Here is a 144179-nt window from a genome sequence, read left to right on the forward strand (position 1 = left end):
GGAAATTTTCCTTGGACGCTTATTGTCCATCTATCATGTCCTCACTGACCATTTAAGGTGGTAGTGCTGCTACTCAAGACATTGAATTTTGTCTCATTATGTGTCCTTGGATAAAAGAAATCTGCATCCTGGCTGGCTAATATTGTCCACTTTTGGCTTTAAGGCTTAGGAAACAATAGATCTAATTACTTAAGGTGATTTCCCAAGCCTTGAATAAAAACATTAAATAAAAACAACTACCTAGCAGCAACTTTGGCTCTTGTTTCACTCCGTCCTTTGTAATTCCAGCTATAGTGCTTATTATAATAAGTAAAAATTCTCTGAGTTTACATCTTTTATCACACACTACTACTGCTTCACAATCCATGTACGTATTTTTACCAGAAGTGCTAAACCTTTGAGAGAAACAGTTCTGACAATTGAGTGGCTGGCTGGAAATCATTTACTATCGATGGTCACTCAGCTCAAGATTGTATCACTGAAATGACTTAGGAAGAAAAATCAATAACACTCATACATTGTGCAGTCCTCTTAGAGGATCATCTGTTTTACCTCACAAAAGTATTCCTTGTTCCAGAACATTCTCCTGAAATAAAAGAAGAAAAAAAGGCAATCTAAATCATAGCTTATTTTCTCTTATGCTCTTATTTTCTTTCAAGCTCCCTTTTTGGGGGGGAAGAAAGCACAAGTCTCAAGTGGAAACAGAAAGGAGTAGATATAGGTAAGGTGGAAGGCTAGTGTGAATGTGCTTGTATTATAATTCCAATTGCTCATGCTTACAACTGAAAAAAAATCCAGTGTATATTTAATAAGTATCTCAATTGAAAATTGTTGCATAAAGGAGGAATGGCTCGAACCTCATAGAATGGAATTTGTAGGTGGAGAATTCACTTTACACACACACACGCATACCGCGCGCATGCACACACACACGCAGTATATGTGGGTTACTGTCATTCCCATTCTTAGGCAGACATTCACATTTTCACTGTTTCCTAAAATGACTGTGTCTGTGTCCACAATCAAGCTGATCATTTGGTGATCTGGCTTTATTGGTTGCTCTAACGATCAGATGAAATTAAATGTCCAAGGAACACACTGCTTGACAGTGGACTATTTGTTAAACCAAAATATCCAGAGGGAAGGGAAAACATTTGATATACCTGTACCTAAGTGACACAGCTAGTCAGAGTCAGCCTGGAGCCTGCAATAAGGAAATAAGTCAGCAAATAGGCTGATATTCATCAAGGAGGAGCCTGGCAGGGATGGGCAGAATGCCCGGGAGCACTGGACACCAGGAAAGTGCCCTAGAGGAACCAAAGTGCTGAATGGAATGTGCAAGAGGCTGGGCGTTTAGATGGGAACGTAAACAGCCATGGAAAAATGGGAGGTTTTTTTTATGATTAGGGAGTAGTTCTATTGGAAGATAAAAAGATGGCTGTGTCTGAGGCGAGGTAGATTCACGAAACTGGGGTAGAGGATTGTAACTCAGAGAAGGAGGGCTGACTGAGGACCTAAGGAAGAAATTGGAATCCAGGTATAATAGGACAAAGAATCTTAGAAAATTATGTAATGCATTTTGTTGTTAGGTGCCATTCAGTCAATTCGGAGTCACAGCGACCCCGTGTACAACAGAACGAAATGCTGCCTGACTGCAGAATCTTCACGATAGTTGTTATGCTTGAGTCCATGGTTAAAGCCACTGTGTCAATCCGTCTTGTTGAGAGTCTTCCTGTTTTTCGCTGACCCTCTACCAAGTATGATTTCCTTCTCCAGAGACTGATCACTGCTGATAACATGTCCTAAGTATGGGGAACATAGTCTCACCATCCTTGCTTCTAAGGAGCATTTTGGTTGTACTTCTCTCAAGACAGATTAGTTCATTCTTCTGGCAATCCATGGTATATTCAATGTTCTTTGCCAACACCACAATTCAAAGTTGTCAGTTCTTCGGTCTCCAATATTGTAACTCGAGGTCTGAATTTTTTCTTCAGCTCTTTCAGCTTGAGAAATGCCGAGCGTGTTCTTCCCTTTTGGTTTTCTAACTCCAGGTCTTTGCACATGTCATTATAATACTTTCCTTTGTCTTCTCAAACCTCCCTTTGAAATCTTCTATTCAGCTCTTTTACTTTGTCATTTCTTCCTTTTGCTTTAGCTGCTCCATGTTCAAGAGCAAGTTTCAGGATTTCTTCTGATATCCATTTTGGTCTTTTCTTTGTTTCCTGCCTTTTAATGATTTCTTGTCTTCTTCATGTATGATGTCCTTGGAAACCCTGGTGGCGTAGTGGTTAAGTGCTATGACTCCTAACCAAGAGGTCAGCAATTCGAGTCCACCAGGCGCTCCTTGGAAACTCTATGGGGGCAGTTCTACTCTGTCCTGTAGGGTCACTACAAGTTGGAATAGACTCGACGGCAGCAGGTTTGTTTTGTTTGTTTGTTTGTTTATGATGTCCTTGATATCATTCCATAGCTTGTCTGGCCTTGGGTCATTAGTGTTGAAGTCATCATATGTATTCTTGAGATGGTCTCTAAATTCAAGTAGTATATACTTAAGGTAGTACTTTGGCTCTCGTGGACTTTTTCTAATTTTCTTCAGTTTCAACTTGAACTTGCATATGAGTAATTGATGGTGTGTTCTGCAGTTAGCCCCTGGCCTTATTATGACCGATGATATTGAGCTTTTCCATTGTCTCTTTCCACAGATGTAGTCTATTTGATTCCTGCATATTTCTTCTGGTAAGGTCCACATGAATAGTTGCCATTTATGTTGGTGAAAAATGGTATTTGTAATTAAGAAGTTGTTAGTCTTGTAAAATTCTACCATGTGATCTCTGGCATTGTTTCTATCACTAAGGCCATATTTTCCAACTACCACTCCTTCTTCTTTGTTTCCAACTTTTGCATTCAAATCATCTATAATTGTCTATGCATTCTGGTTGCATATCCAGTCAATTTCAGACTACAGAAGTTGGTAAAAATCTTCAATTTCTTCATCTTTGGTCTTAATGGTTGATGGGTAAATTTAAATAATAGTCATATTAACTGGTTTTCCTTGTAGGCCTATGGATATTATCCCATCACTGACAGCACTGTACTTCATGATAGATCTTGAAATGTTCTGTTTAACAATGAATGCAACACCATTCCTCTTCAAGTTGTCATTCTTAGCGTAGTAGACCATATGATTATCCTATTCGAGTTGGCCAGTACCAGTCCATCTCAGTTCACTAGTGCCTATGGTATTGATGTTTATACATTCCATTTCATTTTTGATGATTTCCAATTTTCCTAGATTCATACTTCATACATTCCATGTTTCTATTACTAATGTATGTTTGCAGCTATTTCTTCTCATTTTGAGTCATTCCACATCAGCAAATGGAGGTGCCAAAATCTTGACTCCATCCGTGTCATTAAGGTTGACTCCACTTTGAGGAGGCAGGTGTTCCCCAGTTGTGCCTTCCAACCTGCGGGGCTTATCTCCCAACACTGTATCAGACAATGTTCCACTGCTATTTATAAAGTTTTCACTGGCTAATCCTTTTCAAAAGTAGACCTCTGGGTCCTTCTTAGTCTGGAAACTCAGATGATACTTTTTCACCTTGGGTAACCCTACTGGCATTTGAATACTGGTGGCATAGCTTCCAGCATCACAGCAACATTCAAGCCCCCACAGTACTACAAATAGACAGATGCGAGAGGGATGGAATGTATAGATTTCCCAATGTTAAGTTAATGACAACACATTTATCATAAAATAAGTGATTAGATGATGGGAAACAAAGAGAACAAGAGGAGGTAGTTTGCAAAATTAGATTTCAAAGATAGTTGAAGGGTTTATTTAATTCTGACATATTTGTACCCTAGCCTAGATCTAGAATAAAATCCAGCACAGAGTTCTGATGAAATGAAGTTGTGCTAGGACTACCGGATTGGGAATAGGAACAATACAATTTAGCAAAGTGTGAAATTGAAACCCACTGAAGAACACACATACCAAAAGCTGGATGAAAGCCTAAAACGGACGAGATTTCCCTTAGTTGCCCAAAAGAAAAAGCATAAAAGAATGGCCTTAGTTGCTTTGGGTCTCTCCTTGGTGCTGAGACAGCAGCTAAAGGAATGTTCCCCCCACATCCCGTTGATGTAAGTGTGCCCTGATGGGTTGGACTAGACCAATAATTCTTATTGTGAAATGCACGTTACAGGAGTGTTACAGGATGTTACGGATTGAATTGTGCCCCTAAAAAAGGGATGTTGAAGCCTCAAAGCTTGAACATGTGACTGTTTGAAATTAAGGCTTTTCTTTTTGCTATGTCAATGAGATCATACCAGAGTAGAGTGGGTCCTAAACCTTCTGAGAAGTATCTTATAGAATGGGAAAGCAGTCTCAGAGAGTTACACTCACAAGGAAGACATCATATGAGAATCTATCTATAAGCCAAGGAATGTTAAGAAATACCCAGGGCTATATAGAAGCTGAAAGAGACAAGGACTGATCTCCTAGAGCGGACAGAGCATAGCCCTGCTGCTGCTCTAAATTCAGACTCCTATCCTCCACAACTGTGAGACTATAAATTTCTGTTTTTTAAAACCATGTACTTGTGGTATTTTTGTTAAGGAAGTACTAGAAAACTAAGACACAGGAGATAATTTTACACAGAAGGACACAGTTTTAAGTAGGTTTTAATTCATGTTGAGAATGGTATTCCTTTTGAAATTTCTCATCTCACCTCCTTGTGATCCATAATCATTTGAATGTTAGAATCCAGATTATCCCATCTCTTTTCACTTACTTGTCTTCATTCTTTATTTTAAAAGAGATGAAAGCTATAGGTCTGTGTTTATTCACTTATTTGAATTTTACCTGCATCTCTCTGATAGCTAGCTTTGGAGCATTTCAACTCTGCTTTTCATTTGAGAGACCTAATGCAAATTCTGATAGACAGCACTAACGGATGATTCCATTCTACTCTCTAATTCTATTTTGAACACCTCCACTGGGCATTTACTTCAGTTGAGTCCTTCAGCTCAGTAATACCAAACTGAAATTACAGAAAGTCAAGGTTAACTTTGATTTTTTAAAATGCATTTTTAGCTTTTGCTTATTATCTACAATTGTGGTTTCTTTTCCAACTGATAAGACAAATGCCAGCATGCCAGTGGGAATGGTGTTTTTCTAATAGCTTTTCTGTTCTAGAAACAGAACAATGAAAGCACTACAACATCTTCTGTTAAAATGCAAGTTTCTTTAAAGTGAGTTAGCTCAAATCATGTGGCAAATGGGAGATGATGTCAGTATAATGCAGAAGTTATGTTGATGTGTGCAAGATTTTCCCACACACTTTAATGTTTTGAAGTGACTAGAAGCAAGCTTCCTCACAATTAAAGAGACAGCTTTGGCCAAGTGTGAAGACCTTAAAAGAGAAGAGGAAAATCATGCAAAAGTGACTTCCTTTAGTGTTACTAATGACTGGTTTAGTGGCCTCAAGAACTGGTACATTTTCCACTGTGTTAAGCTGTTTGAGGAAGCTGAGAGTACTGATAAAGAAACAAACAAACAAAAAAGGTATTTTCTCCTGCATGGAAACAAAGGTCCCAATTTTTAATTTTGGTGAAACTGGTCTCTATCAGAAGCAAGTGCCTTCAAAAACTTGTGTCTCAAAAGAGGAAGCAGAGGCCCCAGTTTTAAGACTGCAAATGATAGACTCACTGTAATGCTAGGTACTGATGCCAGTGGAAAGTGAACTGTGTTTGTATATTTATTGTTTTTGTTAGAGTTTGTTATGGATTCAATTGTGTCCCCCCCAAATGTGTGTCAACTTGGTTAGGCCATGATTCCCCGTATTGTGTGATTGTTCACCATTTTGCCATCTGATGTGATTACCCTATGTGTTGTAAATCCTAATCTCCATAATGTTAATGAGGCAGGATTAGAGGCAGGACTCAATCTACCAGATTAGGTTGCATCTTGAGTCAATCTCTTTTGATATAGAAAAGAGAGACTTGAGCAGAGAGGAGAGGGATCTCATGCCACCAAGAAAGAAGAGCTGGCAGCAAGCATGTTCTTTGGACCTGAGGTCCCTGTGCTCCTAGACCGGGGGAAGATTGATGACAAGAACCTTCCTCCAGAGCTGACAGGCAAAGAAGGCCTTTCCCTGGAGCTGGCACCCTGAATTCAGACTTCTAGTCTTCTAGACTGTGAGAGAATAAACTTCTATTCGTTAAAGCCATCCACTTGTGGCATTTCTGTTATAGCAGCACTAGATAACTAAGACAGTGGTTTAGTGGCAAAGTTTCATCTGAATTTCCCCAACATTATTTTCCCCAAATGCCTGTCTTTTTTACCATACAATATTATAGATTACAAGGTTTTGAGAATATGTATATGGAGTAATAGCAGAAATGTCTGTAAAATGTGTTGAAGAGTTTAAATCCATATCCTTTGGGCCCGGATGTAACTAATCTTTCACTGGCAGAGGAGAGGCAACTCAAGGCAGCACTGCACAATAAACCTTCGAGGGAGAGGTGATTCACAAAATCTAAGGCCTCCTGTATTCAGCTTGTACCACAAATGCACATGGGCACATATGCCAATGATTTTTGGTTTGCAGACCAGCTCTGGCCTCTGTACTATCTTTTCTACCTGTGGAAGGGATGTTGCTGGCTTTGTGTAAGGTAGCTCATGGACCTTGCAATCCAGAAGAGTTAACCTTTGTTCCACAAGGTGCTCTTTGTTGAGTTTGAGAGCCAAGCAATCTTTCTTTTAAGCGTCATGCCTGCCACATTTGTGCCTGCTGTATTTCTATCTGAATACACCAGAAATAAAGGTGTTAGAATTTTGGCAAACTTGGAAAGCAGTGTACATGTCCCTGGATTTATATTTGTATTGTATGTCTGAAACTCTATGATGGCATGAAGAGAAAGGGATTCTAGTTGCAACTTAGCATCTAATGAGTCATGTAGCTTTGGCTATATGACTTCTCCTCTGTGGTTTGGTTCCCACAAACTGAAAATGAGCCACGACTTACCTTGCCCCTTTCTGTGAAGTCTCAAAATAACTGCCATACCCACCGTCCTTCTTCAGAGTTTGTTGTCATTGAACTTGACCAATCTGGTCTAGGATTGGGGCTGTATCCAGTGGCTGTCAGCTTATCTGCTGGGCAGAGGCCTATGAGAGGCATGGCCTGAGTGCTCAACCCAACCCTCTATACCAGTTGAACTACTTGGGTCTCTTACTTGAGTAACTCAAACTCTAGACATTCAGAGTAAATAATAGTTGCAGGGACAAATAGACCGGGGACCTAGGTACAGGGAGAGTAGCTACATTATCCTAACCTCCAGCAGAAGTCAGCTGCTGAGGGGACAAGACAGCTTGATGACTGGCATTGCGTTGTGTCTTGAATGATATTCCAGTCTCTATGAGAATTGACTGGGCTGAATTGGGATGATTTCCTTACTTCCTGGCTTTGCTGTGAATTCTTATCTAAGAGTGCGTTTTACCACTGCCTGGCTCAGGGGCTGAGGGTGGGTAGGGAGTGGGGCTTAGGGAAGCTTGAGCACAGTTGCATCTAGGTACAGGTACAGCAACTTTCCTTTCCATAGCACATGCTCCCTACAAGGTATCCAAGTCTCTTTCCTCCTCCTTTGACAGCTAATGAGTGTTTGGGGTTATTGAACTTGGGTTGTTTACATGGATGGGCTATTTGTACTGAAAAGTGGGGGACTAGGTTGGCATTATTCTCCTGGGGGTCACTTGCTGTCATGGGAAGGCCTTTGTGGGAGAACAACAGGAAGAAGAGGCAGCATAGCTCTTCAGAGCAAGGAGGTATGTACTTAGGGGTGGGGTGGGATGGGGGAGGGGGGTGGGGAGTGGACAGTGGGCAGAGGCTGACCCATTTCCCAGGGGCTGCTGGTGATTGAAGGGATCTTGAAGGAAGAGAGGCTAGGCAACCTAGGGACCTTGACGTCACTACCACCTCCTGGTCACTCCAAGCCCCTCCTTAGTTCCCCCTCTCTTTGGTTCCATCCCTCATCACCTCTCCTCTGGTCTTGAGAAGCCCAAGGTAACATTGGTTATATACAGAGGAGGGGGTAGTGATTCTTATTCCTCTTGCTTATTATTTATTCTGAGTCCTTGTCTAGTCCTCTCAGGATTTTAGAGTCTTTAGGCGTGACCCAGTCAGGCTCCTTTTTCTCTGTTTTCTGCTACACTCCTTTGAGACAGTGAATGCCATGAGCCTAACTGCTTAAATGAGGGATGCAAGTCATTGGTGTGAGGCTGGTAAGGGGAGGGCATACCAGAGTGAAGAAAGGACTAAAGAACTCTGGTTGATAAATATGTACAACAAATCCCATGACCTTTAGTTTGGAGGTAACCTGAGCATATGTCTCTTTTGTGCATCCTAAAAGAGCTTACACACATTCCCTGAGCCTCTATAGAGCAAAAAGTTTCTAAACTCAGCAAGTGGGCCATCTATTTCAGATAATATGATAAATTAGGCTATGCCTTGGTTACTTGGAAGGCCTCCGGAGTTTGTTAGAATGTGATCTGCAGTACTGAAATGGAGGAAGATAATGGAGACAATTAAAGGCCTAAGATATTGATTAAGTAACACCTCGGATATTGAGACTTTTTTTTTTTTTTTTAGAAAGGATCCAAGTCTACCAGTTTATGCAAATAGTCCAACCAAAGAAATAACTAGGAAATGAGCAAAATTCTCAGTGTAGAACCTCTACTTTGAAGCATGAAAGCAACTACATGTTGTATTGAAACATCCACCAAGCTTTCTCTTGAATGTATGCAATTACAGGTGAGGTTCCTAATGAAGACAAACAATTGCAATCAAATGGAGGACCCAAGAGGGTCCTAGAGAGGACCCAAGGCCAGGGGCCATGTTTATCAAAGAAGCTTTTAAAAAATAACACCTTTCAGTTTTTGAGAAGTGCAATGATGATCATCTGGCAGTAAATATATTGCTACTTTTGTAAACAGTTGCCAGTAAATGTGCATCTTTTCTTTTCTGCAATTTGAGTCAATTAAATGTTTTGTACAAAGAATAGCAATAAGCATTGTGTCAGGACACAATGCACAATCAGTTCCTACCCTTTCCCTGCGAAATGCCTCAGTTTGCACAATATTAGTTTATAGGACATTCCATTTCCCAAGAAGGTAGAACTACTTAAAGAGATTATCATGACGAAGACAAAGGACAAGGAGAAAAAATCATTTATGTTCCCTGGTTACTCGCAAGACAAATATTTATGCAAAGAAATAGGAGGTGCTATTATGAACCACCACTTGTCAGTTTGTTGTGTTCCTATGATGCTGGAGGCTATGCCACTGGTGTTTCAAATATCAGCAGGGTCACCCATGCTGGACAGTCTTTAGTAGAGCATCCAGGCTAAGACAGACTAGGAAGAAAGGCCTGACAAACTATTTCCCAAAATTAGCCAATGCAAACCCTACAGATAAGGACAGAATTTATCTGATGCAGTGCTGAAAGACGATCTCCCTAGGTTGAAAGGCACTCAAAATACACAGTGGCCACAATAATTGGCTCAAGCATACCAATGATAGTGAAGATGGTGCAGGAGTAGGCAACATTTTGTTCTGTTGCATATGGGGCCACCAGGAGTCCTAGTCGACTTGATGGCAACTAACAACAACAACCAAAATGAAACGTATCTAAAATTTATATAAAGTCTTACTTGTGGCTCAGCCAAACTTTGTAACTAAATTTTGCACCAAAAATTCCATAACAACTGTAATTGTTGGCAGCTAATTAACCAAATTTAATCCTACTTATTGTTGTCAACCTTTAAGTAAAGATAAAAATGAACTCTCAATAGATAAACATCTTTATTTAAATATTTTCCTTTAAGAAATGAATGTCCATAATAATATATCACCATGAGCTTACATTTGCAGTTACCTGGTACTGTAGTTATAGATACTTATCATTATAGTTACATTTGTTACATTTATATAAAACTAAGGGTTTAAGGGTTGGGGCCACAGCTAGTTCATCTCTGAATCCTCCACAATGTCTCATCCCTAGAGGATTAGTAGGTATTTGCTGAACTGTATTTGTATTAATCCTCACACAGCCTCTACTTTGTCTTCCTGAAACTCTGTAATTCATTTAGCCAACATTTATTGAATAGCTACTACATGCTGAGCTAAGCACTATGTACATTTGTGATCAATCTAGCATCTTCTTTTGAAGCTTAAAGTCATGTGGAGGGATGTAGGCAGGCAGGCAGCACTTCCCTTAGACCCGGGCAAGTTGGCTCCTACGATAGGCCTTGTGTTTTACCCAGCCTGACTCTGGCCCCACTCTTGTCATGGAGAGAAGTCCTGGGGCCAATGGGACAATTCACACCTGAAGCACATACCACCCTCACCCCTTCTCCAGTGTCTGGGATGGGAATTCCTGCTTCAACATTTCCAGCAGCTTCCAAGGCATGGGTGGACCTTTTGTCCAAATCTGCCTCCCTAGAGCTGACAACACTGACCTTGCAAGCTCGTCCAGGGCCCATGGACTGGTCTAAGGGCAGCAGTTTAAGAAAGGGGTTGTGGGCGGATCTCAAATGTGTGGGCTGTGTTGTCTATATGCATGTGTGGCTCATCTCAGTGCGGGATAGAACTGGTGTTGGGAAGAAAGGGGTAGAACAAGCTACAGGCAAGGAATTTCCATTGTAAACTTGTCCTGGCCTCACATCTGTTAAGAGCAGGTCTGCCCTTAGGGAAGTAGGGAACTATACTTAAGGAGAGAAACACTGGGTATTAGTGGTACCCCAAACTGGTTGCTCTGGGAAAGCCTCTAGAGGAACGAACTTTTAAAGTGAGTCCTGAAAAATGAGTAGGAGAAAGAGCATTCCAGTGATAGAGAATACCAAGTGTAAGAACAGTGAGGCAAGGGGAAAGACAGTAGTTTGCTGAAAGAGCTGAATATTCAGTATGGCTTAATCATGAAGTGTGTGTATGTATGTGGTTGCGTATGCAGGGGGTGATGAGGTGGGGGAGGTATGAAGTACAGAAGATAAGGAGATGAAGTTGGAAAGACCAGCAAGAGCTAGATCTTGAAGACCTTGCTGGCCTCAGTTAGTTTAGACTTTATCCTAAGGACAATCAGTGAAAAGGCTCTGAAAAGTTTTAATCTGGGGGAAGCATGGCATGATTTTTTACATTTTCAAAAGATCTGTCTCTGAGCTTGTTCAGAAAGAACTGGAGGTTATGGTGCTTTGAGGCAGGGTAAGGGGGAGAAGTGGACAGATTTAAGAGATATTTAGGAGAAATTTGATAGGAATTCGTGATTGAATGGAAGGTGCTAGTAATAGAGACAGTGGGATTTGGATGGTCTCAGTTTTTTGGCTTAGGCAACAAGGCTGTTGATGGAGGTATTAACAGAGTTTTGAGGAGGAGGAGTTTAAGGGACATGATCAATTACAATCCTAGGCCTGGACTTCTCTTGATTGGTGCCGCTCCCTGGATTTAGAGGGAATGGGGCCAAAGGGCTCTAAATTGGGGCCCTTAGATGTCTCTTTTCCAACAAGTCAGCCTAAGATTATATGTCATGAGAGTAGAGGAAAGTCTCACCTTTATGCTTCAACAACTTGATCCTGAGGAGAAAGCTCCATTTGAAACAACCAATAGGCTGCCCTGTTATTCCCAATATAGGAGCTCAGGTCACCTCCTTGAAGACAGCCCCCCAGGACTGCTCTCCAGTTCTAAGGGTGACAAAGTTGCTAATACCATGACTTACGGTTTCTTTGAAGTCATACCCATGGTGAACCCAGTTCACTGACTGAACGCGCCATACTGGCAAAAATCGTCCCACTTTTCTTCTCTGAGTTGATGGAATTAACAAAGATTGTCTCATTTTAATTGTTTTTCTGACCTCGAAAGAGCAGTGACTTCAGGACTGGCACTTCCAAAGGGCATCCTGCTGAGCCCCAGCTAGTTCAGTCCTCCCTATACTCCCTCAGCCCCTGTCTTCCCTTTTACCAACGACTTTAGTCTTTCAAAGGACAGAAATGGCTGGTCTCAGTTTGTCGTCTATTTAGTCCTTGGATATTGATTCCTACTCAGTCTTCTCCCTGCGCAGCTGGTGGCAGAGCAGATCTGCTCAGTGACTGTTGATGTGAGTTAATGCCTCAGAGAGGTGTAAATATTGCCCCCTGCATGGGGAAGGCAGTTGTACAATACAAAGCCCTGTTAGGAACAATCTCATGTTGGTGTGATGTGTAAGAGGGCTTAGAAACAGAGGAAAGAACAGAAGGATTGCTCAGGGCAGTGGTGAGTAGCAGGAATTTTGCAGGACTCAGAGATCGCTGTAGAAAGCATGTAGCATAGGGAACAGTAGATTTTGCTAGAAATTACGGCCTGAGAAGTGTCAAGTGATTCTGTCCTGTGACTCCAAGCTTGGCAAGAAATTAGGAAAGGAGAAAAAGGGAACTTCTGTGACTAAGAAATAGGCAGTCCCCAGCATAAAAGATAGAATGAAATTATATTGTTTTAGAGCCTGAGAACATGGTCAGTGCTACACCAGTCAAATCTCTCTCTTCCACTGCAGGAGTTTGGAAGTGGGGCTACTGAGAAAATGAAAAGTAAAAATCCACGGTATGAGCCTTGGAGTTCACACAGTCCCTGGGGCAACCAGCCCTGCCCCATATCCCATTTCCTTCCCATTTTTAGTGCCACTATACTGTTGAGTGCCTCAGGGAGTCCCTTCAAATTTATTTCCATTTTTCTCTGACTGAATTTCCACATAATTTGTTTTGTATGCTTATTAGTTGAGCATGAAATTCACATTTATTTTTAGTCCCCCAATTTGTCAATTAAATGCTTTACTATGTCCAATTTTGACCCAATAAAAATACAAAAATGTCTACTGAGCAGCAACCTTTGGAAATATACTACTAATGGCTTTCTCAGTAACCTTTTAGAGCTAAATCCCCTTTATTTTCTGAAACTTGGCCTACTAACATTTTAAATTCATCCTGGTATACAGCCTTTGGGGAAAAAGTAAGTTCTCATCCATACCAATATGTTCAGAGTATGCAACATTTATCTTAGAAATAATGCATTTATTCAAACAGAGATAGAGATTTTAAACAAAAAACCGACTTGTCCAGTAGCATAACTTTTTATAATTCCTAGGGCAGAAATTTCCAGAAGGTTTGGGGATGAGGAAGTTACTTTTAATTTCCGGAGGAGAACAGCAGGGGGACAGGGAGTGAGGAGGAAGTAGCCAAGGGATGATGAAATTCAACTGTGGAAGGAACTACTCAGACCTTGGGGCTGCTTGCTTCTTGCTGGGAGTCCTGGTAAACCTTCAAGAGGACTCCTAGAAGTAATCATTGGCTAAAACTTAACAAAAAGGCTTCTTGGCCTACCCACAAATTCTGTTATAGCCTCTGGTGTTGTCCTCTCTTGGCAAGTGCCAGTGCTAATTTACATGGTTGCGCTAAAGGAATCTTGCTTGAAATGCTTCTTTAGGAAGGGGTCACATTGTATCTGATAAGAAATTACCTGTGTGTCAAAATGAACTCCTCTTTAGCAATCTGGAGAAGTAGTGACTTTAGGATGAGCTAATTGACTAAGTTGTTTATTTAAGGGAGAAGAAGATTCAAGAGACCATACCAGACTGAAGGTAAGACAGAGTTCCAATCTGAAAACCAGGAATATATAATTTCCGGAACACAAAATTTAGCATAAATAATAAACATAGTGGTTAACTTAATTTTGCGTTGTTCACGCATATGAGAGATATTAGGGTAATGTATTAGTGTATCACATAAAGACCCTTCCCATCTCAACTTCTGTTTCCTGTTTCTTGAACACACCACCCTCTTTGGTGTCTCAGGCCTTTGCACACCTTCTTTTTGCATCAAGAATATTCCCCTCCTCACCCTCCATCATCCATCTGGTAAGCCACCATTCACCTATGAAGGCTTAGTTCATTCTTTGTTTCCTTAGTGGAATTGTCCCTGGCCAGGTCTTCTCCAGGGAAATTGGCCGCTATCTTTTTGGCTCTTCAGGGTGTCTTAGTGTTGGTGTGCCCCACACTATATTGTGGAAATGTCTCAAGCACTAAATAAACCATGTACTTCACTTTGGCGAGAACTGGCATTTTTTTTTTTTTTTTAATTTTGAACTTGTTTAAAAGAAATTTTATTGTGGTGAAAATATACACATTTGCTAATTCAGCAATTTCTACATGTATAATTCAGTGACATTCATTATGTTCTTCATGGTGTACAACCGTTGTCACTATTTTTTCCCAAATTCTTCCACATCGTTAACATAAACTCAGTGCTTTCTAAGCAAAAATTCTCCTTTTCCCCCTTCTTTCCACCCCTGGAAACCGCTAATAATCTTTGGTTTCTACATATTTGCTTATTTCATATAAGTGAGGTCATATAGTATTTGTCATTTTGTGACTGATTTATTTCACTCAGCATGTTTTCGGGGCTTATCCATGTTTTGGTGTGTATAAGGACTTCATTTCTCTTTATCGTTGAGTCATATTCTATTGTATGTATATAATTCATTTTGTTTATCCATTTATCTGTTGATGGACATTTAGGTTGTTCCCACTTTTGGGGTATTGTGAAAAGTGCTGTAGTGAACATTGGTGTACAAGTTTCTGTTCGTGTTCCTGCTTTCACCTTTTTTGAGTACAAGCAGTCCCTGGGTTATGAAGGAGATCCTTTCCTAAGTCTGTCTTTAGGTTGAATTTGTAGGTAAGTTGGAACAGGTACGTATGGTTCTTATTCAGCATCAGTGAGTCAAAAGTTTGTCTTAGTATATAGCATATACACCTTTCCATGCATATAAAACACTTAACAAATACTCCCAAAGTGCACAATGGGCTTCACAAAGTAGTGCATACGTTCGTTACTATGAGCCATTGTATTTAATTCATTATGGCAGTCTGTCCTTAAGTACGAGTTGTCCATAAGTTGGATTTTTGTAACTTGGGGACTGCCTGTATGTACCTTGGGATTGCTGGTCTATATGGCAGTTCTATGTTCAATTTTTTGAGGAACTAATAAGTTGTTTTCTACGGTAGCAGTAACATTTTATATTCTCACCATCAATGGATGAGGGTTACAATTTCTCTACATCCTTGCCAACATCTGTTGTTTTCCTCTTTTATTATTTTTTTTGTCATTGCCCTTCTAATGGGGGTTAGGTGGTATCTCATCTCATTCTGTCTTTTATTTGCATCTGCCTGATGGCTAATGAAGGAGCCCTGGTGGCACAGTGGTTAAAGTGCTTGGCTGCTAACCAAAAGGTCAGTGGTTTGAACCCACCAGCTGCTCCGAGGGAAAAAGATGAGACGGTCTGCTTCCATAAAGATTGCAGCCTTGGAAACCCTATAGGGGCAGTTCTGTTTTGTCATATAGGGTCACTATGAGTCAAAATGGACTTGAATGCAATAGGTTAATGGGAATGGCTAATGACATTGAGCATCTTTTCATGTGCTTATGGCTATTTGAACAACTTCTTTGGTGAAATGTCTGTTCAAGTCTTTTGCCCATTTTTTAAATTGGGCTACTTATCTTTTTGTTGTTGTGTTGCAGAGCAAAATGCCAAGTCTGTTTGAGTTTTAAAATAAGAGGGATTTATTGAAGGTAGAGACCATTTGAATGGGGAAGATGCTGGTTCTGATAAGCTATTTCAACAAATCTGAAGAGCCACAATCTTACAGACATTGTTATAAGGTAGAAGCAGGGACTTCTGGGCATAAAATTATGATTGGTAGAAGGGCATTTAGGGCAGTGGAAAGTGGGATGTGCTAAAGAGAGATCTTTTACATGATTGTTGAGCACAACATATGTGGGTTTGCATGATTGGTTTCAAGAGTCTCTTTTGATTAGTTACTGCTTGGTGAGTATAAGAAGTTTGCAGGGTAATTACAAGACAACTGCAAGACATTCATTTCTGGGAACATTGAGGTTGGATACACTGTATTATGGATCCTTGGGAATAAGCTGAAAACATTCTAACTCAGTTGCAAAGAAAAGATTTCCCTAAATACCAGATAACAAACAGGTATAGGATATCACGGAGTTTAAATCCTGCATTTGAATCAGTCATTTTATTTTGGTCAAGAGCCTGACTTTTAGAAGCTCTTCCTCAGTTGTAGAAGTTTTTTTTTTTTTTTAATTGTATTTTAGATATTAGACCCTTATCAGATGTATGGTTCCTGAAAATTTTTGTCCAGCCTATGTTGTTATTGTTACGTACCAACAAGTCAGTTCCAATTCATAGCAGCCCCATGAACAACAGAACGAAACAGTGCCCAGTCCCGCATTATCCTCACAATTGTTGCTATGCTTGAACCCATTGTTGCAGCCACTGTGTCAATCTATCTCAGTGAGGCTCTTCCTCTTTTTCACTGATCCTCTACTTTACCAAGTGTGGTGTCCTTCTCCAGGGACTTATCCTTCTTGTCAACATATCCAGAGTATGTGAGACACAGTCTCACCATCCTTGCTTCCAAGGAGCATTCTGATTGTACTTCCTCCAAGAGAGGTTTGTTCATGCCTCTTGGCAGTCCATAGTGTATTCAACGTTTTTCACCAACACTACAAATCGAAGGCGTCAATTCTTCTTCAGTCTTCCTTATTCATTGTCCAGTTTTCACATGCACATGAGGCAACTGAAAACACCAAGGCTTGAATCAGGCGCACCTTAGTCCTAAAGGTGATATCTTTGCTTTTTAACACTTTAAAGAAATCTTTTGCAGCCAATTTGCCCAATGCAGGGTGTCTTTTGATTTCTTGACTGCTGCTTCCACGGGTGCTGATTGTTGATCCCAGTAAAATGAAATTCTTGTCAACCTCAATATTTTCTCTGTTTATCATGATGTCGCTTTTTGGTCCAGTTGTGAGGATTTTTGTTTTCTTCATGGTGAGGTGTAATCCATACTAAAGGCTGTGGTCTTTGATCTTCATCCATAAATGCTTCAAGTCCTCTTCCTTTTCAGTAAGCAAAGTTGTGTCATCTATATAATACAGGTTGTTAATGAGTTTTCCTGTAATCCCGATGTCCCATTCTTATTCATATAGTGAAACTTCTCAAATTATTTGCTCAGGGTACAGATTGAATAGGTATGGTGAAAGGATACAACCCTGACACATACCTTTCCTGACTTTAAACCACGTAGTATCCCCTCGCTCTGTTTGAACAACTGCTTCTTGATCCATGTACAGATTCCTCATGAGCACAATTAAGTGTTCCAGAATTCCCATTCTCTGCAATGTTATCCATAATTTGTTAAGATTCACACTGTCGAATGCCTTTACATAGCCAACAAAACACAGGTAAACATCTTTCTGTTATTCCCTGCTTTCAGCCAGGATCCATCTGACATCAGCAGTGGCATCCTTGGTTCCATGTCCTCTTCTAGATCCAGCTTGAATTTTTCATAGTTCCCTGTCAATATACTGCTGCAACAATTTTTGAATGATCTTCAGCAAAAATTTGCTTGCGTGTGATATTAATGACATTGTTTGATAATTTCCACATTCAGTTGGATCACCTTTCTTGGGAATAGGCATAAATATGGATCTTTTTCAGTTGGATGGCCAGGTAGCTGTCCTCCAAATTTCTTGGCATAGGCAAGTGAGCACTTCCAGTGCTGCATTAGTTTGTCGAAACATCTGTATTGGTATTCTATTAATTCCTGGAACCTTGTTTTTTGCCAATGTCTTCAGCACAGCTTGGACTTCTTTCAGTATCATTGGTTCCTGACCTTATGTTACCTCCTGAAATGGTTGAATGTTGACCAATTCTTTTTGGTATAGTGACTCTGTGTATTCCTTCCATCTTCTTTTGATGGTTCGTGTGTCGTTCAATATTTTCCCCTATTTGAAGCTTGATTTTTTCTTCAGTTCGTTTAGCTTGAGAAATGCCAGTCTGTAGGTTGCCTCTTGACTTTGTTGATAAATTCCTTTGATGAACAAAAATATTTGATTTTTATGAGGTCCCATTTACCTATTTTGCCTTTTGCTGCTTGTGCTTTTCTTGTCATATCTGGTAATCCATTTTTAAAAAATAGATCCCACAGTCATGCTCCTATATTTTCTTCTATGAATTTTATAGTTTTCACAGTTAGACCCTTGATCCATTTTGAGTTGGTTTTTGAGGTATGGATCCTGATTCATTATTCTGCATGTAGAAATCCAATTTTCCCAGCACCATTTATTGAAGAAATTCTTCTTGGGGACTGGGTTTTATAATTATACTCATTTTTGGAACTGTTTTGCAGCAGCACAGAGCCAGGAACCAAGTTACTGTTTAACAAGAGTTTGTTGGGTAAATAAACAAATGTTTATTGTATAACTACTTTGTAAGAGGCAGTAAAGGAACTACACAAAATATTAGACAAGATTTCAGTACATTTGGAGCTCATAATCTGGTTAGCGTGGCAAGGCAGAAGCATCTGATCACGCAACTGAACAATGCAATGCAACACATGGCAAAAGGCAAGAGGGATGACTCCAGAGCCACAAATACTGATGTGAATGAGATTGACATTCCTCCTAGGCTAGCACAACAATCACATCCTTGAAGCTATTTCCCCAGAGAGAAGTCATCTGTCTCTTTCTTTTGAATTATGAAATTAGTTTATGTATCTTTCATGACACTAATCACATTCTACATTGTCATACAGATATTTCTGTTATGTGTCATAGTTTTATTCCTTGTTAGAGTAAATTGTATTCATTTTTAAAATATTCTGCAGTGCAGGGCTTAGCATTATGTTCAGGATATAGTAGATGTTGAAACGAGCCCTGTTGAATGAATAAAAATGCTTGCTCTGGGCAGTGAGTGCTACACGCATTCAAGGCAAGAAAGTTTTATGACCTGCTCTTTTGGTCATAGAATGCTTGGGAAAAAAGAAGGAACTGAACTGTATTTTGAAGTGTAGAATTGTGTAAATAGACTTAGGGAAGGCATTTCCTAAAGAGAGAATAGTATGAGCAAAGATTTGGAATGAGGACTGCAAAGACGTACGTGAAACGAAGTGAGTGAGAAGAAGATTCATGAAGGCGAAAAATGTAAGAAGATGTGGTAAAAGTGGAGGGTCGGTGGCCTAGAGTCTGCCTGCCTCGTCTGTTTAGTGGAACTGTCTTCTTTTGTCTGACTTCCCAAGTAAGCTCTAGGTCCCTACAGATACCACCATGGCTATCACATCTCCTGCCTGCCATCACTACTGAGTTGTGGCAGATAGAGAAAGGTGAAAAGGATTAGGAGGTGAAAGAGGCAGAGGAGAAAGAGAAGAAGGCCAGATTATATTTGCAGAGGAGAGAACAAGAATATGGGAGGGAAAAAGTAAATGAATAAATATGGAAAAGGTCTGCTGTAAAGAATTAAAGTATCCTGAGAAGTTCCCAAGCTAATCCGGCAGCAGTAATGACCTAAATTTCTGGGGTTAATTGAAAGTTGATGGAGTTGCCAAACTAGAAAATTTCAAAAAAAATTGTGAATATTTTTTCTTGTTTGTGCAAATGCAGAACAGCATCAAATTTATATTTTATTTCTTCTATGTAAAGCAATTGCTATACCAGGAAGAAGACTCATTTATAAAAATGTTGCTGTGGTGAACTATTTGAAAATTGTTTGTTTCTGCTCTGGAGCTTTTACACAGAACAAAAGTGATTCAGTGTTTCACATTCTTGGATTAGCCTCACACAAGGCTGGTGTCAGGTGGTGGAGTTCAACACCATGACTGTATTAGACACGGGCAGGCTAGTTCAGTGGCCATAAAATAGTACCAGGGGGACTCTCTGTAGGTAAAACAGTGGTAATTGTATCCATCACTTGAGGGCAGAAAGCGATTCTACACAGGGGTCAGGAGAGCAATCTGTTGGCCACAAACTCCCCCACATCATTGGGAGGTACATTCATTTTAAGCCTGTTTTCCCTCCTTTGAAGCCGGAAGTTATTGGCTACTGCCAGAGGCTTGTTATGACCATGTGAGGATCAAAAGCCCGACCAGGGGTGGGAAATCCTTTGTTCCTGGCTCTCTCATAATAGTTTTCTCCTTTTCTTTAACTGAGAGAAGCAAGTCAAATAGGATTATCCTAATGGAACAGAAGTGTTTTATACAGAAAGTTCAGAAAGGAAATCCAAATGAATTCCAATGTCTTTCCTTTACTGAATACTGTTTTATTACTGAGCCAAAATGGAAATTATTCTGGTGGCAAATGGGCCATTTTCTGAGGCTCTAAGTGTATTAGAAAAGTCCCTTTAACTCCAGTAAATAAATAAAACAAATGTGTTTTTTACCCCTAATTCAAAGTCCTTCAAACTACATGCTTCAAAGACTTCCAAATTACTACAAATCCAACTTGTTTCAATTGTTGAAAAACTGCAAACTGTATGCCCTAAAAAGAAAATAAAGACACACTTCAGTGACACCTTCAGGGTATGATGAAGTGCAATATAGGTGCAGAACCACAATGCAGTTGTTTAGAAAATAAAAGCACAACAATAAAGTCATAAAATAACAAGCATAGAGTTATTTTCTAGGTGTCATTGTTTTAAAGAGGAACAGCCTCACAGTTAAAACACACGAACTTCCTGATCATAAGGCACTTTGTTGACATGGAGTCCGAGGGCTATACGGTCTCCCAACGATTCCTTCTTGTTTGCTCTGTGCCTGTCTGTCTGCTCGGCTTGACCACCACTTTGGTGGCGAACAGGAAGTTTAAGTGGCTCTGTGAATGTGTGACCTTCAGTTCTGGAAAAATGAAGGGTATTCTTTAGAAACCTGGCCTATTATACATGGGGCAACCTAAGAAGCTCAGAAAAAAAAAAACAAATGATTCTATTGTGGCATTTTAGCATTTACTTCTTGCCGTGTGAGCTCTAACTTGGCTATATTTTATCAAAGGATGAATCTGGGAGTGCTGTGGGTGTGGGAGAAGGCTTAGTCAGCATGGGGATTCAACAAGCTTTGGGGAAAATCTTGACGAGTCTGGCTGTCTTTTACACTCCCAGAGAGCAGGTTTGCGAGGCAGACGAGTAATTACAGGAATTTACCCTTTCAATTAAAATTTGCCTGGGTGGCTGGCTGCTGATTTCCACCTTTCTCAGTGGCTTAGGGAGAAAGTGAACGATGGGTGGATTGTAAGATGGATTGATTCAGAACAGAGGCAGGAAGTAGGGTGTTATATGGAGGGGCTGGGATGTGCTGATGGGTAAAATTTATCTGAGGAAAACATTAGCAAGAGGGTGTGTCCCTTTCCTGCACTGGACAGAGGACACACACTGATGGTCCATAGCTGTGTTTTGATTGAGCTAGATGATGTTTTTAAAAATTTTAATTGTTGCAATAAAAACTCAGACATTTCACACAAAAATATGCATTTTCTGATTACATTGAAACAATGGAAGATAGGGAACATGGGCGCTCACTGTAGCTGCCCCCTTAGGATAAGGTGTGTTTTCTCCAATCTTTGCATGGGTCCAGTGGCATCTGAGGTTTGGAGCCCTGTCTTTGGGGCTCTGCTTTCTCCCCAAGAAGTAAAAATAGCTAATATTTGTTGGTGCCAGGCATTATTCTATTATTAAAAATCCCCACATGGGTGTTGATTCCGACTCATGACGACCCCATGTATTGCAGAGTAGGATAGCTCCATAGGGTTTTCTTGTGTGTAGAAAGAAAGATCTTTATAGAAGCAGATCCCCAGGACTTTCTTTTGCAGCACTGGTGGATGGGTTCAAATTGCCAATGTTTAGGTTAATAATTACCTTAGTTATCTAGGACTGCTATAACAGAAATACCACAAGTGGCTGGCTTTAACAAATAGAAATTTATTTTCTCACAGTCTAGGAGGCTAGAAGTTTGAATTCAGGGTGCCGGCTCCAGGGGAAGGCTTTCTATCTCAGCTCTGAGGGAAGGCCCTTGTCGTCAGTCTTCTGGTTGAGAAGGTTTTCAGCGCAGGGACTCTGGGTCCAAAGGATATGCTCTGCTCCTGGCTCTGTTTTCTTGGTGGTAGGAGATCTCCCTGTGTCTCTGCTCGAGACTCTCTTTTATATCTCAAAAGAGATTGACTCAAGACACAGTCTAATCTTGTAGATTGAGCCCAGCCTCATTAACATAACTGCCTCTAATCCTGCCTCATTAACATCAGAGAGGTAGGATTTACCACACGTAGGAAAATCACATCAGATCACAAAATGGTGGCCAGTCACACAATACTGGGAATCATGGCCTAGCCAAATCGACACACGTTTTGGGGGTCACAATTCAATCCATAACATTAGTCAAGAGAATTTACTAATTTATTCAACCCTCACAACAATTCCATGAGGTAGGTACCATCATCTTCAAAGTTTTACTGAAGAAGACATGAAGGCAAAGAGAAGTAAAGTAACTTTCCAAATCTCACAAATCCAGATACCATGCTTTTAATCCTGGCAATATAAGGAAACATCCATGAATCACACTGGGAAGAAAGGTGGGTTTATTAGCCAGATGATATCATCAGTTCTTATTTCACTGCAGTTCTTTAAACCTCTAATCTTACAATTAGTTAGATAATTTAAATCATACGAACATAAAATGCTGCAGTTGGGTCACAACTACCAAGCCTAAGTCAGCAAGATGGTGAGAGAGAGGGAGAAGCCAGGGATTAGTTGGTACAAACAGTTGTTAGATTGCTAACTGACAGTCAGTGGTTCAAATCTACCCAGAGATGCCTCAGAAGAAAGGCCTGGCATCTACTTCAGAAAAATTATCCAGGAACAGCCCTATGGGCCACAGTTCTACTCTGACACATATGGAGTCACCATAAGTTGGAATCAACTTCCCAGCAACTCTTTTTTTTTAGGAAAATGGTGATGGCGGTGGCACCTACTGAAACGGAGACTGTAGGAGAAGTAGTAGGTTCAGGAGGAAATAAGATGGGTCAGTTTTGGACAAGATCAGTTTGAAGTGCCAGTGGGTCATATAGTGGTTGGACAGGTTGAGGTGACTGTTGTTGTTAGGTGCCATCGAGTCACCCTGACTCAAAGCAAACCTATGTACAACAATACTGTTGTCTGGTCCTGCTCCATCCTCACAGTAGCAGGTATGTTTGAGCCCATTGTTGCAGTCACTGTGTCAGTCCATCTCGTTGAAGGCCTTCCTCTTTTTTACTGACCCTCTGCTTTACCAGGTGTAATGTCCTTTTCAAGGGATTGGTCCCTCATGATAACACGTTCAAAGTAAGTGAAACTAGATCTTGTCATCCTTGCTTCTAAGGAGCATTCTCGCTGTACTTCCTGCAGACAAATGTGCTTGTTCTTCTGCAGCCCATGATATATTCTGTATTCTTCAGTGACTAGTAAGCACTTTTACCTTACTTAGAGATTTTTGGGGACTAGAAGATGAAAGACTAAAATGAAATCCTAAGGATGGTTTAGCTAGTGCAGGAAAGCGTTGTCTATTGAGAAAAGCAATATGCTCGCTGTCTTTGATTTTTTTTGTTGTTCTTTTTTCTTTTAATTATGAAGAAAACTTATACATGTCTTTGGGGAAAATGAAACTCAATTTTGTAGTCATTAATTTGTTATTTTTGCCTTCTCATTCAGCTTCATTTCTTTTCCTTGTGGCCACAACACATGGATTTTCTGTTGGGGAACTACCATCTCCACTCTCAGTCTCCTCCTGGCTCCAGGAGCCAGAAAGTGACCCTGGTGTGCCAGCCAGAGCAGTGCATCTCATTGGCTGCAGTACCTGGTTCAGCAACTGTCATGATACCTAGGATCTATCCAATAGATTCAGACTCATAGTGACCCTATAGCACAGAGTAGAACTGCCCTCATAGGGTTCCCAAAGCAATAATCTTTACAGAACCAGGCTGTCACATCTTTCTCCCCTAGAGTGGCTGGTGGGTTTGGCTGGTGAATTGGAATTGCTGACCCTTCGGTTGCCAGATGAGCACTTAACCACTGAATCACCTGGGCTCCCTATGACCCAGGATACTGAAACCAAACCAAATCCACTGCTGTGGAGTTGATTCCGACTCATAGCAATCCTATAGGACAGGGTAGAACTGCCCCCATAGGGTTTCCAAGACTGTAAATCTTTAGAGAAGTAGACTGCCACGTTTCCCCCCCACAGAGAGAGGCTGGTGGGTTCAACCACTGAGCCTCTGCACCACCAGGGCTCCTTGTGACTTAGGATCCCAAAACCAAAACCAAACCCACTGCCATGGAGTCGATTCTGACTCACAGTGACCCCATACGGTTTCCGAGGCTGTATATCTTTACAGAAGCACACTGCCAGATCTTTCTCAGAGCTGCTGGTTGTTTCAAAGCACTGACTTCTTCAGGTAGCAGTTGAGTACATTAACCACTGCACCACCAGAGCTCTTTGTAACCTAGGATAAAAAACCAACCCATGGCCGTCAAGTTGATTTCAACTCATGGCAACCCTACAAGACAGGGTAGAACTGCCCCACAGGGTGTCTATGGAGCGCCTGGTTGTTTCGAACTGCAGGCTTTTTCCTGAAAACCGTGCCCGAATTTCACAGGAAAGAGATCGCTGTTGTAGAGCTGAAAGGTTGTCCACCTGGAGCCGAAAGGTGGGCTTCTGTGCCTGCCCAAGATTGATGCTGATGCAGAGGACAGCAGAGGTGAACAGGTAGGTTCCTGATGGCTTTGAGCAGCAGAAACCCTTTTTACCTTAGGCCAGTTTCAGGGATTTATTTCTTTGCAACTTAAAAAATGTGATGATGAACACGTTAGTGATATGTTGCTTTGTTTTCACCAGTTGCTGGCGCTGGAGTGGATTTCCACAACTGCAAACAGCAACCATGCTGGAGGCGAGCACACTCAGTTATTTATGGATGAGGGTAACATCAAACCAAATTTCCGGGCCACAGTGTGAGGAAGGCCCACTCCTTGTTCAGAGAAAATGAGGACTGGCACAGTAAGGCAAAGAAATGCTATCTTTTTTTTTTTCCTGCTAAGTTTGGCAGTATTTCCCCTGACAGAAGTGAAAATATGATCCTTTTGAAGGCTAAATTACTAATTGGTCTGTCTGGGAAAAAAAGTGTATCAAATCCCTCTGCAATTTCGTTATTGTCACGCTCACCTCTTTATCTATGGCAATGACAATCAGCTGGAAGTGTGTAGGTGCCCATTTTTGTTTTTAGCTTGTATCTTTTTTATTATTGTGCTTTAGGTGAAAGTTTACAGCTCAAGTTAAATTCTCATTCAAAAAATTATACACATATTGTTTTGTGACATTGGTTGTAATCCCCACAATGTGACAGTATGCTCCCCTTTTCCATCCCGGGTTCCCTGTGTCCATCCATCCAGTTCTTGTCCCTTCCTGCCTTCTCAACCTGCTTTTGGAGAAGAGTTGCCCGTTTGGTTTCATATGTGTTATTGAACTAAGAAGCACTTTTCTCACGTGTTTTAATTATTTATTTTATAGGCCTGTCTAATCTTTGCCTGAAAATTGGGCTTTGGGAATGGCTTCAGTTCTGGGTTAGCGGAGTGTCCGGGGGCCATAGTTTCAGGGGCTCCTCCAGTCTCTGTCAGACTAGTAAGACTTGTCTTTTTTACTAAACTTGAATTTTGTTCTACATTTTTCTCCCACTCTGTCCAGAACTCTCTGTTGTGATCCCTGTCAGAACAGTCATTGGTAGTAGCCAGGCATTATCTGGTTCTTTTTTTCTCTTGCTGGTGGAAGCTCTAGGTCATGCAGTCCTTTAGTCCTTTGTGCTAATATTTTCCTTGTGTCTTTGTTTTTCTTCATTCTCTTTTGCTCTGGACAGGATGGGACCAATAGACAAATCTTAGACAGTGGGTTGCAGGCTTTTAAGATCCCAGACACTACTCACCAAAGTGGGATACAGAATATTTTCTTAATGAACTGTGTTATGCCAATTGAACTAGATGTACCCTGAGACTATGGTCTCCAGGCCCCAGCCCCAGCTACTTGGTCCCTCAAATTATTTAGATGTGTCTAGGGAACTACTGTGCTTTTTCTTTGGTCCAGTTGCGATGACTTTCCCTATATTGTGTGTTGTCCTTCCCTTCACCAAAGCTGACACTTGTCTACTATCTAGTTAGTGATTTCCCCTCCCTCCCCACCCTAGTAACCATCAAAAAATGCTTTTTTCTGTGTGTAAACCATTTCTTGGGTTCTTATAATAGTGGTCTCATACAATATTTTTTCTTTTGTGACTGACTGATTTCACTCAGCATAATGCCCTCCAGATTCATCCATGTTGTGAGATGTTTCATGGATTCATCATAGTTCTTTATCATTGCATGATATTCCATTGTGTGTACCATAACTTCTTTATCCATTCATCTGTTGATGGGAATTTAGGTTGTTTCTATCTTTTTGCTATTGTGAATCGTGCTGCAATGAACATGGGTGTGCATGCGTCTATTTGTGTGATGGCTCTTATTTCTCTAGGGTATATTCCTAGGAATGAGATTGTTGGATGGTATGGTATTTCTATTTCTAACTTTTTAAAGAAGTGCCATGTCATTTTTCAAAAGTGGTGGTACCATTTTACATTCTCACCAGCAGTGCATAAGAATTCCAGTCTCCCCACGACCTCTACAACATTCGTTATTTTGTTCTTTTTTGGATCAGTATTGTCAGCATGAGATGGTATCTCAATGTAGTTTTTATTTTGCATTTCTCTAATGGCTAATGGGATCCCTAGTGATGCAACGGTTAAGAGCTCCACTTCTAACCAAAAGGTCTGTAGTTCAAATCTACCAGTGGCTCCTTGGAAACCCTATGGGCCAGTTCTACTCTGTCCCATATGGCCCCTATGAGTCGGAATTGACTCAATGGCAATGGGTTTGGTTAATGTCTAATGATTGAGAGCATTCCTTCATGTGTCTGTTAGCCACCTGAATGTCTTCTTTGGTGAGGTGTCTATTCATATTCTTTATCAATTTTTTAATTGGATTATTTGCCTTTTTGTTGTGGTGTTCCAGTATCTTGTAGATTTTAGAGATTAGACCCTTTTCGGATATGTCTTAGTCAAAACATTTTTCCCAGTCTGTAGGTTCCCTTTTTACTGTTTTGGTGAAGTCTTTTAATGAGCATAATTGTTTAATTTCCAGATCACATTAATCTAGTCATGGGTGCGTATTTTAAAGCTATCACACAGAAATTTGATGATTGTATTTGTATTATTCTATTATTATTCAAGATCTTTCCTCTAAAACTAGCTAATTAATATTAATTTGCCTTCTGGTATGACACTACTCCTTCATTAGACATTTGGCTTTGAAAGTGGCTATCTAAGATCTCTTTTTAGCACAGAAGGACAAGCTGCTTCGTTAAGTCACCTATTGTGCAAGGTAAGCATAAAAATGTAGTGCCAAGGAGATTTTTTTTTTTTTTTTATCATTCGCATCAAATGGAAACTCTAAAATTAGGATGGTGTCATTGACCTTCCAGTCCTTTGAAATGAATCCTTTCTTATTGTCAAAATAAAAATTCCACAGACCAATTCTGCTCTTGCTATATAATTACTGCTCTGTCTTATAAGTATGTATGTGTCTGTGATTAACAATGACTGCTCCCCATTAAACTGATCTACTTTGATTAAAAAAAAAAAAAAACCTTTAATAATAAGGAAGTAATGCCAATATTTTAAATTTATTAATGAGCACTGACATGGAAGGTATAAAGAAATAAGATGATCCTCTTCATTCATTGAATGGTTCCATCTTCACCAGCATGGGATGGCCTAGGTAACTTGACATACAGAACACAGAGGACACAGCTGGTACTAGCAGACTAGTGCTCTAGTGTTTATATTATTAGAGGTCTTTCTTAAAGAAATGGCCATTATCACCATTTTAGAAATTATAGAAATGTAGAATTCTATTTTGAAGCTGGAAAGAATCTCAGACCCCACCTAACCATGTATTTCCATAGTTTTATTCTTAATGATTCTGGACCTCAATGAAATTCAGTGATTTTAGTTCTGTCAGCCAGCCACTGTTAGAACACTGAGAATAGTATCCTGGATTTTTTACTCCTAGACTAGTAAACCCCACGTGTCTATCAGTTTGCTGCACTGTGGTGGCTTGCATGTCACTGTGATGCTGGAAGCTATGCCACCAGTATTTCAAATACCAGAAGGGTCACCCATAGTGGACAGGTTTCAGCTGAGCTTCCAGACTGACAGACTAGGAAGAAGGACCTGGTTGTTTCCTTCTGAAAAAATTAGTGAAAACCTTATGAATAGCAGCAGAACATTGTTCGATATAATGCAAGAAAATGAGCATCTCAGGTTGGAAGACACTTGAAAGACGACTGGGGAAGAGTTAACTTCCCCAAAGTAGAGTCAACCTTAACAACATGGATGAAATCAAGCTTTCAGGGCCTTCATTTGCTGATGTGGCATGAATCAAAAATAAGAGGAAACAGCCACAAATAGCCATTAATAATTGGAACATGGAATGTACAAAGTATGAATCTAGGAATATTGGAAATACTAAAAAATGAAATGGAATGCATAAACATTAATATTTGAGGCATTAATGAGCTGAAATGGGCTGGTGTTGACCATTTTGAATCAGAAAATCATACAGTCTACTACACCAGGAATGAGGAACTGAAGATGAATGGCTTTGCATTTATCATCAAAAAGAACATTTCAAGATCTATCCTGAAGTATAGCACTGTCAGTGATAGTATAATATCCATAGGCCTACAAGGAAGACCAGTTAATATGACTATTATTAAAATTTATCCACCAACCACTAATGCCAAAAATGAAGTAACTGAAGATTTTTACCAACTTTTGCAGTCTGAAATTGATCAAACATACAGTCAAGTTGTATTAATAGTTGGTGGTGATTGGAATGCAAAAACTGGAGGCACGGAAGAAACAGTAGTTGGAAAATATGGCCTTGGTTATAGAAATGACACTAGAGATTGTGGAATAGGATTTTGCAAGACCAATGACTTCTTCACTGCAAATACTTTTTTCAATTACGTAAATGGTGGCTCTACACATGGATCTCGCCAGGTTTGAAAACACAGGAATCCAATCAACTACATCTGTGGAAAGAGACAATAGAAAAACACACCATCATTGGTCAAAACAAGGCCAGAGACCGACTGCAGAACAGAATATCAGTTGCTCATATGGAAGTTCAAGTTAAAGCTGAAGAAAATTAGAACAACTCTACGAGAGCAAAAACTATACCTTGAGTGTATGCCACCTGAATTTAAAGACTATCTCAAGAATTGATCTGATGCATTGAACACTAATGACCAAAACCCAGGTGAGCTGTGGAATGACATCAAGAACATCATACATGAAGAAAGCAAGAGGTCATTAAAAAGACAAGAAAGAAAGAAGAGGCCAAAAGTGATGTCAGGAGAGACTTTGAAACTTGCTCCTGAATGTAGAGTAGCTTAAGCAAAAGAAAAAAGTGATAAAGAGCTGAATAGAAGATTTCAAAAGGCAGCTCGAGAAGACAAAGTAACATATTACAATGAAATATGCAAAGAACTCGAGTTAGAAAACCAAAAGGGAAGGACATGCTCAGCATCTCTCAAGCTGAAAGAACTGAAGAAAAAATTCAAGCCTCGAGTTTCAATAAAGGATTCTGCAGGAAAAATATCAAAGGACACAGGAAGCATCAAAGAAGATGGAAGGAACACTCAGAGTCACTGTACCAAAATGAATTGGTTGATGTTAAACCATTTCAGGAGGTAGCATATGATCAGGAACTGATGGTACTGAAGGAAGAAGTCCAAGCTGCACTGAAGGGAATGGCAAAAAACAAGGCACAAGGAATTGATGGAATACCAATTGAGATGTTCCAACAAACTGAAACAACACTGGAATCACTCATTTGTCTATGCCAAGAAATTTGGAAGACAGCTACCTGGGTAACCAACTGGAAGAGATTCATGTTTGTTCCCATTCAAAAGAAAAATGATCTAAGAGAATGTGAAAATTATTGAATAATATTATTAGTATTACACAGAAGTAAAATTTTGCTAAAGATCACTCAGAATCAGCTGCAGGGGTACATTGATAAGGAAATACCAGATACTCAAGCTGGATTCATAAGAGGAAGCGGAACCAGAGCTATCATTGCTAATGTCAGATGGATCTTGTCTGAAAGCAGAGAATACCATAAAGATGTTTACCTGTGTTTTATTGACTATGCAAAGGCATTCAACTGTGTGGATCATAACAAATTATGGATAACATTGCAAAGAATGAAAATTCCAGAACACTTAATTGTGCTCATGAGAAACCTGCACATAGACCAAGAAGAAGTCATTGGAAGAGAACAAGAAGATACAGCATGGTTTAAAGTCAGGAAAGATGTCTGTCAGGGTTGTATCCTTTCACCATATTTATGCTGAGCAAATAATCCGAGAAGCTGGACAATGGAAAGAAGAATGGGGCATCAAGATTGGAGGAAAAGAGGTGGAGCCAAGATGGTGGAGTAATCAGATGCTTCCTCTGGACCCTTTTACAGCAAATACCTGAAAAAACGAGTGAATTGATGATATATGACTAGTAACCCTGAGCATCAAAGACAAAGTTAAGGAGCCCTGAACATCAAAGACAAAGTTGAGGAGTCAGACCGAGCAGCAAGAGGAGGGAGAGACAGTTCAGAAACAGAGAGGATTAGTCAGACCTGACCTGGTCAGCACCCTGCAGGCTGAATGGGCTGGTGTGCAAGCTGAGGCAAGCAGTAGAACTTGGGATGTGTTTTCCACATTGGGAGAAACCATGCAGTGGAGAGTCTGCACAAGCGTCCAGAAACAGGGAGAAGCACCACTGAATCTGTGAAAGTTAAGTGCAAGCATCTAACCTACCACGTGGGATCAAAAAAAGTCTCTTCCCTCTGAGAAGTACCTCTTTCCCATTCACCTGCCCCCTCCTCACTCTGCTGTGGTCCTGGGCTGGCTTCATTGATTGCTGAGCACCCTGGGCCAGAAGTGGGACCCATTGCTCTCTTAAAGCCATTGTCCTGAATTTGGACAGGGAACAAATTAACAAACAGGAAAAAATAATCTGACAGCTCTCTGAAGCTGAGAACTCATGGCAGGCACAACTCCTTTACCTAGGCACAGACATAAGAGGTCCATGGACTTTGAATGCTTTTTATCCTACCTAGACCTATGTGGGCCCATTTCCACAGTGTAAGCCCTCATCAGCATAGTGTAACAGGGTATATACCTGAAGCTTACTTTCAACTGCAACAGCTAAGGGAGAGTGGCAGATTCATGACATTTGACACTGCCCTGCCCATTAAGCAGGGTCTTCACTTTTCTTCACCTACCAATAGCAAGGGTCTGAGGACTGGGAGCTACACCCACTCAACCTAGCCACCCATAACAGGGGTCCAAGAATAAGTGGTGGCTCCTAGTCCTTACAGCCAAGAGTACTGGGTGTCCAACATCCTGCTACAAAACCCTTCCACTTATGCACTTTAGGGAACAGGGTCACACCTTCTACCCAGGCACTCAGGAGCAGCCATGAGCCCCCTACTTTGCTCAGTACATAACCCCCTACTGCAGCCAGATACCTACGCCTACTCCAGTCACCCCTATGTAGCCCTGCCTGTCTAAGACTGTAGGTGAGAGCCTGCACTACACACACGGTGACAGATGACCTGGACACCTGAGTTGAATCTACACAAGAAAAGTAAATGGACTTCTGGGCTCCTATACCTAGTAACAGCTCTAACCACCTGTGACAGGATGTGAGAGCTTCAAAGACACCAGTAATCAATATAGCTCACATGATCAGCCTATATGGGCATAACAAAACAAAATAAAACAAGAAGCTAGGACACAGTAAGCAAACATAAAATAAATAAATATCATAAATTATTGATGTCTTGGAGACAATAAACCAAAAAACCAAATCTATTGCCATCAAGTCGATTCCAACTCATAGCGACCCTATAGGACAGAGTAGAACTGCCCCATAGAGTTTCAGAGACAATAGTCAAGATCAAATCACATAAAGAGGCAGACCATGATGGCTTTAACAAGCAACCAAAACAAAGAACCAGAAAACCTGCTAGAGGAAAAGAAGGTCTTGGAATTACTAGAGGTAGAATTCAAAAGATTAATATAGAGAAGTCTTCACTGGGTTGGGTTCAGGAGATCAGGCAACACACAGACCAAGCCAAGGAACACACAGACAAAGCAACAGAGGAAATTAAGAAGGTTATACAGACGCATAACAACAAATTTGACAGGCTGCAAGAATCCATACAGAGACAGCAAATAGAAATCCAAAATATTGACAATAAAATATCAGAGTTAGACAACTCAACAGAAAGTCATAAGAGCAGATTTGAGGCAATGGAAGTCAGAGTTAGTGAGATTCAAGATAAAGCACTTGGCACCAATTTATTTGAGGAAAAATCAGATAAAAGAAATTAAAAAATGAAGAAATCCCAAGAATTATGTGGGACTCTATCAAAAGGAATAACCTAGGATTGGTTGGCATACCAGACGGGGTGTGGGGGGGGGAAGGGAATAATAGAAAACATAGAGAGAATTTTTGAAGATTTGCTGGTAGAAAACTTCCCTGATATTGTGAAAGACAATATCTATCCAAGAAGCTCATTGAACCCCACATAGGGTAGATCCCAAAAGAAAGTTACCAAGACACATTATAATCCAACTTACCAGAACCAAAGATAAAGAGAGAATTTTAAGAGCAGCTAGGGATAAATGAAAAGTCATCTACAAAGGAGAGTCAATATGACTAAACTTTGACTACTCAGCAGAAACCACGCAGGTAAGAAGGCAAGGGGAGGACATATATCAAGCCTTGAAGGAAAAAAATTGCAAGCTAAGAATTATATATCCAGCAAAACTGCTTCTATGATGGTGAAATTAGGTCATTTCCAGATAACCAGAAGTTAAGGCAATTTGTAAAAACTAAACCAAAATTACAGGAAATATTAAAGTATTCTGTATATGTCTCAGAATATACAGACTACTCTACCCAACAGCAGCCAAATACATTTTCTTTTTCAATGCACGTGGAACATTCTCCAGAACAGATCACATACGAGGCCACAAAACAAGCCTTAACAGAACCCAAAACATTGAAATATAACAAAGCATCTTTTCTTATCATAAAGCCACAAAATAGAAATCAATAACAGAAAAAGCAAGGAAAAAAAAAATCAAACACGTGGAAACTGAACACCTTGCTCCAAAACGACTGGGTTATAGAGGAAATTAAGGATGAAATAAAGAAATACATAGAATCAAATGAGAATGAAAACACATCCTACCAGAATCTTTGGGACAGAGTAAAAGCAGTGCTCAGATGTCTATTTATAGCAATAAATGCACACACCCCAAAAGAATAAAGGGCCAAAATTAAGGAATTATCCCTACAACTCAAACAAATAGAAAAAAACCATCAAAAGAAGGCCCCAGGCACAAGAAGAAAGGAAATGATAAAAATTAGAGCAGAAAGAAATGAAATAGGGAATAGAAAAACCATTGAAAGAGTTAACAAGACCAAAAGGTGGTTCTTTGAAAAGATCAACAAAATTAATAAACTGCTGGTCAAACTGACAAAAGAAAAACAGGAGAGGAAGCAAATAACCCAAATAAGAAATGAGATGGGCGATATCACAACAGACTCAAATGAAATTAAAAGAATCATAACAGAATCCTATGGAAAATTGTTCTCCAACAAATATGAAAACCTAGAGGAAATGAACAAATTTCTAGAAACATACTACCTACTTAAACTAACATGAACAGAGGTAGAACAACTAAATAAACCCATAACAAAGGATAAGATTGAAGATGTAATTTAAAAACTTCTAACAACAACAAAAAGCCCTGGCCTGACGGTTTCACTGGAGAATTCTACCAAACTTTCAAAGAGTTAACACCACTACCACTAAAGGTATTTCAGAGCATAGAAAAGGATGGAATACTCCCAAACTCATTCTATGAAGCCAGCATAACCCTTATGCCAAAACCAGGCAAAGACACCATAAAAAAAGAAAAAAAGACCAATATCCCCATGATCATAGACACAAAAATCCTCAACAAAATTCTAGCTAATAGAATTCAACAACATATCAAGTGAAATTCATACCAGGTATGCAGGGATGGTTCAACATTAGAAAAACAATGGCTGTAATCCATCACGTAAATAAAACAAAAGACAGGAACCACATGATCTTATCAATTGATGTGGAAAAGGCCTTTGACAAAGTCCAACACCCATTCATGATAAAAACTCTCAGCAAAACAGGAATATAAGGGAAATTCCTCAACATGATAAAGGGTGTTTATACAGCCAACATTATCTTAAATGGAGAGAGTCTGAAAGCGTTCACCTTAAGAATGGGAACCAGACAACAATGCCCTTTATCACCACTCTTACCGCACATTGTGCTGGAGGCCCTAGCCAGAGCAATTAGGCTAGAAAAAGAAATAAAGGGCATCCAGATGGGTAAGGAAGAAGTAAAAGTATCTCTATTTGCAGATGATATGATCTTATACACAGAAAACCCCAAAGAATCCACAAGAAGACTACTGAAACTAACAAAAGATTTCAGCAAATTATCAGGATACTAGATAAACATACAAAAATCAGTTGGATTCCTCTACAAGAACAAAAAGAACTTCGAAGAGGAAATCACCAAATCAATACCATTCACAATAGCCTCCAAGAAGATAAAATACTTAGTAATAAATCTAACCAGAGACATAAAAGACCTATACAAAGAAGACTACAAGATACTACTGCAAGAAACCGCAAGAGTCCTACATAAGGGGAAAAACATGCCTTGTTCATGATGGGAAGACTCAACATTATGAAAATGTCAATTCTACCCAAAGTCATCTACAGATACAATGCAAGCCTGATTGAAATTCCAAAGACATTTTTTAACCATGTGGAGAAAAAAAATCACCAACTTCATATGGAAAATGAAGAGGCCCCAGATAAGTAAAGCATTACTGAAAAAGAAAAACAAAGTGGGAGGCCTCACTCTACCTGGTTTTAGAACCTGTTATACTGCCACAGTAGTCAAAACAGCCTGGTACTATTACAATAGATATATAGACCAATGGAACAGAATTGAGAATCCAGACATAAATTCATCACCTATGAACAGTTGATATTTGAGAAATTCCCAAAATCCTTTAAATGGGGAAAAGACAGTCTGTTTTACAAATGGTGCTGGTATATATAACTGGATATCCATCTGCAAAAAAAATGAAAAAAGACCCATACCTTACACCATATACAAAAACTAAATCAAAATGGATCAGAGACCTGAGTATAAAATCTAAAATGATAAAGATCATAGAAGAAAAAATAGGGACTATGCTAGGAGCCCTACTACAGGGCATAAGCAGAATACGAAAGATAACTAACCATGCATAAACACCAGAAGAGAAACCAGATAACTGTGAGCTCCTAAAAATCAAACACTTATACTCATCCAAAGACTTCACCAAAAGAGTAAAAAGACAACCTATGGACTGGCAAATAATCTTTGGCTACAACATACCCGATCAGGGTCTAATCTTTAAAATTTACAAGATACTGCAAAACCTCAACAGCAAAAAGACAAATAATCCAACTAAAAAATGGGCAAAGGATATGAACACGCACTTTACCAAAGAAGACATTCAGGTGGCTAACAGATAAATGAAATGCTCACCATCAATAGCCGTTAGAGAAATACAAATCAAAATTACATTGAGATACCATCTCACCCCAACAAGGGTAGCGTTAATCCTGAAACCACAAAATAATAAATGTTGAAAAGGTTACGGAGAGACTGGAACACTTATACACTGCTGGTGGGAAAGTAAAATGGTACACCCACTTTGGAAATTGATTTGGTGCTTCCTTAAAAAACTAGAAGTACCATAGGATCCAGCAATCCCACTCCTTGGAATATATTCTAGAAAAACAAGAGCCCGCACAGGAATAGATATACGCACACCCATGTTCACTGCAGCACTGTTCATAATAGAAAAATATGGAAACAACGTAGTTGCCCATCAACAGATGAATGGATAAATTATGGTATATTCACACAGTGGAATACTACGCAATGATAAGGAACTATGGTGAATCTGTGAAATATCTCACAACATGCATGAATCTGGAAGGCATTATGCTGAGTGAAATTAGTCAGTCACAAAAGGACAAATACTTTATGAGACCACTATTATAAGCACTCAAGAAAAGGTTTAAACACAGAAAAAAACATTTTTTGATGCTAACGAGTGTGGGGGTGGGGGAGAGAGGAGAATTCACTAACTAGATAGTAGACAAGAATTATCTTAGGCGAGGGGAAGGGCAGCACAAAATACAGGGGAAGTCAGCACAACTGGACTAATCCAAAAGCTAAGAAGTTTCCTGAACAAAACCAAACACTTTGAGGGACAGAGTGGCAAGGGCGGGAGTCTGGTGACCATGGTTTCAGGGGACACCTAGGTCAATTGGCATATCAAAATTTATTAAGAAAATGTTCTGCATCCCACTTTGGTGAGTGGCATGTAGGGTCTTAAAAGCCTGAGAAAAACCCAGTGCCATCGAGTCGATTCTGACTCATAGTGACCCTATAGGACAGAGTAGAACTGCCCCATAGAGTTTCCAAGGAGCGCCTGGCAGATTTGAACTCCCGACCTTTTGGTTAGCAGCTGTAGCACTTAACCACAACGCCACCAGGGTTTCCAAAAGCTTGAGAGCAGCCATCAAAGATACATCAATTTATCCCAACCTACCTGGAGCAAAGGAAAACGAAGACCAAAAAATACACAAGGAAGATATGAGCCTGAGAGACAAAACAGCCACATAAACCAGAGACCCCATCAGCCTGAGACCTGACGAACTAGATGGTGCCTGGCTGCCACCAATGACCGCCCTGACAGGGAACACAACAGAGAGTCCCTGACGGAACAGGACAAAAGTGGAGTGCAGAACTCAAATTCAAATAAAAAGACCAGACTTAATGGTCTGAGTGAGACTAGAGGAACCCCAGAAGACATGTCATCTGGACTCTCTGTTAACCCAGAACTAAAACTATTCCTGAAGCCAACGCTTCAGACAAAGATTAGACTGGGCTATAAAACATAAATTTATACTCGTGAAGAGTGTGCTTCTTAGGTTCAAGTAGAGATACAAGAGTAAATGGGCATCTCCTGTCCAGAGGCAAGATGAGAAGGTAGAAAGGATAGGAACTGGTTGAACTGACAGCGGAAACCCGGGGTGGAAACGGGGAGTGTGCTGTCACATTATAGGTATTGCAACTAGGATCCCATTGCAATATGTACGTAAATTTTTGTATGAGAAATTAACTTGAGCTGTAAACTTTCACCTAAAGCACAATTAAAAAAAGAAAAAAAGATTTATGGAAGACTTGATAACAATCTGCGATATGCAGATGACACAACCTTGCTTGCTGAAAGTGAAGAAGACTTGAAGCACTTGCTCAAGAAGATAAAAGACCACAGCCTTCAGTCTGGATTACACTCAATATAAAGAAAACAAAAATCCTCACAACTGGACCAATAAGCAACATCGTGATAAATGGAGAAACTATTGAAGTTGTCAAGGATTTCATTTTACTTGAATCTACAACCAATGCCCATTGAAACAGCAGTCAAGAAATCAAACGATACATTGCTTTGGGCAAATCTGTTGCCAAAAACTTCTTTAAAGTTTTAAAAAGCAACGATGTCATGTTCAGGACCAAGGTGTGCTTGACTCAAACCATGGAGGTTTTAATTGCCACATTTTTATGAGAAAGTTGGACAATAAATAAGCAAGACAAGAGAAGAATTGATGCATTTGAATTATGGTGTTGGGAGAATACTGAATATACTATGGACTACCAGAAGAATGAACAAATCTGTCTTGGAAGAAGTACAGACAGAATTCTCCTTAGACGCATGCATGGATGGCTAGAATTCTTATCCCGTACTTTGGACATGTTATCAGGATGGATCAGTCACTGAAGGACATTATGCTTGGTAAAGTAGATGGTCAGTGACAAAGGAGATGACCTTCAATTAGATGATTGACAAAGTGGCTGCAACAATGGCTTAAGCATAAGGATTGTGAGGATGGCACAGGACCAGGCAGTGTTTTGTTCTGTTGTACAATGGGTTGCTATGAGTCAGAACCAACTCAATGGCACCTAACAACAACAACAGACTGATAAAAAATTCTACAGACAATTAAGTGTTTATAGTCAAGTATTTATGCTGGACACTGTGCTTTGCACTAAGGATATACCGACGATGTCATAATCGCTGCCCTGGAGGGGATCATGAAGTAGTGGGAAGACAGACATAGCAACAAACAGATCCAGTGCACTGGGACAAGTGTTCAGAAAGCGGTATGTATAAGGATATGAAGGCACTTCTTAGGGGAGGTGACGTTTGAAGGGACCCTTGGAGGATGAGTAAAAAAAAAGGTTGCCAAATGGTCAAAGCAGAAAAGGTCCTTCCTATTAGAGAGAAGAGTGAGCATCCCCAAAGGTGTGACAGTTGAGGCTGATTCATGGAGTGGAGAGCCAGGCTCTGTCACAGGAAATACGATTGTGGGAATTACAAGACCTGGGGTTAGAAACGAAACCCTGGTGGTGTAGTGGTTAAGAGCTACGGCTGCTAGCCAAAAGGTCAGCAGTTCAAATTCATCAGGCATTCCTTGGAAACTCTATGGGGCACTTCTACTCTGTCCTATATGGTCGCTATGAGTCGAAATCGACTCGATGGCAGTGGGTTTGGTTTTTAAGGTTAGAAAGGTAGGCAAGAATCAGACCACTTTGCGTGTAGTGGTAAGGACTTTGAACTTTATCCTGAAGGCAATGGCATGTCTCTGAAAGATTATAAACAGAAGTCTAATCAGATTAGGATTTAGAAAGATCACATTGTAGTAAGAGCAGAGAATGGATTGGAGGGAGGGGAGACTAGAAGTAAGAAGATGAATTACAAAGCTGTCCCAATAGTTTCTTTAATAAACGACAAAACCTCTTGGAGGACAGTCATGTTGGAGGTTGTTATAAAACAATTTGAGAAATATTTAGGCAGGGAAATACAACAGGACATGGTGATTAACTGAATGGAGGGGTCGTAGTGGGAGAGAGAGAGAGATTTTGAGAAATTGGCCCTTGTGACTGTGTCCTGAAATTGGTGGTCAGGTGGTGGGAAAGAGGGAAATTCTGGCAGGATGTTTATTTATAGTCTGGAGGCAGAATCCTCCCTCAGTAAAATTCTGGTTTTGCTCTTAAGGGCTTTAACTGAGCGAATGAGACTCACCCACATTATGGAGGATCATCTGCTTTACTTAAACCTGGTGGCTCAGTGGTTAAGCTGTCAGCTGATAACCGAAAGGCTGATGGTTTGAACCCACCAGCTGCTCTGCAGGAGAAAGATGTGGCAGTCTGCTTCCATAAAGAGTACCAAACCAAAACTCATTGCCTTCAAGTCAATTCCAACTTATAGTGACCCTATAGGACAGAGTAGAACGTCCCATAGGGTTTCCAAGGAGCACCTGGTGGATTTGAACTGCTGACGTTTTGATTAGCAGGTATAGCTCGTAACCACTAAGGCCTCCAGGGTTTCAGCATAAAGTTTATAGCCTTGAAAACCCTTTGGGGCAGTCTTATTCTGTCCTTTAAATGCTAATCATATGTAAATACTTCATAGCACTATCTATTGTCTGACCAAACAACTGGACACCATATCCTAGCCAAACTGATAGATAAAATTAACCCTCACAATTAAACACTCTGAGTTTCGTGCCTTAAGAAATTAGGGGGTTAGTGGAGCCATTTCCTGAATCAGAGGACTGATGAGACAGCAGCCTTGGAACCACATAACACAGAGAGGGCTCTGAGACAGTGTACAGAAGGGGGTTGGCACCTTTCCATTGTACATGAGAATAGTATGTCCAGGAAGGCTTTGCTATTGTCTAGTACACCTTTTAGGCTCTCAGCTAGTGTTAGAGCCTAAAACAGCTTACTAATTTTCTTTTCCCTTTGAATTTTTTTTTTGGGGAAAACGAGGAAACGTGGACTTCTGTAAATGGAATTTTTACACTCCTTTCTCCACTTCATGCATGAGTGAGGCCTTGCAGAATAGCCTGACATTATTGGCAAAAACAAACAGCACTAGACTTAAAGGAAGATGACGGTATTTTAGCAAATTTGTTCACAGTATGTTGAAAGGAGAGAGCAGTGTGACTAGGACAGAGAAAGCATTTAACTTCCGTGTAATATAGAAAGCACCTTAGACTTTTCAAATCGCTTCCTCTTGCTTATTAAATAAGAATGGTGGAAAACAGCGTGTAAATCTATCTCCCCTAATCTGTTAGACAGGCAGATGGGATACCCCTCTTTTCGAAGCTCATGTACACACTAAGATAAATGTATATAACACGTTAGATTCTCACTAAACTGGTACAGGCCCCACTCTTCTGCTGTCAAAGCATCTTATGGATTTTCAAACAAACAATATTTCATTTTAGATGAAATCCTTATTACTGTTTGACATTTAGACATGAAACTAGAATGGAAAACTGAATATAAATGTGAATAAAAATGAACTCAGTTAAACTAAAAGTGTGAATGCATTGAGTGTGAACACAATTGCTTGACAGTCTCCAAAGTGGTCTCCTTGTGACTTGCTTTGTCATTCTTGGGACCGCCAGAGATGAGTGTGTTTGGAAGAAACTCTTCTTTTTGGATAACAGTCTGTAAAAGTGCTTTAAAAACCTCTTTGAACAGCAGAACTTTTTTTCAAATGGAACCACATGAACCACGTGCCATATTCAGAACCCAACTTAGAAAGGCATTACAGTCTGGACGGTGAGGGACAGTCAGGCCTCTGGGACCCCTTTTGTGCCCCCAGCCCTTTCCCCAAGGCAACTCCATGGGAGCCTAGAACTATCCTGAGAACCTTCTGAGAACAATTAAGGAAGAAGAGCAGGGATAAACATGACCTCCCTTATGTTAGAAGATACGCACTTCAATCTGGAATTGTCAATTCTTTTGACAATACTTGTTTGGGTGGATGCTTTGAAACTGCCTTCATTCACCTTAGGAAGTGGTAGCTTGCATGCCAGGCATGACTCTTTCCCTATCTGGCTTGGTGCATTCAGACAAATTCTTTTGTCTTTGGTCACATGGACAAGTTTCTTTGATAATTTTGGTAACATCATTTTGAAAATGTGAAAGTGCTTCATGAATGCAAGGCAAAAGGAGCTCATAAAGTTACCAATGATATTCCATAGTTTGCTTTCTATCATGGGAGCTCTGGTGGTACAGTGGTTAGAGCTCTTGGCTGCTAAACAAAAGGTCAGTGGTTCAAACCCACCGGCTGCTTATCTGGAGAAAGATGTGGCAGTCTGCTTCCATAAAGATTACAGCCTTGGAAACCCTGCGGGGCAGTTCTACTTTGTCCTACAGGGTTGCTATGAGGCAGAGTCGACTCAACTGCCGTGAGTTTGGGTTTTTGGTTTCTATCATAGTGGGTATGAATTTTATTTCCGGACTCAGATGTGTAAAAAATGTTACGCTAAGTTGTTTTCCTAAATTTAATGAAATCTCTCGCTGGTCTCTTATCCCATGAGACCAGCAGAAAACTCAGTCCCAGTCATTGCATGTTCTCCTCTCCAAACCAGACCAGGTTCATGGGAAAGTTCCCAGGGTCTTGAGGTGAGCAGATCATTGGGGGTCGTTTTCCTGCTTACAGGTGAATTGCTAATCATCCTGTGAATTTCATCTTAAAATCAAATGTTTTTAAATTTATATTGTTACTTTGAGACATTTTGGGGGCAAGAATGCTGTACCCTTCCAAAGATGACTCATCTCAAAATGGGTTTCCGGGGAGTGTGATGAACAACCCACAGGAACATTCTCCTGGGATGCCTGTAGGCACTCTACTAAATGATGAGGTCCTCTAAAACAGGTGCTTTGGAGCTTTAACAAATGGTCCTGAGACCATTTTTGCTGCACCATCAACATCACTTATTTTCTATTGGTATAAGAGCACTGTGTATCATACCATCGGAGCTGTTTACAATATTGGCAATGTCTATGTTCCTGCCCTGCCCCCTCATCTCTCTTCCAGGATATGTTTTCTGTAATAGATGTGCTGGCTTTTTTTTCACTGGCACATTTGATATCAGCTGCCTGACAGTAAATACTGCATGGTGCTAGAGATTGTCTCCAACCTGATTTCTTAATCCTTAACTTGTTCCAATATTTATACGGCTGAGTTAGCACATGAGATGCTATAAAACACTGGGACTGATCTGAGATAGACAAAAAAGCCTTCCAAGTTCTACAAATTTCCCTCCTAAAGACTTTATTTTTAGAGTCAGGGAGAAAACAGGCTAAAGTCCATTTACAGAAGGTGAACTTTGAAATCTAGGCTGCTGAGACTCAGTAGAGCCTCAGATGTTTAATGTAATCAATCACAACTGCCTTGAAATAAATTTGAGCTGCCATTTTGCAACTTGCCTTCTTATGTATAAAAATGGAACGGAAGGGTAAAAATCTTACTGCCCGTAGGCCACTCTGAAATTCCATTGGTTTCAAAAGCTATTTTTAAGTGGGGTGGAAAATGTGAGGCTTCAAGACTATGTAGTGTCTCCAGCCAAACTCCTCTAGCAAATGCAGTGAAAAAGAAAATTGGCAAAAAAAAAAAAAAAACCAAACACGGGCGCACACACACACACAAACCCACGAAACTTTACCCCACCTGTTGCATGAAGAATAGGGTGATTATGTATAATGAAAATTTCTAATTTGCAACCCTGTGGGATTAGTAAAGAAAAATAGGAATTGCTGACATATTTTGGTACCAACTCATTAACAAGTTGTGGAGGAGGCTGCTAGCTGCTCACCAAAATCACTTTTCCATTGTTTTCACAGTAACAGAAACTACGCAATGGCTACCCACATACACTACGTATCCCAGTTTCCCTTGCAGTTAGGTGAGGCCAGCTGACATAAAAGTAGGATGTGGTAGTTTCTAGTCTCATGCATAAACTTCAGAATGGCTTTTTATATTTTGGTAGTAGTATACACAAGAAAAAAAGAACCTGAAGTCATATGCCCTAAAATTGTTAAATCCTTAAAGCAGCAAGTAATCAAGGAGATTCATCAGAGCTATCAATATCTATGACTGGGGCAGAGATGCCTCCTCAAAGTAGAGTCAACCTTAATGATATGGATGGAATCAAGCTTTCAGAGCCTTCACTTGCCAATGTGGCACGACTCAAAATGAGAAGACACAGCTGCAAACATTCATTAATAATCGGAACATGGAATGTACAAAGTATGAATCTAGGAAAATTGGAAATCATCAAAAATGAAATGCAATGCATAAACATTGACATCCTAGGCATTAGTGAGCTGAAATGTACTGGTATTGGCCATTTTGAATCAGGCAAGCATATGGTCTACTATGCCCGCAATGACAACTTGAAGAGGAATGGCATTGCATTCATTGTCAAAAAGAACATTTCAAGATCTATCCTGAAGTACAGTGCTGTCAGTGATAGAATAATAATCATACACCTACAAGGAAGACCAGTTAATAGGACTATTATTCAAATTTACTCACCAAACACTAAGGCCAAAGATGAAGAAATTGAAGATTTTTACCAACTTCTGTAGTCTGAGATTGAAAGAACATGCAATCAGGATGCATTGATAATTACTGGTGATTGGAATGTGAAAGTTGGAGAGAAAGAACAAGGATTGGTAGTTGGAAAATATGGCCTTGGTGGTGGAAATGATGCCAGAGATCTCATGATAGAATTTTTCAAGACCAATGACTTCCTTATTGCAAATATATTTTTTCACCAACATAAATGGTGACTATTTTTTTTATACACATGGACCTCACCAGATAGAATACACAGGAAACGGGTCAACTACATCTGCAGAAAAAGACAATGGAAAAGCTCAATATCATCAGTCAGAACAAGGCCAGGGGCTGACTGTGGAACAGACCATCAATTGCTTATATTCCAGTTCAAGTTGAAACTGAAGAAAATTAGAACAAGTCCACGAGAGCCAAAGTACGACCTTGAGCATGTCCCACCTGAATTTAGAGACCATCTCAAGAACAGATTTGATGTGCTGAACACTAATGACTGAAGATCAGATGAGCTATGGAATGACATTGAGGACATTAAACATGAAGAAAGCAAGAGATCATTAAAAAGGTAGGAAAGAAAGGAAAGACAAAAATGGACGTCAGAAGAGACTCTGAAATGTGCTCTTGAACATCAGGTAGCTAAAACAAAAGGAAGAAAAGATGAAGTCAAAATTTCAAAGGGCGTCTTGAGAAGACAAGGTAAAGTATTGTAACAACATGTGCAAAGACCTGAAGGTAGAAAACCAAAAGGGAAGAACATGCTCAGCATTTCTCAAGCTGAAACAATTGAAGAAAAAATCAAGTCTCAAGTTGCAATGTTGAAGGATTCTACAAAGAAAATATTAAATGACACAGGAAACTTTAAAAGAAGATGGAAGGAATACACAGTCACTATACCAAAATGAACTGGTCAACTTTCAACCATTTCAGGAGTAACATATGATCAGAAACTGATGGTACTGAAGGAAGAAGTCCAAGCTGCTCTGAAGGCATCAATAAAAAACAAATCTTCAGGAACGACGGAATACCAACTGAGATGTTTCAACAAGCAGATGCAGCACTGGAAGTATTCACTTGTCTATGCCAAAATGTTTGGAAGACAGTTACCTCGCCGACTGACTGGAAGTAATCTATATTTATGCCTATTCCCAAGAAAGATGATACAACTGAATGTGGAAATTATTGAAAAATATCAATAACACACGCAAGTAAAATTTTCCTGAAGATCATTCAAAAGTGGCTGCAGCAGTATATTGATAGGGAACTGCCGGAAATTCAAGTCAGTTTCAGAAGGGGACATGGAACCAGCAATGGCTGATGTCAGATGGATCTTGGCTGAAAGCAGAGAATACCAGAAAGATGTTTACCTGTGTTTTATTGACTATCCAAAGGCATTCCATTGGGTGGATCATAACAAATTGTAGATAACATTGTGAAGAATGGGAATTCCAGAACAGTTAGTTGTGCTCATGAGGAGCCTGTACATAGATAAAGAGGCAATTATTGGAAAAAAATAAGTGGATACTGCATGGATTAAAGTCAGGAAATGTGTGCTTCAGGGTTGCATGCTTTCACCATACTTATTCTATTTGTATGCTGAACAAATAACCTGAGAAGCTGGACCATATGAGGAAGAATGGGGCATCAGGATTGGAGAAAGACTCATTAACAACCTGCGCTATGCAGATGACACAACCTTGCTCGCTGAAAGTGAAGAGGACTTGAAGCACTTACTAATGAAAATCAAAGACCACAGCCTTCAATATGGATTGCACCTCAACATAAAGAAAACAAAAATCCTCACAGCTGGACCCATGAGCAACATCATGATAAATGGAGAAAAGACTGAAGTTGTCAAGGATTTCATTTTACTTGGACCCACAATCAACACCCATGGAAGCAGCAGTCAAGAAATCAAAAGACCCATTGCGTTGGACAAATCTGCTGCAAAAGACCTTAAAGTGTTGAAAAGCAAGGATGTCACCATGAAGACTAAGGTGCACCTGACCCAAGCCATGATGTTTTCAATCACCTCATTTGCATGCTAAAGTTGGATGATGAATTAGGAAGACAGAAGAATTGATGTCTTTGAATTGTGATTTTGGTGAAGAATATTGAATATACGGACCATGGACTACCAAAAGAATGAACAAATCTCTCTTGGAAGAAGTACAACCAAAATTCTCCTGAGAAGCAAGGATGGTGAGACTACATCTCACATACTTTGGACATGTTATCAGGAGAGATCGTTCCCTGAAGAAGGACATCATGCTTGGTAAAGTAGAGCATCAGCGAAAAAGAGGAAGATCCTCAATAAGATGGATTGACACAGTGGCTGCAATAATGGGCTCAAGCATAAAAACACTTGTGAGGATGGTGCAGGACCGAGCAAGGTTTCATTGTGTTGTACATAGGGTTGCTATGTGGGGGAACCTACTTAAGGGCACCTAACAACAACAATCAATCAATAACTAACATCCTACATGGATATGGTGAGCAACCAGTTCACAGCTATATTTGATTTTACTTATATTCATCACCAGGTGTTCAGTACAGAAGTAGCATAAACTCTTTTTAGAATATGATCATATCCTTAAGTCAGGGAAAAATATAGGGGTTAGATGAGATGAAGAGGCATTTAAAGAAATATTGAAAGTTAATGGAGATTTTAATTCACATTGAGAGATCAATGTTGGAATGTGTAGGTATCGTAGGGGTTGGAGGGCTGGCATGTTAGAATACTTAGAAGTAGAATTGAAAACAAGAGGAGAAGGCTTATGTCAAAGTAGAATTGGAGGGCCAGGGGACAGGAGAGTGGATAAGAATAAGAGTATAATTTGATAGCAGGCTTTGGAACAAGAGTTTCTGGAAACAGTCTAGCAGTTTGACATTAGGAGAAACTGGATATCAAAGGGAATGTAAGGCAGATGTCTACAAAGTCTGAGCAGGTGGGTTGGCCACCTGGAGATCCACAGAAACTGAAGAGGCAAGACAAAGAAGGCGAAACTAATGCACAGTAAAAATACAAAGGAGAGATCCTGAGAGTGAGGCCAAGATGGCCCCAGCCAGATGCTTTCTAAGTTGCAGTTAGGAGTACTAACTCTGTAAAGGAGGTTACCTACCATTTCATCTTTGCTCCTTTGTCATCTCCTATGGAGTTAATCATGGCAGAAGTGAAACTCAGAGAGTTCCTGTGATAAGGAAGGGAATCATCCCATCATTCTTGTAATGGGGAAAAATTGTGCACTGTCTCATAAGGTACAGTTGTAATGGCATAAGGCTTTCAGGAACTGCTGTGTTTAGGCTCAGTCAGTGTCAAAGTCTTGGTGCTTTTTCTAAATGAAGCAGTCACACTGAGGTTAAATGAGGAGAAACAGTATAAGTGGGCCTGAACAGCCCTTTGGAGATCCAAGGATACCGACTATTTTGCTCAAGGTCCTTGAATTTTTAGATGAACCAAACTCCAAGAAGAAATGAATACAATTTGCAATAGATTTTCTCATTTCAGAATTGCAATTGTGTTCCTGGAATCTTCCTGTGAACAGGAGGACTCAGCCTTTCAAATGGGAAGTAAACTTTCCTCTAATCATTTTTAATAAAAAAACAGGGGACAGGTTATTCTAGGATGGCAATGTCATTTTGAATTTCGTGGTTCTCTACAGCAGGTTCCAGCGGGTCTTGATTTATATATGAATTCTCATGATTTTAAAGATGAAGCAGCTTTAGTTTGGGTTTCTACTTTCCAATTAACAAACATATTACTTTATGATAACTTTGGTTTAATAACTAACAAGCATGATTAACGTGAGGTCAATTATATTTGAAGCAACAGGGCAATGTTCAGAGTCATGTGTGCCTCTTTCCTTAGAGATAACAATATCCAATGTTGTTATGAATTTCCATGAGAATTCGCAATAAGACTTGTGTCTTTGCTGAAGGTCTTTGTAGTTTTTAGGTGCCATGCAATTGGTTTCGATTCGTAGTGACCCCGACATATAATAGAATGAAACACTGCCCGGTCCTGGGCCATCCTCACAGTTGTTGCTATGTTTGAGCCCATTGTTTGTAACTGGAACTAAATGAAGTAACAAACAAGCTTCATGTAGGAAAACAGAGATGGGAAAGGAGATACAAAAATAAAATAACCAGGTAGCCAGCTTTGTGTATATGCATATGGTTTTATGTTTTGAAGACTATGCCTCAGTCATAGAAGACGCCAAATAACTGAGTCTGGATTAAGAACGAAACATATAAGCTGAGTTCTTTCCTTCATAGTTTTATTGTTCCCCTGACACCAAGCTTTCCTCCCATTTGGAACCCTCAGATATTCCACACATGTTTTATTGGACTTAAAAGAAATCTTGCCATTCTGGTGGCTTTGTTTCCAAACTCTTAAAACACCTAGTTAAAAGTTCTGCCCCTGGGATTCAAGCTTTGACTATGCCTTGAATATGTAACAGGGCTTTTGTTTTATGAACTTGTGAGATTTTTCTGTTCCTTTCTTTATGCCAGTCCACATCTCCAGAAAATTTGGGAGAAGGATAGTTCCTGGGCAAGGCTTCCTGTTTTCTTCCAGAGCCTATTTTTCTTGCCAATTTTCCTCATGGTCTTTGCCTAAAGAGAAAAGGAAGTTCCAATAGGGGCCTGATTTGCATGGTTAATATGAAACCAACTTCAGGTCTGATTTGTAATTTTCCAAGAACAAACACATTACTTTATGGCAAGCAAATACTCTAATAGCCTTACTTTCGATTTAGAGACCAACAAGCATGAATAACAGAGGTTCAATGTAGAAGATCCAGGAGATTATCCCACTTGAGTCCTATTCCTTCTAGCATGTCCTCCCAGACTATAAACCCTGGAAAGCTAGAAACTACATTTGACAGATTCCTTTTGAGTTATGAGTGACTCTAACCTTTATTCTCCACATGAAAAGAGCAAGAGGTGGTGGCCATAGGCACGAAGTTCTAAACTTCTGGCAAGTATAGAACAGAGGCAGTGTGGCTCTGGGGTTGGCAGCTGCAGAGCAGATTTCTTGCTTCAATAATTCCCAATTGCAACAGGGCCCATACCATCAACAGATCCCTTAAAATGTCAGTTCTCTGGAGTGGCTCTAGAAGCTGTTTCTGAAAGTTCAGTCTAGAATCCTTTCTTTCAACTTGTGCCGTGGTTTTGTGACTTATATTCCATGATAATCTCCCTTCTCTTTATATTATCTACAGTGGTTTCTGTCGCCTGCAACAAAAAACTGACTGATAGAGTCAACCTCATTGGAAAAACTCAATGGCAGGATCCTTGTAGGCTTCTTAAAGAGTCACACTTAGGCTTACTCTCTCCTCTCTGTCTCCCCTCCATTCTTACTGGTGGCCCCAGGAATGTGTCCTGGCCACATATTTTTTCTAGCTGTCACCACCTTTTCTTTATTTTCTGAGATCTCATTCTTGTAAGATCTCAATCGTGTAAGATTATAAGAAAATGATATGAATGTTTACACATCCTTATTCACTAAACCCACATTCATTTTAAGTTTTTTTTTTTTTATCATTAGCCATATTCATTTTAAGTTTTAGGTCATGGATTATCATAGAAAGCAAGGTGGGGTTTTTCATAAAACAGAAACCAGTAGATGACAGAGGTATATCTACCCTTTGTGAAGTTTCATAGGAGTTGTACCCTGTACACAGTGAACTGGAAAAAGAACATGAGTTACACATCACTAGTGTCTTCTTCTGCATACTTCTTAGCTGACTCCCACACAGTAGTTATGCCCCCTTTAATTTCCAGGGACAACCTTCATTAGGGTTACTCCTTCTTCTAACAGGTGAAATGCATCCATGCTTTCAAATTCTAGCGATTCACTTGTATATGGAAATATGCCTGTAATTCTAGTGTCCTTGCTGCCACTCCTGCTCGCAACATCCCATGTTATAGCCAGTCACCTCAAGTAGTCCCCGATACTTATTTCTAGCTTAACAAACTTCTAAACCTCAGGTTTGGTCTGCCCCTTGTAAACTGCTTGCAGTTGGAGGACTGGTCCTTGAACTGGTTCCTCAGAATTGCACAGGTTGTGTAACTGTTTTCCTTTATTCTGTCTTTGCCAAGATATCAGAGTTTTCAGAGGCTATTTATTCGTTTCAAAGATGAAAAATTGAAGAGTTTTATCACCTTCTGCAGTCTGAAATTGATCGAACATGCAATCAGTATGAGTTGATAATTACTGGTGATTGGAATGGGAAAGCTGGAAACGAAGAAACATCAGTAGTTGGAAAATATGTCCTCGGTGATAGAAACAATGGTGGAGATCGAATGATAGAATTTTGCAAGGCCAACAACTTCTTCATTGCAAATACCTTTTTTCACCAGCATAAATGACAACTATACACATGGACCTCACCAGATGGAATACACAGGAATTAAATTGACTACATCTGTGGAAAGAAAGGATGGAAAAGCTCAATATCATCAGTCAGAACAAGGCCAGGGACCAACTGTGGAACAGACTACCAATTGCTCATATGCAAGTTCAAGTTGAAACTGAAGAAAATCAGAGCAAGTCCATGAGAGCCAAAGTACGACCTTGAGTATATCCCACCTGAATTTAGAGACCTTATCAAGAATAGATTTGACACCTTAACACTAAAGACTGAAGACCAGATGAGTTGTGGAATGACATCAAGGAAATCATACATGAAGAAAGCAAGAGGTCATTGAAAAGACAGGAAAGAAAGAAAAGACCAAGATGGATGTCAGAGGAGACTCTGAAACTTGCTGTTGGATGTCAAGTAGCTAAAGTAAAAGGAAGAAATGAGGAAGTCAAAGAGCTGAACAGATGATTTGAAAGGGTGGCTTGAGAAGATAAAGTATTATAAGGACATGTGCAAAGAGCTGGAGATAGAAAACCAAAAGGGAAGAACACGCTTGGCCTTTCTCAAGCTGGAAAAACCAAAGCCTCAAGGTGCAATAGTGAAGGAATCTCTGGGGAGTATATTAAAACACACAAGAAGCATCAAACAAAGTTGGAAGAAATACACAGACTCATTATACCAAAAGGAATTAGTTGACGTTCAATCATTTCAAGAGGTAGCATATGATCAGGAACCAATGATATTGAAGGAAGAAGTTCAAGCTGCAATGAAGGCATTGGTGAAAAAGAAGGTCCAGGAATTGACGGAATATCAATTGAGGTTTCAACAAACAGATGCAGTGTGCTGGAAGTGCTCAATCATCTATGCCAAGAAATATGGAAGACAGCTTCCTGGCCAACTGACTGGGAGAGATCCATCTTTATGCCTATTCTCAAGAAAGGTGATCCAACCCAATGTGGAAATTATTGAACAATATCATTAATATCACACACAAAATTTTACTGAAGGTCATTCAAAAGTGGCTGTAGCACCATATTGACAGGGAACTGCCAGAAATTCAGGCTGGATTCAGGAGAGGACATGGAACCAGGGATATCATTGCTGATGTCAGATGGATCCTGGCTGAAAGCAGAGAATACCAGAAAGATGTTTACCTGTGTTTTATTGACTATGCCAAGGCATTCGACTGTGGGGATCATAACAAATTATGGTTAGCATTGTGAAGAATGGGAATTTCAGAACACTTAATGGTGCTCACGAAGAACCTTACATAGATCAAGAGGCAGTAGTTTGAACAGAACAAGGGGATACTGCATGGTTTAAAGTCAGGAAAAGTATGCATTAAGGTTGCATCCTTTCACCATAACTATTCAATCTGCATGCTGAGCAAATAATTTGAGAAGCTGAACCATATGAAGAAGAACAGGGCATCAGGATTGGAGGAAGACTCATTAACAACCTGCATTATGTAGATGACACAACCTTCCTTGCTGAAAGTGAAGAGGACTTGAAGCACTTACTGACGAAGATCAAAGACCACAGTCTTCAGTAGGGATTACACCTCAACATAAAGAAAACAAAAACCCTCACAGCTGGACCAAGAAGTGACATCATGATAAACGGGGAAAGGATTGAAGTTGTCAAGGATTTCATTTTACTTGGATCCATGATCAACACCCACGGAAGCAGCAGTCAAGAAATCATTGAGCAAATGATTGGGCAAATCTGCTGCAAAGGACTTCTTTAAAGTGTTGAAAAGCAAAGATGTCACTTTGAAGATTAAGGTGCATCTTACCCAAGCCATGCTGTTTTCAATCACATCTTATGCATGTGAAAGCTGGACAATGAATAAGACTGAAGAATTGACCCCTTTGAATTGTGGTGTTGGTGAAGAATATTGAATATACCATGGACTACTAAAAGAATGAACAAATCTGTCTTTGAAGAAGTACAACCAGAATGTCCCTTAGAAGCAAGAATGGCGATACTGTGTCTTACGTACTTTGGACATGTGGGCAGGAAGAATCAGTCCCTGGAGAAGGACATCATGCTTGGTAAAGTACAGGGTCATCAGAAAAAAGGAAGACCATTGATGAGATGAATTGACACAGTGGCTGTAACAATGGGCTGAAGCATAACAAGGATTGTAGGGATGGCACAGGACCAGGCAGTGTTTCGTTCTGTTGTGCATAGGGTCGCTATGAGTCAGAACTGACTCGACAGCACCTAACAAAGACAAAAACAACATTTATTCTTTTAAGAATCAAAGACTCCAAAGAGATGTTTAGGATAGAACAGGGTGTGCAGAACAGACTTCAGGCAGATGGGAATTTAGAAATCAGATTAAGGATTTTTGATTGCATTTTGAAGAATTCATACTCCATCCAGGTCCAGGAGAAGTCAAAACAGTGGGAAAAACATATGACAATGACAAAGAAGTAGCTACATGCACAAATATATAAGAGAGAGTTTTATACTTCTATAAGTGGGAAAAACGAGTATATCCATTTGGCTTCTTTGACTATGCTTACACCACATGTCGTTGTTATTGTTAAGTGCCATTGAGTCCATTATGATTCATAGTGACCTTATAGGACAGAATAGAGCTGCCCCATAAACTCTTTAATTATTATGGGCCTGCTTTTCTTCTGAGGGCTTATTTATACCATGCCAGATAGCCAGTGACAATCTTGGCAGTGTAGCAGAACTAGGATGGAATAAAGTTCGTGATTATTTGAGTCCTTACAAGCAAGGGACCAATCCTTTGGGGAAAGTTTTAGGGGAATTCCTTTCTACCTTCTGGTAAAAACAGCCTTTTTCACATTGGGCTGATGCAATTAAAGCCACGCCTTTTAAGGAGGACAGAATGGTACAGTGAAAAAAGGCCTCGATTTGAAGTGAAAAGTCCTGGGTATGAATTCTAATCTATTTATTAATAGTATGTTGACTTGGTCAAGTCAATTACTCTCTTGAAATCTTTTTATTCAGTTATTTATACCATACTTTAGATGAAGGTTTACAGAACAAACTAATTTATCATTAAACAGTTGGCATGATATTGTTTTATGACATTGGTTAACAACCCCACATGTCAACACCCTCCCTTCTCGACCTTGAGTTCCCTAATACCAGCTTTCCTGTCCCTTCCTGCCTTCTAGTCCTTGCCCTAGGGCTGGTGTGCCCCTTTAGTCTTATTTTGTTTTATGTGCCTATCTAATCTTTGGATGAAGGTTGATCCTCAGTAGTGCCTTCATTACTGAGTTGAAAGGGTGCCTAGGGGCCATACTCTCAGGGTTTCTCCAGTCTCTGTCAGACCAGTAAGTCCGGTCTTTCTTTTTGAGTTAGACTTTTGTTCTACATTTTTCTCCAGCTCTGTCCTGGACCCTCTAGTGTGATCCCTGTCAGCAGTTAGTGGTGGTAGCCAGGCACCATCTAATTATACTGGACTCAGTCTGATGGATGCTATGGTAGACGTGGTCCATTAACTCCTTTGGACTAATCTTTCCCTTGTATCTTTAGTTTTCTTTATTCTCCCTTGTTTCCGAAGGGGTGAGGCCATTGGAGTATCTTAGATGGCTGCTCAGAGGCTTTTAAGACCTCGGGCTCTACTCACCAAAGTAGAATGTAGAACATTTTCTTTATAAACTATGTGATATCAATTAAGCTAGATGTTCCCCGAGACCATGGTCCCCCACAGCCCTCAGACCAGCAATTGGGTCCCTCCCTCAGGCAGTTTGGATGTGTTTATGGAGCTTCCACGACCTTGCCTTATGCAAGTTGTGCTGGCTTTCCCAGTATTACTCTCTTGAAATCTTAATTCACCATCTTGAAGATGTCAATATTTATATTTTTAGATTTTGTGCCCCTCCAGGATTAGTGGAAAGGTCAAATGGGACAATATATTTGTTGACAATGTGCAAACAGTTAAATGCTTTAGACACGTTAAGGGTCAAATCAGATGATCTCTGTTAAAAAATCAAATATTTCCTGGTTAGCGTAGCAAACGAACTCATTATCAGCCATAACTTCTGAATCAGTTAGCTTCTTTTAGTTATGAGTAAAAAAATTGCCTCCAGTGGTCATAAACAAATACACGGATTTATTGCAAAGCTCCTGGGTGCTTCAGAATTGAGAGGAGATTGAAGGACCAGGCTTGGGAAAATGGACAGAAGCCAAGAGAGTCAAGAATCAGGAGACACTGGAACTGTATTTTATCAGAAGCAGCCTGCTCCCAATGTAACTACCTCCAGTACTATGTATAGGACAGGACCTCTGCTACTGAAGAATCCCCTTCTCCTCCTGATTAATGAAGAGGTTTCTATCACCTCTGCTGCTGTAAATGAGCTTGAGTAGTCCTTTTGCTTTGGTGTTTTAAGGTCAGGACTAAAAGCCCTGGGTAGAAGCATCTTATTGGCTGAGTCTGAGTTACGATGTACCCGTAGGCTGGCTGCCACGCTTCAGCTGGAGGGAGCATCAGGTGCCTTTAGCTTCCACAGTGGCATGCAGGGAGCTGCTACCATTAATGCCACATACAATGGTGTGGGGGTACATAATAGAAACAATAAGCTTTGATGTGAATTCAGGATAGCGAAATTTCAGCTAAACATTAATGGGGGAGAAGAGGATGTTCAGTAACAAAGGACTGTGATGAGTAGAGTATTGAAATAAAAAAGGGTCTCAGAAACAATGAATAGTGGGAGGGTACCAAAGATTTACTTTACGTATTTCATAATTTTTTTTCAGCCGAGTTCTATTAACAAACACTCCCTGAAAAAAAAAAAAATACCTAAAAATTCCTTCAGGTTGCACAGTTCTTAGAATATCGCGTTTCTAAGCTGGAGGGACCTCAGAGCTCCAAGTCAATCATTCTATACATGAAGAAACCAAGGCTGAGTGAGTTCATGTGAATACACATGCCCCACAGCAAATTAAGGACAGAGCCAGGACAAGAATTTAGTTTTCCAGACTCTAATCCATTGTCATTTTCATAGTATCACACAGCATCTCTTGCTTAAAACCTATAATTTTTTCTTTCCTGGCAGGAAAAGGAAGGGATGTTTAACATCTTAATTAGAAAATATGCTTAGCACTATTTACTGACGCCATTTAGCTAGACCACTGACTTCTGCACTTACCTATAACTTCTGTCTGTACAGGCACTCTGACTTGATATCTGAACCAAGAAGTTGCAAGGAAACCGTCATAATTATCTCAGAAAGAAGAGCCTGGTTTAATCAAATTGATATTTTTAGAGCATCCACTATATGGAATGTCAGTCAGTATAGGAGATGAGCCAGATGTGTCTCCTAACCTTGAAGATCTCACAGTCTACCAAGAGTGAAATAGACAAGCCTACAAACAGAATACGAAATGAATTTTGAATGTGATAAGAAAGGTACTAATTACATGCTATGAATTTTCTAAGAAGAATAACCACATCTTAAACCATTAGATTTTTCTGTGCTAGAGACTTTCACTACTTAATCATACCCAGTTCTCTAGACTCTGAGTATAAGGGAGAGTCACACCTTGTTCTCTCTCTTACGTGACTAGTTCTGGCCAATGGGCTGCAAGAAGAAATGATATGTGCAATTTCTAAGCTGAAGTATTTAATTGAAGTTGTCACAAGCCTCAGATGGTACACCTATAAGAAAGTGGAACCCTCCTGAGCCTAGGTGACTGAGTCACTGTATGGGGGTCAGTTGCTCTGGAAACTCCCCTGGAGTCACAGTAGGTACTGTATGAGCAAGAAAAAACCTTTGTTGAATTATATCACTAAAAATTTTGGGGTTGTTCATTACCACAGCATTACCTAGCTTATCCTGAGTAATATATCTGCATCCCACCCACTGCCCTATTTATGATACATAAATAAATAAAAATATAATTATAAACAAATATGTACATAAGAACTTAAATTTATTTAATAATTTGAATATCATTTTGATAAATATAAAATAAGTAAAATAATGATTAAATATTTTAAAAGCATAAATATGTAAATAAATTTAAATATATCAATATTTTACATATCAATATAATATATATATATATCAAAACCAAACACATTTCCATCAAGTCAATTCCGGCTCATAGTGACACTATAGGACAGAGTAGAACTGCCCCATGGGGTTTCTAAGGAGTGGCTGATGGATTTGAACAGCTGACCTTTGATTAGCAGCCAAGCATATATGTAACCAAAAAACCAAACCCAGTGCCGTCGAGTTGATTCCGACTCATAGCGACCTTATAGGACAGAGTAGAGCTGCCCCACAGAGTTTCCAAGGAGCACCTGATGGATTCGAACTGCTGGCCCTTTGGTTAGCAGCTGTACATATACATAAAAACTTAATACACACACAAACACATTACAGCCTTGTATTATTTATTTCCATGGGCAATTTAATGCTTGGAAACCTAGAAATCTGTTTGAAGTTCAAGTTGTCTCTCCATCTTTCTTCTTCTCCTAACCTTAACTATTTCTGTGCATTCAGGAAAAAAAGAGTTGCATTTCTCCCTTTCTAATATCACCTGATGTCCTGGCACAAAGCCAAGCCTTTTATAGAATCCATCCAACTCTGATTATAGTCTAAGAGTTTTAAATCAACAGGCAGAAAACATGAAAATATAGAAAGTTCAAATTGGGTGAGTGGAGAAGTATAGTCTCAGGAGCCCTAATGTTGCCTAAAGCACAATAAATAAATCAATAAAAAAAGAATGAGAGAACTGCTGCCAAAAGTAATATTCCATTTAAACGATAAACCATTGTCATTGTGGGGAAAAATGAACCAAGTTCATAAATTTTTGCAAGATTTTTATTTGTTTTTTAACTTTTTTTGGCAAGGTGGTGGTGGGGTGAGTTGCACTGTACATAGCCAAGGAAATCAAAAGTGGTATTTCTAGCCAGTTGTACTCTCCAAGAAATGTGAAATCACTCCAAGCTAAAGGCATATAGTACTGCCTGAAGTCTACTGAAATTTTTCCAAAGTATGTCCAAATTAAGGCTTCCCAGTTCCATTGCTCTATTGGTGCCGTCAAATAGAGCAATTGCAAATTACAAAACTTATAGGAAAACTGAAGTATTTTTTTAAATAAGACGACACGTGTCACAAATAGGTTCATTCATTTGAAAATATGTAACACCAACAGATCTTTTTTTTTTCTTTATACACCATACCAGTCCTTTGGTCTTGTTATTTTGTGACTTTCTTGGTTTCTTGTCAACTCCTTTGACTGCATCCAAGGGAAACTTGGAGAAGTACTTAAAAAAGAAATAGCTGGGAAACTCTAGGCCATTCTGTTTTACTTAATGCCAGGACTTAACCTTTGTTGATGTAACGTTTTCTTTGCAAATAGTGCAAAGTAGAAATTTCCCTAGGATCACAGTCCAGCCCTCCCCAGAGCCAAATTCAGCCTCAAAGTTGCTGTTTTCAAGTGTAATGACATTTATTCAGTCCCAGCTCATTTCCTACTTTTCCGCTGAAACACTCCCCACAGCAGTATTTAACAATAGAGTCATTTGGACAATAAGCTTATTTGGTTCTGAATTTTGGATTTCTCAAGGAAGCATAAATATTTGTCCACCATTGGTATTTTGGGCTCTGATGAAGGGCCCACACTGTACCACCAGCTCGACCTTTTTATTTCTCTTGGAGACACACGTAAATTTCTTCTAAATTCATTCATTTTGTTTCACCTGCTGGGAATCATGTTGACATACAATACTGTAAGAACCTATTGAGAAATCCTCTGTGCTGTCGTTGATGTGTTTTCATTTGCGTGCAGAGGAGGGTTTTATTGTGTAACCCTCCACTGACACCCTATTCATGCTTTCTATTATCCCTCTAGCTTTGTCTTTAGCTAAACGCATTCTTTTTTTTTCCCCCTCCTCCAAGTGATCATTTGTATGAAGATTTGCATTTAAATAGATGTGGGAAGTACATTAACAACACCTACACTAGCCACGTAAAAGGTGCACAGTATTTGTTGCTGCCAGACATGAATGGGAAAAAAATTCAATGAATGTTTTGTAAAGAGAGTCCTCAGGTAGCTGTATTTTAGACACAAAGACACTTCATTAGATTGTATTTAATACTGATTATGCATGCAGAAGCTTATGAATACAAATACCCTATTCCCACGGGAGATGCTGCGAAATCCTGCTACATGCATGTGCTCACTACGGGAGCCAAACATTTCAGTGTTCGGGTTGACTCCAAAGGCCCCTAAGTGGGGTTACAACCCATTGCAGGGTTGGCTAATTTTGACCTTTATGTTCTTGCTAATAGAATGAGGAAGGAAAGGGAGAAAGAACTTAAAATAAGCTGCATTTCGGTCTCCACTTAGGGCTTTTTTTCTTGAGCAGCTCAAACAATAAACATTTTTGTAAGAAGCCTAAATACCAAAGACAAAAAACAAAATACCAAAGACAGGGAAGGGAAAAAGAAAGAAGAGAAAGGGAACAGAGAACAGGGTGGGATGAGAGAGAAGAATGCTTAGTGAGATTTTAGATGGCTATCCAGTTGTTTTTCTTTTTTGTCTTTTATTGCGGTAAACGTGCATATCAAGGGGGTCCCTGGGTGGTGCAAATGGTTAAATGCTCCACTCCCAGCTGAAAGATTGGTGGTTCAAACCCCCCAAAGGTACCTCGGAAGACAGACCTGGTGAACTCTTTCCAAGAGGTCACAACGTTGAAAATGGTGTGAAACAGATCTATTCTGGGCACATGGGGTCTCCCTGAGTCAGAATTGACTCGACAGCAACTAACAACAACAAACATGTGATAAAACATTTGTCGTTTCAACATTCCTCACATGTACAATGCAGTGACATTGTGTTCGTCGTGTTGTTTAAACATCACCATTATCCATTTCCAAATTTTCCCACCACTCTGAACAGAATCTCAGTGTTCCCTAAGCAATGAGTCCTCTTCGCCCTCACTTCTATCCAGTTTTTAATTAAAAGAAAAAACGCGAGAAGAAGAGGGAAAGAGAGAAAAAGACCAGAAAAAAAAAAAAAAAAAAAGGAAAAATGGAAGGAAAAGACATGCTAAAAGGTAATATAAATCAGAGAACAACAAGTTCAACTGCAGGGGAGGGAGAGCAAGAAGAGAGAGAGGGAGATGAAAAAGAACTGAAGAAAGACTGTGAGAGAACCTTTGCACTTCATATATAAAGCAGAGACACTGGGTTATCATTCAGTATTACGAGAGAGAAAATTAAATTGGTCTTGGCAAAAAGATTCTATTAAGGGATAATATCTTTCCTTTTATGGTTAATTATTTTATGTTTACAATAGTCAATGTATATTATTTTTACAGTAACACATGGCTTAGCATAAATAATTTACCCAGGATATATGGCTAATTTCTAATTAACTTCTAATGCTGTTAGTTTGCTTTCGATTAAAGCCCTTTCTCTTTCTAACAAGTCCTTGAAGGTGAGCAGACGACCTAATTATAGGCATTCATTGTGGAATATTTATATTTAGCAATTTAAAAAGGTAATATCAATCTAGAAATGTAGTGGAAAATAAAGTGGAAGAGAAAAAGGTTTCAGCGGAGGGAGGAAAATTTTTTGTTTGTGCTTTTATATCTGCATAAGAAAAAATACACTAAAGGAATTTACTAGCAGGCTGAATGTCATATGGCGCTAGTACCTCGGTGTCCCCAAATACAATTATTGTTTATTGCTTAAAAACAATTTTCCATAGGCTATATGCACTAAAGAGAAATCCATAAACATCAGAAACAAGTCTCTAACAAGTCTTCATTGTTTATATGGATGGAAAAAAAATCCATATTTCTTTTCTTATTAATCCAGAGTGGGCCAGAATAAAGCAAATTCCCTGCATCCAATGAGATTTGTAATGCAACAGTAGAAGAATCTGATTTCACACATTATGGTTAGAGTCCTCCATATCCTGGCTGTAACAAGGGTAATAAATAAAGTCTACTCTAAAACCAGGCTGATAGCCTTAGTAATTGACTTGCTGTCTGCATGAGACACAATGATTTCCAAATGTACAAGTCTAACCCAAGTCAGAGGGCTTGCGGAAGTTCACCATGGGAATGCAGTGGCATAAACAATCCTTTGTGCACAGAGCTTCGTCCTAGATGCGGAGGCTTCTTTAAAAAGGAACAAAATGGGATCAGGTTCTTGCTTTATACCTGTGTCGTAGTAATTGACACAACAGAGGAAAGCCCTCTTCCCCTGGGGCCTCATTTCTTGGACTAATCTAAGTCACCTTTGGACTTGTGATACCACAGCCCCGAATTCATGGAGATGTAGATAAGTGTTGTGTGTTAGTGTCTTAATATGCATTTACAATACACTGTGTAATTGCTCCTTTGGAGCTGCTAATGCATTTTTATAGCCCAAAAACAATTTCCTATGTACTGTAAGTAGTAAGGAGAAATGCCTGCCTGAAGATTTATGTTGAGAATGCTCAAAAACAAAGCAAAACATCCTAGCTTGTGCATTCATCTTGTTAAAGACCATGCACTTGGGTGCATTTGTTCTTCAAAGAGTGTGAGGAACATCAAACATTCCAGTTTCTTTGTCATCCTCTATCCGGGCTTCAGAGCTCCCAAGTCCCTTTTTTATTTCCCACTGTATTCTCAGTATATCAGGCTGTCTGGGGAACAAGCAAGACAATATAGAGCAAAAGGGTTTATGTGATAATGGGAAAGGAAAGAATGATATACTTCAAATTTGAAATGATCTCAGAAGAGACAGTACAGATTCATATACACAAAGGCAGGAAGGGAATTCTGGAAAATGAAAATTGTTATACCACAGCATGTACAGTGTTAAGAAAAAAAAAAGTACATCTCCCTATTTTTCTAATGGTCCTTTAATGGTGCTATATAACTTTTTACTAAAAAATGACAGGTAGGGAGTTGTTCTGGTTATTCTCTTCTTTGTCATCTAATCCAGATTATTTCTTTGCCCTTCTCTGTGGTGCTCTCTGCCCAAGGCGGGTTAATGTTTTATGCCTGCATCACTGGGCTCTTTTGCCAGCTGGCTTCCAGTTGATTTGCCCAATGGAAGACCCTGAAAGAGATCAGATGAGAGGAGATGGGGTTGGGTCATTTCTTTCCTGCTCCCTCCCTGCCATGGCACTGTGTCTAGCCCGTCTACATCCCTCCATGATCACAGCTCCTCCTGAGTACCACCCCTTCCCCCCCACCCCAGAATTCCAGGTCTCTCTGGGCACTGGTAATACAAGGGTAGTAAAGGCTTCCCACTGTTGCTAGTCTCTGGGTGCCCTGTCCTTTGTTGATCCTGTTCACTCCTCTGTGAGTAATCACTTTATTAATACATACTTGTTTAAACCATGTGGGTTGGGATCCTGTGACCCAGGACCCTGAGGCCTTTCGTTACAGTTCGTTACAGGCAAGAAAGAGACCCTCAAATAGCCAGGCCAATTTACTCACGGTTTGCTCCAATAGCTCCCCTAACTAGGTTTTGGCAAACTCATCTCCATGTTGCTTCTAGAAGGATGGAGCCTTCCAGGTTTTTATTGGTTGTGGTATTGTTGTTGTTGTTAGGGGCATCAAATCAATTCTGACTCATAGCGACCCTATGTACAACAGAATGAAACATTGCCCGGTCCTGTGCCATCCTCACAATCTTTGTTATGCTTGAGCCCATTGTTGCAGCCACTGTATCAATCCATCTCATTGAGGGTCTTCCTCTTTTTCCCTGACCCTCTACTTTATCAAGCATGATGGATGTCCTTCTCTAGGAACTGGTCCCTCCTGATAATATGTTCAAAATACATGAGATGAAGTCTCACCATACTTGCTTCTAAGGAGCATTCTGGCTGTGCTTCTTCCAAGAAAGATTTGTTTGTTCTCTTGGCGGTCCATGGTATGTTCAATATTCTTCACCAGCACCGTAATTCAAAGGCATCAATTTTTCTTCTGTCTTCCTTATTCATTGTCCAGTTTTTGCATGCATATGAAGCAAATAAAAACACCATGGCTTGGATCAGGTGCACCTTAGTCCTTAGGGTGACATCTTTGTTTTTCAACACTTTAAGAGGTCTTTTGCAGCAGATTTGCCCAATGCAATATGTCATTTGATTTCTTGACTGCTGCTTCCATGGGCATTGATTGTGGATCCAAGCAAAACGAAATCCTTGACAACTCCAATATTTTCTCTGTATCATGGTGTTGTTTATTGGTCTAATTGTAAGGATTTTTGTTTTCTTTATGTTGAGGTGTAATCTATACTAAAGGTGTTATTTATAGTCTTTGATCTTCATCAGTAAGTGCTTTAAGTCCTTTTCACTTTCAGCAAGCAATGTTGTGTCATCTGCATAGTGCAGGTTGTTATCGAGTCTTCCACCAATCTTGATACACGTTCTTTTTCATATAGCCTAGCTTCTTGGGTTATTTGCTCAGCACACATATTGAGTAAGTATGGTGAAAGGATACAACCCTGACACCCCCCTCCCCCGCTTCCTGGTTTTAAACCACGCAGTATCCCCTTGCTCTGTTTGAACAACTGCCTCTTGATCTATGTACAGGTTCCACATGAGCATAGTTCAGTGTTCTGGAATTCTCATTCTTTGCAAAGTTATCCATAATTAGTTACAATCCACACAGTTGAATACCTTTGCAAAGTCAATAAAACGCAGGTAAACATATTTCTGGTATTGTCTGCTTTCAGCCAAGCTCCATCTGACATCAGCAATGATATCCCTCATTCCACGTTCTGTCCTGAATCTGGCTTCAATTTCTGGCAGTTACCTGTTGATGTACTGCTGCAACCATTTTTGAATGATCTTCAGCAAAATTTTACTTGCTTGTGATATTAATGATATTGTTCAATAATTTCCACATTCGGTTGGAACACCTTTCTTGGAATGTGCACAAATATGGACCTTTTGCAGTTGATTGACCAGGTAGCTGTCTTCCAAATTTCTTAGCATAGACAAGTGAGTGCTTCCAGCATTGCATCCGTTTGTTGAAACATCTCCACCGGTATTCCATCAATTCCTGAAGCCTTGTTTTTCACCCATGGCTTGTTTCTTCTATAGCTACAGGGAGTAATATTCTCTTTGAATTGCGTGGGTCACATGCTTATCCCTGATGTAGGAGGCAGGTACAGGTCCACTAAGTCCAAAAGGGGTGCTATTTCAAAGAATTAGATGCAACCGAGCAGAAACAGGTAACATGAAGCAATAAGAACAAAACAAAGCCGATCAGCACCCAGTTAACTCCAACTTTTGGAGACCCTGTATATCTCAGATTGAACTATGTTCCATAGGTTTTTCAATGGCTGTAATCTTCCAGAAGTAGATTGCCAGGCCTTTCTTCCGAGGCAACTCTGGGTGGGCTTAAACCTCTAACCTTTTGGTTAACAACTCAGGGTATTAACTATTTGTACCACCCAGGGGACTCCAATATAAAGTAATAGAGGCACACAGTATGCAGAGATGATACATGAGAGTCTGGTGTATATGAGACTAAAGAAATATGTGAGCTGTCTATACTAAACACATTTGTGACCTTCCTAACTACTCTTTAAAACTTGCCTGTGGCTCACAGACAAATACCTTTGGAAACAACTGTGTATTTCTGGTCCATGCTTTATGGCAAAAAGAAGATAAGAGGTTTTTGGACAGAGCACTGAATATATTACCTTAAGTCCAGTGGATACTCAATCAATTTTAATTACCCCACTTATGAATGGGAGGGAAAGATAAGGAATGCAAAATCACATCCAAAGAAGAAAACATCTGGCTTGGCAATGTGATTCAGAGTCTGAATACAGTTCAAGCTATAACTTGTGAGCCCTTAGGCACGTTTGTGAAATTCTGTGGCTCTTGGGTTTGTTCCTCCGGGAAATGGGGAGAAGGTCAGAAAACAAACAGAGAAAATTCTTTTTTCTTTTTCTATGTAACTTCTTTTTGTGGGGGGACATTGATGGTTCAGTGGTAGAATTCCTGCCTTCCAAGCAGTTGACCTGGATTTGACTTCTTGGCCAATGAAAATGGTCATGGGGATGATGCAGCAACAGGCAGAATTTTGTTCAGTTCAGTTGTTTGGGGGTCAATGACAGCTAACGAAAACGATGGAACTTATTTAACAAATACTTTAAAAAAGCTATAGGCAGGAGGGCACCAGCAGTCTTTGGGACTTTTCCGTCTATCCACCCTCCCTTCCTCCTTCTTATCGTGTTGCCCTCCCTTCCTTTCTCCCCTCCTTCCTTCCTTTCTCTGAAATTTGCATTTAAAATTAATTTAAAATCCACCTTTTTAAAGTGAGCAATTCTGTGGCAACTACTACATTCACAATGTTGTACAACCACTACCTCTAGGTCCAAATATTTTCATCATCCGAAAGGAAATCTTTTACCCATTAAGTAGTTGCTTCCTAGTCCTCCCTCCACTCAGCCCCTGGCACCACCCATCTGTATCTGTCTCTATGAAATTACCTATCCTGAATATTTCACGTAAATATAAATGGAATCATATAATATGTGACCTTTTGTGCCTGGCTTTTCACTTAGCCTAATGTCTTCCAGGTTTACCCACATTGTAGCATGCATCAGTACTTCATTCCTTTTTATGGTTGAATACTATTCCATTGTTTGTATATACCACAATTTTTTTTTTTTTTATCCGCTTATCCCTTGATGGGTGGGCTTATTTCTTGGTTTACCTTCATTATTCAGAAAATAGATAGTTTATGTCTGCACAAAATTTGACATCTAAGTGTCCTTTTTAGGGGAAACTTTTGGAAAGAAACGAATATTCTGTGTCGGAACTCTATTCATCTAAGATCAGGAGAAGCAGGTGAAGTGACAGCTCCTTTTAACTTTTTACTTGCCATTATTGTTTCTTAATGTCTCAGCCTTTGAATGTCTTCTGTTTTGGTTGTGAATTTCCAAATCTTAATTAAAATAAACTTTAATCCTTTATAGTTTTGAGGACTGAACAAAGGCAAAGGTTTCTACAAAAATATTTTTTGATCTGTCCCTTTTTTCCATAGATCTTGGCAGGAGATAGTGCTGACAATGGATGGGATGATCTGCTCCTACTTTCCCACAGATATGTGGGACAGGACATGCCTGAGAGGCTCTTGGAAGTTGTGGTAGCTACTCTCCAAAGAACGCTCCCTCCCCAACGAAACATACCTCTTAGCTTTGAAGCCCATGTGTAATCTATGCCTCTTAAATCTGCGCTGAACAATAGAATATGGTGGAATTGAGCTGCCTGACTTGAAATGTGGTCACAAGGAGCCTTGTAGCTTTTGCTTGGGTCTCTTGGGTGTAAAAAGTCCAACTACTCTGAGGCCACACCTTGTGAGGAAGTCCAAGCTAGCCATGTGGAGAGGCTGCATGGAGAGAGAAGTGCCTGAGGACCCTTAGCTGTTCCAGCCATATGAGTCAACGAACGTCTGAGGGAAGAAGCCATTTTAGTTGCCTAGCCCAAGTAGAGAATTTAGAAGACTTCAGCTCCATCTGCCATCTGATTACAACTGCATGAGAGACCCCAAGTGAGAAACTGCTTGGCTGAGCTTGGTCAATTTAAAAACTACAAGAGATAAGAATAAATAGTTGTTCTAAGCCATTAATTTGGGGGGTGGCTTGTTGCACAGTAGTAGATACCGAAACAGGGCTTATAAGCAGATGAGTGGGTGGTTCCTGGGGGCTGAAGTGGTCCATGATGGTGGGGGATCATTTGATGTGAGGTTTTTTTTAATTTTATTGTGATAAAGTATAAGTAACAAAACTTTTACCATTTTAGCCATTTTTAAGTGTACAATTTGGTGACATTGATTGCATTCACCATGTGTAACCATCACCACTATTTATTTTTAAAAGCTTTTTTCACCCCAAACAGAAACTCATTACCCCTTAAGCAATAACTTCCCCACTTGCTCAGCCCCTAGTAACTACTTGCTCTTATGCATTTGCCTATTCTAGATATTTCATGTAAGTGGAATCATACAATATTTGTCCTTTAGTGTAAGTTGTTAAAGCTGCTCAGCTCGCTGTGGTTGCAATGAATGAAATCATGAACTGGAGTCCGGACAATGTGCTTCATCTCTGGGCCATCCTTCCAAGATGTGGGTCCTCTCCTGTTCTGGGGTCACCCCACCCATCTTTTCTATACTCTGGGCTCTTTGTCTTGTTAGGTATTTATTACCGTATTTTTATAATAACGTGTGCCTTCCAAGTTTGTTTGCTGTCCGTGCCCTCCCCACATAAGATATTTTCCTAAGCATGCTATGCTAATATTTTTTTTTATTACAGCAATGTATGGAAAAGGATTGGCATGACAGTGGTTGTGAGGGTGTGTTGGGGGAAGGGGGTGAAGTGGGGAGAGGCGGGGAGGGCGTGGGAGGCAAACAAATGCAGAAGGTGTGGATTATTTGCATAAAAATATGGTATTTAGCATTACAAATATTTTTTCCCCCGCTACTGTCTCAGATCCCAATTTATTTTTAATCTGTTTAATAAATATTAACTATTGCATTTTTTATTGCATATAGTTTGTAGAGGTGAACTTGTGCTTTAGATTTGCTTCCGAGTAAAAAAAAAAAAGTTAATTGTTTCCATTTTTACATTTAATAATACATACTCATGAATAATATTTCCTTAAATGGGTAACACAGGGTCGGGGGGGTCTCACGAATTGAAAATTGTCTTTAAGGGACTTTAAAGAGGAAATATTGTTAAGATTAAGAGAGAAAGGAGGGGTGGGAATGGAAAAACACTAAATAGACAATACATAAGTGGTAACTTTGGTGGAGGGTAAGTGATATTACACAATACTGGGGAAGCCAGCACAACTTGGACAAGGAAAGGTCATGGTAGCTCCATAAAATAGACACATCAAAACTCCCTAAGGGATCAAATTGCCAGTCTGAGGGCTGTGGGGACCTTGGTCTTGGGAAACATCTAGTTCTACTGGCATAATATAGTTTATAAAGGAAATGTTCTACGTTCTACTTTGGTAAGTAGTGTCTGGGGTCTTAAAAGCCTGTGAGCAGCCATCTGAGATACTCCGCTGGTCTCACCCCTTTGGGAGCAAGGGAGAATGAAGAAAACTAAAGACACAAGGGAAAGATTTGTCCAAAGGACTAATAGACCACAACTACCATGGCCTCCACCAGACCAAGTCCACTACGTCTAGGTGGTGTCTGGCTAGCGCTACTGACTGCTCTAACAGGGATCACAATAGAGGGTTCTGGACAGAGCTGGAGAAAAATGTAGAACAAAATTCTAAGTCACAAAAAAATACCAGACTTACTGGCCTGATAGAATGGAGAAACCCTGAGGGTATGGCTCTCAGACACATTTTTAGCTCAGTAATGAAGTCACTCCTGAGGTTCACCCTTTAGCCAAAGATTAGACAAGTCTCCCCATCCTCCCCCCACCAAAAAAAAGAGAGACTAAAGGGACACATGAGCCCAGGGGCAAGGACTACAAGGCAGGAGGGGACAGGAAAGCTGGTAATAGGGAACGCAAGGTCAAGAAGGATGAGTGTTGATATGTCATGAGTTTGTTAACCAATGTCATTAAACATCATGTGTACTGTTTAATGAGAAGCTAGTTTGTTCTGTAAACCTTCATCTAAAGTACAAAAAAAAAAGAGATTAAGAGAAATACAAAAAGCTCACAGCAAAATTAACATTGTCCCCTTCCCCCCACTCCCTGTCATCACTAAAAAGAGATGTTAAGCAACAAGTTCTGGGGATACGGTGAGTTGTAAAACACAACCCTTGATATTAATAAATTTAGAATGAAGTTGGCAAGATGACGATAAGAACCAACATTTATTGAGTACTTTCTATGTACTAGGCACTAAGTACTCTACATGCATTTATTTGTTTAACCCTCATAACAGTCTATCAAGAGGTACTGTTATTATTTTGAGGTTGTAAATAGAAAAAAATAGCTAAAAAGTTTATGTGACTCAGCCAAGGTCACCTAGCTAGTAAGTGGTAGTAGTAAGTAGTTAACTGCTGCAAAGTATTGTCATATATACTATATACTATAAAACATGTTTTATTATTACTTCTTGTAAGAGTGTTGGCATGTACTCTATGAATATTACACTTTATTACTCCAGGCCTTTGCAAAATCAATAAAACACAGGTAAACATCCTTCTGGTATTTTCTGTTTTCAGCCAGGATCCATCTGACATCAGCAATGATATTCCTGGTTCCACGTCCTTTTCTGAAACCAGCCTGAATTTCTGGCAGTTCCCTGTTGATATACTGCTGCAGTCGTTTTTGAATGATCTTCAGCAAAATTTTGCTGGCGTGTGATATTAATAATATTGTTCTATAATTTCCACATTTGGTTAGATCACCCTTCTTAGGAATAGGCCTAAATATGGATCTCTTCCAAACAGTTGACCAGGAAGTTGTCTTCCATATTCCTTGGCATAGACGAGTGAGCACCTCCAGCGCTGTATCTGTTTGTTGAAACATCTCAATTGATATTCCATTAATTCCTGGAGCCTTGTTTTTCACCGATGCCTTCAGAGCAGCTTGGACTTCTTCCTTCAGTACCATCGGTTCCTGATCATATGCCACCTCTTGAAATGGTTGAATATTGACTAATTCTTTTGGTATAATGATTCTGTGTATTCCTTCCATCTTCTTTTGATGCTTCCTTTGTCATTTAATATTTTCCCCATGGAATCCTTCACTATTGCAACTCGAGGCTTGAATTTTTTCTTCAGTTCTTTCAGCTTGAGAAACACTGAGTGTGTTCTTCCCTTTGGTTTTCCATCTCTATCTCTTTGCACACGTCATTATAATACTTTTCTTTGTCTTCTCCAGAGGCCCTTTGAAATCTTCTGTTCAGTTCTTTTACTTCATCAGTTCTTCCTCTTGCTTTAGCTGCTCGACACTCAAGAGCAAGTTTCAGCATCTCCTCTGACATCCACCTTGGTCTTTTCTTTCTTTCCTGTCTTTTCAGTGACCTCTTGCTTTCTTCATGGATGTTGTCCTTGATGTCATTCCACAACTCGTCTGGTCTTCGGTCACTAGTGTTCAATGCATCAAATCTATTCTTGAGATGGTCTCTAAATTCAGGTGGGATATACCCAAGGTCATATTTTGGCTCTCGTGGACTTGCTCTGATTTTCTTCAGTTTCAGCTTGAAATTGCATACGAGCAATTGATGGTCTGTTCCACAGTCAGCTCCTGGCCTTATCCTGACTGATGATACTGAGCTTTTCCATCTTCTCTTTCCACAGATGTAGTCAATTTGATTTCTGTGTGTTCCATCTGGCGAGGTCCATGTCACCGTTTATGTTGGTGAAAGAAGGTATTTGCAATGAAGAAGTTGTTGGTCTTGCAAAATTCTATCATTCAATCTCCAGCATTGTTTCTATCACCAAGGCCATATTTTCCAACTACTGATCCTTCTTTGTTTCCAATTTTTGCATTACAATTGCTGGTAATTATCAATGCATCTTGATTGCATGTTCGATTAATTTCAGACTGCAGCAGCTGATAAAAATCTTCTATTTCTTCATCTTTGGCCTAGTGGTTGGTGCATAAATTTGAATAATACTTGTATTAACTGGTCTTCCTTGTAGGTGTATGGGTATTATTCTATCACTGACAGTGTTGTACTTCAGGATAGATCTTGAAATGTTCTTTTTGACAATGAATGCAACACCATTCCTCTTTGAGTTGTCATTCCCAGGACAGTAGACTATATGATTGTCTCATTCAAAATGGCCAATACCAGTCCATTTCAGCTCACTAATGCCTAGGATATCGGTGCTTATGTGTTCCATTTCATTTTTGACAATTTCCAATTTTCCTAGATTCGTACTTTGTACATTCCAAGCTCCGATTATTAATGGATGTTTGCAGCTGATTCTTCTCATTTTGAGTCATGCCACATCAGCAAATGAAGGTCCCAAAAGTTTTACTCCAGCCACTTCATTACGGTTGACTCTACTTTGAAGAGGCAGCTCTTCAAAGTAGAGTAAGGATGGCGCAGGACCGGGCAGTGTTTTGAGCTCCTTCCAACCTGGGGGGCTCATCTTCCAACACTAAATCAGACAATATTCTGCTGCTATTCATATGTTTTGCACTGGCTAATGCTTTTCAGAAGTAGACTGCCAGGTCCTTTTTCCTAGTCTGTCTTAGTCTGGAAGCTCAGCTGAAACCTGTCCTCCATGGGTGACCCTGCTGGTATCTGAATACTGGTAACATAGCTTCCAGCATCACAGCAACATGCAAACCCCCACAGTATGACAAACTGACAGGCATTTGTGTGGATCATAACAAACTATGGATAACACTGCGAAGAATGGGAATTCCAGAACACTTAATTGTGCTCATGAGGAACCTTTACCTAGATCAAGAGGCAGTTTTTCGGACAGAACAAGGGGGTACTGATTGGTTTAAAGTCAGGAAAGGTGTGCGTCAAGGTTGTATTCTTTTACCATACCTATTCAATCTGTACTCTGAGCAGATAATACGAGAAGCTGGACTATATGAAGAAGAGCAGGGCATCAGGATTGGAGAAAGACTCATTAACAACCTGCGCTATGCAGATGACACAACCTTGCTTGCTGAAAGTGAAGAGGACTTAAAGCACTTACTGATGAAGATCAAAGATTATAAATAACACCTTTAGTATAGATTACACCTCAACATAAAGAAAACAAAAACGCTTACAATTAGACCAATAAACAACATCATGATACAGAGAAAATATTGGAGTTGCCAAGGATTTCGTTTTGCCTGGATCCACAATCAATGCCCATGGAAGCAGCAGTCAAGAAATCAAATGACATATTGCATTGGGCAAATCTGCTGCAAAAGACCTCTTAAAGTGTTGAAAAACAAAGATGTCACTCTAAGGACTAAGGTGCACCTGATCCAAGCCATGGTATTTTCAATCACATCATGTGCATGTGAAACCTGGACAATGAACAAGGAAGACCGAAGAAGAGTTGATGCCTTTGAATTGTGGTGTTGGCGAAGACTATTGAATATACCATGGACTGCCAAAGGAACGAACAAATCTGTCTTGGAAGAAGTGCGGCCAGAATGCTCCTTAGAGGCAAGGATGGCGAGACTGTGTCTTACATACTTTGGACATGTTGTCAGGAGGGATCAGCCTCTGGAGCAGGACATCATGCTTGGCAGAGTACAGGGTCAGCAGAAAAGAGGAAGACCCTCAGTGAGGTGGATTGACACTGTGGCTGCAACAATGAGCTCAAGCATAACAACGATTGTAAGGATGGCGCAGGACCGGGCAGTGTTTTGTTCTGTTGTGCCTAGGGTCGCTATGAGTTGGAAAGGACTCCAAGGCATCTAACAACAACATTACTCCAGGCATGGTCCCTAGACCAGCAACATCAGCATCTCCCAAAAACTTCTTAGAAATGCAGAATGTATATCCTCACCTAAACCTACTGACTCAGAATCTGCATTTTAACAAGATCCCCAGGTGATTCATATGCACGTTCAAGTTTAAGAAACATTGATATAGAAAGTAAATACTAAAGGACTTACAAGGAAGATGTTGTCACTGTGACTTTCAAAGTGGTGTGATTTGATTGCCTGCCTGGGGAAACTGGTAAAATGATTATATGAAGAGGGACTTTATTTTGCCAATTAAGAACTCATGGAGTGGCTATGCAAAGGGAAGACATGAGAAATGATCTTTTAAGCAATGTGTTTGCTTTTTCTTTTTTTTTTATTGCACTTTAAAAATTTTTTTCTTAATTGTACTTTAGATTAAGTTTTACAGAACAAACTAGCTTCTCATTAAACATTAGTACACATATTGTTTTATGACATTGGTTAACAACCCCATAACATGTCAATGCTCTCCCTTCTCAACCTTGGGTTCCCTATTACCAGCTTTCTTGTCCCCTCCTTCCTACTAGTCCTTGCCCCTGGGCTCATGTACCCCTTTAGTCTCGTTTTTTTGGGGGGGGGCCTGTCTAATCTTTGGCTAAAGGGTGAACCTCAGGAGTGACTTCATTACTGAGCTAAAAATGTGTCTGGGGGCCATACTCTCAGGGTTTCTCCAGTCTATCAGACCAGTAAGTCTGGTATTTTTTTGTGAGTTAGAATTTTGTTCTACATTTTTCTCTGGCTCTGTTCAGAATCCTCTGTTGTGATCACTGTCAGAGCAGTCAGTGGTGGTAGCCAGGCACCATCTAGCTGTACTGGACTCAGTCTGATGGAGGTTGTGGTAGATGTGGTCCATTGTCCCTTTGGCCTAACCTTTCCCTTGTATGTTTACTTTTCTTCATTTTTCCTTGTTCCTGATGGGATGAGACCAGTGGAGTATCTTAGATGGCCACTCACAGGCTTTTAAGACTCCAGAAGCTACTCACCAAGGTAGAATGTAGAACTTTTTCTTTATAAATTATATTATGCCAATTGAACTTGATGTTCCCCAAGACCATGGTCCCCACAGCCCTCAGCCCAGTAATTCAGCCCCTTAGGGAGTATGAATATGTGTATGGAGCTTCCATTAACTTGCCTTGTCGTAGTTGTGCTGGCTTCCACAGTATTATTTACTGTCTTACCCTTCACCGAAGTTACCACTTAACTATTGCCTATTTGGTGTTTTTCCATCCCTACCCCTTCCTTCCTTCGTAACCATCAAAGATTATTTCTTTTTGTGTGTAGACCTTTTCATGAGCTTTTATAGTAGTGGTCTCAAACAAGATTTGTCCTTTTGTGATTGACTTATCTCACTCAGCATAATGCCCTCCAGATTTACCCATGTTGTGAGATACTTTGCAGATTCATCATTGTTTTTTATCATTATATAGTACTTCATTGTGCGTATCTACCATAGTTTGCTTATCCATTCATCTGTTGACGGGTATATTGGTTCTTTCCATCTTTCTGCTATTGTTAACAATGTTGCAATGAACATGAGTGTGCATGTTTCTATTCTTGTGACAGCTCTTATTTCTCTAGGATATATTCCTAGGAGTGGGATAGCTGGATCATATGGTATTTCTATTTCTAGCTGTCTTAGGCTGGGTTCTCTAGAGAAGCAAAACCAGTAAAGCATATAAATATATATATATAGAGAGAGAGTTATATCAAGGAAACAGCTTACACGATTGTAGAGGCTAGAACGTCCCAAGTCCTTGGATCAGGGTAGAAGCTTTTCTTGATTCACATAGCCAGAGGGGCTGTCAAACCCAAGATCTGCAGGTCAGAGAGCAGGGCTTTTGCTCACAGGCTGTGAAAATCGATGTATCACAAGATCAGCAGATAATCTCATAGCTCAAGTCCCAAGAAGCAGAGGTAAGATGAACAAGAGGCAGCTGCAGGATCTCCACCTCCCCCCACCCCGCCCACCCCCCCACACCCTCGTAAGCAAGCAAAAAAGAACAAAAAGCCAGAATGTCTGCTTATATTTGGATGCAGTCCATGTCCCCAAGGAAACTCCTTATAACCTGATTGGCTGCTTACAGCAGATTCAATCATGGGAGTGATCACATATAAACACTGAGAATCATGGCCCAGCCACGTTGGCACACAATCTTAACCGTCACAGTCCACCCCTTGTGAATTTGGTGCATGTACACATCTCCTTAAACCATACTTAATCTCTGAATAAAGACAATTATAAAGTCATGCTTGTGCCTAACATGATGTTACTAATGTGTGTACAATCAAAAATGCACTAGCCCCATTTATATCTTATATTTTACAAGTGAAGAAAAAAATATTTGATGCACACATACAAAGCAGAAATTCTCATAACAGTTACAGCCCTTGTTTCTGTAACTGATTATGTGGCAGTAACTGGTATTTAGAACTACCTTCTTCCACCACCCATTCCATATTCCCCTTGCCCTCAGCAAGCACCTCAGCTGGGTGTGGTTCTTTGCCTGGTGTGACCCAAACCTTCATTCTTGAAGGGTCTGGGTCATTAGTAGTCATGCCAGAATTGGGTTGCTATAGTTTTCCATTGCCTTTAATCATGGGGCATGGTAGTACTAAGAGATGCCTTAAGAGATCTCTTGCATTCCAGACATACTCTTCTTTACCTCCACTATGTAATATCAATCAGATTTCCTCTTGGTAATCAGCACCAATCACACCAGCCAGTATGGAAACTCCCTTCTTTGCCTGTTGATCCAAAGGCATGAGGAGCTCAAAGTGGCCAGGTGGCATTCTCAGCATCCAGTTCAGTGGAATCAGTGATGTGTCTCCAGGGAGGAGCATGCCTCCCTTTGGAACTAAGACCTCCAGGCCTGCAAAGCATAAGGTCGTGGGGACAGGAAGCAAAAATCTTGTGAGTGGTTCAGTAGGGGTAATATTGAGCGGTTCCACTCCCATTTCCACCCCTTGATTCCTGGAACCATGAATCCCGGCTATGGGAGAAACAGCACCATATATTGGACACTGGTTTAGAGCATATACAGCCTCCTGGAGAACATTGTCCCAATCCTGCAAGGTATTGCCACCTAGCTGGTGTCATAATTGTGTCTTTAGAAAGCTAGTCCATCATTCTATCAATCCATCTGTTTCGGGATGATGAGGAACATCATAACACCACTGAATTTCATTAGCATGGGCCCACTGCTGTACTTCATTTGCTGTGATGTGAGTCCCTTGATCAGAGGCAATGCTGTGTGGGATAACATGATGGTGGGTAAGGTATTCCACAAGTCCAAGGATGGTAGTTTTGGCAGAAGGATTGTGTGCAGGGAAGGCAAATTTGTATTCAGTGTCTATTCCAGTAAGGACAAAAGGCTACCCTTTTCATGATGGAAATGGTCCAATGTAATCAACTTGCCACCAGGTTGCTGGCTGATCACCTCCAGGGATGGTGCCATATCAGGGACTCAGTGTTGGTCTTTGCTTTGGGCCGCTTGGGCACTCAGCAGTGGTAGTAGCCTAGTCAGCCTTGGTGAGTTAAAGTCCATGTTGCTGGGCCCATGCATAACCTCCATCCCTGCCACCACGGCTACTTTGTGCATGAGCTCATTGAGCAATGACAGCAGTAGCTGGGAAAAGAGAATGATTGGTTTCCATAGAATGTGTTATCTTATCCATTTGACTGTTAATATCATCCTCTGCTGAGGTCACCCTTTGGTGAGCATTCATATGAGACACAAATATCTTCTCTTCTTTGACCCATTCAGAGAGGTCTATTCACATACCTCTTCTCCACAAATCCTTGTCTCCAATTTTCCAGTCATGTTCCTTCCATAACCCTGACCATCCAGCCAAACCTTTGGCCACAGCCCATGAATCAGTATACAATAGCACATCTGGCCATTTTTCCTTCCAAACAAAGTGAACAACCAGGGGCATTGCTCGAAGTTCTGCCCATTGGAGGATTTCCCTTCACCACTGTCCTTCATGGTGTCCAGTGGTGTGGGGCATGTTGAGATATTTCCTCTAAAGTGAAGGGTAAGTTATTGCATCTGACCCCTCCTATAACTAAAAAGGAGGCACAATTCTGGTGGGTCTCTTTGGATTTGGGAGGCAACATATCCCTCATTTGGGTGTGTTACTCTACCCTATTTATCAAATGACTTGAAAAGCTGCTTGTTTTGAGTGGAGCACAGAACAAGAGAAAGCTCTGCAATGGGTTCAGGTTGCGGTTCATGCTGCTGTGCCACTTGGGCCATAAGATCCAGCTAATCCAATGGTGTTTGAAATGTCAGTGGCAGATAGAAATGCTGATTGGTATCTTTGGCAGGCCCCTATCGATGAATCACAGTGCAGACCCTTAAGATTTTGGAGCAAAGCCCTGCCATCATTTGCAGATAACTACTCTCCTTTTGAGAATCAGCTTTTGGCTTGTTAGTGGGGCCTTAGTAGAGACTGAACACTTAACCGTGGGCCACCAAGTCATCATGCAGACTGAGCTGCCCGTCATGCTTTACCCATAGAGTCATAAAGTCAGACGTGCACAGAAGCACTCCATCATTAAATGGAAGTGTTATACATGAGATTGGGCCCAAGAAGGACCTGAAGGCAAAATTAAGTTGCATAAATAAGTGACCCAAATGCTCATGGTCTCCACTTCTGTCACATTACCTTCTGTCTCCCAGTCTGCACCTACAGCCTCATGGGGAGTTCCTTATGATCAGTTGACTGAAGAAGAGAAAAATCATGCCTGGTTTACAGATGGTTCTGCGTGATATGCAGGTACTACTCAAAAGTGGACAGTGGAAGCATTACAGCCCCTTTCTGGAACCTCATGTCACCAAGAAAGCAGTGCTAAGAGCAGATTATGTCCTTTGGACCCCGAGTTCCCGTATGGAGAAGCTGCTAGTCTGGGGGAAGATTGATGAGAAGGCTGACAGAGAAAGAAAGCCTTCCCTTGGAGCTGACACACTGAATTTGGACTTTTAGACTACTTTACTGTGAAGAAATAAATTTCTGTTTGTTAAAGCCATCTACTTGTGGTATTTTTGTTGTAGCAGCACTAAATAATCAAGACACTAGCTTCCTAAGGAAGTACCATATTGTTTTCTAAAATGGTAGTTCCATTTTGCATTCCCATCAGCAGTATGGATCTGCTTTTTAAAAAAAATTGAAAAATGTGGTTAGGTCACAGAGACACGTTGATTCATTAAGTCGGCAGACTCTCCAGGGCAAGACCATAGTTTATTCTGCCCCCCAAACTCCTTCAGTGTCTTCTCTCACTAACCCTAGCACATATAATCTGTCAGCTTGGCCCAGAAAGATGGACGGACAGCCAAATGGCCATTTGGCTGTATTGGGTGACCTGGGAATAACTGCCACAACTCTCTGTGTGGTAGGAAATGTGCTCCATTGCTTAAAAAAAAAAAATTCCAATCTCTGATGAAATTTGTCTAGGCCATAAGTTTTAAAAAGATGAGAAAGCATTACATGTGACATTACCGATCAAGGAATGAAAGCAGTAAGTCTTTAGCACGCAGATGATAATAAGAGAGGGTGGAGAAATAGAGGGGATCAGATAGAGCACATAACATAACTTGCTTTCTTGACTTTGTATATGATTTTGAAATATTCCAAAGAATGCAAACAGATCGCTGAGATAGTTATTAGTAGAATGGGGAGAAAGTTTAAGAGGCAAGGAAGTAAAGTGGAAATTTATTTTCACTGGTGTGAAAAAAGTAAACCAATGGACAGATGCTATAGGAAAGAACTTTAGTCTGCCCAGCCTTGGAGGAAAAAGAATAAGGCTACTGTGTAAAGTACAGTGGGAAAAAAATCCTGGTTACCCTTTACAAAGCCAACAGAAAGATTTTGATTAAAAAAAAAATAGTGGTGGCGTGTGAACACAGATGTCATAGGGTTTATGTTGTCTTTTGGAGCAGGAAGTATAATAATAAGTATTAGTTCTGTGAGCAAAAGCTAGGAACAGAGAAATAAGGACTGACATAGCAAGAGAATGTTCACAAATATGTGGGTGACAACATTGAAGGTCATGTTTTGCTTCACAAGAGGCATGACCCATGAAGGAAAACACGGGCTTCTAACTCAGACAGACCTGGGTTGGAAATCTGACTTTGTCCTTTACGATCTTCAAGCTTTTTTGAGCCTTGCTTTCTTATCTATGCACTGAAGATAATCATCAGTCTCACAAGGCTGTTTAGGGAATTCACTGGAGAAAGTGGGTGTAGAAGATCTCATTTCTGCTTGTTCAGTTCCTCATCATGTCCTGTTTATTTACCTTCTCAAAATCTTTGGAATCCACTTACTTTTTTTCATCCTAACCACCTCTCCTGTAGTCCAAGATACCAAGTCCTTTCCCACTCTTCCAGAAATACTCCTATAACCTCCTACATAGTTTTTCCACATCTACCTTTCATTTCTTCCGGACTGTTCAGTGTTAACATCTGAAAGATCTTTTCAAAATGCAAATCTGGTCATCTTACACATTCTTCCCTAACACACACACATACACTCCTTAAATAGCTTCACGTTGATCTTAGGATAATGACAAAACAACCAAGCCCTGGCCATTACTTGAATCTTATATTTCACTATTCTTGGCTGCCTTTCAGTTTGTTGAAGCTCGTTTTGTTGATTGGTTAATGTCCGTATGAGGTCAGGTTCTGTGTCTGTTTTTGCTCATGATAGTATCTATAGTATCCATCACAATGACAGATAGACACAAGATGCTCATTCATTGTTGCTGAATGAGTGATGATGCCTTTTTAGTAAATTTTCTTCCTGCTCCCTTTAAGCATATCTCAAAACCATGTAGGGGATTAATGGTATGTGCTTGGCTACTGGTCCTTAATCAATGGACCCTCTCATTACACACATGAAGGACAGGAATGCTTGCCGTACAGGCAATCTGCTTTGAAAACTTGCCAACCCTTATTCTAGAATGGCATTCTCAGTCTAGACACAGTGTATGAACCTGTTATGGCTTGATTTGTGTCTGCCAAAAACATATGTGAAAGTCCTAACCCCTATGCCTGTAAATATGACCCTGTTTGGAAAGAGGGGTTTTTTTTGTTATGTTAATAAGGCTATACCATCATGTGTGAGTTCTAAACTAATCACATCTGAGTGATCTTATAAAAAGAGCAGAACAGACAAGAGCACACATACAGTGGAAAGACAGACACCATGTGAGGATCTGTCCACAAGCAAAGGATAGCCATCAGACACCAGAAACTAAGTGAGAGGTCCATAGGTAATTAAGATAAAATTCAAGGAAAAGGTGCCAATTGAAGAATTGAGAAAGGTATGTGATGTAATATTATTATTCCCACTTGGAAATAGCCTTCTGTCAGTTTAATATTGACTTGTTCACATTTCAAAATTATCCTATGTAATCTAATCTCTATAAGTTTAGCTTTTGCAGTTGTTAATAATAATATGATATGATTAATTTCAAAAGACCCTCATTAGTAACACTGTTCAATTCAAATCCTCATTAATCTGTCAGATAAGATCTTTGTATTCTCCACTGCTAGAATCAAGGCAGGTTCCAATGAGCTTTAATTACTTGGAATAAGGTGTCGCACGTTATCTTTCAGAGTGTTTGTATGTTCAGGGATTGATGACATTTGGCTCAAATTTAGTCTTACTCATTGCCATCAAATCAATTCCGACTCATAGCAACCCTATAGGACAGAGTAGAACTGCCCCATAGGGTTTCCAAAGAGTGGCTGGTGGATTTGAACTGCTGACCTTTTGATTAGCAGCTGAGCACTTAACCACTGTGCCACCTTATATATATCATTTTCTGGAATTCGTAGGACTATGGCACTGTTTTTGGAAAAAGTGAAAGGAAGGCTATAAGAAAAAAGTTCTATTAGTTCTGAATTTGTCCTATCCATTGTGTTGAGGTGAAATCTCTACACACACTATGACTGTCATGATTGTGGAGATGACATCTCTAGACATACTATGATCATCTTGACTATGTCGTATGCATGTAGTTATAAATGTTAGAAATATGGCACCTTCAATCTCTTGATGATCAGATTTTAAGGCCACATCTGAGAATGTGTGAGTACTTGGTAGAGCACCAACCATGTGATGTGGCCGAACAGGGCATAGTGGTCTCAATTGCTTTTGCTTTCGAGCTCTGAAACAGTACTAACCGTGGCAGAACTTACTAGCATTTGGGCTGCCGTGTGGTGGAATCTCATGAGAATGTTGTCACATCTCACCCAGATATTTCTTTCAGAAAAGAGAATTTCTAGAAGATGCATGGCCATGAGATGCCCAGTGGGAGACTACTGCTAGACAGAGTTTGAGAACTATGGGAAAAATAACCCTCAACAAGATAAATGAGATATGTGCCATTGCCACATTTGATGCTAGATGATCTTCTTCCCCCTTTTATCCTGTCATTCTCTTGTGAGATATAATTCTCATTGCAGTTCTACAATTCCTTGCCCTAAACCCTTAAAGGCAGAGATGCTTCAGATCGAAAATGCTTCGGATTTTAGAAAAATGCTATAGCCCATATATCACGTATCATGTAGCGCCTCCAGTGGGATGGGCCAACATCCCATAATCAAACATACCAATGTTTCTGAAATAATTCTCATTGAGTGGGATAAGACATTATTCAGGTCAAGTTTTGCTACCAAATGAGTCTGCACAAAAATTAGGAAAAACATTTTCTTTTTTTTTTTTCCATAACTTTTTGCATTTTGGAATTGTGCAAAAGGAATTGTAGGTATGTATCTTTCTCTCTTCTCCTCTAACCCCTCTACTGTGCATGGTTTGAGAGACATGTTATAGTTATTTCTTCCTTTCTAGATCTATCACTCTAGTAATATCATACAAGTGATTTTCACCTGTGTGATCTGAGCTAGCACTGATTTTAAACCTTCATTTGCCTATCCAGCATAACCTGTAGCCAATTACTGCTCAAGGTCCAGGCAAACTAGGGGAATCGATCTTTTGTCCTCAGTGGGTTACACAGTGCCTCAGGCAGGAGGTTGGCCAGCTGCCTAGAATACACAGAGAAACAGTGTGTTCTCATTATTTTATTTTTTGAAATAATTCTCTTTACAGATGAGTTATATAACAATAAAAATAAATTTATTATACTAAATTTAGAGAATGCTAATTAGCAGAAAGAAAAAAAAATTAAGCTTATTCATAAACACATTATCCAAAAAGACTCACTTCCAATGTTGCTATCTATCCTTATAGTTAGCCTCTCCCTCTCATTCTTTGTGCAAATATGCATTTGTGTGTCTGTTTGTGAGTATGATACCTATATGCATACAAACATATGTAGGCCCAGGTCACAAAATTATATAAACTCACATTATTTATAGGAAACATATCTTTATTTTTCTAGAACTGATCTGATCTTCCCCTCTAGAGCCATACACACTACATAAGGGAAGAAAAACCAAATTTTAGTCTAGTCAGATAGATTTAGTTTGATCTGAGGCAAACATTTAAAAAATCTCTTTGGATAACTCAGTCTTTTCTTGTTTGACTTAGATAAAATTCAGAGTTCTGTGCCCTTCCGCACTTTTCTCCAAGTCAGTGTCTGGGTGTGTGATGCATGTGACTTCATGGCAGTTGAAGAAAGTGGTCTCTGGGTCCTACCCAGCAGGATCTGCTTCTTATATCTGTGGTATCTGAGGGGCTATAGGTCCTCAGTGGCATTTTCAGGATATGCATGGTCATCCACTTTGGGCTCATTTGCTCACTGCTCATAAGTATTTCTTTAGGTCATTCAGAGAGTTCTCAGCCCTGTGTTCCATAATCAGCTCTGGTTCCTTGTTCTTCATGCATCAGTCTTGGGAGCCAGGAGCTCAGCTCCCTCGCCATATTGGGTACCTTGCTGAGTGGGCTGTACCTCCATGCCTTTGGAAGGTGAGTGGAGGAAACTCAGTCACATGAAAGGAGCACGGCAGGTCAGCATAGGATTTAGAGATTCCTTTAAATATTTCTCAGAGTGAGAAATAAGGGATCTCACAAGTGAGCAGAGTAAAACTTGTCTTTTCCACAGTAGGCTTCATTCTGTTTTATAAATTACATGCCTTGCCCTCTCATCTGGGTCAAGATTTGTTCTTACAGAATGTTGCCAGGGCAACAATGCCTGTGGCTTTTCAAAGTATTTCAGGAGTGACTGAAGAGCCCTCTCCATCTGCTGGGGATGAGCTACTTGGGGATGAGAGAGAGGCCTTATGCCAATTTGTTTCTCATTAAGATCACATTAATAAGCATTACTCATGTAAATCTCTCAGGCAGTTATTCCCTGGCTTGTGCTTATATGTTTCCAAACACAGAATTCTCCATCTCCATGTTCATGCATTCCACAGCTCAGCTCTCAAAAGTCAAATAGGTTAATTCACTTCATTTGCTCTGTGTCCTCTGAAAGTCACAATCCAGTTTGGTTTAAGAGGCTGTTGAAGACAGTCTTGGGAGGGGCAGGTCTTTTAGGAATTGAGTGGTTGAGGGTGTACTGTGTACCTGGTTGTATGTGGACTGATATTTGGGTAATTAAAGGAGATATTGTTTGACAGTAACAAAGACCCTGGAATTGTTAACAAGAAATTGCACCCAGGTTGATAAGGAGTAAGTCAAAAACTGCCCCAGTGCTCTGTACGCAACCTGGAAGGGAACATACCACAGAAGTCTAATTCTGATCTGAGTCTGACCACCATGGAATAATAGTCCCTGGGTGGCACTCAACTACTAGCTGAAATGTTGATGGTTTGAACGCACCCAGACACACCTCGAAAGACAGCCCTGGCAATCTGCTTCTGAAAGGTCACAGCCTTGAAAACCCTATGGAGCAATTCTACGTGGCACATGTGGGTCATCATGAGTCAGAATTCACTTGATGGCAACTAACAACAAAAACAACCGTAGTCTGAAACAACAGCCTATGGCTGGGGTTGGACAAGGTAGAGATAAGAAGTGGGAAAGCTTTACCAGGCTCTCTCTGTGGGAAGTAGATTTGTTCTGGCTCTTACAGTGTTTGCTTTTGAGAGATAAATGAGGACTTCAACCCCCTCAGCTTTTCAGTTAGTGAGTAAATGTATCTTTGTACCACGTCTCTATCCCCTTAAGAAAACAAGTGTCTATTAATACGCTTACAAAATATAACCTACAGTCATGAGCCAGGCTGAACTTGATAGTAGAAGTACCAGACAGGAGAGTGGAGCTTGTGGCTTTCTGACTTTGACTTTAATCAGGTCGTCTTGATTACATAGCACAAGCAATGAGAAGCTTGATTAAATGACTTTAGTTCATTGATAACTTTAAATAGCTGAATATGTAATTTGCAATTTAACTGACTCGGTTACCTGTGGGTTACCATGGTAATAAAGGATATGCTGAAATGACATTTAACATTAATTTTATTATTTTAATTTACAATCAGTGGAACACAATAGCACTTCCCTACCAGTGTTTTTTTTTTTTTTTTTACCAGTGTACTTCATTTTAGGGTAACAGCAAGAATTAATGTACTCGCATTCTCATGTATTAAAGAGAAAAGGTTAAGACCAATTCACGTATTTCCAAATTAAGGGTTAAACTGATGTAGATGGTGAGGTTAAATGGGCCCTCTTGAAATAGGTATCCGTCTGGCCTTCCGACACTGGGTATGTGGTATTTGGTCCTGAGATAAGTGACACCTCAAGCCAGGCTGCAAAATGTGATATAATGAGATGATAGTACCCTAGTTCCTTGAGCTTAGGGTTTCAACACTGGATTGAAGTGTGCTTATACTTTGTTGGCAACCTGTGGCTATAAAAAAAAAGAGGATTTGGTTGGACTTTTCTGGTTTGGCTAATATTCTAGGAGTTATTACTCATGCATAATGGAAACCTAGAGAATATTGTCGTTGTATGCTGTTGAGTTGTACATAAAGCGACCCTATGTACAACAGAATGAAAAATTGCCCAGACCTGGGCCACCCTCATAATTGTTGTTATGTTTGAGCTCATTGTTGCAGCCACTGTGTCAATCCATCTCTTTGAAGGTCTTCTTCTTTTTCACTGACCCTCTACTTTACCAAGCACGATGTCCTGCTCCAGGGACTGGTTCTTCCTTACAACATGTCAAAAGCATGTGAGATGAAGTCTCACCATCCTTGCTTCTAAGGAACATTCTGGCTGTACTTGTTCCAAGACAGGTAGGGAATATTGGAAACTCTTTTATCCAATGGTAGATTTGTGATAAAAAGGCAAAATTATGGGATAATATGAACGCATTTAAAAGTCTCTAAAGGGCTTGATTTTGTGTGTGTGTGTGTTACTACTATTGCCAATAATACATATGATCAAAAATTGACATGGGAAAGAATCTGTAACTTTATAATGGCTTTGAAAATGATTCCATGTGGATTCATCATCTCCTAAGGCCCAGGACTGCCACGAACTTGGGCTATACCTTGTGAAGAGGTCTATGGATCATGGTCCCCATTCTTGAGTTTTAACCATACCTGACTCTAATGACATTCATATTGCTGCTCTTTCTTTCAGCTCCTTTTCAAAGTTGATGAGCTTTTAACTTTTCCTTTTTACAATTCTTTCTGTTGGGAAGACTATCATGGGAATATATTTCGGGGTACTGCTTTTGTTTTTGGTTAGTAAATGAAACCAATGCCCTAACAGAAGTAAGTGAATATTTTCACCATGTTCTGCAAAAGTACATAGTTTCTTTTAAATATGGAAATGAAGATGCATAAGAAATATTTTAAATCTAGCTAACACATTGTTTTGTCAGACAGCAATGTGCAGAAATTCTCTTAAAAATAGATCCTGTATTTTAACGGTAAATGTAATCTCTGTAAGGTGTGAATAGTGATAGAAAACATAGAATCCAACTCTCTTTCCTTAAATGAAGCATTCACCTCAGAAACCAACCAGAGGAAAATTGAACTTGGCATACACCAACTACCTTTTAGTTATTTATTGAGAAGTTAATTCAAATTTTGCCACCAAGTCATCACATTGATTATTTTTCCATCTAACTACTCGCACAGCTAATGATAAATAATCAAGCCAAAAAATAATTGACAGTCTTAGGGAGGGAATGATATTAAAAGGTAGAAAATAAATGTATCCATCAACTAATGGAAATAAAACTGATAAGCACCGCAACAGTAAAGAAAGCATTAATTCAGGCAGCACCCTTTCAGTTCGCCTTAGGAATCATGAGTAGCAATTTGAAATCCTGTTTTCCTCCTGGGAAGAAGTGCTGCCTGGAATATGATATAAACTATACTGATCAAATAAAGCAGAGAGCCTCAGGCTAAAACAGAGAGAAAGAAGTTACAACAAAGAAAAACAGCTAGTTGTATGAAATGACACATTTATACACCAGCAAAGTAAAATTAGAAATCTCCCCCCACATAAATGTTACATCAGCTGCAGAAGAAAAATAGCTATATCACAGAGACCAAATTGGAGAAAGAAAATAACATAAAATAGAAGATTATTTCAAATAATTCCCAGAGGATGTTTCCATAATACAGATCTGTGTACCTGTGTACATATACAAAAAAAATAAAATATACAAACATACATATATATTTTTAGGCTTTGATCACGATATAATGATATCAATTTAAGTTTGTTATAGAATAATGCACAGATTCACCTGAAATAAGCTGAGCATTTCAGGAAAAATTAAATGATAAATAATATTAAGATGTATATATTGGAACAAAAATTTTATGGGCATAAGTCATTAAAGTTAAACAGGCATTTGATGCTCTCTTTTTTCTTTGAAAGCTTAAAGCTCTCCATCAGGCAAAATGGCACCCTTTGGCTTTTGCAAGCATCACTGAGTTTAGAAAAGTATAACTAATGACGAAGTGAAATATTGCAGGGGCATTCCTCGGATGTGATGAATTTGTTATTGCAGCGGTTTCCATTTGAAATTCCACGTCATCTATCAGGAAGGCCTCTGTGCCTCATCTTATGCAGCACATGGGTTTTGAAAGGCAACAGAACAGGTAAGTACAATTTTTGTAAATTAAATCATTGTGCTTGTAATTTGTGGCTCATCATTTTGTAAAACCAAGAGTCTATTTCTAATGTCAATGACTAGGCCTAAAATAGCTAACTGTTGTTGTTGGGTGCCATTGAGCTGGCTTTAACTTGTAGCTACCCTACATACAACAGACCAAAACACTGCCCCATCCTGTGCCATTCTCACAAATTGTTGTTATGCTTGAGTGCATTGTTGCAGCTACTGTGTCAATTCATCTCATTGAGGGTCTTCCTCTTCTTTGCTGATCCTCTACTTTAACAAGCAGGATGTCCTTCTCTAGGGACTGGTCCTTCCTGATAATATGTCCAAAGTATGTGAGACAAAGTCTCACCACTCTTGCTTCCAAGGAGCATTCTGGTTGTACTTCTTCCAATATAAATGTATTTATTCTTCCAACAGTCCACAGTATATTCAATATTCTTCATCAACACCATAATTCAAAGGTGTCAATTCTTCTTTCTCTCATTCATTTTCCAGCTTTTGCATGCATATGAAGTGATTAAACAGACCATGACTTGGGTCAGGTGCACCTTACATGTTGCTGAAAGCAATTTAAATATGTGTAAAATGCAAGAATGAACAAGATAAAAGATAGAAATTACAGGAAATCATAAATATTCATATTATAGTCAATAAAATAAAAACAAGTAAGATTTTATGGGTGCTTAATATTTGCAGCAACTGGCAATCATTTCACTTTTCTCTTTCCTCAGTCGGCTACAGAATCCCAAGTTCACATTTTAATCTATAAACAGCATTTTTTACAGTTGATTTCTCCTTCCTCCTTTGAATACTCTTAAGACACCACTCTCTCTTAAAATTACTCATATCTTATTGGTTGTTCCTTTTCCATCTCCTTTGTCGGTCGAATCTCAACATTGGACTGTTCTAGGGCTCAGTCCTTGGACCACTTCTTGCTATTTGGCTTTATGTACTCGATGATCTCATTCAACCTCATGACTCTCAATACTACATATATGTGAATTACACTATTTTCACCCTTGAGCTCCAGATTCATATATGGAACTACATACTCAACATCTCCATTTGGGTCTCTAATAAGCATCTCAAACTTAATATATGCAAAACCAAACACCTGGTCTCCCCCATGCCTGCCTCTCAGTATCTTCCCATTTCAAGAAATAAAAACTTCACTCTTTCATTTGTTCAATCTCCAAACTTTGAGTCATCCTTAAATCTTTTCTTATTCTCACACCTCCCACTCAGTTCACTAGGAATTTCCCATCTCCACTAACATCAGCCTGATCTAAACCGCGTATTTGCAATCACCTCCTAAATCACTTCCTTGTTTTTTTCCTCTTACCCACTGGCAGTTCATTACTCTCAAAGCAGCCAAAGTGATTCTTTAAAACATAAACAAACTTAGGTCACTCCTCTACCCCAAAGCCTCCAATCACTTTCCATCTCGTTCAGAGTAAAAGGCAAAGTCCTTACATTGGCCTATAAGCTCTGCATGATCTGACTGCTTTACCTCCCTGACTTCATCTCTTAACACTCTTGCCCTCACTCATTCTCCTCCAGCTACAACACCCTCGTCATTCAGTCATGCCAGACACACTCTCACCTCAGAGCCTTTCAGCCTTGACTGCTCCTCTCCTGAGCACTCTTCTCCCAGATATGGACATGATTAGTTTCCTCTTTACTCAAATGTCATCTTCTTCATGAGGTCTTCTCTAGCTACCCAATTTAAATTGCAATTCCCATTCCATCACTCTCTATCCTTCCCTTATCATTCCCCATGGCACTTATCACAATTTGCTGTAGAATATGTTTTACTTTTTATTGTGCCATGATCCAAATGAACCTCAGTTGTAACAATTTATTCAGGGAGTACAATCACATAGCTATTCTAGAGAAGAAAGCCTGGGGTCATTTAAAATCTTAAAATCTGAAGCGTTATTATCTTGCCTTCCAGCTTCTTCATTGATTTTATAACTCTGTACAAGATGTTCAATATCATGAAGCAGCCTATAAAGTAGGCTGTAGTGTCCTTTACATTTTAAGTTGCCCCTCTGCCTTCTCCCACTCTAGTATACATTGCCTGTAGGGGGAAATTATTGCCTTTTGTGTTCATTGCTGTATCCTCAGTATTCAAAGACTTATAGGTGGGGCTTGGCTGGTAGTTGTTGAATGAATGGCTAATTGTAAAAATAGCTCTATGGTTACCTTGAATATTTAAAGAATCTGGCCTAGATGCACATCTTAGTGCAGGATCTGAGTTTGTGACTTGTTGAATTAATAGTCTATAATTGAGAACAAGGTTTATATAGTAGAAGACACCACTGAACACTAAGTGGAACAGAGGTTATTCAAGGAAAAGAAATACAAAATCAGGATCTGGCAAATGCAGGTTATTATTCACCCAACAGACATTTGTTTTTTCTTGGTGAAAGACTTCTGATTTTATGACTGCTGTAATGAATCCAGCCCCAGAATGAATCATGATTAATTTAAGCTAATCACGCAAATCTCATTCCTCTTTGCCCAGTGACTAAACTAGGGCAGTTCTAGTCAAAGTGATGTAAAAAGCCTTATGGGAAAATTTTTTACTCTCATAAAATAGGGAGTGGTAAAAAAAAAAAAAAAACACTTTTATTTGCCCTACTTCTTGCTTTGGAGTTTGCATTTTGGGGAAACACTGCTTGGGAATAGCTAACTTGCAATCATGCAGGAGGCATCATCAACTTACTGAGAATGCCTGAACAAAAGCATGGCAAGAGTCAGAGCCCTTGTTGACAGTGTTGATATTTGCCAATCTGAGAACTACTTACCTACAGACTTCCTGAAAATACATATTTGTATTCCTTAAGCCACTCTTCACTGGATATTCTTTTACTTGTAGCTAAAGTTAACCTAACTGATACAGAGGACTTTAAAATGTGAAGACATGGCCAATATCCAAGTGAACCTCAATTTTAACAATTGAGTCAGAGAAAACAATCCGTTGCTTTCACGTTGACTCTAACTCCTGGCGACTCCATGTGTGCAGAGTAGAACTGTGATGCATAGAATTTTCGATGGCTGATTTTCTGAAGTAATAACCAGACCTTTTTGGTAAGATGCTTCTGGGTGGACTTGAACTGCCAACCTTGTGTTTAGCAGCTGAACATGTTAGCTATTTGCACCACCCAGGGATATCCTGGGAAAACAAGCACACAGCTTCTGTAGAAAAGGAAGCCTGGGATTATTTTAAAATCTTAAAGTCTAAAGAGTGATTATCTTGCCTTCTAGGTTCTTCATTGTTTTATATCTCTGCATAGAATGTATACAATTATGAAGCGGCATCTACTGTTGTACAGTCCTTCACATTACAGGTAGTCCCCTCCCCCTCATCCCCTATACACTTTATAACGCCAAAGAACATACTCCATTGACATCAGTGGTGCTGGCCAGGGGTCTGCCTCATAGCCCTCTGCACTCAGAGCTGACTGTTACATAATGCATACCCATCACCCCCATAAGGAAGCTCTGTATCCCACAGAACTCTAACAGTGGCCACCTTATCCTTGGAAGGAATTCTTTTTCTCGTTACTCTTTCCCTTTGAGTCAGCTCCAAATCCTCTGGCTTCAATAAAATGACTCTCGTCTAACATTTTCTTTGCAATGTTGAGCCATTGTTCATGCTCAATTAAGGATGATGACGAATAATGCAACTAACAGTAATTAGTAGCCTGAAAGAAAAGGATGGCTGAAAAAACAGTAGGGAACTTCCCAAGAGAGTTTTATTCCTTTTAGACAAGCCATATGAAAAATGTAGCGGAAGCATCATCCACCTGGGACAGAGTGAGGCTGGACAAATAACAAGAAAAGATGACAGTGGGGAGTTCTGCAATAGTGAGGTAATGAGCTGAAAGACCCAATAGTTTTTTCATTCTATTTAATTTCAAAGGTTTAATTTTCACCATTACCAAATGGCGATTATTGCATCCCCTTGTGAACACAGCCTTGACCTAGATACTACCACCTAGAAGCACATTATACCAGCATGCATTTTGAATTTCCCTTAGTTATATTCATAGGAAAATAGTATCTGGAGAAATGTTCTTAATAAAGAATAACTTTGGTTCTCTGCCTTTTGCCCTTCCTGTTTCCTGTAACTGGAATGCCTCCCTTCTCCCACCCATTCTGCTATTCTAGTCCTTCTCATCCTTCAGTGCTCTTTTCAGGACCTTGCTCTCCTGGAAGCCTTTACAGGTCCTTCCTCTCTGTATTTGTACCACAAATTGGGTGGCTTACAACATCAGAAATGAAGCACATGGAGGGGAAAGTACTAAACCTATTTTAGATGTTAACTTAAAAGGTCTTCAAAGGGAAATCATATTAAGAGAAATATAAATCACTTGTGTGGTTAAATGAGGTTAATGAGTGACATTACTAAATTCATCTGAAGATTATTTTTTAAGATAATTTTCTGAGGAAAATACAAATTTTTAGTCTCACTGTATGCTACCTGTATTCAGGCATAAGTTAAACACTTGAGCACAAGAGAGACCTTTTTGGCTCAGTGTATTGGCAATAATTTCATCAGTTTAGTTCATGTAGATGGTCAAATCAGAAACAGTTTAATATACAGTGCAGATTGCTGGAATCTAACTGGTTTTTCTTCATTATCATAACTCTTGTTGTGTAAATGTGGCATTGATGGTTCAGTGGTAGAATTCTCACCTTCCATAAAGGAGACCCGGGTTTGATTCCCAACCAATGCATCTTATGTGCAGCCACCATCTGTCTGTCAGTGGAGGCTTGTGTGTTACTATATGCTAAATAAGTTTCAGCAGGGCTTCTAGACTAAGAGGGACTAGGAAGAAAGGCCTGGTGATCTTCTATCAGCCAATGAAAACCCTGTGGGTCACAACAACAACAAAACCCTATGGATCGCAATGGTCCAAACCCTAATTGATTCTGGAGACAGCACAGGACCCAGAAGCATTTCTTTTCATTGTGTGTGGGATTGCCAGGAGTCTGAGGCTAATTCGATGGCAGCTAACAACAACAAAATGTAGTCACCAGCACTCATCTAAGGATGGAAGGGATATGAACGGTGATGAGCTGAAAAAAATGAACTCAGTGAATGTCATCTGCTGTATGCAAATCATGGAGGGACCTTCTGGTAATTGTCTCTTTCTTTAATTTTTCCTAGAAAATCTTTCACTCGGAATCTGGGAATATGGCTATGTTAACCTGATAAGATATTAAGGCAGGCTATGGGCTTTATTCAATCAGTAATGGTCTCAGGTCCATTCATGGGTTAGGATATCACCACTGTGCAAAAATTGAACCTTGTTGACAAGTGTTTTCCATAGGTGTCTGTGATACCACCAAGCTGTGGGAGGGGTGATCTTTTGCCAATGGGACTGAGTGACAGTGTCTAAATAATTAAGACATTTGGAAACTGGTTGGTTCTTGCTGAGGAAGCCAAGCTACTCCTTCTGATTAGTGCTTTCCAGAGCCTCCTGAGCTGTGAGTCCAAACTGTGTCCACCTTGTTTGACCCTGAATACGAAACAGCAAGTGTGCCCACTTTCTGGCTCTCACAGTTCTTTGACAATGAAACAATTGAATCACAAGGCAAAAGACTCCTAAGAAAAATATAGATTCTATTAAAACCAGGTTGTGCTGTGAATAAAGCAGTTTCTTGTTTGGTGCATGGGAAAAGTCAGGAGGAGGGAGACTGTGCCACATAGTCCCCATTAGTGAAAAATTTTTTTCAAGAAATAGTCCATAGCGTCACTAAACCAATCATATAGGTAAATTTGGCAAAATTTGTGGAAGTCCTTTGCTACAGCTTTTGTAATGGGTTGGCGTAGAGCAGAAAGTTATTGCTCCCTGACATAAAAATGTGAAATACTTTTCTTCATCCAAGACGTAGGAGCTTATGAAAGAGAGAACTGACAGTAAATTCACAGCACCACCAAAGCTGAGGCCTTATCACTGCAGAGATTTGATTAGGAGAACTGCCAAAACAAATGTCACCAAATTTTTTTTGACAGAAGAAAGAACAGAGCAACAATAAAAACTGTCTTAATTATCCAGCGCTGCTGTAACAGAAAGAAATACCTTAAGGTGGTTGGCTTTAACAAATAGAAATTAATTTTCTCACAATTTAGGAGACTAGAAGTCTGAATTCAGGGTGCTAGCTATAGGGGAAAGCTTTCTGTCTCTGTCAACTCTGGAAGAAGGTCCTTGTCCCTTCAGCTTGTTTCCTGGTTCCTTGGAGATCTCCATGTAACCTGACATCAATCTTCCTCCATCTCTGGTTCTTTCTTTTGTTTGTTTAATCTCCTATATCTCAAAAGAGAATGATTTTAAAATACACCCTATACTAATGCTATCTCATTAACTGTTCCCCATTCCCGAATGAGATTATAATCACAGGCACAGAGGTTAGGGTTTACAATACGTATTTTGGGTGGACACGATTCAATCCATTACATTCCACAGTTTGCCCCCCCCCCAATTCTTGTCCTTGCCACATGCAAAGCACATTCACCCCATCACATCGTCCCCAAACTCTTAAATCATCTCCATGTCAAAAATCTCATCTTCTGAGTCATCTAAATCAAATATGGGTGAGACTTTAGGCATATTCCATCCTGGACAAATTCCTTTTTATCAGTGAACCTGTGAAATCTAAAATACAAGTTATCTGTTTCAAAAGTACAACAGTGAAACAGGTACAAGGTAGACATTTCCATTACAAATGGGAGAAATAAGAGGAAAAGAAGGGATAAAAGGCATCAAGCATGTCCAAAACCTAACAGAACAAATTTACTTTGGTTCTCAAGTCTTGAAAATAACCCTCTGTATTCGTTGAAGCCATCTGGGCAATGGCCTTGCCCTCTATACTCTGGGTGTTGGCCATACCCTCTGGATTCTGGGTGGAGGCCTTTTGGCCCTAGGGTTCGGCTCTGTCTTCAAGGTCCACTGGGATGGCAACTCTGCTCCCTTGGCTTTGGGTGGTGCTATTCTTCTAGTTCATTTGGTAGCAACTTCACTCCCTTGGCTACAGCAGGCCCCAGTCTTCTGCCCCTTGGGAAGCTTTGAGTGGTGGCCCCATGCCCCTGGCACAGCTTAATGTCAGTCTTGCACTCCAGAACCAAGTTGGACAAGATCTGACTCTTTGAAACCTAGGAGGCTGTGGCTCCACACTTTGAGATCCAGGAGTCTATGGCCACCCTTTCAAATCACGAAGGCCCTGGTTCCCATGCTCCTTCCAGCAGTTCTGCTGATCTCTAAGGTGCTCTAGGAATCATCCTTTTCATTTCTTGGAGGACAACAGATGTAGCTCCTTTGGCCTGTTTCCTGCCTGTAGAATCCCAAGAGGCAGACAGCGTTCTTTCCTTTTGTTCTTTCTCTGTCCCATACAGTCTAAGCTGATGGGTTTTCTGTCTGGTAGTAGGTTAGATCCTTCAGTCACAGGCTTAATTTCTTTAACTAAAAAGATTATGCAGCCATGTCCTTGGTGAACATTCTATAACATGTGTCCTTAGTTTGTATAACTAAGTATAGTTTGTATAACAAAATTTTCCAAATCTTTAAGTTTTGTTTTCATTTTACACAGTTCATTTTTTAAAATTTTATTGCGTTTTAGGTGAAAGTTTACAGCTTAGTTTCTCATTAAAAAATTGTATGAATATTGTTTCGTGATATTGATTGCAATCCCCACAATGTGACAGCACTCTCTCCATTTCCAGGTCCCCTGTGTCCATTTGTCCAGTTCCTGTCTCTTCCTGCTTTGTCCTCTTGCTTTTGGGCAAGACATGATCATTTGGTCTCACATATTTGATTGAACTAAGAAGCACGTTACTCACTTGTGTTATTGTTTGTTTTATAGGCCTTTTTTATAATCTTTGTCTGAAAAGTGGGCTTCAGGAGTGGTTTCAGTTCTGAGTTGTCAGAGTGTCCATGGACCATAGTTTCAGGGGTTACTCTAGTCTCTCTCAGACTAGTAAGTCTGGTCTTTTTTAGGGAATTTGAATTCTGTTCTATATTTTTCTCCCACTCTGTCTGGGACTGTCTGTTGTGTTCCCTGTTAGAGCAGTTAGTAGTGGTGGCTGGGCACCATCTAATTCTTCTGGGCTGACATTGGTGGAGGCTCTGGTTCATATGGTCCTTTAGTCATTTGGGCTAATGTTTTCCTTGCGTCTTTGGTTTTCTTCATTGTCCTTTGCTCTGGACAGGATGGGACCAATAGATGTATCCTAGATGGCTGCTCGCAAGCTTTTAAGTCCCTGAAAGCTACTCACCAAAGTAGGATGTAGAACTTTTTCTTTATGAACTGTATTATGCCAGTTGACTTAGATGTCCCTCGAGATTTCTTTCCCAGGGGGATCTCAAACAGCCCCTTCAAAAGAAGGATCAAAAGAAACAAAAGTTGGGGTCAGGAGGGGGTGCTGGCTTTGGGGTTCTTCAGAGGCCTCAGCCAGCTCCTGGAGATGGGGAAAAGAGGTCTCAAATCAAAAAGAGCCGGAAAATGAAGCTCAAAAAGTCAGAGCGAGGGGAGATAGACTCCCACCTCCTCAGCCTCTGTGGGCTCCCTCCGGTGATACAGACCTTGAAAAGGAGGAGAAGGAGGAGGAAAAGAGGAGGAATAGGAAATGGCAGCAGTGGTAGGAGGTGAAGCCCCAGCCCCTGTGTTCCCAACACCCCCTGAGGTCCCTAGGCCGCCTACCACAAGGCTTCCTGAAGAAACCCCTCCCACACACAGAGAAAGCAAGGAGGTGGGTAGCACTGAAACAATCCAAGATGAAGATGCCAGCTCTAGAGAAGGGAAGATGCAGATCATGGATGAGGACATCGTGGTGGAATCAAGTGATGACTCATGGGGTCTGATCATTTGTTACTGCTGAAAGCCCTTTGCAGGGTGGCCCATGATTGAGGGCAGCCTGTGTGGGACATGGACCCATTCCTCCTGTGCTAATATTAAGAAGACCAATGTTCCTGTCTTCTTTTACTGCCAGAAATGCAAGGAACTTGCTCGGAAATGAGTGTCTCATGTTCCTATCCTCCCTTCACTCCTCCTTCTACAACCTCTGAATTTAGACTTGGACCCACTGCAGTTGGGAGTGAGAGTCTGTTTGGGTTCCTAGACACACAATCCCTGCCTCTTGGACCTGCCATCCCTCACTTTTCTGGGCCAGAGTTGGAATTGAGTTGGAATGGCGCAGTTGTCTATAAAACGCTAGTGTAAATATTAGCACTTCTCTCCCTCATTGTTTTTTCTCCCATCTCCTCATTTATTTCCTTATATACACTGGTCATATTTTTAACTTTGGACTTCCGCTTTTGGGCATGGCAGCTCAAAGGTGGAGTACTAGAGCCTGGCTGAGGGAGTAAGGAAAGCCCCAGCAACTTGATCCCTGGAGCTGTTTGTGTGTGTCTGGGAAACTTTTGTGACTTTACCTTGGTCAGGTCGTGCTGATTGCCCCTATATTGTATATTGTCTTTCCCTTCACCAAAGTTGAAACTTGTCTACTATCTAGTTAGTGGTTTCCCCTCCCTCCCCCTCACCACCCCCATAAACATCAAAGAATGTTTTTTTCTGTGTGTAAACCTTTTCTTCAGTTTTTCTGATAGTAGTCTTGTACAATATTTATCCTTTAGTGATTGACTTATTTCATCAGCATAACGCCCTCCAGATTCATCCATGTTTTGAGATGTTTCACATATTCATCATTGTTCTTTACCCTTGCGTGGTATACTATTGTGTGTATGTACCACAATTTGTTTATCCATTCATCTGTTGCTGGGCACTTGACTTGTTTCAATCTTTTTGCTATTGTGAATAATGCTGCAACGAACATAGGTGTGCATGTGTCGATTCATGTGATGGCCTTTATTTCTCTAGAATGGGGTGAGAAGGTATCTTTGCATTTCTCTAATGGCTAATCATCGAAAGCATTTCCTCATGTGTCTGTTAGCTGCCTGAATGTCTTCTTTGGTGAAGCGTCTGTTCATATCCTTTGCCCATTTTTTAGTTGCATTATTTGTCTCTTTGTTATCAAGGTGTTAAAGCATATTCCTGATTTTAGAAATAAGATCCTTGTTGGATATATCTCAACCAAAATTTTTTTCCAAGTCTATAGGTTCTCTTTCGATGTAAGTCTTTCAAAGAACATACGGTTAAATTTTCAAAGTGTTAAATTTTTAGGAGCTTCCAGTTACCTAGTTTATCTTCTGGTGTTTGTGTGTTGTTAGTTACAGTTTGTATTCTTTTTATGCCATGTATTAGGGCTCCTAGCATTGTCTCTATTTTTCTTCTGTGATCTTTATCTTTTTAGGTTTTAGATCCATTTTGAATTAGTTTTTGTGTATGGTGTGAGTTATGGATCTTGTTTCTTTTTTTAAAAAATGGAAATTCAGTTATGCCAGCACTATTTGTTAAAGTGATTGTCTTTTCCCCATTTAATGTACTTTGGCCCTTTGTCAAATATTAGCTGCTCATAGACGGATCAATATAAGTCTGGGTTCTCAATTCTGTTCCATTGGTCTATGTGCCTGTTGTACCAGTACCAAGCTGTTCTGACTGCTGTGACTGTATAATAGGTTCTAAGATCAGGTAGTGTGAGACCTCTCACTTTGTTCTTTAGTGATGCTTTACTTCTCTGGGGCCTCTTCCCTTTTGTACAGATTTGGTGATTTGTTTCTACATCTCGTTATAGGATGCTGTTGAAGTTTGGATTGGGATTGCATTGTATGTGTAGATTGCCTTGGGTAGTATTGACATTTTCACAATATTGAGCCTTCTTATCCATGAGCTCTGTCCAAGAGAATCATATGGATATCTGGGATATGGTTTATTCTGGCAGAGAAAATAGAAAATGGAAGGGCTCTGAGGCAGGGTAGCTTGCAGTATTTCAGGAACAAATGGGGGCCATTGTGGCCACAGCACAGAGAAAAAGGCATTGAGAGGTAGAGAGGGAGCCAGGGGCTGGATCAGGTAGGCCCTGGTAGGTTTTGAATGTTACTCTACATGTAACAGGAGGTCATTGGAGGACTTTGAGAAGGAAATTAATACAATCAGATAAACCTTTTGAAAGTACAGAAGAAAGTATTGCTTCTTTATAGGACCCCCCCCCCCCCACAATTACACAGGACCTCTGGCAGACATATCTACTAACAATTGTTGGCATCAATTATTCACAAAAAATATCATTCTTCCCATATACGGTACACCTGTGTTTGTATATACTCTTATGTTCTCTTTAGAAAACTACTGTGAGCAATCCTGGCCACATTTTAGTAAGTTGCTATTATGCCCACTATTGAACAATATCATTAATATTACATATAAGCAAAGTTTTTCTGAAGATAATTCAAAAACAGTTGCAGCAGTACATTGACAGAGAACTGCCGGAAATTCAAGTTAGTTTCAGAAGGGACCTTGGAACAAGGGATATCATTGTTGATGTTAGATGGGTATTGGCCAAAAACAGAGAACAAAAAGATGTTTGCCTGTGTTTTATTTACTATGCAAATACATTCACCTGTGTGAATCATAACAAATTATGGATAACATTTTGAAGAATGGGAATTCCAGAACACTTAATTGTACTCATGAGGAAGCTGTACATAGATTAAGAGGCAGTCGTTTGAACAGAACAAGAGGATACTGCATGGTTTAAAATCAGAAAAGGTGTGCATCAGGGTTGTATCCCTTCACCATATTTATTCATTCTGTATGCTGAGGAAGTAATCTGAGAAACTAGATATATGAAGAAGAACAAAGCACCAGGATTGGAGAAAAGCTCATTAACAACCTGCCATATGCAGATGACTCATCCTTGCTTGATGAAAGTGAAGAGGACTAGAAGCACTTGCTGATGAAGCTCAAAGACTACATACAGTCTGTAGTATGAATTACACCTCAACACAAAGAAAACAAAAATCCTCACAACAGGACCAATAAGCAACATCATGATAAATGGTGAAAATTTTGAAGTTGTAAAGGATTTCATTTTACTTGGATCCACAATCAATGCCCATGGAACCAGCAGTAAAGAAATCAAAAGACATATTGCATTGTGCAAATCTGCTGCAAAATATATTTTCAAAGTGTTAAAAAGCAAAGATGTCACCTTAAGGGTTAAGTTGCACCTGACCCAAGCCATGGTATTTTCAATTGCCTCATATACATGTGAAAGCTGGACAGTGGATAAGAAAGATCGAGGAAAAATTGATGCCTTTGAATTATGGTGTTGGTGAAGAATATTGAATATACTGTAGACTGCCAGAATGAGTCTGCCTTGGAAGAAGTACAGCCAGAATGTTCCTTAGAAGCAAGGGATGGTGAGACTTTGTCTCATGTATTTTGGACATGTTATCAAGAGGGATCAGTCCTTGGAGAAGGACGTTATGCTTGCTAAAGTAGAAGGTCAGCAAAAAAGAGGAAGACCGTCAATGAGATGGATTGACACAGTGGCTGCAACAATGGGCTCAAATATAACGATTGTGAAGATGGTGCAGGACTGGGCAGTATTTCCTCCTGTTGTGCATAAGGTTGTTATGCATTGGAACCCATTCGATGGCACCTATCAGCAAGCATAACAATCTGCTCTTTGGTTTGTGTACATTGGTTCACCTTCACAACCACTTTGCAAAGTAGACCTTATCATTGCCATTTCATAATTAAGGAAATGGAGGCTAAGAAAGATTAGCGACTTGGCCAACATTAAATTCTCAGTGGTGTTGACCTGCAACTTTGACAGAAGTCTATCTGAGTCCAAATCTGGGGCCTTCCCACTTCATTACAGGACTTGTACTATTATTGCTCACAAAAATAAAACAACAGCTGCTTAACAAATGAAATGAGTTACTCAATGTTGTCTGGCTTGTGCTCTTTCCAATTATAGCTGCCCCTTGGTAAAATTATGAGGTTTAAATGAACATGTTTGATGTTTTCAAATTCATGTAATAAGAGTAGGGCAAAAGCATATTTTATATTGTTTTCAGTTCTCTGGTAACATCATCATTTCCTCCGTTAAAACTGATCCCGGGCTGCAACCTATAGATGTGTAAGCACTGGAAGGAATGAATGTTTAGTGTTCCCTTAGAGTATTTCAGATACAGAACCAGTATTGTCAGGCATTTTAAAATATGTTTTTTAATTCTTTCCTCACCGAAGCTTGTCCTAGGGAGCCAGAGGCTGTATCAGCTTAATGAAAAAAGCAAAACAAACACAACAACCCCCAATCATATAGTGAAGGAGAGAGAGGACTTGGTTTAGCTCATTTTAAATTAGTTTAACTTTTTGCATCAGGCCAATAATCCACTCCTAATAGAAATTCCACTACTTGAAGTCCATGAGAGGAGGTATCTTGTCTATGCCGTTAAATTCATCTTTGATGCTTGACCCTGTCTTCATTGACACTGCGGTAAACACAGCAAACGCAGCCGCAAAATCACCGTGGAAGATTTGAGCAGTCTTCAAAGTCTAAGAAGCGAGGCTCCTGTTTCTTTTAACTTCTAAGATTTTTAAGAGTGATGTTATTCTTACCCCATCGTGGCCTTTCTTGGCTGACCTCTGATGGAACCCCTACTGCAGTTCTAAAAAAAAAGCAAAATCACAGAGTTATATTGGTGGGGGTTTAAAGATGGTGCAACTACTTTGGAAATCAGTTGAACAGTATTTTGGACATTAAACCTACACTTATCACATGACTCAGCAATTCTGGTCATGCAATACAAAGAGAAATGAAAACATATGTTCCAAACGACAAGAATGTTCATAGCAGTTTAACTCATAAAAGGCAAAAAACTGAAAACAACCCAAATATCCATTAACAGATGAGTGAGTAAACACATTTTGATACATCCACACAATGGAATACAACTTGACAATAAAAAGGAAGTAACTTCTGATTCACGTAACAATGTGGTTGACACTCAAATGCACTATGCTGAGTGAAAGAAGCCAAATACTGAAAGTGCACACTGTGTGTTTTCATTTATGTAAAAATCTAGAAAACGTAAATAATATATAGTGACAGGAAGCAGGTTATTAGGTGTCTGGGGCTGGAATGAAGGAGAGATTGACTATACAGGACTTGAGGGAACATTTTAGGGTTAAGAGAAATGTTCTGTATCTTGATTGTGGGGAAGCTGAACTAGAATATATATATAGGATAAAACTAATTAAACTGTACACTAAGGTGAGTGGATGAAATTTATTACATCTAAATTATACTTCAATAAAGTATTTTTTAAATTATGTTAAATATATTCCTTGAATTGTTCTAAATGATCCAATTCCCCAACTTCTCCCTCCCTGGTGGAAAATGTCTCTGCAGGAATTATGACCAAAGCACCAAAAGTTTGCCCAATAATTCATGTTTAATTGGTTTCTCTTTTGTACATGAAAACTCCCAAATGGTTATGATCAAGCTGATGTTTATTTGCATTCTTAATATATCTCTTATCAGTAGAGGAAATAATGCAAATGTGTGAGGCAAAGGTCTCTATTCTGCTGATAGGTTGGCGTTTAAGCATGAATTCAGTTTTAAACATGGATCTTCACTTCTAATCTTCTAACCTTTCTGCAGCATATACACATTTAAACAGTTTGGAGCAAGGGTGTGGATGGACAGAGAGAGAGAAAAAGAACCGAATAGTGTGATCTATCCCACCTGCCATGCCACTCCATTCCAGGAAGAACTACACTAGCAAACGCAGGAGGCGGGAATGAGGAAAACTCAGTTACCTAGGGCTTCTTGTAATGTGATCATCACACAATGTTGAGTGTGATTTTGACAGTCAAAGGTATGTGTTTTTCATGCAGTATGTCCCCTAAACACAAGCCAATTGCTTACCTCGTGCTTTTTGAAGAAATGGTATGTTTCTCTGCTAGGAAATTTATTCCTTCTTTGGAAACCCTCGTAGCGTAGTGGTTAAGTGCTACGGCTGCGAACCAAAGGGTCGGCAGTTTGAATCCGCCAGGCGCTCCTTGGAAACTCTGTGGGGCAGTTCTACTCTGTCCTATAGGGTCGCTATAAGTCAGTATCGACTCGATGGCACTGGGCTTTTATTATTATTATTCCTTCTTTTTGTTAGAAGAAGCTGCCAACTCCTCAAAAAGAAGAATTTGAGTTCAACTCCAGGAAGATACTAGTGTGGTAGCCATTCTCCAAGAAGGTCCCCAAAGATCCTGCCTCCTAGTAGGCATGCTTTTGGGCAGCCCCTTCCTACAAGGTACCAGGGTTGTTCTACATAACTAACAGAATATGGTAGAAATGATGTTGTGTGACTTATGAGAGTAGGTTATAAAAGACATTGTCGCTTCTGCTTGGCATTCTCTTGAGTCATTTGCTGGACGCCTTGTATTGGGGACATTCAAGCATCCCAGAGAGACATCTATGTGTCAAGGAACTGAGACCGCTCACCAACAACCAGCACGAACTAGCTAGCCATTGAGTAAGTCATCTTGGAAGCAGGTCCTCCAGCCCCATTGATGCCTTTGGGTGACTGCAGCCCTGGTCAACATTTTAACTGCAACCTCCTGAAGTTTCCCAAGCTAAGACCACACAGCTAAATCATTCCCAAATTCATGGCCCACAGACATGGGGAGATAATAAATGCTTATTGTTTTAAGCCACTTACTTTAAGAAAATTTTTTATACAGCAATAGATCGTGTATGCAACTAGAATCATGAGGGCCCTCAGGGACTTTTTGGTAACTGAATCCCTTTTTAATAAAAACACCCAGTCTAAGCACAACTATGATTACAGTGATTCCAATAACTTCAAGCAAATCTTCAGGCGCTATCATATTATCTTATTTAATCCATATAACAGCTGTAAGAGATGGGTATTCTTTATTATCCCCTTTTACAGGTGAAGAAGGAGTCCTGGTGGCACAATGGTTAAGCACTTGACTGCTAACAAGAAGACTGACAGTTCAAACCCACCCAGCAGCTCTATGGGGGAACAAACCTGGCAATCTGCTCCTGTAAAGATAACAGCCTAAAAAACCCTATGGGCAGTTCTACTGTGGCACATGGGATTGTTATGAGTTGAAATAACTTGATGGCACCTGTGTGGGTCATCTAGTGCTGCTATAACAGAAATACCACAAGTGGATAGCTTTAACAGAGAGAAGTTTATTTTCTCACAGTAAAGTTGGCTAAAAGTCTAAATTCAGGGCATCAGCTCCAGGGGAAGGCTTTCTCTCTCTGTCAACTCTGGAGGAAGGTCTTTCTTGTCGCTTTTCCCCTGGACTAGGAGTTTCTCTGAGCAGGAACCCCAGGTTTTAAAGGATTCCCCCTGCTCCTGATGCGTTTTTCTTGGTGGTATGAGGTCCCCAACTCCCTGCTTGCCTCCCTTTTCCTTTTATCCCTGAAGAGATAAAAGGTGGTGCAGGCCACATCCCAGGGAAACTTCCTTTACAATGGATCAGGGAGGCGACCTGAATAAGGGTGGTGTTGCAATCCCACCCTAATCCTCTTAACATAAAATTACAATCACAAAATGAAAGACAACCACAGAACACAGGGAGTCATGGCCTAACCAAGTTCATACATACATTTTTGGAGGTACATAACTCAATCCATGACACCACTTAACAGCATCAACACAGGTGAACAAATTGGAGTCCAGAAAATTTTAAGTTCTCTCAGCTAGGACTGACTGCTTGCAAGCCCCATAGTCTTAACCTCTTCATTATACAGCCTTACTGTCTAACTCTATTTTCATTCTAGTTATTTTATATTCCATTTTACATGAGATTTAAATTTGTTTTCATTTTCCTCTAAGTGATATGAAAAGAAAATTATAGGCACACAATTATTTCATGTCCACATTGTCTGAAACACAAGAAATTAGGTTTCTGTGAAATGTGAGTCCTTAGTAAAGTGTGTCTTTGATGCATGTAACCAATTCCCTAGTAAAACAAACCAGATAAGGAGGAAATTTATTACTTTTCTTCTTATATTCTGCTTTTTTAGTTACATTACCCAGGAATAGCTTTGCTTATAGTAAGTAAAAAAGATCAGTTTTTTAGAAATTATCATTTCAATATGTTCACGGAAGCTTTACACAATCAGTCAAAAAGCCTTGGTTTGACCCTGGGAAGTGGAATTTATCTCACACTCAGGAAGAAGTTTTTTTTTTTTCATGTCTTAAACCAATAGAACAATTGATTTATTCTTCAGTTACTATATCCTCCCATGTTTTTGCCTTACTTTATTAATAATAGCTATCTCTGTTGACTATTACTCATCTGTCAGTTTGTTGTCCTCTGGTGGCTTGCATGTTGCTACGATGCTAGAAGCTATGCCATTGGTATTTCAAATACCAGCAGGGTCACCCATGGTAGGCAGGTTTCAGCGGGGTTTTCAAACTAAGACAGACTAGGAAGAATGGCCTGGCGATCGACTTTAGAAAATGAGTCAATGAAAACTCTACTGATCACAGCAGAATATTGTCTGATATAGTGCTAGAAAATGAGTACCCTAGGTTGAAAGGCCCTATACAATAGCCTCAACAATTGACTCAAAACATAGCAATGATCATGAAGATAGTGCAGGATTGGGTAAAATTTCATCCTGTTACACAAAAATTCTTCCAGAGTTGGAGCTGACTCGATGGCAACTTACGACAACCATCTATCTCTGTTTAGCACTACATACTTGAATTATATAAATGTGCCTTAAGTACATAATTTTTAAAATCCACATAAATATTTCTAAGAAGTAAATAGTAATGGAATCTCCATTTTACAGATGAGAAAAATGAAGATCAAGGAAATGACGTCCTTGCTCAAAGATACTCAGCTTTTAAGTGGCAAACTTGGGGATTTTGAGAGCCTATGCCTTTTCCATTGCTGCTCTTGCTTCATTCTGAAAGGACTGAAAAAGGAATTAAAGATACAAGAACCAAATGGTCAAATGGAGTAGAATCCTATTTTGAATGGCATTGGAATTGAGCTGTAACTGTTGAGTCAGGGGTTTCCATTTTAGAGAATAAAAATGTACATAGTTGGCCATGGCAAAACAAGTGATATGGAACAAGCTTTTTTATACCAAAAGTTTTAGGATGCATTCCTACTTTACTTTAAAAAAGTGAAAGAGCATTGTAATATGTAGATTTCCCCCAAGAACCTAATTTAGCCCAGACTGTTATTCACCCGTCTGTGTTTTATTTGTGAAAATGAATTCTCCGTCAGTGAGGTACATGTAGCCATAGATCTGCTGAATGATAAAGTCAAGGCTGGAATGCTGATTTCTTCACGCCCAGGCTGGTGATTTTTGAAACACACCCAAGCCTTCCTTATAAAATATTTCAGACCTAGCTCATAGTAACTTTGGGCCAATGTGGGCCTAATATAATACCATCTTTTTTTTCAAATTTGGAAATAATTTCAGAAGTAGGTCTCACATAAGTCCTTATTACAGTTTCTGCAAGGGTAGTCTTTGATTTCTTTTATTGTAAAGCAATTCTCTCTGAGTCTATTAGATGCTGGGGTAATAAACATAAATATTTATAGAAGTGGAGAATAGTTTGAATTACTTTCTCCAGGAACAGACTTTAATGTCATCTTTTCCAACTCATCTTTCATCGTCTTATCTAAATTCGACACTATTGACTCCTGATGGTAGCACGCAAACTCAAGAGCACTCCAAGGGCGACTGTACTGGATTTCCCATACAAGAAAGGGTAGTGAATTAACTGCATAGGTAAAATTTTTTCATTAAAGTCCAGCTGTGACATATACACTTCGGAGAAAATGTGCACATACTTAGAGAACTCTGGTAAATGAGCGTAAAACAAAGAGGTTTGGTTAAACTTATCATGAGAATAGATTATACCCTGACTAGTTCCGCAGAAACAGTGAGTTAAAGAAAGTAATGTGGCTACCAATGACATAAATTGGCCCTTTAGATTCAAGAAAACTAAATGAGAACTACATAATAACTATTTATTAATGGTTTATACTTTTGTCATGTGTTTTGGATTGGATTTCATCCCACCAAAAGATAAGTTGAAGTCTTAACCCCTGTACCTGTGAATGTGACCTTGTTTGGAAATAGAGTTTTTCTTTTGTTATCAGTTAAGTTTAACAAGGTCATACTGGAGATGGGTGGGCCCTAATCCTTTCTCGGTGCTGTTTTACAAAAGGGTAGAACAGGCATGGAAACAGAGTCACACACAGGCGGAAGACAGACAGCTTGTAACTACGCAGGCAGATGTATCTACAAGCAGAAAAGGAACACCAAGGATTGCTGGCTAGATCCTAGAAGCTAGAAGAGAGGTATGGGACAGTTGCTCTCTCAGAAACCTCAGAAGAATCGACACAACCGATACCCTGATTTGAACTTCTAACCTCTAGAACCATGAGAATACATTTCTGTTCTTTAAAGCCACTCACTTTGTAGTATTTTGTTATGACAGCCTTAGGAAACTAAGGCATCATGTGTTACTTTTTCCAACTTACGAAACTAATTCAGCTTTTCTCTTTCACTATTTATGCATGTGTGGAATGGATAAATCCAGCTTAATCCAGTAAAATACATTTCTGACTCCTCTTTCCCAACAGGCACAAAGATCTTTCTGACATGTATAAATAAAATTTAGCCTATAAAAACGGAGTTTCGTAAACTGTGATTATAACATACTTTGGAAAAATTGCAGTGATGTTGGCAATAGAGGGTAGTCTTTGTACAAAGAATGAACACAAATGTGAACCAAAAGCTGTTCCCACTGGATAATGGTGTGTTTAGAAGATTAATCAATTAGTTAATACATTTGTTTATTTATAAATAGCCTGCTGTAGACATGCTATCTCACACATAATCCACCTTAAGAGTATTTCTGTTTTGGCAACCATCTCATTCTTCCTGCCTTATTCCTCCAGGGACGCTCAGAGAGATGATGAAGGAAATATTTCCTGAATATCCCACAACTTTTAGCAGTTGTAGGAAACCTGGCTGCTTTTGTGACTTATTCTTGGTGTCTGAGCTCATAGGTACTATGGAATTCATTTATATGCAGAAAGAGAGGGTGGGCCATGGGAGAAGGTCAGTGCTCTAACGTCCTTCATACTGCATTCCTGTATGATGGCAAAGACTGAATGGGTTAATGATCTGCAACTGGTAACTAGCTATTTTAATTTTTATTGGCAAGAAAGGCTATAATCAAATGACTCCTATGAGAATGAATTATAATTCAATATACGACTCCAAGTGAATGATACTAATTAATTTCTGTAGGTCAGCATGATCCATCACCTCCATCATAAAAGGCAGGCACGCCTCAATCCAGAGAAACAAAACAGCATTTCAAAACTTTTGAGTGGACATCCAGGGATTGGAATTCATAGGTTTGCATCCCAAATGGGATGCTGATTTTAGAGAATCAGGTTTAGAGAATCCTTTTCTGTAAGGCTGTGCACATGGGAGATGAGAAGCAAGCTCTCGGAAGACCCAGTGGGGATGCTGTTACAGCTGTCTTGGCAGTACTTGTGCCACAAATAAACAATCTTCAGCCCCAAAGACTCTCTAGTGTGCAACTTTGAAGGCAAGAAATTCACACACAAAATGGTGATTCAATAGCCTGCTGCCCAGTAGGACCGCTCTTTAAAAATTAAAACAAGATTAAATTTTCTATAAGAGGAAGCAGCTCTGCCCTAGATATTGGCTCCACTCAGCTCTCTGAATAAGAGCTAATATGCCTTTTGTGCATGTATTTTCTCGCATGCCCTGTCTTCCATTAGCGCAGAGTGAAAAAGCGGATTGCATAGGAAAGAAGATACGAGTTTATTCTTAAAACAGTAACATATCCACCAGTTGGTCTTGCTAACCCAAGACAGAATGTACAGCCATGGCCACAGCTTTTCTGCCGTCTTAGAGGGCACATATGCTAATAAAATTTATTTGAACAAGATGGAAAATTGTTAACACTAGAAGACTTTTATGTCATGTTAGTTCAGGAATTCAATTTTCAGCCACGTTGGCTCTATAACAGGTATACTTGTGACCACAACAACATAATGCATTTAAAATTTTGCAGTTTCCAAACTGAAGGTGGTTACGTTTAGGGTTTTTTTTTTTTTTTTTTTTTTCCTTACCACAGCTAGGACATTTGAAATCGTTTACTATTAACAGCACAAGTACACATGTCAAAATCTTGTTCCTTGCAGCTAGGCACTCTAGTTTTGAAGTTTGGTAGCATATTGTAGCTTAACCAGTGACTATCAGCTTTATTTGGAAATTATACTTGCTGTACATCTTGCATCCACTTTTAAGATAAGGGTAGATAATTCAGGACTAAGTCGCCTTTCCATTTTGATAAGACAGCTAGTATGGATATGTGGGGTCTTGGTCGTCTAGTGCTGCTATAACAAAATACCACAAGTTGATGGCTTTAACAAATAAATTTATTTTCTCACAGCTTAGAAGGCTAGAAGTCCAAATACAGGGTGCAAGCTCTAGGGGAGGCCTTTCCCTCTTTGTTGGCTCTGGAGGAAGTTCCTTGTCTCTTCAGCATCTGTTTCCTGGTTCCTTGGAGATCTCCATGTGGCTTAGCATCTATCTTCCCCCAGCTCTGCTGCTTGATCTGCTCCTTTTATATTTTGTAAGAGATTGACTGAAAACACACCCTACACTAACCCTGCTTCATTAACAAAACAATGACAATTCATTCCCAAGTGGGATTATAACCACAGGTATAAAGGTTAGAATTTACAACACGTATTTTGAGGGGACACAATTCAATCCACAACAGTTGGCATGAGCTTTTACATATGATATTCAGATTGAAATAGTTATTTCCTCTTATGTAAAACTTTCATCAACTCTACCCAGAGCATTGATCAGTTTTAGCCTTTTTCCATCTCTCTGGAACTGTAGTATTTTTGGACTGCTGTCAAAGCTGGTTCTACTGCAATCCTAAGGGCTATATTAAAGGTCATGTGACTGTTTACTGCTTCAATGAAAAGGAACTTATAATGCAAAATGCTATTCACCATTTATTCATCTCATGTATTCATGCAATGGTTGTTGGCTTACTGTGGTGTTTGCTTGATATGTATTCCACAGCATATCTATTGTTTCTGCAAAACTGCACATTATATCAGTTTTGCATCTGACACTGACTTTGTTCTAGGAAGTGTTCTAATAATAAAGGGAAAAAGAAAATGCTACAATGAGGAGCTATCCAGCCCATGCAGATTTGTTTGGAGGGCATACTGACCTTGAATAGTGAGAAATCCCACAGTGGCAGGTATCAAACCATAGTTCATTGCCAGATCTTATCATTCCGCTTCCTGGTTTGCATGTTTGTTTTCACTTGAAGTTCCTTATTACCAAGAAGAGCTATGTCATGGCTTATGTGAAAGCCTCCAGACAACCACATGGGGAAAGCCAACATATTTATTCTGCTTTCTCCCATTAGGAATTGAGAGTACTGATTTTTAAGTTATTTCTGTCTCTTTTCTTTGTAAGACTTTGGATGTGACTCTTTAAATAGTGAAGTCTCTAATTTCAGTAATTTTAGGACTACATTTGGGACCATATTGTTCATGTTCACATACTCAAACCTCAATATTTGAAGTTCTCATTCTAACTGAAGCATGAACTTCCCTTAGCAGCCCTTCTTGAGTTTTCAGTATGAGAGTTCAGACAAACAAGATGTTGGTTTGAATCTGGCTTCACTACTTCTGAGTTATATGAATGAACAAATCATTATCCTCTCTAAACATTAGTTTCCTCATCTATACAATGCAGATAAAAACACCCACCTTGAAGGGTCGTTGTCTGTCTGTCTGTATATAACAAATACTCAGTAAATGTTGGTTTCCTTCCCACATTCCTTTGCTCTTAAAGGGTATTTTTTCTCATGTTCATTCCCATCTCTGAAGTGGAGCTAGTTATAATGATATCTGTTGAAATTATTAAGCAGTAGAAAAACAATACCCATTGCTGTTGAGTTGGACTCATAGCAACCCTATAGGACAGAGAACTGCCCCTTAGGGTTCCCAAGGTAGTCCTGGTGGCACACTGGTTAAGTGCTAGGTGCTAACTGAAAGGTCGACAGTTTGAATCTACAAGCCTCTCCTTGGGAACTCTCGGGGGCAGTTCTACTCTGTCTTATAGGGTTGCTATGAGTTGGAACCAACTTGACAGCAATGAATCTAATCTTTACGGGTTCAAACCACCGACCTCTCAGTTAGCAGCTGAGCACTTAAGCACTGTGCCACCAAGGCTCCTTAGAAAAGCAATAGTAAAGTCTTTTCCAAAACTAATGCCAGACCACCTGCTGTCAAATCAAATGGATGTAAGATATCCTGTAAGCTAATGTCTCCAAAAGACCGAAAACCCGGGATTCAGACCAAAAAACTTGACATCCCAATCACCAGCTGGCTGATCTTGCCCTCTCCAAGCCTTAATTTTCACATCTATAAAATAGGGATTATAATAAGAGAAATCACAATAACAACATATTTCAGAGTTGTTATGAGGAATAAGTGAGGTAACGTAGGTGTCAAATGCTTGGCATTGTGTTTACCTTAGTATTATTTTAATTATGGATAAATGTGGGATAAAAATATGTGATTTGACTATATCCGTAGAAGCTTTCTTTTTGCCCAGGACTCTGCGTTGGATTATATATACCCTAGAAAAAAACAGACTAAGACTCAGTCATTTAATCTCACAAATTTAGTCACATTGGGAAAGATATGACCAAGACCAACCCAACCCACCGCTGTCTGGCTCATAGCGACCCTATAGGACAGAGTAAAACTGCCCCGTAGAGTTTCCAAGGAGCACTTGGTAGATTCCAACTACCGACCTTTTGGTTAACAGCCATAGCACTTAACCACTACACCACCAGGGTTTCCCCAAGACCAACAGTAGCATTTATTATCAAGACCAACAGTAGGATTTATTATCATTTCTTCTCATTAAATTTTTTGCCTCTTTTGTTTTAAATTCAACTCTCCAGCTTGAGTAAATGGTGGCTATCATGAAAATTACGCTCAGGGTTGTAAGAGTGGAGAAGGAAGTTTCATTTTCTGTATTAATTGCTTGAGGATGAAACACAACTTTAAATGACACCAAAATTCACTGTAATTTTGTTCGTACCTCTTGAATCTCTAGTCTGAGCATTGCTGGCCTCACTGTGAAGCTGCTGTGTTATTTTGTTGGGGGGGGGTTGTGAGTAAAAGAAGGGCACTGAGTGGCATAAATGGTTAGCGCTCTTGGCTGCCAACTGAAGGGTTGACGATTCCAGTCCTCACAGAAGTGCCTCAGAAGAAAGGCCAGGTAATTTACTCCCCCCAAATTAGCCATTGAAAACCCTTAGATCACAGTTCTACTCTGACGTATGTGGAATTGCCATAAGTCAGAGGTGACTCTGTGGCAACTATTTTTATTTTTTTCTGGTGGGTAAAAAGGAGCCTGGTGGTGCAGTGGTTAAAGCACTTGGCTGCTAACTGAAAGGTCAGCAGTGTGAATCCGCTAGTGGCTCCTCAGGAGAAAGATGTGGCAGTCTGGTTCTGTAAAGATTTACAGCCTTGGAAACCCTGTGGGAGTAGTTCTGCTGTGCCCTATAGGGTTGCTATGAGTAGGAATCAATTTGACGGCAGTGGGTTTGGTTTTGGGATTGGATGAGTTAAAGAACAGTGACCCTTGTGCTAATATTGGAGGGAAAACCTTTACTGTGCTCTAAAGTACATTTCATGTCCAAAGGTAAATGTTGCTTTGACTTTAAGAAAGGGTTCTCATAAGTTCATCTACATCAGAGGACAGAACGGTGACGGTGACTGAGATTGGGTGACACAGGAAAACACGCTGTGTTTTCAAACAAGGGGCTGACAAGAGTGTATATTTTTAACCATCCCCAGATGTAAGCAACAAAGTCACATGGGAGATTTATTTCTTTTACAACAGAAGTCAATTGGGCATGACACTAATGTATTGTTTCAAGAAAAGTCTAACTCAACTAAATCGAGACTCAGTAGGAAATTTAAAGAGAAGCAATTTCTGTTATCGGTTTTAATGAATACTATCAAGTGATAACCAAAAAGAAAGAAGAAAAAAAGATTAGGGTTGCTCAGAAAACATCCTTCCCACTCTTCTAAATTATCATGACAACACAGTCTTGAGCTGCGAAGTTAATTTCCTCCATAATTACATTCTATTTAGAGGTGCGATTGCTGAGAAACACCCTCCTTGCAAGGAAACTCTTTTATTTCAGTGAAGGATGAGAAAGAAGAGGTCCCCAGCACCATATGGCAAGTATTTATTTTCCCTGTTTCACCCTTGGGCACTTACCCATCGGGGCGCCTTGGGAGCCCCTCCCGCCCCTCATTGGGAGCTGCCTCTCATTCTGAGGGCAGTGGGCAGGAAGGAGGCTTTAGAGGGACTCTCAGGAGAAAACTTCCTGGGCTGGATGTGAATGGCACTTGCATTGAATTGTAGGGGCTCTTAGAAGGCACTTCACTCTCCTCTATCCCTGGGATTGTATGAAGGTGGTTAAATGAGCCCTGGTAGGTAAGAAGCCTGGGTACTTAGAAGAGAAATATTTTTTAAAACAGGACGCTTCATTATGCCATCAAATCATTGCAGGACTGATTCTACTATGACATGAGTGAATGTATTTTAACGTTTCCATCCCCCAAGTTCTTGTTTACAATCATTTCTCTGTCAGTCAGTCGGGGAAAAAACAAAAGCAGAAACAAAAAAGCCACAGCCCAGACTGGCTGTCTTTGAGTTGGTCATGAGGTCTTCACCCAAAGGACTAAAAACTAGGGCAAAATACTTTCTTACAATGTAGGCCAATTTCCCATTTTCAAACTCCCAGAAAAAATGAGGCCAGAGAATGCTGATGAATGATTCTGAGAGACGAGGTCCCAAGGTTCACTCATATGTTTTCATGCAAAATCAGAGAATGTTCACTACAGGGCCGAGTCCAGATAGAGGAGGCTCTAATTCTATTACCGCCTCATCCAGGCACATTATTTTTGCTCATTAACAACATGGCATCATAATGGAGCAGGCAGCAGCCAGAGTGATTAGCAAAGCGCCTCCTTCCATTCTTCAAAATGTCATCAACACACTGGTCAGGAAACAAACTCATTTTCTGACTCTGCCGTGATTTGCCGGGTTTCAGGCACTGATGATAGCTTGTCTGCTTGGTTTAAAAGAGCTCCTGATATAACAGAACCTGACACTGTTTACTTCAGCCTATTATGCCTGCTGCATTCACTGAATGCTTCACTGGAGAAGAAAAATCGAAAGAAGGCTATTCATTGTAATGCCAGCTGCTTTTTAAAAAAGGAAATCAATTTTTGCTTGAGCTCAGAATGTACTCCGCAGGTCCAGAGTGACCTACCACTTTTGATGTCAACAACAAAAGGATCTGCCTGCATTTTCCACAACAATCACCCAACAGCTCAAAGAACATTGAAAATCCTAGATTAGTTTCATTTTAGTTTATGTTCAAATTGGTATCCACTCATCCCAACAATATCACAAAATAGAAAGCCTTGGGTGACACAGCCCTTGCACGCCAAGCTGTAGAACTCTGGGCTTTGCCTTTATGCCGGGTTTTGTTATAAATTACTTGGCAGGACCATTTTATGATGGAAATAATTAGTTATGTTTAGTATTTATAGCTAGTATCATGATGCCTTTCTGTACTGCTAATTAATTATTTTATGGCCAGCATGTTTCAAACGCAATTAGTTAGGTATGGCAATGATCATAATATTTTGCATATGCATGACAACATTCTGCCTATTTACAGCAAAACTTGAGTGTCAAAATCAGTTATTTTCCTTTTGTTATTAGGCAGAATAATTATAGGAAACAATAACAATGATCTCTTGCATGTGAATAACGGTTTTACAACCAAGCACCTCCATTTGCGCCTCCCACACATGCACCCCTGTGGCTTCTTACACGGAAAAGCAAGCTCCATATGGTGACAAGCTTTGGCTGGGTCTTTAGCCAGACTGAAGGTCATCGATAGAGGCTTTTGCTCTTTTTATATGTAGTTGGAGACTCACTTGGGCTACAGGGATGGACAGGTTTCAAAGAAGGCGTGCGGGGAAAGAATATTTGGGCTGGATGGGGGAACAAAGGAGTCAGTTTGCACTAGGTTTTTTTTTTTTAAACCAAGTCCCAGACTGTATTATTATTATTTGTAGTAGGTGTGTTGGTGCCTCTAAACAGAAGGGAATCCTCCCTAGGTTTTTCTACACTGGGGAACTCAGAAGACAGATTGAATTATTGCTTAACCGGGCTCCGGATCCAGGAGGCGCACTGTCTGATGTCGAACTATTGAGTGCTTCTTAAATCCTGAGCGTCTAGAAATAGCATTGCTCTGCAAAGCTTGGGAATGTTCTCAATTAGCTTGTGGACAAGATCAATGACATATGCTCTCTTCCAGGTCCATGCCTATTTCTCTTTACTTTAAGCCTCCCTGACTAGCCATAATCCTCCATTTCCTTTTCCCCAAATGTGCTCTGCAAAGTGCTGAAAATAGTAAAAATCAAGAAAAAACATTGACTACTGAGAACTGAGATTTAGCTATGAATTTCCTTTTGTGGTACATTAATAAGACTGAACTGTGGGGATAGGAGAACAAGAGTGGTTGGAAAGATGAAACTTTTATGTATTTCTAGTTTATGTCCCCGAAAGCGTAGACTACCATGAAAAAATTTAAAAAGACCACCATCAATGGATTTACGTTGGTTTTAAAGTGTGGTATACCCCCTTGTTAAAAACTACATACAGAGGTGGACTCTGTAATGTCCACAGCAATCAGATTATCACGTTTCTCCCTCTGATGGGCAAGAAATTGTTCCTTTTCCCTTACCAAATTCTCTTCTGCTTTTAATTCCAGCCCATTTCCATTCATTGGGTTTGTTGCAGACATGAAGAGCAAACTGACTCTGAAGTTAATAATCATTATTTTCTCATTTCTTGGGATAAAGGCAAAAAGAATCCCTTTAGCGTTCCCTCAGAAACCACTCTTTATCCCTTTAATCATCTTTGTCACTTCTCTGAACTCACTGCATTTTCTCCACATCTGCACATTACAAACATGAGTTCTCAGTCCTCCTAAACATGCTCACTGCTCCATTTTCAAAAACATCTGCCAGCACTTCGGGCTAAGTCTAGAATTAATCCTTCTGTTTTAACAGCTCTGGTATTGGTCACAGGCTAGCTATATGAGTTGCTTTTCAAAAAAAAATCCTCAGGGAAGAAAAGTTTTTACGTCAACACTCAACTTTAGGAATGACTGCCTTCCCTTGTGACCTCAGTGATAGGCTGCTTTCCAATTTGATCCTCAAGATTCTGACCAGGACAAGGTGCATGGTCTAGGGAAGGCATTGTGACTGAGAGCCATGGGGCTCATGAGGCCTAGTTGGGAGGCTGGATAATTTCAGGGTGAACTCCCAGAGTGCTGCTCCACTCTAGAGCCAGGCTGGGGGTCCTGAGAAATCTAGAATTGAATTTAGTCCTATATGGGATATTTATTACTAAAATCCCAAATATTTATTATTTTGGAAGATTTTTCAGCATCAACAAGACAAGCTGAAAAGAGAATGAATAGGGAGAAGAAACTCCATAAGATATAGGTGTTAACATGTTTGAATCATCACAGACGCAGTTAATTAATCTTTGATAGTTAATAATTACTTGATTTACAGATTCTGCTCCAAATGAACATTTCTAGTCCTATATGAATGTTTATAGGTCCCTCTGAACCTTCCCTAGCTTCTGCCCTCCGCCCCCATACTGTGGTAGCCCCTTTGTCTAGCGGCCTTGCTTACTCTCCACTGGCTTTTAGAAAACTTAAAAAGTGGGAGTGTTGCTATTGTTAGGGGCCTTTGAATCGGTTCTGACTCATAGTGACCCTATGTACAACAGAACAAGACATTGCCCAGTCCTTTGTCATCCTCACAATTGTTGCTATGCTTGAGCCCATCGTTGTAGCCAGTGTGTTGATCCATCTCACTAAGGGTCTTACTCTTTTTCACTGACCTTTTTCTACTTTACTGAGCATGATGTACTTCTCCAGGGATTGGTCCTTCCTGATAACATGGCCAAAGTGAGACCAACTCTTGTCATCCTCACTTCTAAGGAGCATTCTGGGTGTACTTCTTCCAAGGCAGATTTGTTAGTTCTTCTGGCAGTCTATGGTATACTCAAAATTCTTTGCCAATGGCATAATCCAAAAGCATCAATCATTTTTTGGTCTTCCTTATTCATTGTCCATCTTTCCCATGCATATGACGTGATTGAAAATACCATGGTTTGGGTCAGTTATACCTTAGTTCTCAAGGTGACAGCTTTGTTTTTTAACACTTTAAAGAGGTCTTTTGCAGCAAATTTACCCAATGCACTGACTCTTGATTTCTTGACTGCTGCTTCCATGGGCATTGATTATGGATCAAAATAAATTTGAAATCCTTGACAATTTCAGTATTTTCCCCATTTATCATGGTGTTGCTTATTGGTCCAGTTGTGAGGATTTTTGTTTTCTTTTTGTTGGGGTATAACCCATACTGCAGACTGTAGTCTTTGATCTTTATCAGTAATTGCTTCAAGTCCTTTTCCATTTCAGCAAACAAGCTTGTATCATCTGCATATCGCAGGTTGTTAATGAGTCTTCCTCCAATCCTGATGCCCTGTAGTTCTTCATATAGGCCAGCTTCTCAGATTATTTGCTCAGCATACTGATTGAATAAGTATGGTGAAGGATACAACACAAGGACAAATTAACAAGTAAGCAAGGCATTTAAGTACAGGGTTACATTAAGAAAGGTACTCATGGGCTTATTTGTGCTTACTTACTGATCTACAGTGAAAACAGGTGAAATTGTGCACTACAGATTAGTAAGTAAACCCGTGTGTACTTTTCTTATTATATAATCTGTCTCTGGCATACAACCCTGATGCACACCTTTCTTGATTTTAAACCACACAGTATCCTCTTGTTCTGTTTGAACAACTGCCTCTTGGTCTATGTACAGGCTCCTCATGAGCACAATTAAGTGTTCTGGAATTCTCATTTTTCGTAATGTTATCCATCATTTGTTATGATCCACCCAGTTGAATGCCTTTGCATGGTTAATTAAACACAGGTAAACATCTTTCTGGTATTTTCTGCTTTCAGCCAAGATTCATCTGACATTGGTAATGATATCCCTCATCCCATGTCCTCTTCTGAGTCCACTTGAATTTTAGGCAGTTTCCTCAGCAAAATTTTACTAGCCCACTGTCCCCTTGAAGCAGCCCATGGGTGGTTCAGTGGTAGAATTCTCGGCTAACATGCAGTAGGACCAGATTTGATTCCTGGTCCATGCATCCCACTGTTGGGGATAGGTTCATTATAATCTCTTTTCCCGTAAGAATGCATGCCAGCCCAGTCTCTTTCTATAGCTATAACTACAGTTGCAGATATTTTCTTACTAAGAGAAATTCAAAATATGAACATATTGTAGTCCTGATGAGCTATTCAGGTTTTTGTCATCAAAGAGCAGCATAAAAAGAATAATGCAGGCCATGTGTTTTTAGTAATTGACAGCCTAATCAATTCCACATTGTAATTGCCCCTGTCATCTATTTACACACCTTTCATCAGTTTACAATCTTGCTCTTAGAAGGCAGGCTTGCCCCAGTCCCGCAGGTTGGGAAACATCTGTCTTCCTGCTCTCTGAGCACAACATAAAGGTTATATTGAAAAAGAAGCAGCAATAATGTTTTACATACTGATTTTTTATTCGTTTAATTCATAATTGTGAAATATTAGTGCTGAGCATCACTTGCAGCCAAAACAGAAAGTTTTCTTGTGATTGATCTGTGGAAAACAGTGGATATATCTGGACAATTTGAAAGACTTTAATACGTATTATTATAATTAGGCTAATGTAGTTTTGAATAATTTGCAGGCCAGTTATTGTCATCAAACCAAATTAATGTTACACATCCTAAGCTAAGCTTAGTTTTTTTACATTTTTTTAATAAAGGTTTCTTTTTTCCAATTACGATTTTCATACTTTTTATATTTCTAGAAACGTCACAGGCATCACTAATACATTTCCATGAAGATTGACTTGTAGCAGCCTTCTATAGGGATTAGAGCTGACATCTGCATAACAGTGCCTGAGAGAAAAAAATATTAATATAGTTCTTGCTATATGATGATAGACATTAGGATGTCATTAACAAACCAATTTCTAAAATAGAAACTGACATCATACTGGGCATTCTGATCTTGGGCTTGACCCAGCAATGGGATGTGGAACGAAAACAAGATTGCTAAAGAACCATAAACAACTGATACAAGAGGGAACCTTTTTTTTTCTTTTCTTTAAATTCTTTAGGTGTGTGACATGAATGACTTTAGAGAAATCAGTGTGTGGCTTTGCAGGTTTTCTTGCTTTAATTCCTAACACTTTTCACAGGGCAAAATAATACATTTCATTTTTCTTAAGATGTATAAACACAGAAAGCTCACCACGTAATTTTATACTTCATCTAATATCAGAAATGTGAATAAAATGGTTATAAATGTCACATATGCAAGTGACATAGAGAAGCCGAGGCTTTCTCCTTTGTCTCTGGGTTTGGGCAGTTATTCCCAGAGAGGATCCACTCAGTCCAGCTGAATAGTGTCTCAGGCCAGCCCTGCACATGTAGTGTCTTCAACTCTGACCAGGGCAGAGTCAAAACGGCTTAACTCCAAATTCTTCAGCTGACATTTCAAAACTTTGTAAGCACACAGATATATCATTTTAATGAATGAAAATACATGCCTTTAATAATTTAAGTTAGTCACTTTTCAGTCAATAAATGTGTATTCAATGTCTATTATTTTAAGCCACTATTCTGGCTACCACAGAGATAAAGAGGAAAGAGACCTAGACCAGTCCTCAGGCTGCTTATAGTTCAGGAGCCCTTAGCTATATAACTAAATGTAAAAAATAGTTACCTGTTTTTCTCTGTTCTTGTGTTCTCTTTTTTTTAAAAAATGCATATTCTATTATAATGAGTTGTTTGGCTTGGCTTGAGTTATGAGGAACCACGTTTTGATGTGATCTGTATTAAACTTTTCCTCTGTTTCTCGTTGTATTGCCGTTTCATTTACACAAGCACCCTTTGAGGAACTAGAAGCTTAAAAGAGGTATGATAATTACCACTGAGGGAGATTAAAAAACCCCAAAAAGCCCAGTGGCCATTGGGCTGATTCTGACTCATGGTGCTCAAATTGTTTCAGAGTAGACTGTCTCCACAGGGTTTTCAAGGCTGTGACCTTTTGACCACATTGTCAGGTTTTTCTCTGAGGTACCTCTGGGTAGGTTTGAACTTCCAACTCTTTTTTTTTTTTTTGTAGTATTTTGAAGTATATTGTTTTGGAGTTGTTTTTTTAATTTATTGTGCTTAAAGTGAAAGTTTACAAATCACGTTCGTCTCTCATACAAAAAGTTATACACACCTTGCTGTGTGCTCCCAGCTGCTCTCCCCTCAACGAGGCAGCACATTCCTCCTCTCCACCGGTATTCCGCGTGTCCATTTATCCAGCTCCTGTCCCTCTCTGCCTTCTCATCTCCCCTAGAGTTGCGCACATAGTCTCGTGTGTCTACTTGAGCCAAGAAGCTCACTCCTCACCAGTATCATTTTCTATGTTATAGTCCAGTCCAATCCCTTCCTGAAGAGTTGGGTTCGAGAAAGGTTCCAGTCTTGGGCTAACAAAAGGTCCGGGGACCATGACCTCCAGAGTCCCTCTAGTCTTAGTCAGACCATAAAGTCTGGTCTTTTTACTAGAATGTGAGATCTGCATCCCACTGTTCTCCTTCTGCATCAGGAATTCTGTTGTGTTGTTCCCTGTCAGGGCAGTGATCAGTGGTAGCCAGGTATCGACTAGTTCTTCTGGTCTCAGGCTGATGCAGTCTCTGGTCTATGTGGCTTTTTCTGTCTCTTGGGCACATCTTTACCATATGTCTTTGATCTTTACCATTCTCCTTTGCTCCAGGTGGGTTGAGTCCAACTGATGCATCTTAGATGGCTGTTTAGACCCCAGACGTCTCTCACCAAAGTGGGACGCAGAACGTTTTCTTAACACATTTTGTCAGTTGACCTAGATGTCCCCTGAAACCATGGTCTCCAAACCCCTGCCCCTGCTACGCTGGCCTTCGAAGCATTCAGTTTATTCAGGAAACTTCTTTGTTTTTGGTTTAGTCCAGTTGTGCTGGCCTCTCCTGTATTGTATGTTGTCTTTCCTTTCACCTAAAATAGTTTTTGTCTACTATCTCGTTAGTGAATACCCCTCTCCCTCTCCTCACCACCAAAGTTGAAACTTTTACTTGAGTTCTTATAATAGTGGTCTCATATAATATTTGTCCCTTTGCAACTGACTAATTTCACTCAGCATAATGCCTTCCAGATTCCTCCATGTTATGTTTCACGGATTCATCATTGTTCTTAATTGTTGTGTAGTATTCCATTATATGAATATACCATAATTGATTTATCCATTCATTCATTGATGGGTACCTTGGTTGCTTACATCTTTTTGCTTTTGTAAACAATGTTGGAATGAACATGGGTGTGCATATATCTTGAACTTCCAAACTTTTAGTTAGTAGTCTAACACTTAATTGTTTGTGCCACCCAAGGACTCCTTGGAGGAGAGAGAGCAACTTACTTCTTCCATTTCACAGGTGAGGAAACTGAGTACAAAAGGCCCAGGACAAAAAAGTTAAAGTTCTACAGCTAGATAAAAATGCTCAGGCCAGGATTATTTTCTGCCTCCTTGCAGACTGGACAAACCAAACATTCCAGGGGTGACAGCTTGCAGGCCATGTTAAGGGTACCCAAGCTACTCCCAGCATTGTGATTTTACAACATGGGGTAAACAGATGGCTCATGGTTCAGAAAACGAGCCGAATGCTTCAATCTGTCCACTTCAGGCATTCGGGTGAGCAGACCATTTCTAACTCATCTTCCAGGCCAGAGTGCCATAATTCCTGCTCAACAATTTTAGTTTTGGGGACTTGCTGAAAAAGTACTCTTCTTCCTTAATTATTATCATTAAAAGATATTTAGAAAATCGAGACAGGAAAGTGTCATCTTTGTTGTTTTCATTGTCCGTATCCACTGAGAATGCATTTTCACTACCGAATTGTGTAACTGTTCTTTTGTCTCGATCCAATAGTTAGAAGCTAATTTCCTCTGTTTTCAGAGCAACAACAACCTTGACCTAAGGGTGCCTTTGCTCTCTCTGAGCTTGTCACGTAGCCATAAAAATCCTGCAAGTGTGTATTGATATTCCTCACAACATCAGAGAGGAATCCATCCAGTCTGGAGCTGTTTGGTTTGAAAGGAATTTAATTGCTACAAACTGCATTTGTGAACTTGTTCTTTCCACCACATCCAACAATTTTAAGAAGTAATTGTTAACAGAAACAAAATCTGTATTTATTAATGTTTATTGTTTTCCAGCTGAAATTAATTTTCAAAGCATACTTCTGAGTACCATTTACATTCAAAAATAAATACAGCAGATGTGTTATTAGGCCAGCTCTAGGATATTCCAGGAGGCCTAATGTGCCAACGTTTACTGCATGAAGGCAAATGAGGAAACCTCTAGAGTGATCAGCTCCATGGAACTAATGTTTTATCTAATCCACTGCTTGAATGAGACATGAACAGATTTCTGCTTCGCTATGATACCAGTAATTAGCAAAGTCTCCCTAGATCTAGTTACATTTAGAATAAAGTAAATAACTTATTCATGATTTGGCCATTCCTGATATATTCCTGTGGCTTTTAAAATTGAATGAATGAATTAAAGCAAGCTGTTGCATATAGCAATCACCATAAATGCGTCCTCAAATACTGTAGGATTTTTTAAAAATCTAAAGCTTTCTATCTCTAAGTCTTACACTAAGTAATGTTCGCAGCGGGGCTGCTGGAAGCTGCTTTTCAAAAGACCCCAGGCGGAACCATATATATTTTTAACTACAGGGGACCGATGTGTGCTGATATAATTGTAAGTCTTATTCTCTGGCCTCAGTGAACAGAAAAGGACCTGTTAGGTCTCCTGTCTTCACTTATCTTTTGCGTACTTCTAAAAATAAAATGGAAATCTTGTTAAAACATGACAAAATGCCTGTTTTATTGCAAAAGGCTTCCTTTTCACATGGAAAACGGATCTAGACACAGGTTCTCAAATTGCCAGTCTTCCTCAACTGAAGAAAGGTGACAGGGTGAATTAGTTATCCCTCCTTCGGTATAATGCTTTCCACATCGCATCCTCTGCCGTTTGTGCTCCACCTACTTGAGCAGGCAGGTTATTTCCTATGACAGGGGAGACATCTGCAATACCTTTACTCAGCCAGAGTTGTCCACCTTCATAAGTCCCAAACGCATTGAGATGCAGCTTTTCTTGCTACATCTGTTTTAATGCAAAACCTACAAATGGAAGAAAGCATTTCCCAATACCAAACACTCCGGGAAGCTCTTTGATCTTAAGACTTGGAAGATGGAGTTTGAGTTTTAAGAAACAAATTTTTTGTTTGGCAGAGACCTTTGATGAGCGAAATCATGAGTGTTAAGCTAAGGGTGATTTCGGGTTTTGGTTTTCTAGATTTCAGGAGCACCTCTTTTTCCTTCTGATGGTATAGTGGGACAGTTATTTCCCAGCAAACCTTCCAAGTTGGTTTGAATTTTCTTGTCTAAAAGGTAATTAGAGTGTTCATATGAAAGCCCTCCTCTTGGACAAGTTTGTGTTTCTGGATACAGAAGAGTAATTGTTGAGTGTCTGTTGGCTTGGAAGTTGAGTGTCCCCCTCAGACTCTGACCTAATTGGCTGAATCACCCCATGGGCAGTGGCACCCCAGCCAAGGAAGGTAGGAAAGTTGGGAGAGGAGCGAGGAGAGGAAATGGGAGAAGCTGTTTCATGATTTGTACTATGGGGCAGTTCTTCTCTGTCCTATAAAAAAAAAAAAAAAAAAGGCTGCTATAAGTCGAAGTCAACTTGACGGCAATGGTTTTTTTTTTTTTGGATTTGGTGAGGGTTCCAGAACTGTGGAACTTCGGAAGCAGATAGCAAGGCCTTTTTTCTGAGAGGCCTCTGGGTAGGTTCAAACTGCCAACCGTTCAGTTAGTAGTGGAGTGATTAACTGTTTGTGCTACCCAAGTACTCCGAAAAACCCCAAACCAAACTTTTTGTTGTTGAGTTGATTCTGACTCATAGCAACCCTGTAGGATGGAGTAGAACTGCCCCATATGGTTTCTAAGGCTGTAATCTTCAAGATAGCAGATTGCCATATAAAAAAAAAAAAATTTTTTTTTTTATAGTTGGTATTAAATAAATGTCAGTTGGTACTGAATTACATAGCCTTATATACAAAATCTCTGTAAGTAGGGAGTTTTGTATTTTAAAATTTGCATGATTCTCTTTGAATGCTGTTGGTTGTTCTCTATGTTGAACATACTTAATATCGAATGCTGCTCTCTTTACCTTTGAAAGAAAACAAGCAGGAAAAAGAAAAGAAGGGTTAAATAGATTGGCTATGTCTTTGCAAGGCAGTTGGGACACCACTCATATTCATTTTGTTTTGATTTTGTTTCCATTCAGACAGGTGGAATCAAGTGAGTTAATTTTTTCAGGGGTCGTAGTACCCAAAGGCATTGATCTTTATTTAATTTTTCAAATAATTTAAAATTGTTCAAGTTATTTATCTTTGTAAAGTGCTACATCTGTGGTTCTCAAAGTGAGGTCTGCAGACACTTGAAAGTCCTTGAGACCCTTTCAGGAGGTCTGTAAGATTAAAATTATTTATACAATAATACTAATTCTTTAGCTACTTTTTTTATTGTATTGATATTTGTCCTGATGGTAGAAAAGCAGTGGCGGGTAAATTTGCCTTAACACTTATCACAACTATGGCACTAAGCTGTACCAGTAATTATTGTATTCTTCACTGCCATGTACTTGCAGTTAAAAGGAAAAAAAAAGCCAGTTTCTCTTAAGAATATGCTTGACGAAACAGTAAAATTATTAATTTTTATTAAATCTTGACCCTGAGTGCACGTCTTTTAATGTTCCGTGTGACAGAAGTATGCATAAAGCACTTCTCCTGCCAACTGAGGTATGACTGTCTTGAGGAAAAGACTTGTGTAATTGTTTGAGGTGTGCACTGGACTCTCTACTTTTCTTTCTGGAACACCATTTTTACTTGAAAGAATGACTGACAAACTATGGTTATTCAGACTGGAGCTTTTGGCAGATATACTTCCTCAAAAATGAACAAAGCAAGCCTGTTTTCAGGGGAAAACTGACAGTGTTTGTTACCAATGATACAATTTGAGCTTTCAAGCAGAAATCAGAATTTTGGAAGATTTGTGTCTGCCACTACGAGCTCGAAACTTTCTGGTACTTAAAGTTCAGTGGTTATATTAACAAAAGTGATTTTTTGATATTGTATAATGAAATATGTCAACATTTGGACAATCTGCATAACTAAAGGAGCAAAAATTTCTAAATAGCCAGTGAGTGATATTACAAAATCATTCATGGGTTAAAGAGCATTCAAAGTACAAGGTAGACAAATGGATTTTAACGAAGCAGAGTAGGAAACATTCATGGGTATGGTTTCAGATTGCTCACTGCAACTAGCCTGTAAAGGAAACAGTTTGCGGCGTTCTAGTGTGTAGGGTCGCTATGAGGCGGAATCGACTTGACGGCAGTGGGTTTGGTTTTTTGGGTTTAGTGTAGTGTTAAAGAAGAATGTTCACAATTATCTGAAAAGGCCATTAAAATACTCCTTCCTTTAAAAATAAAATAGAACACTACTCCCTTTTCCAGCTACATATCTGTGTGAGAACATTCATATACTTCAACCAAACACACACACACACACACATTGCAACAGACTGAAATGGAAACAGATATGAGAATACAGCTGTCTTTTATTAAACAAGACATGAAAGAGACTTGTAAAAATGTAAAACATTGCTGCCCTTCTCATTCTTTTTTGAAAATGTAGTTATTTTTCATTTAAAATATCTGTTGACATTATTTATAATTGTTATTTTTAAATAAATTGATAAAATATTTTTACAAATTTGTCAGTTTTCGTTTCTAACATGGTAACTATCGACAGATATGATCCAGAGAAATGAAAACTCTCTGGGGTCTTCATAGATATTTTTAAGAGTACAAAGGATTCTGAGACCAAAATGCTTGAAGAATGCTATGCTAGATAGTCCCCTACAAAGAATTGAAAACTCAACAAAAATATTTGAGTTTTGCACATACAATTTTCACTCCATGGGTTGACCATCCTGGGAATTCATTCCCAGATTGGCTATGAATTAGGAAATGTCATATTGTATCTTGTTTGATATTAACCCGCAATTCCTCACCATCCCTTGAAGTTACAAAAGCACAGTAACATGTTAAAGATTCTAAGAAACAAACCTGTTAAACTTTGCTCATCTGTCTTTTCCCAAATTATTGGGCATTCTGATTAATAAATGTTGTGCTAAGGAAGCGTTTTAGGCTTTCCCCAACTAAAGTGTTTTAGTTTTGTGTTTTGTTGTTGTTGTAGTTTGTGTTATTGCCTTGATTTGTATTGCTTTTGGTTTTCTTAAAATGTTTTATTTTTCATTGTGAATCTTTCAAACATTCATAAAAGCACGGAAAATAATATAGCAGGCTTCCAGGGATGTATCAGCCAGGTTCAACAGAGGTTAAATTGTAACATTTGTCTTAGATATTGCTCTTCAAAGAGAGAAAAGAAGGGGAAAAAAGCAGTACAAATACATTCTCCTGGAATCAGTTATTTTCATTTCCCATTTGTTTTTGAGCTTTGTCCGTGTTGAAACATGTAGACTGCACTAATTTAAAAATTGCTATAAAGTATTCCATTGTAGAAATAAAATCTCAAGTTTTTTGCTTTTTTAAAAAAGTTATTTAAAAAAATTCTTATTAAAACATGCATAAATATGGCAGAAAAACAAGGCAAAAATATTTCTCATACTGGTCAAGCTTTTTGGCTCAAAATTTAGCAAGGCCGTGGTAACCCTAGGCATTCAGATTTTCAAACAAGTAGTTGAGTAAATTGGAGACTTTCGCTCTTTGAATTAGTTTTGCACACATATTCTAAGTAAGCTATTTATTTTTATAAGTTATTACTAAATCTAACTCAGTGTTTTTAATTATACTCCTCAGCATGCATCATTATATATTACAGTGGAAAAGCACTTTGAATCTAACGGAATTTCAGATTACCACTGTGACCCTGTTTCTGGGAGAAACAGCTAATGTTTGGATAATGATTATTACGCAGTTGGTCTAGATAGCCTATGTATTTTAACATTTGTTGGGCATTGAAATTTTAAGGAGTAACCAAAACAAGAGCCTTCCTGGATTTCGTTTATGTTCCATGTCTCAGAATCAGCAAATAATGTAATACTGAAGCCATCTGCTGCTAATGGTGACTGGTTTGTCCTCAGCATGGAGTGGAGTTACTCACTGTGGTCCAATTAGTCAATTCACTATTATAACCATAAGTCTTGATGAATAAGTTTATCACTGCACACAGTAATCACTATCATCTTAAAGATGGAGGAAATTCACTTGCCAAGAGTCACAGGATTAAACTTGAACTACAACTCCAAGGCTCTTTTGAGACCACATTTCCATTCAGTTTCAAAATTCTGTTCTGACTGATTTTATTGGTATGGCTTGCATCACCCTAAAGAGTGTTCTGATCTCAGGGAAGCTTAGCTGCTGAATGACATTTAATCAATGCAGAAACTTCTGAAAATTCCAAAGACAATGCTATATGGCATTATATACCACTTACAGAAACCAGCTTCTAGTAAGCTTCTTGCCTAGGCTAAGGAGGCGCAAAAGGTAACTGCTGAGAGTGGGATAGTGGCTTGGTGCAATACTTTTAGAATAAAATGTATCAGTCCAGGTCCTTACAGGGAAACAGCACTCTCAAGCAGGGTGTTTGAGGAGGGTTTCTGGGAAGACTATATGTAAGATATGGACAGGGCTTTTTTTAAAAAAAAAAACAAAAAACTAAGGATGGCTGGTAAAAACAGGAAGCCATTACTACACCCAGAGCCTGAAAGGGAAGGTAGAGGAAGCAGTTATAGGAACCCAGAGAGAGAATTGTGTGGGAAGGGCCCCCTGACGGGAGCTTTGCCCTTTGGTGGAAAGTCACAGCCTATCCACAGTGACTCTCGTTCTCTTCCCATCCTCTGCTCCCTGTTTGAAGTAGTGGAGTTGGGGGCAGTGGCCTAACCCAAATGGAAGCCAGAGGCCAAGGGAGTTCCTATAGGTTAGCCTTGTGGCTCTCTCTCTCTCTTTTGGGCACATGCATACATGCACACACAGCATGGAGAAGGGTAGTTAGTGGGTGGATCTGGAGGGGCAAACGGAACCTATCCAGTACCAGTATTTGTATTATACTCTGCCTGCATTGTTCTTCCTTGGATCAAGCATCACCTTTTCAGAGAGAGCTCCCCCGCTCCGCTCACCCGAGTTTCCCCATTTTTACCCACATGTGGCCCCACTCACTCTTTTATTACTGTTTTATTCCCTTTACCTACCTCAGAGTTTCTTGAGTTGTTAACATGTTTATTATTTATCACCCTTTCTATACCGAAAGCTCTGTAAGAACAGGCCTTGTTTGTTTTGTTCTGTGCCGTAACCCCAGCCTGGCATATTATAGAATCTCAAACTGTATTTGTTGAATCAATGAATGAGCGAATGAATGAATGGAGTGTTTGGGGTATGTGGTATAAAGCATGGTCTCACACAACTAAGAGGCTGGAATGTAGTGAATAGACATGGCGCCGAGAGGAATTTTGCCCTTTGTGCTTTGGGACCAGATACGTAGAGTTCTACAGTGGGGAGCCTCAAATTATGTCCTTATGCTGTGTCTGCTGGATTTACTGGCCCCAGGATTACACTGAACAAAGTCATTATTGAACCCAGCATTTCAACAGGGCTGTCCTTGCTGCCTGTTAGGAAGTATAAACTAGAGGTCTTCATAAGCGGCAACAAATGCTCTTGTTTTCAGTGACAACCTTAGAAACAGGAGGAAGAAAGTCAATTTAACGCTTTCCTTGTGAAGTCTAACAGTTTAAGTAATGCATTCACATTTTTTTTTCATACTACACTACGTATTTAACTCTCCATGCTATTCCTATATTACAGAGAATTTATGATTTTGGTTCTCTTGACTTGAATTTTTTGTAATTCTATTAAATTAATTTCTTACTGACTTAGCGGGTTGAGGGGGTGCTATACGCCCCTTTAGCTGGCTGCTGCAGTGACCACAGATTCTATTTTTCCTGGCAAGCTATGCTCCTGTCAACAGTTTACATTTCTGTTTACCCATGGTAAATCCTTTTGTTTTCTTTTTTACTTTTAACTTTTCAGGAGTGAGTGCTCCAAGATTTTTTGCAATTCACAAAAATTACATTTTTTCTTTTATGAAGGAAAAATTGAACCTAGCATTTGGTATTCTTGCCTAATTTAAGATACTGTCATGGATTGAATTGTGTCCCCTAAAAATGTGTATATCAATTTGTCTGGGCCATGGTTCCCCGTATTGTGTGATTGTCCACCATTTTGTCATCTGATATGATTTTCCTATGTGTTGTAAATCCACAGGATTTATGATGTTAATGAGGGGGGATGGGAGGCAGTTGTGTTGATGAGGCAGGACTCTATGTGGTTGGATTGTGTCTTGAGCTGGTTTCTTTTGGGGTATAAAAGAGAGAATCGAGGAGAGGGACAGGGGAACCTCATACCACGAAGAAAGTAGTGCCAGGAGCAAAGCACATCGTTTGGACCCAGGGTTCCTGCATGGAGAAGCTCCTAGTCTGGGGGAAGATTGATGAGAAGGCTAACTGAGAGACAAAAAGCCTTCCTGTGGGGCTGGCACCCTGAATTTGGATTTTAGCCTATTTTACTGTGAGGAAATAAATCTCTGCTTGTTAAAGCCATCCACTTGTGGTATTTCTGTTAGGGTAGCACTAGATAACTAAGACAGATACTTAAAAGAACAAAACTCAGCACTGTTGATCGATTCTGACTCATACAGACCCTATAGGACAGAATAGAACTGCCCCATAGGGTTTCCAAGGAGCAGCTGGTGGATTCGAACTGCTGACATTTTGGTTAGCAGCCGAACTCTTAACCACTGTGCCACCAGGGCTCCTTAAGAGACTTCAGGAAACTATGATAAAAACCATTAATTAATTGGTACTTATTGAGTGGATCACTTTGCTGGGTGCTATACTCAGCCCTCGTGATATCATGATGAACAAGGCAAATGTGGTATTAGACTTCATGGAGCTTTTTGAGGGGAGAACAGATAAATAAACAAGGAAATGGACAAGAAATGAAGTAGTTTTAAGTTGAAGGGTCCCTAGGTGGTACAAACGGTTAACACACTCAGCTGCTAACCAAAAGGTTAGAGGTTCAAGTCCACCCAGAGATGCCTTGGAAGAAAGGCCTGGCAATCTACTTCCAAAAATTCAGTCACTGAAAACTCTATGAAGCACAGTTCTACTCTGACACACGTGGGGTTGTCACAAGTTGGAATCGGCTCAACAGCAACAGATAAGTTATAGGTTATGCAGGTAGGGCATCCTCAGCGAGCCTACTTTAGGTGGAGTGTTCAAGGGGGCCCTTCCTGAGGAGTTGTCTACAGGGTGGGCAGCAGGCAGCCACAGGGAAACCTGGGGGTGACAGCAGCATTGCAAACAAAGAGAAAACGCTTTTGTGCCAGGTCCCTGAGTGCGACTGAAACGCTTGGTGGATTTATGGAAATGAAAGTTCAGGATGGGTGAAGTGCCTGCCATGGGTTAGGTAAGAGCGTCATAAGATGAAGCTGGAAAGAAATGCAGGGCCCTGCAGGCCATGACGAGGAGATTAGACTTCAAACTAACTGCAGCGGGAAGACTTTGACATTTTTTAAAGTGGAGAGTGATACGACATCATCCCCATTTTAAGATCATATTTGTCCCTCTGTGGGGAGTGGATCAGATGTAGAAAGAGTGGCAAAACCATAGGCCAGTTAGGAGGCTGTAACAATGGGCTACGTGGACCAAAATACATACTGGTAGAGGGCATGGAGAGAAGTGAACAGGTTCAAGATACATTTTAGAGTTAACTGAACGTCCTGATGGGTTAGATGTCGGGGGTATGGGAAACGGAATAATCAGTAAAACTCTTAGGTTTCTGAATAGGGGACACTATAATGTATTGGTTGAGAATGTTGGCTTTTGAGTGAGACTGCCTAGGTTTTAATCTCATCTAAGATTCTTAGTAGTGTTTTGAGCTTGGGAAAGTTAACCTCTCTGTGCTTTGGTTTTCTTACCTGTAAAATTGGAAAAATATACCTACCTACCCCACAAGGATGCTGTGAGTGGTACAGTTGTTAAGAGCTTGGCTGCTAGCCACAAGTTTGGCAGTTCGAACCCACCACCTGATCTGTGGGAGAAAGATGTGGCAATCTGTTCCCTTAAAGATTACATCTTTGTAAACTCTATGGGACAGTTCTACTGTGTCCTATAGGGTTACTCTGAGTCGAAACAGACTCAACAGCAATGGATTCCCTATAAGGATGCTGTGAGCATTAAATGAGCTTCCTTGACTTGCTTACTGGCACAGAGTAAGCCCAGGTAAATGTTAGCTCTTGCTATTACTTATTGAAAAAAGAAGACTGGGTAGATAGAGTTTAGAGGAGTAGTGTTCACTTTTGAGAGGGATGATCAAGGGTTCTATTAATGACATAGTTTAAATTGCCTATTGGAAATACAAGTGGAAATTTCAACTGGACAGGTGGAATTACAAATCTGGAGTTGAGAGAAGTGGTGCAGATTGAAGATATAAGTTTTAGAATCATTAGCATAAAGGTGGTTTTGAAACACTTGTAAATAGATACCACCTAGGGAAAGAGAGAAGAAAGGAGAAGGCCCAGGGCTAATCCCTGAGCTCAGTAGTTAGCAAGAAGTCAGTAAGATTGAGAAAAAGCATCTAGCTGGCAGATGCTTGGGAGAATGTAAGGCAAGAAAGAGGGCTTAAGTGAGTAAACACCTGTGTTTGGAATGCTGCTGAAAATTCTAGAAAGGTGGCCATGGGTTTTGGTGACATGGAGATCATTGACCACCTTGACACAGACAGTTTCAGTGGGAGATGTTAGGAGGATGAAGTGGTGTGTTGCGAATATATTGGGGGCGAGGAAGTGGAGATAGCACTTGTAAACAATTCTTGAGGAAATTTACTTGTGAAGGATTGTAGAGTGGTTGGGCAGGCTTGTGGAAATAAGATGTTTGGTTTTGTTTTATTTCAACAGGGGAGTAAGTACAGTGGGAATATTTCAATAGAAAGTGTAAGGTTGATGATGTGGGAGAGAAAGAAGATGATTGAAGGAGCGAAATCCTTGAGAAGTGATAAGTTAGGAGTCCGGAGCAAAAGCAGAGAGACTGGTCTTTACTGAAAGTCTTTAACACTTCAGGAAAGAGGGACAATAAAGTTGAAGGTGTAAATGCAATTGTGGGCTTGTGGTGGTAAGATGAAGGATTTGTGTTTAATTACTATTCTTCTTAATGAAGTGTGAGGTAAAGTCAGCTGAGAATAAGGGCAAAGCAGGAGGTGTGGTAGGTTTGAGGCAAGGTGAGTCATGAAATAGACATCTTATAAAGTGGAAAGTGTCTACTAGAGAAAATTCGTAGAATTGCTGGCTGTACTGAGTCTCCATTTGATCTCTGAGGTTCTGAATTTAAAATGACACCACTATACTTGATTGTGAGGTTCAAGTGGTAGAATTCTCAAGTTTCATGTGTGAGATGTGGGTTCGATTCCCAGCCAATACACCTCAAATGCAGCTACCACTTGTCTGTCAGTGGAGGCTTGTATGTTACTATGATGCTGAACATATTTCAGTGGAGCTTCTAGACTAAGACAGACTAGGAACAAAGGCCTGGTGATCTACTTCCAGAAATAAGCCGATGAAAACCCTTTGGATCATGACAGTCTAATCCCACTGTGTACGGGGTAGTGATGAGTCAGGAGTCGACTAAATGGCAGCTAACAACAACAACATACTTGATTATGTAATTCTCTTCAGTATTCAGTTGTTGAAAATCTTCTTGAACTGTTAAGCTTAAGGAAATTCCCATGGGCTATACATTCAGAGATTGAATTAGAACTAAGAATCTACTAGTCTGAGGTGGTAGTCACATTAACGGAAGCTACTCTTAAAATTTTTGGAAAGAGTTGACTGTCCTTTCATCATGCTAGAATGCTGTAATAGCCAGTTTCAAAATAAAATAGACACCAAACAAGAACCTGGAGTGAAGTGGTCATTTGAAATGTATCTGAACAAATAGAAGGCTGGGCCCACAGTTATTTGTGTAATAAGGTAACATGTTGAGGGGATGTGCTTCCAATCAGCAACAGTCATGAAATGGTCGCACGGTGCCAAAGGAAGCCAACAAGATGCTGTATATACATTGAAGATGTCAAGGAGAAAGACCCCAGTCTGCTATTTCTATGCTAGTCTTTTTACTAACCAAAAATCACAGTTGAGGCGAACCGACTGACATTGCTTCTAATTTCCTTGACTTTCCTAACCACTTCTAGATTAGTTTTTGGGGAATGTTTGTGTAGAAGTGTGTACAAGTGTGCACACACCTGTGTGAAAGCTGGGTGCGATGTAGCTGTTTTTACTTTGACGAAACTAAATCATCTGTTCCTGACATCAGTTCTTTCGACATGTGCACAAAAACAGATCAGGTTGGTTCTGAGCACAGGCCCATGTTTCTAAATATGTTACCTCCTCAGATTACCTGCTCAGGAAGCCTTTCTACACAGGGCTGTGTAACCCTATTCTAAATAGGTTCTCATATTTTCTTTCCACTATTGCAGGCAAATTCCAGTTCCTGAGAATGTGTGTACTGTGAGGGACTTTGGCTTGATACAATAGCTATTGTAAGAAAAGTAGCTTTGAAATGGGATCCTTATGAATCTGAAATGGACTACAGCGATGATTCTACCTTTTGGGAAATGTAACATTCTGCTTTGTGAGTGGATGGGGAGTTTCACAGAGATGTTCTGTTGCTTACACTTTAAAACATTAATTAGAACTAATTCTGTTTGGAAAATTTTATGATACTCCATGGCATAGCTGGAGATATCCTGCTGTTGGGTTGATAATCATGAGTACAGATAATGAGGTAATGTTTAATCCTCTACGAAGCATAAAGTTGTGCATGCAACAGGCCGCAAGAAGCACTCATGGAAAGACTTCTTCCCTGAAACTCTGAGCAACTGTGGGGAGAGAGGGCAGGACAAAGTCTAAATCCCCTACCTTCCTACCAGAAAAGCATGTTCTCTTGTCTGGGGTAAGAAGACAAGCCCTGTCTTACATAGGAAGCTATTTAACCATAGTGGAAAGCAGTAAGCCTGAATTCAGAACATGGCTCTGCCACTTAATGGCTGTCAAACCTTTAGCTCAAATTGAATTTGGAGCTTTCATGGTTTTGTTGTAAGTTTTAAATGAGCATTACTCTAGGACTGTAAAACATTTGGGATGTCACATGAGTCCATTGAAACATCTCAGTTCTATGACTTGTCCCTAGTTAGTTTGTCCTTCTACTTCCCTTAGTAGGTTTTCTCCTCATATTTCTAATTCCAGAAACAACTTATGTTTCACAAAGAAAATATTGAGTATAAAACACAATCTTCCCACTCACAAAATGATCTTCATTCGTCCCATTCCTGCCCCCTGTCTCAGTGGTGCCCCTCATGGAGGACCAAGTCCTCTGTGTGCTGGGTCTCATTCCCTCAATCCTTACAGATCACTCTCCATTCTTTACCTCACAGGTTACTGTATCAACTTTTCAGCTTCATTTTCTTCTCTTCATCAAATGATCAAGCACAAGTCTCTTCTGCTTATACAAGAGACTTAGACATGAACCTCGCAGTTTCTCAGGCCTGAGATGAAGGAACATACTAGTTTCTTTCCTACCTCTCACTCCCTAATCTAGTTAATCAGCAAATTCGAACTCCTTCTTGGTCCTCTGCATTCCTCTACAACTTCCTTGATTAAGTACCTCATGATCTCTAAGTAGGACCATTGCAATAATCTTTTGGCCAGTCTTCTTGCCTCTTCCCATACTGTTCTTAAATCCAGAATCCACAGAACAGATGGAAGTGGGGGAGGATGGTTTCTCACAGCAATGATTCTCGGCATGTACTTTTCTTGACTGGCAAGCATCAGCACCACTTGGGAGCTTGTTAGAAATGTAAATTATCAGACTCCACCCCAGACCTATTGGATAGAAACTCTGGGGTGGATCTCATCAATCTCTGTTTAACAAGCCCTGAGGGTGATTGTGACGTCAGTTTGTTGTACCACGGTGGTTTGTATGTTGCTGTGATGCTGAAAACCATGCCACCGGCATTTCAAATATCAGTAGGGTCACCTGTGGTGGATTGATTTCACCGGAGCTTCCAGATTAAGACAGACTAGGAAGAAAGGCCTAGCTATCTACTTCCAAAAAGTAGCCAATAAAAATGCTCTAGGTTGGGAGCACTCAAAATACACTGTGGCTGCAACAATGAACTTGAGCATACTAAAGATTGTGAAGATGACACAGGACTGAGCAACTTTTTGTTGTTTTGTGTATAGGATTGCCTTGAGTCAAAGCCAGCAGGCAACCAGCAATAATAATGATTAACAAAAGAATGGGAGCGAAAACAACGTTTACTACGGGATTCTATTCTATTGCAAGATCCTAAAGATCTTGTTTTTAAATTGTTGTGTTTCTAGGTGCCAGCCCACTATAAGGCCTACAGTTTCCTTTTCTTTTTATTTTATTGTGGTGAAAATAGACACACCAATACTTTCATCAGTTCAATAATTTCCACAAGTACAATTCAGTGACATTGATTACATTCTTCATGTTGTACAAGCTTTATCACTATTCTTTTCCAAATCACCCCAGTACCATTAACTTAACCTCTATGTCCCCTAAGCAAAAACTTCCCCTTTCCCTCTCCCTCCACCCCTGGTAACCACTGATAAACTTTGGTTTCTGCATATTTGCTTATTTCACATAAGTGAGATTATACAGTATTCGCCTTTTTGCAGCTAGTTTGTTTTGTGCAGCATGACGTTTTCTAGGTTCATCTATGTTGTGGCTGTGCCTATAATTTCTTGAATGAGTGTCTGAATGTGCCCAGGGCTTGGCCATCACAGGGATGGAATTAAGATTGGTTTGTTCTTTTTCTTAATTTTATTCAGTGAATTTTAGAGGTTTACTCTTGTTTGGAATCAACAGGCTAATGCCTAGAGACTAGAGAACAAATGATCTTTGTTGGTGGGAGCTGAGTTGTCTCCCTAAAGCTTTGTGACAGCAAAAGTCCCCAGTTCCATGACCCTTGTGCCCCCACCTTCTCTAGCCCTGTTCGTTGTCTCAGTTAATTCTGACCTCACTGGGTAGATGGCATTTGAGTGGGGCTTGAGGGTTAAGAAGGAATTTGGTAAGTGGAGAATGAGGGGAAAGATACTTCAGGCTGATGGAATGTTATAAACAAAGGCAAGAGGGATGAAATTACAAGACATGCTATGTGACCAACAAAAGTAGAATGTTGTGGGCTGAGCAGAAGAAATGAGACTGTAGTTTGTAAACAGTCCTGAAGAGACTGCTAAGGAGTTTGAACTTTATTTGGGAGACCATGTAATAGATAAATAAGAGCCATAGTGTTAGAGCATATGTTTGCATCTCAGAGGTTATCTCTGTGTATAATTTTATCTCCCTGCCGAACATAACCAAAGACATGTAAAGGCATGCAACTTTTGTCTAGGTGGATTCAGATTTCTGTTGAATAAAGTGGGTCAATCCAACCTGCCCCTTGCCTGGGAAACTGCAGTAACAGCTGCATATACACAGGCATACTTGGAAACAGTAAGAGGTGGGCTTCAGCTGAGCTGTAGATGTCTGATTGTTCTTTCCTTGATTTCTAAGTTGTTGGTGTGGGAAATTTTAGTAGTGACATATTAGCTCAGGAACATGGGAGCCAAAGACAGCCGTGTGGTTTGTGAACAAGAGCCTAAAATGGTCCTGGTTCTTTCTTGAACACTCTATCCCCCCACCTCTGCATCTCCACCTTGCCATCTCTTACTGAGGGAATGATTTTAATCTTGCAGAGCGAGGATTTTGACTTATTAAAGAAAACAACTGTTAGGTTCCTATTACAGCGCTGTTTTTAAATAGGCACCAAGACATTTTCCATCCGGTGGGGAGCATTAACCTTCTTAAGTAACTGGAAAGCTAAACATCCCTGTAGGTGATCAGTGCGATCCTCAGTCATTAGTTTAGCCTCTGGCTGCTTTGATTTCCAAGTGATAATAAAGAACTTCTTGAAGAAGCCATCACAGAACTGGCCCAAGCCCACTGCTGAGCTTCAAATGCCTGCCTCTGGTTAAAATGGATTTATTTGATCAGGTTGAAAGATTTGCTGCCCAGACCTGGCTTAAAAGCCGAAGACGAAGACTTAACAAGGAGAAGAAACAGGAGAAGGTGGTGTGAGGTTTTTTATAAATGAACGTACATTTTTATTGTTGCTTAATTTTCCTTCATTGTATGTTGAGAGATAAAGAAAGAAACAAGTCATCCTTTGGCTCTTACTGCAAGACATCTCTTCCTTGCCTGATAATAAAAAAAGGGCTGGATGGTATGAAGCCCTAGAAATGTAGTTCAATCACTCCCCACAATTACTGTGTCTTATTGATAACTTGCAGCTCTATCCAGCAAATGCCATCTCTGGAACAAAGCCTGTCACAGATCAGACTGAATCCATTAAAAAGCTTTGATTAACATGTCCCTGGGGTGTGCTGTGGAAACTTTTTACGCCAAATGACAGCCTATTGCTGCTGCCTCTGAATTGTCCTCCTGAAATACTCTTGTGTTTTAATCTAGTGCACAGTTTAAATTAAAAAACGGCAATGACTTTGTGTGACCTAAATACCAGTCACTTCTATTCAGGGTGGGATTTATCAACTGCTTGCAGATTAAGTGTTCACAGAAGCAACAATTAACCTTACTGTGTGTGTAGGTAATATTAATTATATATATATTATACATATGTATATAATCTCTTGTGCTTTCTCCTATTCTTAAACATGGCCCAGAGAAAGGGTCATAGTTAATGTGCTTAATTTAGTGGATACAAAGCTTTGTGTTCCTCCTTAGTGGAAAATAAATTTGCGTTTGAGGAGCACAATTATCATCCTTCCTGGTGATTTTTTATTGGTCTCTGACATAGATGCTGTAATGAATTGCAGCTTTTTGAAGCAAAGATAAAGCTCAGTCTCCTGAATGTTGAGTTGCTGTTGTTGTTGTTAGGTGCCATTGAGTCGGTTCTGACTCATAGCAACCCTATGCACAACAGACCAAAACACTGCCCAGTCCTGCACCATCCTTACAATTGTTGTTAGGCTTCAGCACATTGTCGTAGCCACTATGTCAACTTACCTCATTAAGGGTCTTCCTCTTTTCCGCTGACCCTGTACTTTGCCAAACATGATGTCCTTCTCCAGGGAATGATCCCTCCTGACAACATGTCCAGAGTATGTAAGACTCAGTCTCACCATCTTTGATTCTAAGGAGCATTCTGGTTGTACTTCCTCCAAGACAGATTTCTTGGTTCTTTTGGCAGTCTATGGTGTATTCAATATTCTTCACCAACACCACAATTGAGTTGCTAGGGACAGGAAACTGGCTGTTGTCCACACAATCTCCCTTCCATCCTGTGGGGAAATTCATTCTTGATTGACCCTGTAAGTATGATGTATGTGTGCATATGTGTGTACAATTTTTCTTTATTGCTACCAGGTACTTCTAAAATTTAAGTGTTGAATGAACCATCCTACAGGACTGTGATGAATTTCATTACACAATAAAAAATGACTCTCTAAAATGCTACAAAAAGACACTAGGAGAACTCCCTACAGAAGGAAGGCAGCTATCTACTGCTCTTCACTGTATTTGAAAGTCTCTGAAATTGGTGGGAGACAAAAAGTGATTTTTACTGGCAAAATTCTCAGGGCACATTTATTATTGTCAGCCATTAATTGTGGCAAAAAGAAATTAAAATTATAGATGAAAAAGTATTCCCTGTGGAATGAAGCAACACTAGGGACCCTGTCATGCCTATCTAAATGCATAAAAGTAGACTTTTCTCTTCTACTACCCCAGCAATTAAGCCCTATTTTCTTTTAAAGGTTAAGATTTTACTGCTGAGAGAAAACTCAATGAACCTCCATTTTTCAGCCTATATCAACACTATAGAGCCACAGAAGGAGACCTGGGGGGATCTTTGGGTAAGGGAAATTTTTGATAATCTAAAAAAGGACTTTTCTCTTTTAATTGGGGTGTACAAAAATGTAACGGCCTGCACTGTGAAGTATTGAGCTTCCAGTCATTTAGACAGAGGTTGGGTGATATACATTGAGTAAGAAATGAGAGGGCATAATTTGAAGCAGACAAATTCTGAGATTAAGAGAAGTAAACCAATTAGCTAAATTATCCATCAAAAAGTTTGGTACTTTCTTTTTTGGGAATTGTCTGCTGGCAGACCTGAAAAATAAGAGATGTTCAAGCCAAGCTCACAAAAAAAAAAAAAAAAAAAAAGCTCACAGCAGTGGGTTAATTTCCACTAACTCGGGGAGAATGGGGAGGGGAAAGGCAAAACTGCAGCTGTTCTTGGAAAGAATGCTGGTGCAAATTGCCCTGTTCTGGAGAGATATGGGCTGGCTCCAAGAAGTCTGTCAATTAGCTGGTAAGAAGAAACTAGTTGAAAAACAAGTTATTTATAAATGTTTGCAGTCTTCCTGATGATGAGGAGTCTCCTGTATAATGAACCCTCACACTGTATGAGCTTTAGAGTACTTCGTCACTTTTGTGCTGCCTGGCTTGAGCTGCTCTTCCTCAATAAAACTCTTTGTTCGTACTCCCAACAGAGTACTGGATTTTCTTCTTGACATATTTGGTGTCAGAAGAGTGATTTAGAAGTTACATTGACTACAGTGACCCCTGAGGAACCAAGTATTCAGGCCTTGGTACTAGGTGAGCCACTTGGGCTTTCTGCCTCTGTGAACTCTCAGGAGTCACTCTAAGATAAATAACCTCCTGAATTCAAGCTCCACTCTCTTAGCATTGATAGCTCTTTGAGTTTTATTAAAGGATTTGATTTCTTGGCCTAGATTTTTTTTTTTTTTTCTTGCAAATATTGTACCATCTTTTTGGGAAGGTGGGAAATGTCACATTCAGGAGTAACTTGGAGCCACTCTCAGAGACTGCTGCTTATGACATGAACAAGCATTTTGGTCCTTTAACAAGCTCATTTTTTGTCTGGGGCATGAGATGGTCCAGAGCATTAGGCCGTCCACCAGCTGCAAGACAACTTTCATGCAAGGAAGACACTCTGTGAAGCAAAACACTGACCAAATCCCGTGGCAGACTCCCTGCTAGGAATTTTATTTGACTCCAGGAAACCAAAGTTTCAACCTGATTCTTAACATTCTTGATAAATGAGCCTGGATTTTCCCTCTGGTTTGGAGTTCATGTTCAAAAGCACTATATAAGTCAAATATATTTGAAGTAATTTGAAATTTCAGTGATCATTTTGGGAAAATGAGTTCCCATCTGCTCTGTCCTTTTCTTTCCACTTGAGGAAAATGAGTTCCCATTTGCACTCTTTTTTTCCTCATTGGAGAACTTTTGTTTGATGGTCAAGTTTTGTCAGAGGGGCTGCTATCCCTTCACCTGAGACTTCGGCAAGTTAATAAGGTTTTATCTAGAACCCATTTTTCTGTTGAATTGAGTTGATGTTATCAAAGAATTGCTGGGTGCATTTTAAGAAATTAAATTGTTTATGTTGTGTGGTATTGTTTAAGCCTGGTTTTTGAGCTGGCTCCTCAGATATGTGACTTAATTTGTTTTTTCTCTTCCATTTTGTCCTGAGAACTTGCCTCTAGAGTGTTGTGTCTAATTCCTGTCTTGTGTCACATTAAAGGCCATGGCTGATGTTTTTCATGGGGCTGTCTAAAATCCCAGTTCTTTTCTCTTCCAAGAAAAACTCCATCTTATGCCTGGGCTTTTAGTAGCTCCTTTGAGAAACTTTTCTATAAATTAACCTACTTGAAAAGTGCACTAAAAAATATATATATATAAATTAAAAAAAATAGGTATAACAAGGCCTTTTAAGGGACAACTTATTCTAAATTTCTTCTCCAAAGGATCCTATAAAGCACTCAAAAGACGGATTTATGAAGATACAATAATTTCCTACATCTGGATGGTATTATTAAGTCAGATTATAGTGTTTCTTCAAAGAACTTACTCTGGTCAGTTTAATGATAAATAAACATTTATATAAATTAAATAGCCCTAATATTTCCAAGGATTAATGAAAATAAATTCATTCTGATAATGGCTTTCATATTTATGTCAACCTTGACAGCAAAAATTTTAAAGCAAACTCTTCTAAGTAACTTAAGCTAGATATACAAAATGTGTTTTATTTAAGGAAAAGAAGTAATTTTTATTAATTCTAGAATGACAAGAAAAGGAAGGTTCATGGGACTGGGAAAATTTAGACTTCCATATAACAGCTTTCTGAGTCCCCAACACTGAGAACACCCAGTGCAAAGCAACAGAAACAAAGTAAAAGGCCCTTCAAGACAGGCTTATGTTCAGTGGCCTTGAACAGGCCATAGAGGCTACCTCTAGAATGTGCTAATAACTGTCCCTGCCAAGATAACTGAGTAGCAAAATATTCACAGCTGCAAAAGTAAGAAGAAATCAGGTGAAGACTTTTAAAAATAAGATAAACAACATGGACATTTCAAAAAAAGAAAAAAAACATTGCCATCTAGTTGATTCTGACTCATACTGACCCTGTAGGACAGAGTAGAACTTTCCCATAAGGTTTCCAAGTAGTGGTTGGTGGATTTGAACTGCTGATCTTTTTGGTTAGCTGTTGTCTTAGGCTGGGTTCTCTAGAGAAGCAAAACCAGTAAAGTGTATAGAGAGAGAGAGAGAGAGAGAGACAGAGAGAGAGATTTCTATCAAGGAAACGGCTCACATGGTTTTAGAGGCTGTAAAGTCCCAAGTCCATGGGTCAGGATAGAGGTTTCTCCTGACTAATGTGCCAACAGGGGCTGGCTAACCCAAGATTGACAGGTCAGAGAGCAAAGCTGTTGCTCACAGGCTGGAAAGATCAATGAATACCAAGACAGGCAGGCAAGGCCTCAGGTGAGCTGTTAGCTCAAGCCAAAAGAAATGGAGGTCAGATGAACAGGAGCCAGCGGTAAGATCCAGAACAAGCAAAAGCCCCCAAGCTCTGCCAGAATGTCCACCTGCACTCCATGCAGGCCACAAGTCCAAGGAAATTCCCCTTCAACTGATTGGTTACTCGCAGCAGATCCCATCGTGGGGGTGATCACACATCAAATCTCAACAGGGAAGTGACCACACCATTACATGACTGCTAAAACACTGAGAATCATGACCCAGCCAAGTTGGCACAGTCTTAAGCATCACAGTGGCTGAGTTCTTAACTGCTGCACCACCAGGGCTCCATATGGACATTAATAAGGTCTAAAATAAGAAAAATGCTGTCTTAATACAGTTGCTGGAAATTGGGTGGATCACCAACATTAAAAAAACAAAAAACCTATGGACTAGTCTAGGGTTAGATTGAGAGAGTATAGGACATGGTAGGGGTTTAAATGGAAATATGGACTGTTTAGACAGGCTTTGCTTCAATGGTGATTATGTTTTGTGCTTTATAGACTTGGATTGATTTCCAGGATTTTTGGGCGACTTGCTAATACTGGACAGAGTTGGTGGATGTTCATTGTGGTTAAAGTTTTTGGGCTCTTGATTCTTGTGCCACAGTGAGAGAATGTATGCATGTATATCTTTGGGTCCTGTAGTGAGTATTATCTTTACAACTTGAAGGGTTATACTGTGGGAGATGTATGGTATGGAAAAGAAATTTGAGAGCTTTATTGAAGGAGAGTTTGTTTGATATAGTAAAGGTTTTTGTTTGCTGTGGCTGAGGATTTGGTGGGTTAATTTATGACAATTTTAAAAAGCTTTAATGTCAAATAACAAAGAATTGAGTTTCTCATTGTTAAGATAACAAAAAATTTTTTAATTACTAGGTTGAAAAGTTAGTTTTATTTTTTGTGCAATCTGCCTTAAAGGCAAGGATTCAACAGAATAAATTCCTGAGTCAAAAATCCAAGCCACATGAGTTTGGAAAAGGGTAAGGTTTTTACCCTAAAGATCTTTAGTTAAATAACTTAAGTATTGATTTTAAGTGACCTATGAAAAACTCCTGACAAATTTTGAAACTTCATAGAAAGCCATAAAAATTTGTTCCTGATTTATAAAAAATTTTATTTAATATGTTATGAATTACATAAAGCATGTTGTCAGATCAGAAGTACCAAATTTTCTTTGAAGTTAAATTTTATATGTCAGTAGTGTTTGCCTGATACTAGACAATAGGTGCATAATATTATGTCACAATTTTATTATTTTAATTGATAACTTGGTTGCAACTTTGTTTTCCTTTGAATCTAACAACATCAAGGCCAATAGCTTTAAGTGGGAAATTCACATAATTTACCTAGGGACTTTTTATTACTATTTAGATACTTACAGACTTGATAATCTTGGTATATTCTTTGTATATCCTGACTATTTGATATTATTCTCAAGATTATTATGTGCTATATCTAAAATTTAATTGGCTTTATTTGGCTTTGCATTACTTTTGTAGTTAATTCCTATCATGTTTTTCACTTTTGAGAATCATTTTTATTATACATTAACCATAATCATTTTTAAGTTTGTCATCTGTAGGTAAGTTTTACTTTGCTGATGCACTGAAAACTTTGACGAAAATATTTCAACAAAATGGACTATATCAGACTTATGGAGGGGACTATCACATTTTTTACAGGCTAAAGAAGCCTTTGACGGCCCAAAACTGAAATTTCAAATTCTGCCTAACATTGCCCCAGGACAATATGTATATAAGAAAGGATATCAATTAAAAGACTAATTAGAACCTCATTTAGAAAAAGCCATACCTAATTCTCCTTACAAATCCATGTACTGCCAAATTACAGGGAGTTAAAACCTAGATCCATTTACTGTAACTAAAAGCCAAGACACCCCTGTGGGGTCAATCCCCTAAAAAAACTAAACCAAACCTGTTGCCATTGAGATGATTCTGACTCATAGTGACCTTATCGGACAGAGTAGAACTGCCCCATAGGTTTTACAAGGAGCACCTGGTGGATTTGAACTGCCGACCTTTTGGTTTGCAGCCGAACTCTTAACCATTATGCCACCAGGGTTACTAAAAATCACTTTAAAATGCCCTAGTGGCCTGAAACAGACATTTGAGGTAGACAACTAATCCCAAGATCATGGAACAAGTCTCTATGATTCTTGCTGAACTTTGTGGTCTTTGCTTTAAAATTGTAGCTATTTTTATGTTATTAGCTTTACTTCATACTTGTGATCTTTTTCTTTGGTAATTTTGTCCAACATGATGGTCTGTTTAACTTTTATCTTTCTCTTTTCTGTGGAGTCTTTTGCTACATGAGAAGAGAAAGCATTTATTAAACTAGCCAAATCAGTAGGTAGCACCAGAAAATTAACCACAATCCCCCTCCCCACAACCTGGGCATGAAACTCAGATCCATTGGCCTCTCCTGTACTAGAGTATGGTCATCATGTACCCAGTGCTACTGTTAACCCCATCATCAGCTCTATGTAGGCTATGTATGTTAAATTATGGCATCCCCCTAGACTAATAGCCCAACCTCAGACACTAAGCTTTAATATAATCCAAATTATGATATGAAAGTTGAATTACTCTAGGCTAACAGTGCCTGGATTTTTCTGACATTCCTTCCAAGAGATTTATGGCTTTTGCAGAAAATGATTTCCTTATCCAATATGCAGATAACCCTAGATATTTCAGAAATGTATCAACTTGTCTGAAAGGAGACAAAACCGGTATTAACAACCTGTCTCCTCATTATCTTATGCTTTGGAGCCCATTAAGAATAGGGAAGTTGTCCGTTTATAATAAGTCCCTCACCAAAATTTGGCTTAAGCAGGTTAACCAAACCAATTCCTTTCCACACAATGAAAATGGTGTGATTTGCATTCCCTATGGGTATATATGGATACCCTGGTGGCACAGTGGTTGAGTGCTATGGCTGCTAACCAAAGGGTCGGCAGTTCAAATCCACCAGGCACTCCTTGGAAACTGTGGGGCAGTTCTACTCTGTTCTATAGGGTCACTATGAGTTGGAATCAACTCGACGGCACTGGGTTTTTTTTTTTTTAATGGGTATATATTTTTATGTGGAGAAACAAACTAAACCAGAATAACAGAACCTAACCCCAAAGATGAATGTTACTCTTGGGTATTGCCCTGTCTAGATGGCTGGAATATTACAGGCCAATTCACTTTAGGACATTTAGGAGTATCTTTAGAAATCTATTCCTATAGTGAAAGTATGCACTGGAATGATGATTTGAAACTTCTTCCTTGTTATAAAAGAAATGCAGGTGAATTAGGCAGACCAAATTAAATACCAAAACCATATATCCAAAAAACCTAACTTAGGGTAGTTATTCCTCTGAGCATTTTTACCTTGGTATGGTGTTCCCCAGCTTGAAAAGTCTATTTATAGTCCATCTGCTACTATGGCCCAAATCGCTGATGATATTGCAGATGGAATGGCAACTCAACAGAAATCTTTAAGCTCCTTTGTTAAATCTGTATTGGATGACAGAAGAGTTCTTGATTTTATTTTAGCTCAACAAGGAAGAGTCTATGCCATTGCTAACACCTCTTGCTGCACCTGGGTGAATGCCTTGGGAGAAGTAGAACAAGATATCAGAAAAATCCACCAGAAGGCTATTTGGCTTCATTTAATACCTCCAATACCTGACTCTCCCTTTTTTCGTATCTTCAGTTGGTTACCCAGCAGCACTGGTTATTGGCTATGCTTAGTATTACAAACTGGAATTCTTTTGATCATTATAATGTTAGTTATAGGACTAACGAGATGCTTTATGAAATACTTGTCTAATGCTTGTAATCAGGATAAAGCTTTCTGACTGTGGAAAGAATTATGTATCTTGAAAAAATTTATGCTCCATAGTGGCTAACCTTTTGCTTCTTCCCTGATTTCCCTCTAACACATTGTACATTGACTTTTGCTGTTTGGAACTGGTTAGAATTGTTCCTCAAATGTGGCCTTGTCTGCTACCTCAATAAGAGCTAAACTAACTCATCCTGAAGATGAGCCCTATTAGCATGGCAAGATTAAGAGACTGCCCCTTATGAAAAGATAGATAAAAGCACTTGCAGAAGAAAGGTGACTCTATTGTGGCTGATGTCATCAGTGCCCTCTGGTATAGGCTTGACCAAAGGGGGAAATGTGCTAGCAGGCCTGAAAAATAAGAGATATTTGAGCCAAGCTGACAACAATGGATTAATCTCCATTGACTAGGGGAGGATGGGGAGGGGGGAAACAAAACCGCAGCTGTTCTTGGAAAGAATGCTTGCAAAAATTGGCTCCTGCTCTTGAGAGGTATGGGGTAG

At 39.7% G+C, this 144179-nt stretch overlaps 1 pseudogene; it reads left to right on the plus strand.

Annotated features, from left to right (window-relative positions):
• Window positions 1-24480: 24480 nt before the first annotated feature.
• Window positions 24481-94642, plus strand: LOC100655882 (PHD finger protein 23-like; annotated as a pseudogene).
• The last annotated feature ends 49537 nt before the right edge of the window (window positions 94643-144179 follow it).

This window comes from Loxodonta africana, chromosome 2, assembly GCF_030014295.1.
Source record: "Loxodonta africana isolate mLoxAfr1 chromosome 2, mLoxAfr1.hap2, whole genome shotgun sequence".
Lineage (NCBI taxonomy): Eukaryota > Metazoa > Chordata > Mammalia > Proboscidea > Elephantidae > Loxodonta > Loxodonta africana.